Source organism: Aulostomus chinensis, chromosome 23 (assembly GCF_037954235.1).
Source record: "Aulostomus chinensis isolate RoL2024-O1b breed Wild chromosome 23, RoL_Achi_v1.0, whole genome shotgun sequence".
NCBI lineage: Eukaryota > Metazoa > Chordata > Actinopteri > Syngnathiformes > Aulostomidae > Aulostomus > Aulostomus chinensis.
Window position 1 is genome coordinate 13654934 of NC_141342.1, and position 144179 is coordinate 13799112.

Genomic DNA, 144179 nt, shown 5'->3' on the forward strand with positions numbered 1-144179 from the left:
GAACAAAATGCCTACAGCTGTTTCTGGCATTAAAAAGTTTCCATGTTGAATTTTCATGTTGGTCACACACATCTGTGCTATAAACATTGTTAGCCTGGTTGTAAACTCTGTATTTAGCTGTAATTTGGTGTCATTTGGGTGTTTGGAATACAGTGAGCATATGATTTGAATGTTTTTCTCATTAAAGGGAATCCAATGTAACCAAAACACTGCATATTCAAATACATGTTAGTTTACTTAGGAGATTAAATGTCCCATGGGTGTGAATGTGAATGGATGGATCTCTGGACCTGTGACCGGCACTCGGTCCAGGATGGACCCCCGCCTCTTCCCTCGGCGTCAGCCTTGATTTACTCCTCCTCCCCGTGGCCTTGTAGGATAAGCAGTATAGATAATGGATGGATGTTAATTCCACTGGAGAACCTCCAAACACTCCTCAATTAGGTAAATGAATACAGCCTACCGCCAATTTATATCATCAACAAAAGAACTGAGTGAGCCTTTAACAGGAAATTAATCCTTTTTACATGAAGTGAGTTATTGCTTCCTGTCAGAGGAGCAGAGACCAGCCAAGGCACCTGCTAATTGGTTCATGTTGATCTCGTGATCTAAACTGAACAATGATATCGATTAGCTCCCAATAAATCGCATCCCGAGAGTTCTTTGGCCGAAATGAACGATGGCCATGAGGGTTTTGAGATGGATAACGCTGACAGGAAGCTTTTCTACCAGAGGGTCCTGATATTAACGAGTAAAGGGGCCTCTGAGTTTAATACTCTTCCTCATTTCATATAGATTATCCATTTGTTTATTTCACAAGCAGGAAATGCAACATTAACGACTGTCACTGGGAACTTAACAAATGATGACCTCCTCACTGAGCAATAATCAGTCTCATCACACCTGAAATCTTGCTACTTCGATATGTCATAAATAAGATGATGATGTTGAGATCTAACACGTAACAGACCTATTATTTTCTATACTGCATTTGCTTTATGCCAACACAGTGGGCTTGATCCCTTAAATATTACAATGTAAAAGCTGAAGGGCTCTTTATCAAGCCCGGTATGTGTGCGATGCTCCCACACAGGGAGGGATATTGACTCATCGGTCTAGTACCTCCATGCTTTATAAGGAGTGGATCGATAATCTGACAACACTTCATTAGAGATGACAGTTGACCATCTGTTTAATAATACGACTGAATATAAATTGTGTAAGATAACTCTATTGGGACAGTGTAGCTGATGCTGGGGTTTTCTTAATGCCTCAAGATTGTAAAACATGACTAACAGCTACTTGGATGAGCTTGATTATGATACTGTAATCCTTTGGGCACTCGCCATGGATTATTCACTCATGAGTTCATCACCTCAATTTGTTCACCTTTTCCCTATTCAGATTAGTCACATGCATCTCCCATTTCCACCCTACAGCAAATACATAAATAATAACCTTCAATTGCACAAAGGATTACTAAATGCTGGAGCAAAGGAGTTGCATCACATTTACTGTTAAAGCATATTTCTGATATAGGAGGTTCATTAAAAACATTATTAATTTATACATATACACACACACACACATATATACATATATGTATACATATACATATATACACACATATATACACACACACATATATATATATATATTATATATATTATATACACACACACACACACACACACACACACACACACACACACACACACATAAATCCTGCAAATATGTTTTTGTTTTTTTGCTATAGCATCAGCAGTCCTCACTTACTTGATCTTTTTCCATAATAAGTTTGTCATTTTAAAGGGATATTGCTGTTTTTTTCCAACATCCATTTCACTGTATGTAAATAGCCAAAAATCTGCCCCCCCCCCCCAACAAAAAAAGAATTGAATGTGTTCTGACAGGTTCGTGAAAATCAGCCTCAAAATTTTTGTGTAACCCGGTGAAAAACAAAACAACCTAACAAAGTCAAGTGATTATATGAGGTCATAAAAAAGAGATTTACCTCATAAATCAAGCTGGTACAACACTGTTGTATCATCGGAGTCACCACACTGGAATAAATAATAACTGCAGCAGTCAAATTGATTTGGGTGTGCAAACCTTGTGGTGCTTTCAACAGGGGTCAATGAAATTGTTAAGTGAGTGTTGCTAGGTCAATCAGACCCTCATACAGTGAGTGTGCCTGGAAGCTTTTCTTCAAGGACACTGTTTTATCTCATCTCTCAAGTGTACTAATTAGCTCAGATGTTAGTGGAGGTGCCCTAAAGTTGTCTCAAAACAGGTTTTCCCATCTCCACTATTAACGATGTAACTTTAAGCGAGGCACTGAAAATATCAGATGTCCTGTATGCTAACAACCCCATGTTGAAATGCATGTAAGGTTGCAAAAGTATGAACCCATACAGAAGGACATTAACGCAAAGATTAAAAACAAAAACAAAAAAACAACAGAAGTTTGGATATGCAGGGTTTTTTCCTGTGATAGAAATATTAAATCTTATGCAAAATAAGCAACAAATACATTTAAAGGTTCTACTGACATGAAATATCACATCCATAAAATATCTTAAGTACTAAGAAGAACCACAATTCATGAATACTTTCTGCACAGTAACTGCAAGGTCTAAAATAATCTCCCCAGTAAAGTACTTACTCATTCTCTAATTCTACATTGTTGTTGTTGGGGTCCCCCGCACCCCCACCCCGCCCCAGTGCTGCAAAACAAACTTTGATAGAAAAAGTTTTGTCTGCAGTTATCACAATTTGTATGGCAATTTCAGATAAGAAACCAATATCGTCTTCCATGATTCCACTCAACATTAGTTACTCAATTTGAGGGACTGAAATAACATGCAAGACTTGATGTTTTCAAATGTGGGATATTAAGTTGTGTGTGTGTGTGTGTGTGTGTTTTTTAAATGAGCAAATTAATAGTATTGAGATACTTTTTGTGGTAATTTTTCGCTGTTCCATCTCCTTAGTAAGCTATTATAGATTCGTATTGCACTGAGTTGAATTCTATCCAGCAGAAATGTTCTGCACAGATGTGTCCTGACCGCCCTGCGATGCAAAAGCAAGCTGTTAATTGTACGCATGACGTCACGCCCTCACACGTCTCATCCCCTCACCGCCCGCTTTTTCATCAGAATCCACGGGAGTCCAGATCAAACGGTGCGGTCGTCTTTCCACCTGCTGAACGGGATGTACATTTTCCATGTTTCAGAGGATTTAAACGCGCATTGATAGCGGAAGGAATAGATATTAAAAGTTCCATGAAGCAGGACTTGGCGGTTTAAATGTGATTAACGACTATTCTTGATCACTACCTGTAAAGTTTTTGCGTCGGTGAGAGCTCCGGTGTCGGATCAAACCTCCTAGAAACGGAGCGGCGGATGCACGGGAGCGGCTGAGGGACTTGGGAGATGCGCACTTTCGATATTCCAAAACTCCGGCAGGTTGGCACGATGTGGGTTTAGCTGTGTGGATTGTTGGATATCTAACAGGATGCATCGCCACTGGATGTCACGTCATGTCTCCAAACCTTGGAAAAACGGACCTGAGTGACTCTTTTTAACCCCCTGTAGCAGCTCTTTACATTTTACGCACGGATTATCCTGAAGCGCAATGATTTTGACAACTTTTATCATTATATTGTTCTTCCCGGGTAAGTGGGACATCATCTTTTGCTTTCTTTTCCCCTAGTAGTCTATGCGCTAGGTTTGACTACACCATTGGTGTGAATACACGCCGTGTAGAAAAGGGATAGTGTGCGTGAGAATATAATAAAGTGCTCTGACTGATTTCTTGTAACTCCCAGATTCGGTGCTCACCTTGAAGGGTGACAGCAGCAGCAGCAGCGCACCCTCCCGCTCCGTGCGTCTGGACTGCGTAAAGGCCAGTGAACAATGTCTCAAAGAGTACAGCTGCAGCACCAAGTATCGGACCATGAGGCAGTGTGTGGCCGGGAGGGAGAGTAACTTCAGCGCGGTTACCGGTCCCGAGGCTCAGGGCGAGTGCCGCAGCGCCATAGATGCCATGAAGCAGAGCCCGCTGTACCAGTGCAGGTGCAGGAGGGGCATGAAGAAGGAGAAGAATTGTCTCCGGATCTTTTGGAGCATATTTCAGAGTTTACAGGGTAGGCATGGCCTCAGAAGAAAACGTTAATTGGTTCATTTATTAGATCACACTTAAGGGGAGTGAGGTATTCTGCCTGAAAATGTAGTAATAACACTCTCTTCCAAGTAAAATCAAATTGTACATACAGACACAAAAATAATTAAGTGGCAAAATTAAGTTTTATCAAAAAACAAGTGGCAAGTTCATGATTAAAGCCACACAATAGATTATTTACTCATTCATACTTTTGGAATGCATTTTGTGTTCTGCATATCATCAGCAAAATGGCTTTAAAGTATAGTTCTTGTACTGCGGCAGCTGGTTTTAGAAGATGTTTTATGCCATTTTATTACTGTGTTAAACAGCATTTCATTGCCTTCTTAAAATATTCACCCGTCATTTTTTCAAGTTTGTCAGAAAACACAAAAAAGTGGAGACAAAACGTCTTAAGGAGTTGATTTAAGCAAAAAAAAATCGTCAAAAAAATGACAGGCAGTTATTTTAATAGGGTGACGATTTACAACTTAACAAACTGAAGTAATTATACGGCTTAATCTACTTTTGGGTGTAACTCTGACCATAAAACCCCAATATTTTATATGTCATCATCAGTGCATCAGCCATGGGACCTCTGTTTTCAAGAGCTGTATATTCCATTCAAGAGGCCATTTTAGAGACAGTCATTTGAGAGGCGAGATTGAGAGGTGTTCCCAATATGTTTTCCAACCTAACTCATGTAAATGGGACACACTGAATATTAGGAACACCCTCGTATCATACAGAAGTGCTGAAAATATATTAAAGGCAATTAATAAGGGGTGTGGTATTATACTTCATCAGTTTATCAATAATTGAATGATGTAGTGAGCATATATATTGACATATAAAGAGAAAAATCTCATCTGCACATCACTTATAATCCTCATTCATTAAAGGGACATGTTGCGATGCAGCTCGTTGTCATTCACTCACTAAAAATGGTGTTAAACCTACAGACAGAAAGCTTGATACAACCTAAGGTCAAGCATTGGTGTGTTAACGTGACAACGTATTGATAAAAAGCACTCACAAGTATCAGCAGGAGTAATTGGATCACCTCAGTAGCGATACTTGACATCATGTATTAAATTTCGTCCTCCCACACTTTGGGTTACAGACATAATGTTGTTGTTTTTTTTCTCCCCATGCAGGTAACGATCTACTTGAATACTCCCCGTATGAGCCAGTCAACAGCCGGCTCTCTGATATCTTCCGCCTGGCCCCCATCATTGCTGGTAAGAAGCCGCTTATATTCATCAAGTAATTGTACACAGAACCATTACTTCTCAGTTGTGTTTTAAATCCAGCAGAAGTCACTCTACACACACACCGCTCCACCGCAAATCTGTCATCATTTGACAGCCACTTCTTTCTATCGCTGTCTGGTTTCAAGGCAGCAGCTTTCAATGCCCATTACACGCCACAAAAGCTTTTATCTGCCATTGTGACCCGCCGTACACAAAGCGAGAGTAATTTAGTATATTTCACTTTTCAAGCTCTCAAAATCACTGATTAGAGGTCTTCATGTTTTGCCACCGTCAACAGTGGTAACGCAGCATGGAGCGTTTTTTTGTGCTAGTTAAGAATTAATCACTCTTTGGGTTCTGTTTTGGTTTTAAGTTTCGGGATTTAAAACAAAATGTTTCATAAACAGCATATCTTCAAATGTCAATGCAGAGCAGGTGGACTTGGAAACCTAAGCAGGCCATATTTAGATGTACACAGAGGAGCAATTAACCATCTGTCTGCATTCAGTGGCTCCATCAGTACAAGAAGTGCAACGCTCTCTGGCACCCTTCGATTTCGGGTTTTCTGGCTGGAGGGGGGTGTCTGCTGCTCTGGCCAGTTACCATGTCAGTGGGGAAAAAAAGAAGTCATTTGATTCTCTGTCTCTCTTTCTCTGGCTCTTGCTGTGATTGAATCCACTTAATGTGTCACAGTGGCCCTGCGTCCACATGCGGTAACATAACTGTATTTCAAATGTGTACAAAAGAATCACTTACTGTTTTTTATTTTATTTTTGAGGTTTATTATACTACGCCTGGGATTGTGCAAATGTAGTGTATAGATACAGACTCCCGCAGTACCCGGTCTAGTAGGAACAGTGAGGAAAATAAATGGAAATTGAAAACATTGTTGACATTTGTGAGGCTTCCAGATAAGGAGACTACCAATAAAAAAAATGAATAAAAAAACACCACAAGGACTATTCAAGGCCAAGGAGGAGCAAAAAAAAAAAAGAAAAAAAAAGACAAAACTGATCAAAAATGTCAGAATTTCACCATGACCAAATCATTTGCTTGATGTAGTTTACAAGACAAAAAGAAACTCAGCAATCCCATTAAACAAATGATTTAATCTGCTAAAGTGCTCTTCTCTTAAAGTCATATTATAAAGTTAACTTTTATCATTATTTGGTCCTATTATAAGAACTGTGAGCAGGATGAATCCGGAAGAGGAGGTGGAGCCCTTCAAGTTTAATGTACAGCACTGTGTTAACCCGCGAGGTGTGTGTGTGTGTGTGAGTGTGTGTGTGTGTGTGTGTGTGTGTACGGGAAAAAAAAAAAACACTTAATGGGTTAGATATCAGGAATCCATTTGTGACCTCATTCCTGTCTGCCCCTAAGCCAGGCCCAGGGCCATCTGCAGTGTAAACTAATGCTAAGCCTGTATGGAATGATCCTCCCATAGGTCGACAGCTCACAGTTGATGCCTACTAGAAAGCCGGAATAGTGGAATCCAATACTAAGTATTATATGTGCTTCATCCATTTTTATATTATAGGAAATATATAGGCTTCCTAGCTCATACCCAGATAGCACATCCAATTCTTTCTTGTTTTGGCATTTGTTGCTTGAAATAACTGTAATGACAAAATTATATTTTATTATATATATATATATATATATATATATATATATATATATATATATATATATATATATACACACACACATATATATACATATACATGTATACATATATGTATACATATATATGTATACATATGTATACATACATATATAGATATACACATATATATATGTGTGTGTGTGTGTGTGTGTGTGTGTGTGTGTGTGTGTTTGGCATATGCAACCTTCGAAGCTATTTGAATTAATTCATCTCAATAGTAACTTTTTTTTTTTTGACTAATCCCTCTCTCTGGGAGGATGGTTTCCACTCCTGCCACTCAAAAGGAGGCAAAAAATGTCTGATGGCTCTATTTTGAAGCTACAGAACAAAGGGAGGGTATCGTGATGTTTTGTTTTGTTTTTTTCTTTTATAAACAGCAATCTTGAAAGTATCTTTGGTCACTGTACAACTATGGAACTTTCCCCCAAGAACAAGGAACCTTTGGAGGAACCAAGGGCTAATTAAGTCCAGAGGACATTATTTTTACCCCAAAATAGTCCCACTTCAGATGCTAGGGCTGTTTGAAGTTCCTGCAAGGATGGGAGCGGTCCTTTTTCTGCTGAATGTTTCTCATTGGTTCTGTACCTGCCACATCATATTTCATGATAAAGAAAGTCTGCAGAATAACAAGAAATCTTGTGACCAGGTCAAGGTCTTACTACCATAGGTGTACTGAAGGCCACGTCCAGTAGGGATTACAAACAGCTACCAAATAAAGAGAAAGCGTAGAGCTTTTTTTGTCATATGTCAGTGGACTAGTTTGCCTTGAGTCTTTAGACCTTTTTACTTCCAGTACAAATAACTCTTTGGAACATAGTGCCAAAAGCCCTGGTCAACAAAGAACTTTTGTTTTACACCGCCGGAGGAACGTTCACAGAATTAATGTTTGGCTGACAAATCTGCTAAAATTAAATTACATCATAATCTGGGTAGCCGAAACTGCAAATCAGATCCTTCAATATTGTAAATTGAATACTGGGCCAACTGAAGATGATTTAGTCAAATCATATCACATGTTTTTACAACACGTGCATATGTCATCATTTGAAGGCTTGAGTCTGGCATTTTGGTAGTCGCCATCATGGCTCTTTGCATCAGATTCGGACAAAATGGGTAGCTGGAGAGTAGTATGAGGAGGATCTGACTGAGGAGAGCAAACAATGACAACTGTGATGACACCTCCACCCGCCAATTAATGAAGCCACGCAACTATTTAGATAGCTTAAGGAACCCAGTCCTGTAAAGTTGTAATGAAATAGTGAATGAACCGTAGAGACCAAAAATGGGACCAAAAACTTGGGTACTTTAACACAAACTGCTTGTTTTTTTTGCACCATAAAATATTCCAGTATGTCTGCATCCAGTCATTCATGTAACCTCCACTGAAGACATCATGGGATGTCCACTGTTGGTGTCTGTTAGTAGGATAAAGTTGAGAATGGATTTTGATAAAATTTGGTAGGACAATAGAACATAAGTTTAGGACCTGATCTGATTTTGGAACTGATCCACAACCAAATCTGACGGTCCATTTAACAAAAGTATGTGCTTTTAGTTTCCTCTCGTTCATTTTTTTTTTTTTTATTCAAGAGAAATGTGTGAATCAAGCTATAACGAAAGCGTGTCACTACACACACACACACACACCCACACACACTTCTTGTGCTCAATTTGTGTTCATGTGACGTTACGACCACTGCAAATTGGATCACCTTTACTCAATTCCATAACTTCAGTTCAATTTTAGTTTTGGAGATAAACTTCAAATGTTCCCTCAGCCCTCAGCCAGTCAATTTAGAAGTAAGCAGCAGCACTCACAGGGAGGGAATCTCACTCTGGATGTTCCACCAAGCCCAGTGGGTCCCTCCAGTCTATCCCCATCAGCTATCTGATGTAGAAGGGATGAAGCTTGGCATGATGATTTTCAAATTCATGAGTAATTCAGATGGTCTTGTTGCCTGAAGCAAAGGATTCAGCTCCTGCTCCAGTATGACGAAACACCAGCTAAACGTCAGTAGAAAACACATTTTAGATCTGCTGATCTATTTAACACAAGACACATCAGCAAGCTATCCAAAGACTCATCATTTCACATGCTTAGTCATTTTAGCCCAACATAATAAAGTTCATTCCAACTGAGTTAATCAAAGGGAGCCATAAAAGCTAATATTAGATGCAGTTGTGCAACTCACTTATATGCCATGTAATCTGATGCATGTCCAAGTATCCTTGAGCAGGATACCAAACCCCTAATTGCTCCTGATAGCCCTCCGATGGACTGGCAACCCATCCAGGGTGAAGCCCGCCTCTCACCCAGTGTCAGCTGGGATAGGCTCCAGCCCCCCTGCAAGCCTTAATGGATAAGCAGTATAGAAAATGGATGGATGGGATGGTAATCAGATACAGTAAAGGAACATAAACAACACATCACATTTATGTAAAGTAGAGTCCCTCCAGGGTTCTGTGGAGTTTTCTTGAGATTGTTGCGGTGAAAAAGGTTTGGTTTAGTGCAAAAAATTGTGATTTATTGCCTTTTAACCAGGCATTCTACATCGCAGAGAATATTTTTGTTGTATTTTACAAATTATTTTAAAAAAGGTGTGTAGATGCTATTCTAACAATAAACCACACAAATAAATGTCTCTATTTTGCTCTAACACAGAGTTGCAATTGATGCATAATACTTCTTCATTGTTTTTACATGTGATGCTGCATTGTGGAATTCACATCAATTCTAAAAAATGATGGTGCCCAAATCAATGACAAGTGCAACAGTTTCCAAATTTCCCAGCATAACAGAAAAATTTTGTGGCAAAACTGTGGGAAACTTAAAACTATGGAAGTGCTGCCGTATATTCTGCAGAGTTTGGCTGAGTCTGCATCAAAGTGATGATTCTGTGGAGGGACTGATTAGAAATATTTGGAATGCATGATACTACATAGGAACACAGGTTTTATTGAGATCATCCTCAATGTGATAGTTGATAATTTTTAAACAACATGGGAGGTGTTTGATACAAAGTACAGCCCTATTCTAAATAATTTGGGCTGGTTGGCATTAAGAAGGGCAACATCCCTTCACTCCATGGAAAGGTTTTCATATTGCAACCAAGTTTTGACACACGATGTGTCATCATGTTATTCTGAAATACTTGATAACATGAGTCATACCAAGAATGTCAGTGAGCAAATCAGAGCCATTATCAATCAGCGAGTCCAGGAACACACACACACACCACACACAGAGTCATTCACATACTGACTAACCCACTCCCTCAATGTACTTTGGCTCTCTGACACATATGAAAGTTATTGAAAGATGGGAGCTCAGCAAAGCGGCTTGGAGGGTATGAATTCCTCACCAAGATGAGTGTACCTAATGGCTTAGCCATGACAAGTTGTGTGCGTGAAGCCAACTGGATATGCAACCATGAGTGATGCAGGCAGCGTCTAATCATGGCTTTGAGATAAGAAAATAAAACGCTGTAGGCTGCAGGTGACACAGGATGTGATTTCGGTAAGGCATTAAATTATTTGATGTGAGCCGAACACACCCTGCACCCATATACAAAACACCGCAAATACACAGTCACACAGAGCTGTCACACATACTTATGCACTTGCGCACACTCATCTGCATGCAAATCACCATGCTCACATACGTATATACATAGACTGTGACATACTTCAGGCTTTCCTTTCATGATCATGTATCACATGCATTTATTGCGTCTATATATCAATGCAATTTATAACAACCTCATGATTTTAATTACTAATGGTTAACATAAGGTATTACCACCTCCTTGATTTGAGTGAATGACTGGTTTATGGAACAGAAAGCAGAACTATGGCTGGGTCATTAAGTATTGGCTTGGATTTAGTGATGATGGCAGGAAGCCATGAAGAAGAGGGCTTCAACCATTGCCGACTTCTTAGAGATTTACTAAGTGGACTGTTAAGTTCAGAATGGTGAAGTTAAGCACAAACACTGTTCAGTACTTTTTAACTGTAGGAATGAGCCCTTACACGCTCGCTCGCTTCAGGATGTTTTTTCACCTTCGATATTTTTTCCTACCAGAAATACGTCACGGGGGTAAGGCTCGACAAGAAGATTGCCGATCGAAGTTCGTCTGCGGAATACGCCTGTTAATGGTCAGCTGTTTAAATCAATTTTTCTTAGGCGGTATGTGGCGGTCATGCTCCGAACATGCCATTAAACCACATAGAAGAAGAAGGAGTAGAAGAAGAAGTTCGCCAAAGTACACCTGTTAATGGTCAGCGGCGCCAAAACTAGCCAGCTCCATGATTTGATTCTTATTTTAAGTATTATTGTGTGAAGTCCTATTTAGATCAACAGTTGGTAGCAAACAGTCTGAACACAGCAACTATCTTTGGAAGGTATGGAGTCACATAAGAAAATTGATTTAAACAGTTGACCATTAACAGGCGTATTCCGCCGACGAACTTCGATCAGCAATCGTCTTGTCGAGCCTTACACCCGTGACGCATTTCTGGTAGGAAAAAATATCGAGGGCGAAAAAACATCCCGAAGCGAGCAAGCGAGTAAGTTAGAAGAGAGAGTGAGCAGCACCACCGTCTCACAACTGCTCTCTGTCACAATTTACACGCTCGAGACAAAACTTTAATTGCCACAAGATTATTTTTGACCTCTCAATGTTATGTTTTTATGCCCTCAATTCCTGATCCTGTGCTCGTTTAGTTTGTATTTGCGCTCTCATGATTTTGACAGCTATCTGACGCCATAGAGTGTGATTAGAAAAGGTATTGAGCCTTTTAACCCCAATTATTATCAGTGAAGTGGCGGAGAGCAGAAATCAGCAGGCAGGAACTGAGGAACTCAAGCTTAACTGAATAAAAGAGAGACAAGAGAAACAAACCAGAGGACTAAAATACCACTGAAGATACCCAGCAGGGTGTGTGCAGCGGTTCTGAAGGCAAATGGACTAGTAAAGGTCAAGAAATGCTCACATGGGTGGTCTGGAGACTAAATAAGTGCTGATTGGGGGACCCTGGGCGGGAAGCCTGGGTGTCTGAGATCAACACAACTAGATATCTAAGACAGCCTGAAGGTTGAAGGATAAGCCTTGTACTGGGGGGAGGAAGAAGACTGGGCCTCAGAGAAGACAGCAAATAACTGAAACCCATCAGAGTGGTGTCAGTGAGGACAACTGACAGCCCAGGAGCAGGTTGGGATTCTGCATGGATGGCTGAGTGAAGACCAGGAGCAAGCTGGGGAATGAGGCAGTGCTGACTGAAGGACTACAAATATACCAATGCCACTTGGCTTAAACATGCCAAAATCAGAAGTTGGGGTCATTTACAGCACAAATGGAGTCACAGAACAGCTGACCACCATTGAGGAAAGAAAAAGTCAACATTTTAGCAATGATCTTCTAATGCTAGGAACAAGAACTATGCATGTATGCATGAAATTGGAGAACAATATCCATAGTTCAACAATGTAGTAAAGCATAAGTAACAGAAAAACACCACAAGAGGGATTTCCTCACATGATGAGCAATACGTAGAAGGGCTTTCATTTAGAAATCCAAAATCCTCACAACTGTAATATCTCATCTTGCATTTCAAGAAAAAAGGTTTTAATCATTTCCTTTTTTTTCTTTCCTATATTACTAACTGCATTTTGCATTGAGTGATGACAACACCACTACATTTTTGCAGCTGTGTAAAATACCTTTATATTCTCCCCGTATTAGTGAAACCAGCCCTCAGGTAACAACAATTAACCATAAGATTCTCATTTTTGCAGAGGGTATTTTGTATCAGCCTATTAGGGATCATAGGGTCAGATTCCAGCGTTTGCTTCATGAGCTCGTCATGTTGTTGACTTCAATAGCAACACGGTAAGTTTGCTCAGGGGTTGAAACTTTAGACAACAAAGTGAGATTACTACTTCTTCTTTAGAGTCCTTTTAAACAAGATATGATGTTACATTTCAGACAAGTTAGTCAGGATTGCACTGGAAGGACAATAACCCAAGAACTTAAATAAGTATGTGTGTGTGTGTCCACTTGGATATGTTTTACCAGAATGTAGTTTTCTTTGTTGGTGGGTTATACATTTTCTTTGCAGTTGCATAAATACAAGACAATCAAGACATTAAGAGGATTACATGGTATAGGGAGCAAAGAATATGTTATAAGCAACTACTAAGACATGTTCAGCATTAATGGAGTTAATAGGGCACATCCGCTATTACATTTACATTAAAAGTTAAAAATGTCTTCTTTTTACAAAATAGAAACCTAATTTAGATGAATTATGGCTTTATTTACAACTCTAATGCTCTTTGTGCACTTGTTAGAGGTATGAATGAAATGACTGTTGCAAAAACAATGTTGTTCACAATGAAATTGAATGTGGTCTTTAAAGACATTAAATTATTATTTGTACTTTAATTACTGAAGAAACTGAGAAAACCTCACCCCCAAAATGCATAAATGCTCCCAATAGAAAAGGTTTTTGCCTGCCATGGGGTGAATGAAGTCACACGCTGACCTCCAACATCTTACTCACACACACACACACACACACACACAAAATCACATTTTAATCCAACTTCTAAAAGTAAGAAGTTTCCTTTTCTGAAGCAGGATTTTTAATACAACAAATGGAAGCGTTTTTCACCCTCTAGGGAACAGTAATTGAGGTAAAACTGTCACACCGATGGCCCAAGACCTACAAACAGCCACTAAAAGATCACAGCCCACATCTCCAGGCACTTGTCAGATGTAAGTAATGGGTTTTGTAATGTGTGATTAACCCCAAGGTTCAAGAATGTATTCAGATTTAATCATGGCTCATTCTGTGGTGCATGAAAGATTGCAGCGAGCTTCAATTCCACCTCAAAAGGCAGAATTAGAGGATTCATTCTTCCATGCAGGGGATGAGGATACTGTTTGTGTTACGCTACTGGAGTCAGCCAAGCAGGAAGGACTTCAACGACAACAAATGAGAGGAATGAGATGTGAGAGTTGGCCACAGAGAGATTTTTTTTTTCTGCAGAGGATGAAGGAAAGGCGTTCTAGGATGGAAGCCAAAATAGGTGATGTGGTTACTGAAAGGCAGAGAAAATGCTCCATCTGAGCAGGTTTGTATCCTCGAAAGAGGACATCAGTGTTTTCACTAAGGCTGAAGACAAAAATCCCCCTTTGAGCAATACATGGAGGACAGAAGGCTTCAGAACATAGAAAGTGGCTAGTTTTCACTCACATATTTGGATGTTGGATCTGAAAGAAAAGATATTTTGTTTGTGTCTATCTGGCCACACGTCAGGTTATTCCGTACTTAGTGTTGGTTGTTGTTACTGTGTGTGTTGAACTATTTGTTGTTCCTCATATTCCTCAGTATACTGGACTGTTACAGTGCACCAGATCTTTACACTTTCAACTCGATGCCACTAAGAACTAGAGATGCACCAACTGCAATTTTCTTGGCCGATTCCAATTACAGATACTTTTGTTAGTGTCACCTTCTGTTACTGATTTTTGCCATTTCCGATTCTGTGTCTAGAACTATACTTGTCATAATATGAAAATACAAAAATCAACTTTTCTTCAATGGAAACTTTTATTTTCGTAATTACAGAAAATATTACTCTTACAGTTTCCCCCAAGTTGTACAAGATTACTGGGTCTTTTCTAACTTTAACAACTCTAAAAAAATACATGAATGAATAAAGCAGGTTGTAATCTAATATACAGAGACTCAATGTTTTCCCTGAGCAAGCAGTTGGTAAACCTCTTGCCTTTAACCTGCTCAGCAGAGATTATCCCTTTGGCAATAAAACATAATTGTGTATCGCCCCATAGTATGTGGGATTTTAATATTTGTGTACAAAGCTAGTCCAGGTGATTTAAAATGTACTGACTTGTCATTGCCACTACAGATGGCAAGAACAGACGAGTTTGCATTAAAACAAATGTCACAGTCTGATGACATCATAGAGTCATCTTGAAAGAACGTCATCTACTCAGACGTGCACGTGAAGCAGCCTGGCCAAAAAGTAAAAGCCTAACTAAGTAAACTAAATAACCAAGAGGGAAATGAATGCTTTAGGAAAACACTTTTTAAGACTTAAAGACTTTGTCTAGCTTAAAATGACATCATCATGATGTGAACGGCCTAACTGTGGCTCTCCAGTGACACAGGTCTCTATCCAAATGGAAATACAAGTTTTTAGTTTAAAAAAGGTTTTATATATATATATATATATATATATATATATATATATATATATATATATAGATATAGATATAGATATAGATATAGATATAGATATAGATATATATAGATATATATAGATAGATAGATAGATATAGATATATAGATAGATATAGATATATAGATAGATATATAAACCTTTTTGCCATTTCACAGACAGCAAAAATGCAATTCTTTACATGTGTTTGAAGTATTACCAAGTTGCATATTATTTTAAAGTTTAGTTTGGCGTTGACACTGATAAGAATAACAGACTCACAAAATGTGGAAAATCAGTATCACTAGATTTTATTTTGTCTCCATGAACATATTTTTTCTTATACGTCTCTGCAGATGCATCAAAAGGCCATTTGAAAGTTATCATGGAAATGTTGAAGTTGTGATCATTAGCGATGCCTGGAATATGAAATGTTATTGTATTTTTTTTTCTCTCTCGTAGCTGAGCCGGCATCCACAAAGGAGAACAACTGCCTGAATGCTGCTAAAGCCTGTAACCTGAATGACACATGTAAGAAGTACCGCTCAGCTTATATTAACCCGTGCACCAGCAGAGTGTCGGCTTCTGAGGTCTGCAACAAGCGCAAATGCCACAAGGCCCTGCGACAGTTCTTTGACAAGGTAATCAAGCATGCTAATTTTGAGAGCCATGCAGCAGCTTCTGTGTTTGATGTTGTAGTTGCCCCACTAACCAACTTCGATTTCAAAGGCAAAAGCTCCAGTTTACATTCTGCCCTCGAAATGATACTTCAATCATTTTGAGGCTATTCTGTGATATACATCATAATTTTGAAATCTTTTGAAAGTGCTTCATAAATGCTAGATTGACTGAACTTTGATGCATACAAATCACACACTTGCGATGAAAATCCAAGACATCTTGCAGCATATATGTCTACATTTAAACATTGTTTCGCTGTCTTTCTATTGTAAACAATTTTGTCTTGCATGCAAAATCTTAACCAAATATAATGTTTACAGAGTCGTACTTTAACCAACGAAAACCAACCAGTTACAACCTAAATGTGGTTTCCTTGCAGTGGCAACCAGCCCGAAGATGAGTGTGCAGGGACCGTCTGCAAAGTGCAGAGGTTTTTTTTTTTATGTAGTTTCCTCAAAATCACTTCACCCATGAATATTTCACTATTGGTTTTGCTAGCACACCAAAGTTGAAAACATCTTTTCGATGCCGCTGCACTGTGCAAGAGTGAATACATTTTGCAGGGGGAAAAAATTGATCAAAAGAGGATAATTGGTGTGTGAAGAGACCTCTTTTCTCTGCTGCTCTTTGTAGACGCTCCCTGCACACATGCCAGCTGTTTTAAAAATGACCTGCCAATTTGTACTCTACGTTGGCTCTAGTCATTTATTATATCCCACGTAGAACAAGCCGTGATACATCAAGTACATTGAATATATCGCCCACCTTTATTTCACATTGAGCCACCTTCTCTATCCAGTTTCTCATTAAACTACAAGCTACTATTCACCCTGGGTAGCAGCTATAGTTTAATCACTTGTTCTGATGTTCACATTTTGCTAAAAGGTATTTACAAATGGGTTTAATACAGCTATTGACAGCTGGAGGCTATCGTAAAAGTGGTAGATGCAACATTTTAGACTTGTTTCCTGAGTGCCAGCATTCATTCACTCAGCAAGAAATAGTCTGGAAACCTGGAAACAACGTGACAAACGTGTTTTTGTACTACAAGCCACAACATTACCTGCTATGTGGGTACTTACTTGGTGCTTTTCTTTCTAAAATGAAGGTTCCGACTAAATACAGCTACGGAATGCTGTTTTGCTCTTGTCCAGTGGGGGATCAGACAGCATGTGCAGAACGTAGACGGCAAACTATCGTGCCTGTCTGTTCCTATGAGGATAAAGACAAACCCAACTGTTTGTCTCTTCAGAAAACATGCAAAACCAACTATATCTGCAGGTAAAACACAGCTATGCTCATTTTGACAACATATCTTTTTTATATTTGTCACTCATATCTGTGATGAGATTTGTAATTTAACTATTTACCTCACTTGTGCATTGAAAAACAAAGGTGACTTTTAAATAGTGGGGTCACCATTTCCTGAACAAAGTGTAATTCAGATGGTTTATTTCAGGTGACGATAACTACTGTTCTAGTCTAAAAGGACAAGGTGAAAACAACATTCAAAAGGTTAATGGACAGAAAATTGCCAGGTTGAGTCAGTTTAATCCATGTCTATTACAGATCCGTTTTTTTCTGGCCCCGATCCCTATCTGGGCACTTTAATTTTGGGTATCTGCCAATACTTCATCCAAATAAAGTCTTGGTTTGATCAATCATATTAATTATAGATACAACACATATGAAAAGTTTAAAGGTTAACTCCAAATGTAATTCATCTGGAGAGGTTCTGATCTGCAGAAACATGCTCTTATCGCAACTGTGATGTTGCAGAGGGTATGTTCTTTTCTTGCAAATTATATTTAGCTGAGTACAGACATCAGCTCCAACAGCCAAGTTCCAGTTAACATTAATTAGAGACAGATGACATAAACTGCTGCCGGAGATGTTTGTCTTTTTTTTTTTTTTACCTGCGAAGGAGACAAGTCGGCACCGCCTCAAAGCCATCTGGCAGAATGTTTGCGCGCTCTACTCGTTGCTAATGAGATCGAAGGAGTTACAGGTGAATTGGAGCTAATCAGTGTATTTTGTGAACCATGACATCGTAAGCTAGAGTCGCTTGCATTGCTGCAGCCTTTTATTTGTAACAGTCTAGTTTTTTCTTGCATGCTTCACTACGCTGCTGTTGATAAAGTACAGCATATTCACTTTAAAAGAAAAGAAATAAAAAAATTGATAAATAACAAGTCTCGTCCTTTAAAAGACACCTGACAGCCTTCAATTTATTCAACACTAACTGGAGTATAATGCACTGTGTTCATTCCTCAGCTCAAGAGCTCCAACATAGCAGCAGAAGTAGCCATTTAATACTGATGTGATGAAACACTGCCTGGCACCTCGCACATGTGCATCTGTTATTTGTATCTCCATTTTTTTTTACACTTTCTTATAGGTCAAGGTTGGCAGACTTTATTAGCAACTGTCAGCCAGAAGCTCGCTCCATATCAGGCTGTCTGAGGGAGAACTACGCTGACTGTCTGCTGTCCTACTCAGGTCTTATTGGTAGGTATTTTAGTGCTGACTTGTACCTGATAAGATAAATATATGTAAATATAAGTTCCAATTGTCTTGTTTTAATCTTTTTCTTTTCCAAAAGATCTCCTTGCATGGGTTGTGCATGGTTTCTTTAAGGATTTATTTCATAAGTAGGAAGGGGACTGCAGCTTGTTCAGCAACCTGTTTACCTTTTTAACTATTCATATATCTAAATTATGAGAAAATAGTGAAACCTGCGCATCTGTGCAAAGGTGGTGAAAGGTCTAATTTGGCCAAATCGGCAGTCTTAGAATGTTTCCTTGATAACATCATGCAGCAAGGTCTCACACTGAATGATCTGGACAAGATACATATATATGAGAAATATTTGCAGGAGGAGATACAATGTGTGACATTTTTTGTGAGAAAAATAGCTGGCAATATTTTACAAACAATGGATATCAAACTATATTTAAATGTATAGCAATCTAGGTTTTTGTTATGTCTTTATATTAGTGTATAAAGGGGCAGAATTAGGCTGTAATTTTTTTTTTAACCGTTACATAGTTATCAAGCAAAAACATAGTCATTCCATGAAATACATACACGTGTGGGGTGAACATGTTACACACATCATACAGTATGACAGTATTCAGAGGAAGTACTTTTCTCATTTTGTTCCACCAGCAGGTATGAAGGGAAAATGACTTCCTACTGAGTTTTAGTAATGAAAACACAGAAGAAGTGCAATTGCTGGCTCAATAGGTGGCCATTTAAATCTGCACGGCGTTCACACCCACAAGGGTTACAACTCTGTAATGGCTTCACCTCTCTCTCGTCTCTGTCTGAAATTAGCATTACCTCTACAACTTATAAGCAAACACATGGTCCCTGTAAAAGGTCAGTCTTGTTCAGCCGAGATGGCAACACGGCTAAGAAAGGTTTCATTTACATTTCTGCTCATGAATGTTCCGGTCACACTTCCTAGTCAGTCCCTCTGAAACAAACAGAATAGCTTCCAGGTGTGCAAATTACACACAAGCAATTCTAAAGAGAGTCTCCATCCAAGTACCTCGTGAGAGGGTGCGTGTTTCACAGGAGCCTAAATATCTCCTTATAGTGCATGATTAGAAGTCAGGGAGCATATCACTATGATGTAGCAGGTTGCAGAAGGTGTAACAATTGGGATAGCTAACTTGATTTCTTCTCTTGCACTCTGCAGGTACTGTGATGACACCCAATTACGTGCGAGCTTTTGGTATTAGCCTGTCGCCGTGGTGCGACTGCAGCAGCAGTGGCAACAGCAAACCAGACTGTGATAAATTTGCAGATTTTTTCACGAACAATCGATGCCTACGTGAGTGTCAATATTCCACCATCATGGCTTTTTTTTTTTTTTTTTTAAAGAAGTGAACTGGGAGGAAATGGTCTTAAACTGTCATGTAGTGCACATTCAAGTCATTACTGATCATCAAATCTCAAATTTGTTGTGGTTTTGAGTTTTTTTTTTTTACTATTTCATTCATATGTCATGCTACAAAGTTGAAGACACATGTAAATATAGCCAATCTCATTGTTTTATGAATGACTCTTACCAAACATTAAAACTAGATCTAGTTCTGCTCAGTTTGTTATTGCTCATATAAATGTATTTGATACATTTTATAAAAAATTCTCATCTGACTATTCCATTACATGAATCATTTTGATGCTTTCTCTTATTTCCAGCTGCTTATGAAGTTCTTTGGGGGTTTTTTTAGATCATTTTGTGAATAATAGCCATTAAAAGCAGACGCTACTTTTCAAAAAAGGCCCTTGAGAAAGGTCGAGCCATTTCTTTTCTTACCCAATTATCTTAAGTATCCATTACACATAGCTTTTAGTTGGACATTAACAAAATGTTTTGTGCAGGGCTACTTTTTTCTTTACAAGAGGATACCTGTTGACTTGTTAGATGTGGAGGCGGAGGAACATTTAGATGGATACTGTTGATTCTAGAATGTGGCGAGACCACAATCTATAATTTAGCTTTACATTTGATGCATATTTTCACATTTCTCTTTTGTCAGCTAAAGCAAAGATTGTGTACAGAATCAAAAATGCCACTTATCAATACACTAATTTCCTACAGGTAACGCTATCCAGGCTTTTGGTAACGGTACCGATGTTGGAGTTTGGCAACCTCAACCTCCAATTGAGCCAACTGTCCTGGAGCCCAGCATCACTCGGCGGGGTAAAGACAGAACCAGTAACGCACTGGACTCACTGACAGACGTGAGCAAACTGGATGATGCTGACTCTCTATATCACATCTGCGGAACCTTACAGGTGATATTTTATAAGTGGAGCGTGTTTACATGATGAAGTTGCATGAAAAATTGAACAGATGTAGTTGTGTAATGCCTCAAAAAAAGAAAAAAAAAAGTATGTGAGTACCCAAAGAATATACTGATACCATATGTTTTCAGTGTTCTACATACATACAAATTAAGAAATCATCCAATGAGATTCTCGCTGACCATTTAAACCCCCACTGATCTCAATAATGGAAAAACTACTCATCTACAAAGGAATATCTCCGAAACAATAAGAGCATTGCAAGATTGAGCACTAATTAATAATAACCTCTTACCTCACGGTGTATGTGTGCAGCAATGCCTCTTGTAAAATGTGTGTTGGGGGGTGCCCCTTTTCTGGCTAACTGTTGAAAATTAAAGAAACCTTTTCACATTTTCAGAAATTTCCAGTTACATATCCGGGACTTTCTTCTTTTTTTTGGAAAGAATCCACATTTAGACCAAAACATCAGGTAGCGGTCTATTCAGAGGCTTGTATCTGAGTGTCAGGCGTCTGGCTCTGTCACCTTGATGGATCAGCGATAGGTTTATGATGGCATGTGCAGAATCCCCCCTCCTGGGTAGGAAGATGAGACATCAATGTGGAGACAGAGTTTCCAAAGCTGTCATGTCAAAGCTAATTGGTTGCCACAGTAATATCAGAAATAGCCCACAGGGGTAGTGTGTCTGAGATGGTGTGTGTGTGTGTTTGTGTGTGTGTGTGTGAGGACAGGGACACTGTGTCATTGGAAAGCTGTATCAAATGTTTTATCCACCAGTAAGATTCAGTTAATGGTTGGGAAAAAAATGGAAGCTTATGTTGACTTCTACATTTCTCACACTCAATAAACACAATTAGCATTTAGCTTCTGTCTGCAGGGGAAAAAGGAACTACCATTTTCCAGCTATCTGTAGCAGTCATTGGAATTTATCAGCTTAGATTCCCATTGGCTTGAGAGAAACATGACAATGCTACAGTTCCTCATACTAACTGCATAATCAGTCTGCTTGAATGTCCATTTGACTCTTAATGGGACCATTATGTACCAAATAAACGAAGATAATGCTGCATTGAAGACATGAAACGAGTTATCGAAATCTAAAAATCAATAGAAAAGCATTTATTGGGGTAATAAATCACTTGAGAAGTTGGGTAACAGGCTACAACCAATGCTAACACTGCATGCAAACTGGTAGCTAGTTGCCTGTTAACTTTTAAAAACACACAGTCAGATTTGCTGACAGGAACCTGAATCCACAGACACAAAGAGACACAAGCAATTGCTTTCAAGATGTGTCGGGGCACCCATTCAGGTAGTGTAGTGGTCTACTATGTAGACTATGTACATTTTGAATCCCTCTGTTAACACTGGGTGCATTAGTGCCTCCTCTGGTTGGTCATGGCAGGACCAAGAGGAATAGTATGAATAAAACTCCTGACTGTCAGCGTGTGGTAGTTTATGGTAGAGAGGCTGGAACAATGTTGCACAGAGATTTACAAAAATGTCTCCAAAATAAATCAAGAATCTCCTGAAGAAGGCGTCACAGCCACGAAACACTGTGACTTGCAAGTGCAAGGCAGTATGCAGAGCTTTTTTACTCATCCAAAATAAATGCCACAAAACAATCATAACAGTCATAGATAATAACACGCAAAAAGCCATTACATTTAAAATATCAAATGCAATTGTAGGAAATCGATTTCATATGCTGATTTTGACATTTAACTTGATTTAATATACTTTTTTTGTGCATCTACTCTGGGTACTTCTTTGAAAACTTTTGGCTTCACTAACAGATTTCAGACTATTTTCCTCCGATGAATACTATGGAGCTATATTCTCAAATAAGATAATATCAGAGACAATCTATCATATTGGCTTTTAATAGCGATAATATGATTTATCACCGCTAAACATTCTCCAGTCGGAAAGACCTCCTATAGAGCAATTAATCATCCTTCTCCAGAATCCTGCTTCATGCAATTCCTTCTATTTAAGAACCAACGTGTGGAGTGTTTATTATGTTCCCAACCCACGAGAGACACTTTATCATTCCACTGTACTCCATCTCTGTATCTGTGTGTATATATGTGTGTGTGTGTGTGTGTTTGTGTGGTTGAAAAGGTTTCGAGCAGTCCGGGAAAAGTTTTAATATATTGAACTGCCATAACCTTGAGCTCACATACAAACTTTTATACGGACACTCATATCTTACACATCTTGCTCAGGGAGGATGATTATACAAAGTGGTTGGGTCAGTGGGAGTTGGTTTGAAATGAAAGTATTATCATATTTGAATATTTTGAATCCAGTAGGAGTTTGGTTTGATGTAATAATGGTTTTGCTTGACCTTGTCATGTTTTAAAGACCACGCATGTCCACTATTCATTCCATTAAGACTGGTTACATGAGTGGTAATCCAAAGAGCGTTTTTTTTGCACCAGCCAGGTTCTGATCTTAAAAAGATAGATCATCTCAATTAAGAAAGAAAATTAATGGCTCCCTTCTGTTCTTCCTTCCAGGCCCAAAAACTGGTGTCAAACCTAACAGTGGATACCGCTCAGTGTTTGGTAATAAGTTTATTCTTCTTCATTATTCCTTTTTTTAAATTCTTTTTTGAGAATATTGGAGTTGGATTCACCAAAAGAAGACATATCAGATAAAAACATATTTAGAGGCAATTTTACAGTCTCCTGTTATCCCAACAAGCACGTTTTGTTCTTAAAATGTAAAAAAAAACCAATTATTTCTGGTCCCAAACTTAACAAATGTGATTAAAAAGGCGGCAAAATTCACAAAGAAAATTTAACAACTGATGTTCAATGTTGAAGCACACAAAAACTATCCAACGTCTTTATCTTTACCCACGATGTAACACAGACATTATGTTTTCCCCCTTTAGAATCATCAACTTGATGAGTCCAGTGACTCCAACGCCATCGCTAGAAGTTCCCCAGCTGATCTCGCCAGCTTACATCTGTCCACTCTTCTCCTGGCTTTAGCCTCTGCTTTCACACAAACAGCATTACAAGTTGAAAGTTTCCAGCTTTTGTAGAATCCACAGAAGATGGATCACAAATCTTTTTTTCTTTAACAAGATGTCACTCAACTTGTTTTTATTTGCCGAAGTGTGACTACCGAAGAAAACACTCCACGTTAAGAAGGGAAAACCAGATATTTGCCCCGTATTTGGTTTCGTGCTGTTTTTCGCTGCAGCTCTTTTGCCTTCTACGCCTCGTAGGGGAAGTTTTGATGACTTCCAAAATAATTCAGAGGAAAGACTCATTTTGCCGGAGTTAAAGCCTGTGATTGGATAAATTTCCTTCTTTGTCGGCGCACATGTTGACTCAGTGGACAGCCCATGTGCTGAACAGTGTCAGGGGAGATTTCGTGGATTACTCTGCATAACTGTGTTGTCCATTGTCCTGTCAATAAACTCGCTTAACAAAAAAGAAAGCTAAATGTGTTTAACGTCACAATGGACAAATAGGGCATTTCATGGACACATTTTATGGAATGTCGCTCGTGAAGCCCTAATATATATTTTTTTTGGTTGGAAACAGAAGAACGTAGTCACTTGTAAATGATCAGTACTAGCTGTAGCTGAGTTTTGTAGCTTGATTTGATTGTTATGGTCACTTGTGGTTTGATCACATTGCCTGTAAAAGAACATTTTGTAAATACGCTACACAAAAGTGTGCACTTTTCTCTTTAGCTTGTAACATATTGTCTGTAATGTTTTTCGTTTGTTTGTTTTTTGAGAGTAACTTAACACACCTAACACAACTCTCAGCCGTATCCAGTGTAGCTACAGTTTCTAACAATGTGACAGATTATGGTTCGATATGATTGTGTGTGATTATATTTTGATGGCAAAGTGACAAATGTTAAGTTAGACAGTATTTTTGTTAAGTATTCTCATCTGTAACAAGATCATTAGGAATTTCCAATCCCAATTCTTCACACTGGCCCTATTTTTGTTATGTAATCACATTGTGTCTTTAAGAATGTGTGCATACGTAAACTAGAGCAAATGACAATTAAAGATTAATCACTAGCAACTGCTGCTGATGCAAATGAAGGGAAATGATGGTTGAATATATATTTAATCACACCCTAATTGTCAAAGACATTTGAGGAATGTACAACATGAAACTTTAAAAAACATTCTTATCAGTTCTTGAAATGTGTCAGTGAAATTTAATGTATGATCCACATGTGTAATGGTGCACTTCTTTAAAGACAGCGAGTTTTTTTTCCAGTTTTTCTTTTGAGTGGATCAACATTGATTTTGCTCATTTAAGATTTCTGTACAATAAGAAATGATCAACATTTTAAGATTTATCTGTTAAGAGTTTATCAAACAGCTGAAATAAATACGGTGAACAGTGACTCGTGCTGGTTTCTCCACTCGTCACAACAATCACGTAGCTGTTATTTTAATAACTGCATGTAAAGCACCTGCCAGACAGACTGTTATTGACAGTCAGATCACATCAGTCCCTGTGGGGAGTGACACAGGAGGACAAGGACACAGCCCCATAGAGGACAGACTGGAACACGTCTTGTCAAGACTATGCCCCCCACCCCCACCCGTCACATCAGCAATGTGATGGACTATGAGAGAGGGAGAAAGAGAGATGAGAGAGAGATTTATTGGATGTGTCACACAACCAAAAGAGCCTAAATATCGTCTTCTTTTATGCAGGAGATGAAAATGACAAGTTTTAAGTCTGAGTTACAGAACTTGTTTTCAGAAACTGTCCATGCACTATTACTGCTGGAAAAAAAAAGAAGAACTAACTGCAGGAGACCTATAATATTGATATGCTACACACTATATCGTCAAACATCTTTTAAATCAAAATGATATTAAAATTAACTTGTAAAGAAGAAGGGTACAGGTTGAAGCAACCTATTGCTAAACTGACAGAAATTCTGGACTTTTTTTTTTTTTAATTTATTTTGAAATAAAGTTGTGGTTCCCGAAATTTTTTAGAGTCATCTTCTCCTGCTGTGTACCCGTCTACCTCCTCAGATGGTGCAAGCACCACCAGTGGCTAGGCTTCCACTGTTAATACGAATGCTACATCTTTCGGACAGCTTACTCGCATAGTTGCTCGCGCAGCTGAGACTGGGCCAAGTTCTTCCAACCCTTTATCCATTTTTGAGCAAGTTTGGCAACATATTGTGTGCTAAAGGGAATTGTTATTCCAAGCCCGGAGGATATGGGAAGGACATTGGCCTACTATGCCCCTATTCAGCTTCTGATTTTATAACACGATTAGAGCCAATCACATGCAAATAAGTATGAGTACTCCTGGAATAGTTTGATAAACATTGATTTGCCCATTTGCTTTCATTCAAGTAATGTCAGTACAGTTGATAAGTTTTGTCACCCTGCTTCGCTTGGTTCTGCGTTGGGTCCTGAGTAAGTTTAAATCAAGTATTTTTTTGTACCAAGATCCTACATGCTGATGCTTCTCGAATTTGGGTTCACCTGCACCCTCATCAGTATTTCAGATCTGACAATCATTCAGCAGCTCGTCATTAAGGAACAATGAGTAGTACCATTCAAAAATAAATAAATACATGGTAAAACAAACAAAATCTATGTGTGTATGTGTGTGTGTGTGTATTGTAGGGGCTGAGATTGATCAAATACCAAATTAACATTTGTGTGTCATGTCATGAATGAAAAACAGGACTAGACCCACAAATATTAAACAACCACACACAACTAAAAGTGGTTATCAATGCCAACAAATCTTTTCACTAGCTAAGATGCGTATCTGCATCAATCATATAACAAGAGAATAATCCAACACTTGATACTACAACACTGCGCCAGTAGAAATAATAGGCTACTGTTACATGGGCAAAGAAACCACATGAAGTACACACAGTAAAAGCAGTCACGGGCTCACACACGCACTTTTAAAGTTTGTCTCCCACTCACCTTTGGCATCAACGTTAGGGACCCCTTCCACCCGAGCACCTGACGAACTTATCCGAGATGACGGCTCCTTTCCGGCAACGGTTAAATGGCAGTTCACGGTAGCAACTTGGTGAAGTCCTGCGTGCCTGTTTGCGGTTTAAACCGCCTAAATAGTGAAAATGACCCCCCGGAACTGAGGGGTGTTACTGGGACATTCAGGGCGACTCCTACTAGAACTTTAATCATATATGTAGCTGTACAGCAAACGTCCCCAAAAAACTTTTTTGGCGTCTTCATAGCCCATCCACGGGAATGTTACTTTCCAGCTAGCTCGATAATTCCGGTCTTCTTCTTTTTTTCCTTCTTTTTTTGGGGGCAATTATGTTTCCTTCCTTGTTGCTTTTTTTATCAGCTGACTGAGACTGGAGGCCTCCGAGGAACTGATGGAACAAGAGGAAGGCACATAGGTTCTTCTTTTCGGTGTTTACATTCTAAATTTGTCAATATTAAAGAGCTGGGGGGGGGGGGGGGTCAAGTTTAGCTAGCTTGTTTGGCTTAGCCTATGGGCTTAGCTAGCTACCTGGAGCGCGGCGCCACTTGTGAGATGTCGGTCATCTCCGTGACCGCTCGGTCTTCTCCGTGACCGCTCGGTTAGTGCTCGCGCCCGAAGCGCCTCCAATCAATTAATTATCATGATCATTGATTATTAACGCTATACTTACACGATTAATGTTTCTTGCTTCAACATTTATTGTTTTATTTAAATGCTATGTTCGTTTTATTTCACACCGATATATTTTATTTCCATATTCAACATCACTCTGGTAATCACATCTCAAACTGTGAATACAAATAATTTTAGTAACTATTCATTTGTCATAATTATTTTAATTTATCTTATATTTAAAAATTATTCTGATCAAGTATTTGGTGTAGACAACGTACATGATTGGGAAAATTTATCAGAGGTCACTTTGGGAAGTACTCTTGCTAGTTTTTAGAGGAAGTAACCCAAAGGTATTACAGTACCCAAGCCAAGGTGACCTCGGCTATGCTTAATATTATAGAGGAACAAATAAGGTTTTATTGTTGTACGCATGTTTAATGGATCTGCCCCCCCCCCCCCAAAAAAAATAAAGTGACTGAACTTTTCCTCAGTGGATGCTACACGCTTCCCTCAAATTTGATGAAAATCCACTGTGTAGTTGTTACGTAATCCTGCTAGCAGTGAGACAAAAAACAAACAAACAAACAAAACGCTGATCGCATGACCTCCTGAATCGTTTATACCCATGTTTGTTTTGTTTCTGTTAGTAATACATGAATTTTTAACTTTTTTTTTTTTAGGACCAAAAACTCCTGATGGAACATTTATTCGCCTCAATCTGCGTGTATTCCAAGCCTCCTTCGAGGGATTTGACTGTAGTGCCGTTACACTCTGAGCCAGTGTGACATAACAATTGACTGTTGAGTGGGGTTTTTGGGTTGTTTTCTTTTCAAGAATGCAAAATGCATTGTGGTTGCCTGGAGACACGAGCAGCTGTCATTAAAAGCTATGATAAATATTATGACACTTCCTGTTTTACTGTTCCTTTGCCATAAGTCCCTGAGGAGGGAGATCGTGTTCAGCGACTCCCCCTCCCTCCCTCCCTCCCTCTCTCCCTCCCTCCCCCCCTCCCCTTCCTGTGAGTCTAAAAAACAACTGCACTTCTACTCAATCCCAAATATTCCCCCTTGTTTTAGATTAGGGAGGACACTGATAAAGCAGTTCAATCCAAGCAGTACTGCCTGGTAGGGATCACATCTAATGACTGCAACTTTGACCTCACCACTGTAGATTGCACCGTTTTGTTTTGTTGTTTCCATTAACCAGGACAGAGGCAGCAATTATCAGATTTTATTTTTTATTTATTTATGTGTCCAAAATGTCAGAGCGTGTGTGACTTCTAAGAGTGAACACTCCACTGCTCGGCTGTTTGTTTTTATTTTCGAGGGAGCAGAGATAAGCGATAATAACGTGGCAGGCTGAGTGCACTGGAAGCTTTGCTTGACTTGAAAGACAGAAAACTCCTGGATGGCTTGAGGAGAATAAACAGAAGAGAGATTCTCCTACTGGGACCTGAATTTCGGAAGAAAATGTGCATTTGTTTTTGTTTTGCACAACCCTTAAACACGATTTAACAAGTCAGATTATTAACTAAAGCCTCGCTGAGAGAATTCAGGTTATTGTCTCGGCTAAAACAGGGGAGAGTCACGCCACTCAGCTGGCACTTCAGCACCGCGGAGAGCTCCCACTTCCCCGAAAAAGGCCGAGCTCGGGTGAAAGTGAAGAGCGGCTCGGCAGCTGTTCTCTCAGTAATGACCCTTCCCGCGTGGCTCGGGAATACCTTTACGTTAATGAGCTCCATTCAGGTTCTGCGAGGATGCTCGCTCCTCCACCCCTGATGTACGCCTGGAGTCACAAACATCAGATTAACATCAGATCACGGTTCTGCAAATGAGTTCTGCACACGCAGCAAATATTTATTCCCTCTATATAATTTTCTCCTCAATCCAGACATTTACCAAATACTATTAGAAACCGCCATTGCTGGTAACGTGTTTAGGTGTTGATCTTTATCCTGGATGTTTCACATTAGACCCCTACTGCTGTTTGTATTGGGTTTCTTTTTATTGATGCTGTGTTATTCACAATAAACATTTTAAAAATAAATCAATAACCTCCTTCATTCTAAGATGTGCAAAGCAAACCTTTACAGAGACTTGTGTTTATCACTATCTACTCCAGTGAACAAGACTAGGTTTGTATCAGATGCCAACAAAGTTGCACACGTGACTGGAGACGATGGCGGAGTGAAGGGTGGCGTTTGACCGACTGAAGGTTTGAAAATAACTTCAGTTTGAGTCATTTTTTTTCTCCTCCAGCCAGTAAACGCACGCAGCAGCGCGCCACTTGGTTGAACTGCTACGCTGAACTCCAAATCCAGTTCTTCAGAACAGAGTGAAGCCAAAAGAAGTCACGCAGAACCGGACTGAAGCAAAGATGAGGAGGAGGAGGAGGAGGAGGAATGATGAAATGGATGGAGAGAGGAGTGAAAAACAAACATTAAAGAAAGAGGAGGAGGAGGATAGATAAGAAAAAAAATATGTGCGATCCAGGTGGAGAGGATGGGTTAGAAGAAGAAAAAAGGTGAAATCTCAAAACCCAACACATGCATTTAATCTGTTTCACATCTCATCTTTTACATCTAACTAAAGAAATCCAATATAATCCCAATACATTTTGCAAATAAAGCAGCCTAGATTATTATGGGATGTTTTCAACATTCTCTTCTGCCAGTCCAGCATCCATGTGGCATCTCTCCATGGTCAGCCACTGAGATAATCCGATAATAACTATTGACGCCCACATTTTAAACTCACAGAAATGTATTGTTTGTGGCCAAACAAACTCTGAAATGAAATGTTGCGCTGATAAGCAGCAGATGACATCGGTACATAGATTTCAGCTCAGTGGTTTAACGGAGGGTCGTAGCAGAGGCCAAATCCCTCCAACAGTTTAGATGTCATTATGATATGAAGAATAGTAAAGCGAGGTGTCTCATAAACACCGTTCTAGTTTCGGTATCCTTCGGCAGACTGTAAGCGTGAGTTGTTGTCACGCTGATTTATGGAGGAGAATTTGTCTTCCCTTCTCTGAGCTTCTCTCATTTGAACTGATCGTGCACGATATTCAAATTCACTATTTTTTGGTGGGGGGGGGGGGGGCGGGCGGCTTCTTTTATTTCTTTATTTCTTTATTTTTGTGTGTTTATTCATTTTTATCCACAACTGGAAATCCGCTCATCAAGAGTGACTCAGGTTCGTACTTCCAGCACATCCCCACTTTGGTACGCAGCAGAAGCGTCTTTCTTTCTCGTCACTTTTAAAGAAATAACAGCAAATAACACCTTGATGGAGGCAATGCTGTTTAGTCAAATGACTTCTCTGATTTTAGTGTGTATTTCTTCTTCTTCTTCTTCTTCTTTTTTAAACGTCAGCCCAATTAGCTGATCGTCGTTATCACGAGCAGCTCCCGGCAATTTAAGAAATCTGAATCACTTCCTTGACTGCAAAGAACCGAAACAGAACGTGTGTGCGCGCGCCAACACATTAAGCCACATTCAATTTTATTAAAAAAAAGTATAATAATAAGGAAATATTACACTTTGAATTATAACTTGCACGCATATTTACAGAGATAATTACTCAAGTATAGGATTTCATTACAGTTAAGAGGTCTGCTTTAGCCTTGGCAGAACTCTCTGAGGCATCCTTTTAGTTTAGAATTAATGTATCTAAAGTATCCTTTTAAAGCAGGATATAAACTAATGTATTGAACACATAGATGAGTCACGAGTGTCCATTGTCAACATCACTAAAACAGCAGTGAATGACTCACAGGAGTCAAACAGCACTTCACACATTTCGCACTACAGAAATTGCCAGGAACAATAGTGCTTTAAGACAGCCCGTCACCCCGGTGTTGGACCCCCCCACCCCTCTTGCCATGCTCTAAGTGCACACGAGGCATTTGGAATTTCTTTTTTTAACCTGACGGGCAAAGCTCGCCGACAAGTCAAGTCAAAAAAGCCCTCTGACAAAAGTAAACGCTCGGTGCTCCTGAGACAAGAGGGAACATTTTATCCGAGGTGCAGCGGCGCCATCCTGCAGGTCTTCGCGGCTGTGGAGTTCGAAGGGCAAACAGACAGGAGCAATAAACAGGTTGTATATATTGCGCATTATCACACTTAAAGAAGACCCCCCCCCCCCCACACACACACACACACACACACTTGCAGAGACTTTCCTCCAAGAGCACCAACAGCTCATACCAGATTAGAGTTCAGTTCCTTTCCTTAACATCCTCCATTATGTGCTTCCACAAAGTACGTTTTCCTTCAGCCCATTTGCATGGGTTTGCTGACTGCATAAAGCTTTAACCAGCTCAGGTCGCTTAAAGTCAAACTAGAAAAAAAAAAACAAATAAAACTTTACATTCCTCAAAAAACTTTGCAAAATATCAAGTAGTATATGTTTTGGAGTGGTTTTGTCAGTTGAGCGACATCATCTTGTAAATGTGTTTTGGTATCTTATCTATTTTGTATTTTTTCGCTTCTATATTTTTCTTATGTTATTGAGACTCCCACATTTTTCTACAACTGGAGCGATTCGAAAAACATCTGGAAAATTTTGCGGGTTTGGTTTTTCAACTTTCTTCACCATCAACCAGCGCCGAGAAGCAGGAACCAGTACGGAAGATTTGAAGCACAAAAACAGGGAAAAATACTGCAGAATTCCATGTGAGCTCTAAACACAGAAGAATCCACTTGGTAAATGATTTATAGATTTTTTTTTTTAATTTTCTGGCATGTTGTCCAACTTTAAAATACACAATTACTGATATCCAGTTTCTCATCTTTTTTTTTTTCATGTTACAATAAGACTCCTCCCCCCCAAAACCCAACCCCACCCCCGATTCCTGTGTAATGACACTGTTAAGGATCACTTTACAAACACAAAATAAGAAACAAGTTACACTGACGTACTATGAAATGCATCAGAACGACCACTTTTGCAACAACAGTAACAAAAAAAAAAGCAAGGCAATGCCCCGTACAGTCCTCAAAGATGCACGATTCCAAAAAAAATAGCGACTCATTTAAGTCCCGACGATAAAATCAAGTTAAATGCGCTATTACACAGGAATCTGTTAAATATCAAAAACAAAACAAAACAAAAAAAAGTTCTTTTTTTTCATTTTTTAACAAGTGTAGCAAAAGACTTACAATTTATTAAGATAGAATAGTAAGAGGTGACAAGGCCTAAAATAAACCTCTGGCCGTTCTGTCATCAAAACCTGACCGACACATGAAAACTCAAGAGAGTGACACGACGAGACGCTGTACAGCTCAGGGTGGAGGCGGGGCTAAAAATGACCGACAGCTTTTAAAAATCCTGCAGATCAACACGCACCTCCCCCGACCCCTTTTCCTTCCTTCCTTTGGACTTCAATGGCAAGGAATTCTTCTTTTTTTTTAAAAAAAAAACAAAAACAAAAACTCACTGTACTCAAAAAGATGACATAGCATAGCTTTTGATGACTCTTTAAAAAAAATCGTACAAAACAAAAACAACCAACACAGGAGCATGACTGGTTTGATTTGTAGTACGTCATGTCTTGCATTCACCCAGCATATTAATTTCTGTAACCTTGTGTCCAGCAAAATGATAAAATAAACAACAGTAAACTGACCAGATCTGTAGAACTCTCCAACAACTTATTTTCCAGTTTGCAAATGAAAAGCATCGCCCTCCCTTTTCCGTTTCGCTGATTTCGATTATTGACTGATGATTTCTTCGCCGCCCCGAGTGACTGCAGTCTGGGCGGCTTCTTGTGTGTGCACGCTGCAGACGATACAGACTTCAGCTGGGCGGATGGGTGGTACAACCGTACATCAAATGCTCAGGCAGAGTAGTGTGGCAAAGTACTCCTCTTTAATGTTAAAAAGGGTGTAGTGTTCAACTCACACGCGCACACGTGCGCGCGCACACAAAAAGGCAGATTTCTATGAGTCCGTGCAACCAACGCTGAGTTTAGGAGTCAGGCTCGTCTTTGAAAGGAAACACTTTAGCACCATAGAAGACCACTCGCTGGCAAGCAAAAGGAACCGGCGGCATGTTCTGGACATGTTCCACCTTCTGTTGACCTTTGACTTTCCACTCATGCTGAGAAAATGGGGTGTCACGAACAAGTGAAGCTTCGACAGGTGTTTTCTTTTTTTTCACCAAGTTCCTCTGTTTGTGGCGCCACAGCTTTGCCGTGATGCCGCACCCGAGCTGAGGGAGACAGTTTTGGGTTGGAGGAGGATTTCTGATCACTTGACCAGACGCTGATGTGACTATAGGGGGTGGGGTGGGGTGGGGTTGGGGGTGTTATGCTCCCGGGACTTGGCAAGTTTTTGTGACAACTTGATTCATAGCAGCCAAATGATGTCTTCTACATGAAGCCATGTCTTGTCTCTGGAACATTGTCCAGCTGGGACCAGCGACAGGTTGGGAGAAAACATCACCCCAGAGGGACGCGATGAGGTCATCAGACGCAGGTGCCTTGGTGTGCTGGGGGAAGGGCCTTCCGGTTCTTTAACCCCTGGGACTTCTCCTTAAAATCAGCCGGTTTCTGCTGTGAGATGTCTATCAGAGCGCTGGCGACGATGATTCCTGCAGACGAGAACAAGTTGTGTGAGCGTCTACATCCAGTATCCAAAACAGCTCACTTTTACATGCTTCACTGCCACGCCAGTCTCAAGAGAGATGAATCGGGCTCTGAGGGACACTTCCAACTCGTTCCCTGCCGCTGACAAGATTTTCCGGCAGTCTGAAGTAAATCAGTGTCAGCTTCCCTGGGCCGACTTAGAGGGGAACCACTTAACTTGCTTAACTTGGCCGGGAACAACACACATTAGCATTAATTTCAATAAACACACAAAACTGGTTTAAGTTGAAGGCGATTGCGAGAGAAAAATGTGGAGAAACTTTCAGTGATGAAGCAGAGTGAATTAAACCAAGCCAATGTTTGATCGCCGCTGATCACAGAAGCAGCATCGATCCTTCTTGGCCAGGATTTCTGTTCTTAATGCCACCTGGTAGGTAGGGAGGCAACTCAGCTGTTTCCGAATGGGACCCGCTGTCTTGTGTGACATGTTTGTGATACGACTCTTTCTCACCCACTTTTATTAACACAACACAGCCGCTGGCGTAAAAGTTCAGTACTTTTGTTTCAAGCCGCGTTCCTGTTCATCGACATCTGCTCGGTTTGACTGTTCTCATGTGAAAAGTGGCAATTTAGATTTCACTTAATGCAAAAGGAATACTTCAAAGCTTTGAAATAGAACTCAGACTGATGCACAAGTGCAACGGACAAGTAGTAATTTGCAGAAGAAATCTTAAGTGGATACCCCCCCACACACACACACACACAGTTTGTTTATAAGTGATGAAATGAATAGTTGGGACTGGGAGACTGAGCCTGACTGACATCCATACAAAGATGCTGACATCCACAATGAGCATTAAAAGGAGTAGAGAAATTAAAAAAAAAATAAAATAATGAAAACAAACTTAATCAGAATTCAAACCAAACATACAACCAGTCATTTTTGGCTCAACTCTTCCAGTTTTACTCGCCCCTCACTGATGTCAGTCTTGGCACTTTATTCGTGTATGTAGTTTGTTACCTGACTGCCCAGGTGGGGGCAAGCCTGAGGGTCCGGACGGCAGCCTCATCAGGACAGTTATAACAGCAGCTTTCCCTCCTGAACACGGCTCCATCGCCACAGGTTTAGGTGCACCCTGAGATGAGAAAGGAATTAAATTCAACTTGAAAAATCACAATCACAAATTATGATCTTGGAAATTAAAAAAGGAATTAAACTGTTTTTTGTTTTTTTTATTTTTTAAAAGGCTAGATAATGATTTCCAAAACAACATATCTCTGTGAAACCGATCAAGAGCAATTTGTTATTCTTCAGGTCTTTATTGGCATTTTCTTTTACGGACGCCTACACACACTGATACACACCAGTGGGCAGTTGCATGAAGACGGTTAAAACACAGAAGAAAAATAAAGAATCATAACAGAAAACACACTTATTTCATATTGCTGCCGGTCTGAGAAATAAACAAAAGTTATGTCCTTTTGACAATAAAGCTTGTTGTGCTTCCAGAATATTTGGCAATTAAGTTTAGTTCAGCTGTCTTACAGTCCACAAAGGCTTTCCGAAGTTCTCTTCAGAGCCTTCTCTTGTCAAAAATTGAATTTTTGATAAACAAGATGTGAAAAATGTACTTAATTGACTTACTGGGCAGAAGAGCCCATTGACAACCAAGCTTAAAGGTAAGGTGTTTGCAGAGTTCTGCTCAGTCACAAATCTAACTATTATATTTGCAGCAGAAGACACTGGAGCTGAGACTAGACGCCCTCCTCCTGAGACAAATGCTCTAATTGCTCCTAAAACAAAAGCACAAAAGTGTGTGTGTGTGTGTGTGTGTGTGTGTGTGTGTGTGTCTGACAGTTCATATGTTGAGGCCCAGTCTCAGAGTTAATGGCCAAAACTGTTTGTCTCAAGCGTGAAAAACATGTCAACCTTACAATGAATGTCAAGGGTTTCACAGCATGTTTTGGATGAGGGGATAGAAATTGGGGAATAATAAGATGTCTACAATTGACTTCTTTGTGTCTGCCTGGATATAAACTCCTGATGAGAAGTCGCAGAAGCTGAATGGGAGAAAACCAGGCAAACAAATGCATTAAAGATGAGAGGAGATGTGAGTGAGATCGACTCGTTTGTATGAAGACGGTTAGTTGGATTCTCTTTGGGCCGAAAGCTTCATTACAACATCGTTGCTAATTTGTGTATTCTGGCTCTAAAAGCCTTCATGAACTACCAAATATATAGAAAACAGACTGGTTTAAGCTCGTTAGTGCCATAAAGTAACATTATTTCTAAACGTATAAATCTACGCATTTACGTCACCTCCACTTTTCCTGTTCAACTGCACGTTTCGCCTTCTTGCACATTAGTTTGGGACGACATTTTTCTGCTAAGTCAATAGATTCGAAGGAGCTGCAGGATGCATCCAACTCTAGCCAGCTGAGAGAAAAAAAAGGTGAGCAGGTGTAAAATAAGAGGGGAAAAGTTAAAGAAGTGTGTGACAATAGTAAACAGTAAACACATACGGATTTACTGCCAAATCCTCTACGAGTGCACGATGTTCAACCACTGGCGCATGTTCAACTGCATTTGGCACAAAGGTGAACTATATCCTCAGAGTTGTTTGGGATATGCCGAAAAAAAGATGACATCTGTACCGAAAGGACACATTGGTCAAATTTCTCCTGAATGAGAAGCTTATTCGGGAGTGTTGGGTTGTCCGTTGATGTTGTAATCGTCTCCAGCTACAACACACGTTTGATTCATTCCATTCTTTATTTCCTTCCTACAGGTACTTGTTGTTGACCTTCATTAAATGAGAACCGTTTTCTGCAGAATCTGAATAATTTGTTGAGCTTATGAATGCTGCTCTGGTTGTTTTCCATTTGTTGTACCACTCCTCTAATCAGCTGGAACTAATAAAGAGAGAGCGAGAGAGAGAGAGAGAGAGAGAGAGAGAGAGAGAGATGGAATGATGATGATGGGATCGAGAGCAGGATAAAAATGTTGTTGTTTTTTTTGTTTTTTTTTTCTTTTTTTTTAAAGAATGGAACACCAAAGGAAAAATATTGGCTGCTCATAGTGTTATGTTGTCTTGTGTGAATATGTTGTGAATATTTTTCATTAGTTATACACACAAAGCCAGTCTGGGAACATCATTGAGTGCAGGGGGCTTTCAGTGTCACACGATATTGTTTAGTTGCCTTGGATCCTATAAACGCTGCCTTTGCAAGCCTCCTGCTTTACACAGTAGACGCATTTGTATCATGGAATCTCTTTGTGTGCACCATTGATCAAACCCCAATTAAAATCACATGATCAGAGAGATGACATTATCACGCATCCGCTCAGGTATGTTGATGATCACATCCTCTAGTTAATGCTGACAGGCCAAGGACAATTAAAGGGCCAGCCATTTCAAGAGCATTCAAGTGATTCTTCTAATGAATAGCTGCACAAACCACATTCACGCAAAGGAGCTAATTTATCCGATGGCTTGTTTTATACTAAATCAGATTCCACTGCAAGCGATACTTACATGGATGACTGGGTGAAACATCATTACAGGGATGAAACCATTGCAAGGTCATCGTGACAACAATGGTGGGTGCTGTTTCTGACCAAGAAACGTGACCACTGACGATTGAAATGTTGTACATTCACGTGGCGTTTCCTGTTCGACTCCATACATGCGCTGCAGAATTGAGCGTTAAAATCCATACAGCAATATATTGTTTTTTTTCTCAACAATACAGAATCAAACTTCCAGCTGCTGGTATCATGACACGTGCATGTTATGGAAAATGTATTTTAAAATGCTACTGGTAGTTTTAGACAGCCGTGGTGATAGTATCTACACTTAGCAACCACCTAATAAAAGTTCGCATTGGTAGGTCAGAAGTACATTAACTTTCTACATGTAAGTATCACGTATTGCTTTTTTCGTGTAGCAGGATTTAATTCACAGCACATGGCAGTTAATTTTTTTTTTTTTTTTAAGTAATCTAAGCCAAGAAATTTGCAGCAGTGTTGGAATAAAGCATTTATTCGGAAAAACTCACTTTTTCCAGTGTTTGGGCATTTATATTTGGGTCTGTCGCATTTTTGATGTGAGCTACTTTGCTCTGTGGTTTTGCGAGTAAATGAGTTGTTCAGATTTGATGCCCCTTAACGCGTCACAAGCGGGTTTGTCAATAATGGAAACTGCCCCTGCATCTATCTTTACTTGAAATGAAAATAGAGTAGTGGGTGGAGCATGTACAGTTATGGGCAGCAGTTATAGTAAGGGATAGGACATTTAAAAATATATATACAGTATATATTAATAATCAACTGGCCAATCACAACAAAGAAGGCATTTCCGAGGAGGGGACAGGAGCTCTAACAGCCTGAATCTAAACACACCATCAACTGACAGGGTTAAATTGGGTATGAGGTATAATATGAGCCCTGTAAAGAGTAAATAACTGCAATGTGAAACTACATCCACAATCCCATTTAGGAGGGTCGCTGCAGTATTTTATTTCATCTGAGCTTCTTTTTTTTAAAATTGATGATGTCAAAAAGATGCATTATCTTTTCTACTAGTTATTATCCAGCGTGAGGACCACATCACAGTCATTCAAACATTCCTGCAAACATGCATGTTGCACACACACACACACACACACACACACACACACTGTCTGCTCTCCGCTGACAGGTGCCATCCATCACACTAGCTGTCTGTTATTGGTTCCATGTGTTGAATGTCGGCCATCGTCAATAGAGACATCTGGGACATGGAGGCCCAGACCCACGGTGTTTGAGCCCAAATTGCTCGGCAGCCAACAGCTGCTGACATTCTGTCACCAAAAGCGACGTCTGTCTCTGATGAATTAAAGCCAAGCAAAGATGGAGGAAACAGCTATGATCACTCATTTCCTCTCCCGGTGGAGCTGGAGGGTCCTAAAGATGCTTGGACAGAGACCTTGTACGAATGCATTGTGGTCTTTGCAGTTTAATTTTAGTACTCCATCTTTTGCTTCCCTTCCGTACACACTCCATTACCACATATAGTGCATTTGCTATACAGTTTTTGTTATGATATTGAGGACTTGTTCAACGTCCTCCAGCAAAGTCTTTCAAACTGGCCTTAAATGACGAGGGAATCTACTAAAGCGCAAAATATTCAGTCTAATTTCATGAACTGAATGAACTTTTCTGCATATATGCATCTATTTATCATGTTGTTTTGCTGTTTTGTTCTGACGTAAAACTAACTGTTGACACGACTAAGAATTCCAGCCTGACATCAGTGTCCTCTTGGCATCACCAACTCTTTCTGATAGTTCTAAGTGAAGCCAGATGCTGACCAATTATCATTTATAACAGTTTCATACGGTTCACCTTCAGCTGGTGCCAGGGCTGGATGATGTGCTCCAACATATGCATTTGTAGATGTGGAAGCATGTAGATTAGAGTCCAAAGTGCCCCTTTTATATCCAGTATTTAAAGACCCGGTGCAGCTTTGATGCTACAGAGATGGATTCTGTTTCAGTGGACCTCCAGATCAATAAATCAGAGACAGACAGAACTCTGTTTGCAACTCATTTGAAAAACTGCGAGCTTATGGTTATACTGCTGTGTAATAGTATCAAACACTAGAACCTGTATTATAGTTTCAGCATATGTAATATACTGATCAGGAAGACTAAGACAGTTCTGTTGCTGCACTTATGTCACCTGATCAGACCAGGGTGACGACAATTAATGTGTGTTGTTGTTGTTTTTTTTTAAATTTAGTACAAATCACTGAATAATCTGCTGATTATTTGTGCGATTAACTTTTAGTTGAGTAAAAATGTCAAGAATATCTGAAAAATACTCATCATCCTGGGTCCTAATGTGACAAATCACTTAATTTGTCCACCCAACAGTTCAAACACTCTTAATTTTCTGCCATAAATCACAAAAAAAAAAAGCACCAAATCTTTATATTTAAGAGTCGGTAACCAGCAAGATTTAGGTTTTTGTTAAAAAAAAAAAAAGCTGAAAGAATAATCAGTCAAATAACTGGTGACTTATTTTCTTCTGATTGGCTAAAAGATTCATTGTCGCACACATGCAGTCACACTTGTAAATGTCCCTTTGGACCATATTTGTGCCTCTACAAGGGCACTGCAATAATGAATCACTGTAAATGTATAAGGAATTAACATGAAAGCCATCATCATTAATATGTGTTCTGAAAAAAAACAAAAATTATAGTCAGTGTTTATGGACAAGGTAGCTGCTCCCTTGTTGAGTTGACCGTGTTACGCGGGTTTTGTGAGAGAAAAATTCGGATTAAATGCAATGCTCAAGTGCTTTTGGCAAAAACACAGACATAGCAACTTCCTTAAAAGCTTCACAGACATCTAAGAGAAAGTCAAGCATTTATAGGTTCAGTCTGCATCTTGCGAGGGTCAACAAACAGACGACGGAGGATGCGCTTGCTTTTCCCCTCCCCAGTTATCATTTCCCAAACAGCTTGCCACATTGTTTACAGCAATACTCTCCAGTGGGTGCAAACTCTCTACCTTCATATACTCTGTAACAAACACAACATCTTTGTGTGTGTGTGTGTGTGTGTGTGTGTGTGTGTGTGTGTGTGTGTGTGTGTGTGTGTGTGTGTGTGTGTGTGCGCGCGCAGTGGGAGCACTCCTGGGCTTCATTATGCTGGGATTCATTTTTACACACGTTTCGGTGAAAAATACCTACTTAAGAATCTTCTTGAATCAAGGCAGGTACGACTGAAACGGCGGTTTTTCTTAAAATATTCAGATTTAGATTGCACCTCGCTGCTTTAAAAGTGCAACCAATAAAGTGCACTCAGAGAAAAGAAGCATTGTTTTTCTCCTCTCCTGCTCTCAACATTGCCCTTCACAACACCCTAATGCATGGTGAGTACCGCTCAGTGCTACACTAATAGCTAATGTAGTAGCTCTTTGCTGGTTGCCACAGTGATTTTATTTCTCTCAGCGGCAGGTGACACAGAGCTGGCCTTGGCTGAGGAGATGCTGTTGGTCCTCTGACGCTAATATGAGGATGGAGCTCTCTGTATTGCTTTAAGATGCGCTTTTATCCCATGTGGCACTAAGCATGTCTGGGAGGTATTTGAAAAAGCTCACGTGCAAAAACATGGCGAGAGAGAAGAGATTGTTACGGCGAGATCGATTAACAGAACATCTTGACGTCAAAATTTCAAACATCAAACCCCATTTAAACATGTTCTTCAAAGTACTGACCATCATTTCTCTTTGAGCAGATAAAACTGCCATGAATGACCCTTTAAAAATCTTGGTTTTCAAATATCATTTTTAGTAAAGGATCTTTCTTTCTTTCTTTCTCAACATTGATTGAAATTTTTCACAAAGACTAACGCCGGTGATTGCAGAGGATAATTCGTCCAGAGGAGGCGAACATCACTGGCAGACTTTTTTTTTTCTTCTTTATCTATGCGGGGAGCGGATAAAAAGCGGACAAACTGTGAGTAGAGGACACAAGCTTTTAGAGGACAGCACAATGAGATGTAATTATTGTAGCGGCACAGTATTCTCTGTATTAGGAAAAGAGCTCAAAAGAGAAAAAAAAAAGAAGGTGTCCAGGATACATCTCCTGATGTGTTTGTTTTTTTTAACCTTAAGAATTTTGATATTAACATTTTTGCAATATGTCCATCATCAACATGGATGATATTCTTTTTCTTTTTAAGAGGATGACTGTAACTCTTTGGTGTGTTTGTGTGCGAGGACGCAAACGCAGGACTCACATCGACCATCGGCTGCAACACTTCTGGCTGCTCTCCTCTGGAATCCAGCCCCACGGCAACGGAGGCGAATGGACGACTGGCCATCTGCTGACGTTCTCTCATCAGTTGCTGGAATATCAAAACGCACACGACAACATTAGCATGACGTGACACGAGTTGAATCAAAAAAGAAAAAAAGAGAGAGAAAAATTGAGGGAAAAGAGCTTTAGAAATCATTACAATCGGGGACGCAGTGATTGTGAAATTCTTGGCTAAAATCGATGGTCATCATTATCTTTCCATTCCCTGTTTCTGTCAGACCAACTCAAAACAAACCGTCATAATCCGAATTGTGGAAAAAAAATACGATATTGAAGTATTTCTGCAGCGCTTCGCCACACTATCTCTGCAGGAACACAAATTCAATAAAAAAACATCATACTAAAATGATAAAAACAATCTTTAATAAAACCAACCATCTTATTTTCAGATCGTCTGAGGCAGAAGATGTGGCAAATATGGGCCAACTAGAACAGATGGATGATATACTGTTACATCCCAAAGTCAAACACCATTATCCAACATCCATTATTCTCTTATTCATTGCACTTCATACAATTGAAAATGTAACAATATTTCACCCAATTCATTTTTCCTACGTGCCAAGAAGATAAAACAAGATGTTTTGAAATTGAATCCAGCCACAACAAAAGACTGGGATGCATAAAATTAGATCAAACCTTTAGTCATGGCACGTTATTGGTGAAGATACGGAGGGAGGAAAACTGGCGTCAATAAAAAATGTACCGATGTTATTGTGTTCTATATTTGGAGTTAATCAAAAAAATGACCACTCTGATAGTCATAACAGAGGAGTTGAATCAATACTACAGTAGTCACTGATTCCGCTGTCATTAGTGCTCTAATCATACTGTCGGGTTATAATTCACATCTTTTGTCAGCTTACAATAAGAGCAGGATATTGGTACAGGTAAGACATCGCGAAAAGTCTGATGATAAACTAAAATGTGGGGTTGAGCCGAACAGAGCATAACAAAATGATAGATTGTGCATAGTTGCAGTGTTTTGTTGTGTGTGCTACATAAGGGCAGGGTTATCACAGTCTGAAGCTAAAAATCAATAGCATACATCAATGAGGAAACACCCAAAGACTCAAACATCCCTGCCCTAAAGCCACGTGCCCCATATTAAAGACATAACCCAACAATTTCCAGGTTTTGATGTCTTTTCAACAATATTGCAATCAAAATGATTTCCTCCCTCCAAACACATGAACAGGCTAACATTCCCAGTGTTTAATGATAAGTGGATTTTACATTGCCAACAAATGCATCAAACAGATACACCGTTCACTGTAATTCTGCCATCACTCGTGGTACATCCTACAGTGAGACAGAGAGAGGTGCTGCTGAGGTTTTACCCAGGAATGCTGTGGTTAGGTCACTGGCCAGTTGTGACCTATTCCTGCAGCTTTAGATTGAGCAGAAAATAGCTTCTCTGTTTCCCCACTAATCAATATTGTAAAACAACGAGCGCCACACTTTCATCAACAGCGCTGCGTGTGATCGATATCTAAACAGGCCACCATATTAGCACCAAGGACATCGCTGGCTGATTATTGGATTTGTGATGAGATTAAGTTTGCTGCTTCGGGATCTAATTGTACTTCGGATTACTAAGAACATCTAGCTGTCGTGTTGATGTTCCTTAGGTTCGACAAATATGTCTCTGCGCGTGCACAAACATGACAACATTTAACGGAAAAGCAGTATCGAAAGCAATACTCTCCATATAGTGCAAATACATTTTTCAAGTACTCCAAAGACCGTTTTAAACCATAAAATAATTTGATTTACTACTTAAGCACTCTCTAATCATCTGACATTGTGTCCTTAATAGCATGTGCTTTCACTCACTCTGGAGAGTATTGTGATGATTATATTCATTAGCTATGCTATTAATTGGCAACATTCAGATGAGGTCTGAAGAGGTTCATGGCATGCAAATGCATATATGCGTGTGTGTCTGTCAAAACTGTTTGAATTAATGTCTTATGGTATCAAGGACTTGTGTTTATCACGGCCGTGTGTGTGTGTGTGTGTGTGTGTGTGTGTGTGTGTGTGTTGTTGGGACTTCTGTAGATGTACAGGGACACGATAAAGAGATGCAAACAGTGATACGATAAGAGTGATATTAGTTTACAGTCAGAGCGAATGTCGAGTTTGATATTGTACCGCCAACGACAAATGTGACATACTGCTTCAACTGCTGCCAGAGTTACAAATGCCAAAATTAGAAGAGAGTTGAAAAACGAGATGCTTCATTAATCCAATTATCAAATGTAGAAAAACTGACTGCTAAATCTGTGGAACATGAGGTAAACCTATGTATGTGTAGCTGCTGTGTGTCATACATTAAGTATATACACAGTCCATGTGTGTGAAGTGTTCGGTACATGAGTTGCCGGACTTATAGGGAGCGATTGATGGGAACTGCTTTGTTGATTCACTAGAGACCCCCACCCCCCACCCCAAGGGAAGGTAAAGGTGAGAAAAGAACAACATCCAGATGAAATTGACATTGATCACTCCATTGGTTTTTCCTTTTTTTTAAGCTCTTATTTTTAAAATTTCAAAACCCGAACGTCCGTGTTGTGCATCTCTGCTATTTCACATCTGACGGTAACATCACACCTATAGATTTAAGCCACTGCAGGTCAAAATGAGAAATTTTGCACTTATCCAAAAGATAAACACTAGATGGAGGTGCCTGGTGGGCTTGTTGTTATTAAAAAAATTAATAAATAATAGAAACACCCCAAAAAAACCAACAACAGTTAACAGCTTATTTTGGATCAAAACAAAAGCTGCAAATCAAAAAACATTAATCCTAAATGTCAGATAGCAGTAATGTTATTTATCATGTTGCAGGATTAATTTAAAGCGCAAGCAGGGAGTGGAAGCAAAGTCAGGGGGAAAGCTTGTGGCTTTCCTCCTGCACATGCATCTAAAATGTGCTGGGAATACAATCATCGAAGGGCTGGCACAATAAGAGGAGAAGGATTCTAGAAATGAATACCAGGTTAATGACAAAAGGCTGGAGTCAATGCTATAAAACCAATTAAGGGTTCAATGACGGACTGATTTTGTCAAGACTACAAGCTGGAGCCATTCAGTCTTTCGATAAGGTTGGGCAAGCTATGCAACTTGATTAATTTGGCAAGTGAGTTCAGGAATTATCTGTCTTTTGAATACAGAATTCAGATCTTTTTATTGGCCTCTACACAAGAGTAGGTTTCATCCTGCCTCGGGGCGAATTCCACACCTAAGCGGCTCTCGTTGTCCTTTTCTAAGATCGCAGGCTTGTACCCACGGGCATTGCATCGCCGAATCAAAAAATATAAACAACAACATCATGAAAAAGAAATGCAAAATAAAACTAGAGGGCAGTTGTAGAGTCATACCGCCATGCACGTCGAGAGTATGTGGCCGCTCCACAGAACAAGAGGGAGGGGAAACCTGATGATGTTTTGATTTCACATGAAGGAGAAGATTAATACATGCAATATTGTGTAAGTATCATCTCCTGGTACCACTAGGTGGTGCTAATTACGCCTTAAGCCTTTAGCTTATAGGTGTCCTCAGGCTTTCCTAAAAAATGTTTCCAAATTTTGGAAAAGGTCTGACCACGTGGAGTCCAGTTACAACTTCTGGCTGAAATATCAAAAATGGCCGCCTTGCTATGGAATCACAAAAACAACACCAGATAAAATATCTACACAACAGAGAACATTAAAATGCATCAGGTTCATCATTTTTTACATTAAAATATCAGTGAAGGAGAGGCCTGAATATGGATTTCTTCCATTAACTCCTAAAATTAAGCATATAATCTGTAATCCGGTGCACAATTTTACAATCTGCATTTAATAGCTATGTATTGTTTTTATGATCTGTTGTGTATTTGCTGAGACGCTTGTTTGGAAAAGTGCTCAATAAATAGAACTTATCTACTCAATATATGCAGTGTACTATAAGGTTGTAGCACACCAAACTGATGTGATGTTGCGGTACTGTGAGTACTGTGTGATTGTTTCAGTAGCATTACTTTTTTTTTACAGCAGAAGTGTATCTCTGATTCAAATACACAACAGCGTCAAAGCTTATAGGTAACAACCTAAGATGAACTCTTTATCGTGTTGAAACGCTATCATTTGTAACTCGGGGGGGGGGGGATTATTAGAATGCAAACTTGAAACTGAGCAAGGGACAATCAAGGTGACCAGGGGCTTAAGAGAAAGATAATCTTATTAGAGTGATCAATGATTCCTGATTGAGCTCTTCAATGGATGAGTGTTGGCGTAAAGGAGGACATGTGAGAATTATGTGGTTGGAGAAGTGTTCCTGTCAGTTTTGTCAGTGCGAGGATAATAACAAATTAGAACATCGTGCCATCTCAATCAAAATGGGGTGTTTAAGAGGGTTTAAATGAGACTATAACACCACTAATTATAATATTCAAGCTTTCTATGAATGTTCCTGCTGCCAGCATATTAAAATGATTTATGTCAAATGTGTTTTCCTAGGAGGAACAACAAGCTTTTCACAATTTTTTCTAACTAATACCAACCCTGTCTGCCTAGGAAGTTTGACGCTACATATTAGTTGGCCAGTTTAGCTTAGCATAAAGGCTAAACAGCGATGCAGCTACCCTGGCACTGTCTGAAGGTTATGAAACCCAGCTACCAGCAACTCCAAGAGATCCCGACTTCATTAGTACACTTTGATAGTCAAAACAAAAGTGTAAAAAGTGACATTTTTTGAAGGAAGTAATTACTTCTTGGCCAGGACTCCTGTAATCCCACTCATTGCCTGGTAACCTCATGCTGATAAGAGGATTCCAGTGTGTTGCTATGCTCGGCCAAAAAGCAACAACTTGCCATTTTTACTATTCAGCTTTTGTACAGATTAAACAGGATTTAATGTGTTAATTAGAGAGCTTTCGAAGTGCTGGCAGGCAGACTTTGTCACCGTCAGGCAGAACCCGGCCAGGCGTTTCCCCGTGTTTCCAGTCTTTGTGCTAAGCTAAGCTGATTGGCTGTTGACAGCTGATCCACACTCTGTACAGACACGAGAGTGCTGTCAACTCTCTCGTCTGCTCGTGAAATGCTCCAAACTGTTCCTTCATAGTGGCAGAAATAAGAATAAAAAAAAACATACACATGGAAAATTCACGTCCATGACACACGACTGAGAACATGTAGCTTTTGCTCTCTGAAGCATCACTTCCTGTCCTTAGCTAACACAACAGGCATTAGCCATCCAACTATTACCATGACAACTTGATGATAATGTTCACTTAAGAAAATTCAATGCTCAAACATGCTGAGAGACATAATGGACCATTCAGTAGCGATCACTGCTCAATAACAGGACAAATGTTGCATGAGGAGTCTGCTTTTGAGGGACTGACACCTCTACGTGTGTGTGTGTGTGTGTGTGTGTGTGTATGTGTGTGTTTTTACATATGAAAACATCTTTAAACTTTGCGGCAGTCTCGTGAAATGTCAGCGCAACCCCCTCACCCCCACCCATACAGGAAGCTTCAAAGGGGTCAGTCCTTGTTGTCCTCCGTGGCATTTATAGTTGTTGTCTCTTCATCCCTCTGTCCCCACACAGGTTCCAAGTCTCATCACCTAGCTACCGCAAACATATTCAAATCCAACAGCAGCACTGTAGCTACACTGTCCTTTAGATGCATGATTTTTTTTTTAAAAAGAAGAAGAAGAAGAAAAAGGTCTTATCTAATTAGCACAGTAGTGTAGGAAAAAATGAGTCAGTGAATGGAGGACTCATCCATTCATCGTTTCTTTGAATAAATAGTAGACACCCTTTCATCGATGAAGCCGGTAAATAAAAGCACAGCCATAGGTTTCATACATGAAAGCCAAAAAAACATTTGGGAGCTCAATTAGTATCAGATATCCACCGGCAGCATCAGCGTCTCGTTATAACCTTTATCATCTCTGGAAGCCTCATTAAGAGCCATTCATTTCACATCCTTGTGTTCCTCGGGGGAGAGGTGCCGTTAAAGTGGTGTTAAGAAACAAACTTATCATCTATTTTGTTAAAATCATTGTTTCCCCCCCCCCCCTTTCCAAATAAACACAAGAACTAACAATCAAACCTTGTGAGAAAAAAACAAAATTAGATGAACCATAACAACATTTATTACTGAACTGTATTTTTTAAATTGGTGTTGCGTAGTATTTGAGGATGTGATTGTACTGCTTTTAACAGTGGGGGGCGAAATGAAGTGTTTTATGGCACATTTTCTTTACTATGAAATTTACATTTTTACACTAAAATATACCAGGAAATACGGTGAAAGTCGTCTTTCAACTGATTTAAGATCAGTTACCACGTATACGCTGTCTGAACACAAGTTCATAATCACCGTTTGAACTAATTCCACAAGCTCGGAGTACTTTGATATTTGCAGGATGTCTACTTTTTGACCACATCCATCTTCTGTTTTTTTGCAGTTGCCTCTGCTTGTGTGGCTCCAATTTCTTTCCACCAGTAAACGACTTCTTTAACAGCTTCACATCACCAACTGAGGGGCATTAAACGATAATTCGCCGCATACATCCTCAAACTACTCCTCGTTATTTCATCAGCTTCGGCCATTTATTTGTTAACAACCGATTCATGGTGTATATAAAGAAGTGCTGCAAATTTCAAATGAGGATTAATGTTTTTTAATGTCCAGTATCAAAGAGAATGTGAGCAACAATTACCAAAACAATGACAGAGTCCTTCCTAGAGCACTTAGATGGATTTGTGAGTAATTGTTCTTTGAGCTACTTTGGGTGAGAGATTGATTCTGTCTGCACCTGTCAGACACTGATAATAAAGAGCTTTTTAAACAAAAGACAAGACATGATTCACCGCGGAGGTTGAGAGCTTCCAACAAACCACTGAATGCTTTTGCCTTATTTAACCTTCATCAAGCATCGAAACGATTACGAGAAAATGAGTTACGGAACAATACACAAGTGCTCCACTTAAATGCTTGGGCATAATGATTTTAATGGTTGGTACATATTATGCCCATTCACAATTACATAAACTCTTCAGTATTTATTTGGACAGGATAGAGAACACATCTGAACTATGTGGAGAAGTACTTGAAGTACCTTCAAATGCTGGAGTGCTCAAACCCTGACGGACATCCTCAAAGTTATTACAACTGCCAAGAAAGGCTCTCGAAACGCTGACTGCCCCCCCTTTTTTTTTTTAAAAGTAACGCAACAAAAACGTATTTCATTGTAAGAATTCGAACAAACTGATTTGGCTAAAATGGAATGCATATATGGTGTTTTTCTTTTTAGTCGTAGTGTAGACACAGTTGTCAATTCTCTTTATACATTTGTTTCCAAAAGCCATTGCGATAGTGACAAATACTGGCCACCATCATCTTATCTGTAGGAATTTTGCCTTTGCAGCCAATAAAAGCTGGTAAAATAAACAGACAAACAAATAAAAGTCCAAACTGATCCGATTTGAAATGCGTCTGTCTTGTGTTTATGTGCAATATAAATTCATGGCAGGCGGCAGGACCCCAGCTGAACCTGCACATCACAAGAGCAAGAGTAAAATATGGAAGGCTGCCTATACGTTGTATTTGTTTAAAGACGTGTGTGATACAAACTAGAATCTATCTATTTACGCACACGGCTTTATTTGTTCTATCCGGCTACATTTTTCAATCATCCTCATAAACTTCCAGTGGTTATAAAACTCTCGATCACCTCAAATCAAGAGGAGGTGGTTTTTGTTTCAACTTTTTTTTTTTTCTCTCTTTATTTTGATGTAGCAGCTGAAGGGCAGTGATGAACAGGAATGCCAAGAGCAGAGAGAGAGCGAAAAAAAAAAGTGAGTGGAATTTTAATGAGCCGAGTCCATCTGCCTGCATTAATTTTTATTGACTTTAATTCTTTAGATAGGCCTGATTCTGAGTCACCATAGCCATCATCCTTGTTTAGTTTCAGACATCAATTAGAGGATATCAAATCTAGACCCAATGATTATCAATGTCAACCTCTGAGGGGAAACAAATAGTGGGAGCTGCATTAATAGACTGCAGGCCATGAGGATGGATGTACACCAAATTTAATTTCCTGTTATTAGATATCATATTGCATTTAGGAGAATACAGGATAGACTTAAGGTGAAGGGCATATCTAACCAATGACTGGGGCTTACACTTCTTCTCTTGATCCATTTTTCATATCAATATAGATTATTGATTTCTATTTTTTTTTATCCCCCCCATCCATCACGTTACTTCTACTGAAATTCCTTGGTCTATTTTTCCGGTGAAATTCTGAAATCTTCACTTCACCATATTCACTGTGAAAAAAACCAAACCCGCTCCCTAAAGGCGTCTAAAAGCTTCTAAGGAGCTGAGAACACTGGAAAAATACATGTGCTGATGTTCTGTCTCACAGCTTAAGTGTGTGACATCATTAAGGCGATGGCAAAATCAGCTGGCACACTTGTTAAGGCGCTTCTCAAGGATGATAAAAAGTTAGAATTTGACTCCATTTTTTGGGGGGTGGGGTGGGGTGGGGGGATGTCACGTGTGTCTCACTCACTTGTATAAAACATACAAGAATGTATTTTTATCGACTTACTTCTCTGCGCCGTGAAGCCCAGCAAGTCTGTTTGATCTTCCACACCACTGCTGCCACCAGGAGGAGCGACAGAAAGCAACTGGAACAACAAGGAAGGAAAAATATGAAGCACGATCGTCCGCACACATCCAGCAGTCGGGTCATTCTTTGGCTCCTACTCTTGCTTTTGAAGCTGTTTGGTTTGGTCTAACAGGAGCACAGGTCGAAAATCTCTCATATCTTCGTGCGACGTCAAAAAATGAGCTTGATTGAAAGACAAGCTGCAGTCTGAAGCCTTGACGGTCTCAACGAGACTTTCTTAGGTCACATGGAAAAGGCCGCCACATCTGTCCAATAAATATGAAGCTACAACAAGAGGTTCGTAAGCATCACCGTCCAAAGGGAACAATCTGTTCAGAGAAGCATGACAGTAACTCCACCCACTTGCAGTTCTATTTCACAAATATCCTGTTTACATCTTGGTAGAAATACTACGAAATTAAAAGTTTTAAAAGTTTTAGTGTTAATTATACTCTCACAATCTACTAATACTTTGGGCATGATGTAAAGACCTTTCTTTAAGATATTAATTTGATCAATTTCATATTTGGGTCACGTGACTGTCCGATTAATAAGATGTAGAGCAAAATCAAGCGTTGTGTTTTTGGACAGTCTTCTGTGTGTGTGTGTGTGTGTGTGTGTGTTACTTCAGACCAGCTAAGAGAGCAGGTCACTCACTTGTAACCAGGCAACCTAAAAATCACCAAAGACAGCTTGTTTTTTTCCTTAATGCTTATTGCTAGCAGGCTGTAGCATCATGTTTTCTGTACAGACAAAATTGGCGTCGCTTAATTCTAAGCGAGGGACGGACGTATTTCCAAACTTTACCGTTGGAATAGCTCTAATTACCTTTAGAAGGAAAAAAAAAAGATAGGGTCCTTCCAATTAGACAAAATATTACAGATGTTCTGAAGAGCTACATGAGTGACTGACAGTTTCCCTTCATTACAGGGACGACGACTGAGAATGTGGAGATGATGACAGTTCTGGGCTGCGCGGACACTCTCTATTGGCTCGTCAGAGCAACATGCGGGGCGCTGAATTTTTTAGCACGCAAGTTCATGTAGATGATTGATGATGATGATGATGATGATGATGACTGGTTCAGATTAAACACAGAGGAAATGACATGTGGTTAGTGACAAATGAATATCCAGAGTGTTTTCTGAAGGGTTGGGATCCCTGGACCAGGGCTGCCCAAATTGGGGGCCTGGGGAGCTAAATTTGAATTGATAATATACATAAAAACATTTTTTAAAAAATACACCAATAATAGTAGAAATGATGGTAATAAGAAGCCTACTAATAATCCTTTAAAAGTCATTTTGGTGCATCGTTTGGTGGAACTGAAGTAAAAAGAAAAAGAAAAGCAACTCAAAATTTATTTTTTTCCTCCTAATTGCCTCCCAAAAAAAGCATGATTTTTTTTTTTAGCAGCCTGCAAACTATGATGGCGGGAAAAGCGACACATACACAACAAAATAAATGTATATTTGATGATGCTATGATGTCATCTCTTATGTTAGCATGTTTGTCCGCCCAGATGTCTTGGTACTTAGATGAGCTGAATCTCTCAGTCTGTTTAGGTTAAGAATGTCTTCCACAGGCTGTTATGATGTAAACGAATCAATTTTTTTCTTTTGTGCCTCGACATGCAGCACGAAAGGAGTGGAAGCAGATTGCTGTGCATGCACACACGCGCGCACACACACGCACGCACGCACACACACACAATCAGCAAACTCGTCTCCTTTTACAAGAGGCCGCCGTATTGAAAAATGGGTTTTAAATTTCCTATTGACTTCTTTTTTTTTGTAACAAGAAGTAATTTTTCAACAGAGAATTGAGATGCATTTAAGAATTGATTTCCGCCTGACCTCCTCATGGGCTTGGGGTCAATTTACTGTCAACTCCTCTGTTGTGATGTTCCGAATACGCTAAAATTAAAATAATCCAACGAGAGCGCAGAGTCATGAACAACCAGTTTATCAGGTAACAATATTTAGCATCAAGTCAGTGATTTAGAAGAGAACGTGACCCGTTTCTGACGATCCAGTAACATGATCGTTGAGTCTTGCTGACCACGTTCTAAAATGGGCGAGTCACATGACCAGCTCTGATTCCCTCAACCGGTTTGTTTGATATTTTGACTGGAGATGCTTTTAGCTCTGGCACACCTGCTGGATCCAACAGTCGGGGTCTCTGAAGCAGGCTGATAGCACATGTGAGGATCACGCCGGAAAATGCAGCTTCTCATGTGCAATGAAGGCAAATGACAAGAAGGGGGAAGTTCTGATTGAAACCTCTGTGCTTCAAACATCTCCTAATCGCACATGGAATTTATTTTAGGAGGTGCACAAGCTGGGAAACCTTTCATTCTTTTAGATCTTTCAAAGTTGTCAAAGATCTCAGACAAATCCCCCGGGCTCGTAATAGGTATTTTAGACAAGAAAGAAGCTTCAATCCCTTTTTTTTTTTTTTTGTGCTGGTCTGTCTGTACTCCCAAAGGTACTGAGGGACAAAAAAAAGATTCTCTTCTAAAAGATGGTCTTTAGCTTTCTACAAGTAGTTTTTGATATTGGATTGCTTGATTTGTAGTTCTAATAATAAAGCGACACGAAAACCCGATGGGAACTGATCACATATCATGAACGAGCCTTGTGACACTGCTGGCAACTTTATTTATTTGTTTAATGGCTAAACTAGCTCCTTTTCGATGGTGACAACGGTAAAACAACATTTAACATCGACCTAAACATACGCTCTTTAGATTACACGCTAATGTCTGTAATCTGGCTACATGGTTACCACAAGAGGAAAACACTTTTTTCCTCTATATACCTGCTTTCTAAAGGCTTTGTGAATGCATACAACTTAAAAAGATATCCTGAGTAAAAAGCCTCCTTGAAGTATTGGGCGGAAAAATCGGTGAAAATTACTGCAATTACGTAAAACACAAGTGTCCTATCCTCCAGCTTTTCTACATCTAATCAAAAAAAGCAATCAAACACCAACTACTGTAGATTTCAACTTATCAGCACCGTGGCGGAAAATTTGGTTCGCAGAAATCACAATGATACCGAAGAAAATAAGAATCTGAGGAGCTTGTGGCGTAAAGAGGGGGGGGGGGGGGGGGGGGGGGGGGGGGGACGACAATAAGGGAATGAATGTTAAAGAGAAAACAACAGTAGCAGAAAATAGAGTTTGCTCCAAGTCCTTTCTATGTCTCATACAAGGAGGGCCAGAAAACCCTGTGGGGTGATTTGACATTTTGTCATCAGGAAGATTAGGTTTCCCTCCAAAAACTCCCACACATGCACAAAACTGCCTGAGACTTGCATCAGGGCCTTTTACTTTCAGTTACTTCTCATGGGTCAGTGAGAAGTGGACGACAAGAAGGAGGATGAAGACGTGGGAGAATTAAAAGAACCCACACATAACTGTGCAAAAACAAAAAAAAAAAAAAACAAGTGATCAAAGTTATTGCAGTGGAAGTGCATTATAAAGGAAAATGGAGCAAAAATAGATATGATTTAAAAAAAACATTTTTAAATGTTGTAAGTATTACATTTCTGTCACAGTTTTGTCATTTTAAAGATGGGTTTTATCTACTTGGCAAATGAATGAAATGTCTAAAATCAAAGAACCCCCCCCCCCACAAAAAAAAAACAAAAACACCTTGCTTTGTCCTTTTTTCCTGGTGTCCATCATGGACCCATATTCAAATTTGGTTTCCTGCTAGAATGATGTAAGCAGCTGTCAGACACATTTTAGATCAAATAGACACTGTCCTTCTTGCCTCTGCTTCCAAGAATCCCTGAATTTCAGCAATTTAACTGTAATGTGATCAGATGGAGGGGGGCGATAACTGATGGTGTGACAGTTCTTTTTTTTGCGGCCACGTTATTGTGAACTGGGCAGTGATGGGCAGGTGCCTCGGGTGTCGGCTGGCTTCTATTCCAATCACTGACAGCTACCAAGATAATATATTAGCCAATCAGCTACGTTCAGGAGCGTAAAATGAAGAAATACAGACAGGAACTGCACAATGGTTCAAGTCAGCGGCTAGCATGACGTGGATGGAAATGACTGTCTTCATCTTACACACATGGCGATGCGATGTGGGGGGGGGGGGGGCTGACATCTAAGTTAAACAATGCTCTTGGAGATAACTCTTTTGCTTTATTTCAAACATTTAAGCGAGGGGAGGTTTCCACTGCAGCTCTCTGAATGGAATAAAAAAGAAAAAAAAAAATCAGTGACTCCTTCCATGATCACCCACACCTTCTCTCTAGCCGACATTTTCAGAGCAATATATACACCCATTTAAATGATTACCGGCAGTTCATTGGCCAATAGAAAAAAAGGAAATCACTGCCTTGAAGACGCAATGAGCATTTACTTTACTGTCCAACAGACTCGAGGAGTAACTCAATAAGCCCCCAGAGACCCTGGAGAGGGGAAAATGAAGAGGTGGTGGTGGTGGGCTCAGTTCTGGATAATGCTCCTCAACTGCTCAACACTTAGGAAACACATCCCTGGCTGTGCAGTAATTTCAGTGGTTTGAATATTTTACTCACCTGAAAAATGTCACAAAGAACTGCACAAGGTCCATGATACTGTTGTGTTGGGAAAAGGCGATCTAGACGCAAAGAACGAAAAGAAAATGACAGGAAGGAGTGTTAGCAATGGCTGTCAACGATAAATGAAAGAGATGTAACGTTCAATTCTTCAGAAGAGGAAATCTGAGCGCTGAATCTAAAATAATCTGGAAGTATTGAAATGTTAAAGATCTCTTACAGTCACACTTGCTTCAAAAAAATCTTTGTAACCAAGGAAACATGGTTTGAAATAGTTTCAAAAGATGAAAATCTAACTAAGAACAGCAACAAGAAAAAAAAAACAAAACTGGACAATTCTGAAAATGATTTCCCATAAAATGATCGGTTAGAAACTTTGAATACATGAGGTGACGCAATACAATCCTTAATGAGCTTTTCTTTCTAAATGCGATGCTTAAAGCTGCGGAGCACAACAGCATAACTCATCTGCTGCTGGGTGAGTAGCACGTTTCTCTTAGGAAGCTCATCAATATATTATACATATCTCAAAAAGATAAGGTGATTGATGAATGTGTTCTGTTGCATTCGTTGAACAGCTAAAATAGTTTAAAGGGGCTGCGTGATGGTGCCAGTTCATGATCGACTGTGCAGGAATCCACCTTCACAGTATTTAGACAGGATGTCGTCTGCAGGAACTTTGAGCGCGTGATGATACACAGGTTTGCCGGATTATTCCCATCCTGCTTGTTGCCTTTGAACGTTGATGAGACACAGCGGATCAAATGTACTTATTTTGGTAAACGGAAAAGATTTGGTTCATCACTGATGGGCCATGTGACTGCGAGGCGATAAAAAAAAAAAAAAAAAAAAAAAGGTGACGTCATCAGACGGGTTGGTTTTGTTCTAACTGGACCAAATACACATTAGATCTTTACAGTAAGTCCAATTCCTCAGCTACTGTATGAGCATGTTTGGGTCTTTAATGAATCTTTGTAAGCGATATTGATTTATTTTAAGGGTCATTTTGGGGTCGTAGCTGCAAAAGCTCAACGATTACTGATTAAACAAAGGATAGGAAACTCTTCCCCAACTATTTTGATCCATTGCTTTTAGTAACCCCCCCCCCCCCCCAAGCAAAAATGCCAGACATTTCCTGACTCCAGCCTTTTAAATATAAGGATTTATTTATGATTGCTTATGCAGGATTATTTCTAAGTTTTTTGATCCAAGAAAGTCAACTACATAACCGAGTTAGCATAATGTTGCCGTTTTACATGATTTCAGAGTACTTCAAATGCATGAAAACAGCATGTTCTGAGTCATTTATCAGATTCAGACCCTGAGAAAATAGTAAAACACAGTAAATTCCCAACCTCCCCCAGCCAAGATATCTCTATCATGTCACCCCCCCCACCCCAAAAAAACAAATCAAACGTCTATTGCATATAGCAGTGATTGTGGCAGGGCAGAGTTCTCCTGGCTTGATGTTCTTCATTGAAACATCAACACCCTCATGAACGTCTGCCTCCTTTCACTCTTAAAGTAGAGAATGAGAGGCGCTGATCTGCAGCGAGATGGTCAGTGACATGGCTAACGTGCCTCAACAAAGACACATCACAGATGTTTCTGCTGCCTGAAGAAGCGGGACAGTTCTGTTTAGCGCCAAGCACTCCTTCGTCTTCACATAATACGAGGTCAAAATAATATCTTCAGGGCTAATTTAACTGAATCACTGATCAAAGGAGTCACCTTAGAACATGCTATTGTAGGTGCACTTTCGTTAAATTGAACTAGATAATTGTAGTGATGTCGTAATGATGCGGTGGAAAATCTATTCACAAAAACTGCCCTTTTTTGCAATCTTTTTTTCTGTTTTCAAATGCAAATTTTATGAGTGACCCTTAAACACAAAGGCTCAGAGCGGATTCTGCTTTAGCTCCACCAGGTCGATGCTGTTACTGCTGCATCATAAAGGCAAGCGAGGAAACAGAGAGCGTATCCTGTTACAGAAGCTGTTTGCTTTAATAGCTCAGGCCAGTCCATAATAAATAAGCGACTGTTGGCTAGAAAATTTAATAGAAAACTATTACTGGGCCACCTCCACAGATGGGTTGACCCGAAAGATATTATTACCCACACCCCCACTACCCCATGGACCTCTCATCTAGAACATGAAAGGGAGGGGCCCATACAAACCTAAAAAAAAATCAATACTTAGGAAGTGAGCTAATTTGCAAACGGATATTGTATGTTGTCATTAGGAACTATAATTGTATCACATTTCTCGTCCAAGCGTCTCACAAAACACAGAGATAAACTGATATAAAAAAGCCATTAAGGGTATCACGGAAGTCACATGACCACATTGACATCAGGGGCTTCAACCAAATGATCATTGGCTTTATCCGTTAATTTCATGATTATCTGCCAAACTTATTTTACTTGCTCTTAAAATTGTCGGGGGGAAAATATTTTTTGTAGTCTCAACCAAACAAAGAGACCAAACATTTATCAAAACAGGTGGTTAGAAAAAAAAAAAAAAAGCAAATAGAAAACAACTTACAATAAAAACAAATTGTCAGAATAGATGCAAATAAAGCTTTTTTTTTTCTTGATTGGCTCAACATTTTATCAAAGCAGGACAGTTCAGGTCAACATGTCACATTGAATCAAACAGAATTATCAGATAGAATCGTGCAAAATCATTTATGAAATATATTTTGTAAAATATACAATATATATAAGTAGAACTTTGAAACTTTTAATTTTCTTGACAGAAAACTTCAGTTTGTGGTATTTTGTTCTATCCATCCATCCATCAAGGGGGGCTGGAGCCTATCCCAGCTGACACTGGGTGAGAGGCGAGTTCACCCTGGACCGGTCGCCACTCCTTCGCAGGGCCATCAGGAGCAATTAGGGGCTCAGTATCTTGCTCAAGGGTACTTCGACATGTTCCCCGGTGGAAGTGAGGATCGAACCAGCAACCCTTTGGTTGCTAGACATCCACGCTACCTCTGAGCCACGCTGGCCCTATTTTGTACTATTCAATTGTATTTTGTGTTCTATTCTTCCCCGCCCAGGGACTGCAGATGGAGATTTGCGACTTTGCTATATTCATCTGTTTGTGTACATGGTCCTTGAACATGTGAACTTCATATTCATTCTTACAGTGTCTTTTGAATTTAAGAAGACAGGCAACGATTCATAGCATAAATATGATTGAGAGAGCTTTATATGCGATGTGTTTCCCTGTAATCGCAGCACAACACTTGTCTTGTAGCATTCACCCAGATTAGTGTCACGAGAGCCTGCTTCTTTTTTTTTTGCTCACTTTTACTGCAAACTGAAAATAACACTAAATGAGATGTTTCACAGTATTTTAATTTCACCTCGTCCAGCACATCCTCATGTCCTCCATTCAGAGGGATGGGTGGAAAGGTTAAACGGCAGAATAATTTTTTTTTTGCCTGCTAAAAACAGTTGAAGGGGCAGCGTGGCTCAGAGGCAGAGTGGCTGTCTAGCAACCGAAGGGTTGCTGGTTTGATCCTCACTTCCCCTGGTGACCAAGTCCAAGTATCCTCGAGAAAGATAAGGAGCCCCTAATTGCTCCTGATGTCCCTGTGTTGGACTGGCGACCCATCCAAGGTGAACCCCGCCTCTCACCCAGTGTCAGCTGTGATAGGTTCCAGCCCCCCCATGACCCTTCACAGATAAGCAGTATAAAAAAATGGATGGATGGATAAAAAAGCTGCACACCTCTGCACACTAACCATCGCTCATTAAATGTTTTGTTGGGATAAAGTGCACTTGAAATCACCCTGAGCAACAAATGAAGGCTCTGCTGCTCCTGCTCCCTTTATACATGTACAACTGGGACCGTCTGTTCATAAAAAGGAGCATCTTTAGATAATTACCCACGGCGTGTTATGTAGTAAGCAATTAGTAATGTCATGAGTGACTGGCAACGAGGCCAACCTATCGGTAGGATCTGCTTCATTCTGTCAGTCCAAGGTGAGGGCAAGCGTCCTTACCTGGATCTTGATGGGCCATGAGAAGTTACTGACATAGACATAAAAGGTGATATTGGGGTTGCTTCTGAAGGTGAACTTCTCACAGGAGAAGCTGTCTCGGTATTCCTTAATGTTAGTCTTGGACACGATGGGCACCTCCTCGCCAGAGATGGTTCCAGCTGTTGGAGTGAAGAGCACACTGAGATCTTACAGACACCCACAGCTTCACCATCACAAACATGTTATTATGAAAACATTAACGGGTTGATAAAGCCACTTGAGACAACAGGAAAGCCCTAATAAGCTATTATTTTTATGTCTTGAGTGCACCAATCCTACTTTTGACTGACCTTAAACAGAGTGGAGCATTATTATGTAATTGCATAGGGAGACATTTTATTGCTAAATGGACAAAGACGTGGGTGAAAAGCACAGCTTGATGCTGCTGTCCACAGGTCACCACTGAGTCATGCTAGCACATATTCATCACTGGAATCCATATCATCATTATAAGCTAATGCATTTGGCACATTTAGATCCAGCACTTGGTCATTTATGCCCTCAGAGCAAATCTCAAGAGTCTTTTTAAAGGCAACTAAACTCCGCACAAATCAACAAATTATTTATCTTAGGTGTGTGCTCGCATCCGTTTAGGATGAGTGATGAAATATGTAGCGTTATTTCTGTATTTTTTTTTAAACAGCTGGGTGAATCAATAGCTGAAGGTAAACATCTCTTATTTTATAGTTGAGCAATTTTGGATATATTTGCGCCAATATTTTTTTTTACACAGAACTTTTGAGATTTTGCGATCCGACTAGCTAAACCCTCCGGTAGGCACTGCCCCCAAATGCAAAATAAACAGTGGGCAAGGTGCAGAGTGTAAATGACCTGCTGCGTCACACCACCTGCCACCAGACTGTATAAAAGACCTCAACGAGTAACCATGAAATTTTTCAGTGTTTCCAGGCCCCAAACTGAATTCCCATTATTGTCTCCACCGATGTCAAAGAAAAAAAATCAAAAGCTGCTAAATTGTTGAAGGCAGAGGGCTGTATGGAAGACATTTTCAACTCTTACTGCCCCCTTAACTTAAGTTCACCTTTCTGACGACTTTCCCTGCAGGAACACTTCATGGCATTGTGGCACTAGTCCCTGGTTACTGTGGTTACCAATGGGTTTCCAGGAAGTGTGAACAAAATGATGCTGAGCTGGAAAATGTGTTTTGTGTTGTTTGTTTTTTTTAATGGATGGGACTGACACGTCATCTGTAAAAACAATATTTGTGTTTTCTTTCTGGGCTTTGCTCCGGCCAGTGTTTTCCACAATGTTTGGCATCAACAGAGCTGCATTGCAATGCCGCACATCTGCTCATCTGATTGTTGCTCCCTTAAATAGAACATCACACATAACGCCATTAACCAAAGACCCGCCTCCTCTTGGTCTACGGGGCAAATGTTTTCTACTGTCCCAAAATAGCAATGCACCATGCCTTATTAATATACTGACGCACCTGTCGGTGCAGAGAGAGCCCAAGTTCATTTACTAGTTAAGATTGAGGGCGCTTGCCGTGAAAACATCATACGCACTGGCTTGAAACTAGCAATGAGGTGCTTCCGCCATGCTTAAGATAGGACCCAGTGAGCCAGTCAGGGTCTTGATCTTCAGAGTTAAGGAACTACTCACCCCAAAAGACATAGCAAGTGATATTTCCGACCTAACGCCGTCTAAAATAACTAGTAACTTCACACTAGAATGGCCCTGAATCAATCAGGTCATCTGTTTCTGCTGAAAAGTGGCGTGGAGGTTTAGTGACTCTTCAATACACTGCTCCTAATGTCTATGATGATGAATAAAACATAATTTCAGACTAAAGTACTCAAAAAGCAGTCTATTTTATATCTATCAAATTTCTCGAGTCATTTCATATTCCTCCTCATGTCAGTGGCCCTCAAAAATTGGCATTCCAGCCCATAGCTCTGAAACAAAAGAACTGAAAATGACAGCTTGAGTGTGGCTACGTGAGCATGTTTATCTTAATTGAAATCACCCTCCTTCCCCCCCCACCCCAAAGGCGCTTCACGCTCTTGTCAATTGTGAAGAGGCTCTCATTCCTTCTGAGACACAATATCTTTGTGGTGAAAAAGGGGACCTAACTTCAAATATTAATGACAGTGCTCCAAGAAGGTTAAGGTGGCTGTGGAAGAGCACCCGAGGTTAACGTACTTTAGTGGTTGGGAAATGTCAGTGTTGTGGAGATAGAGTAAGTGGTAGATGACTTGAGAGGAAGGGAGGGCAGCAGATAAACAGTGGCACAGGATGACTGCAGTGTCCTTGGGCGTCTTTCCGCAGGGGAACTATAATATCCGCTCAACAGTGACATGGTAGATGATGGTACACACTATCCACAGAGGCTCCCTTGCTCTTCCTGTTACAGCCGACATATTTAATGATGACTAATTTAAGCAAAAATAATAAATAAACACAATAAAAAGAACAGGAGCACAACTTTGGATTTTACTGCTGATATTCCTGCGACTGTTGATGACAAGTTTATGAAATTTGCGTACTTGAAATATTGTTAATGTTAAAAAAAAAAGTGTTTTTAATTATTTCCATAAAATTCATAAAAGTTCAAAGTTTATATATCTACCACACTGTGTATGCATCCTAAATGACAGATGAGCAGACTGATATCAATTTATTTAAAAAAAAAAGAAAAGAAAAAGGAATCACCAGTGTCTGCAGATACTGATATCATTGTGCATCCCTCATTGAAAGCAATCAAATACGACATTTCTAAAGCATCAGAAGGTGAAAGGGAGTGTGGTGTGATGTGACCTGACTTGATCGTGGAATAATCACATCTATTTGACTGCTTTCGTAATTTGAGTATTTGAGCCACAGATTAAACACTGAGCCTAAATCTGGACGACGGTTGGAATATCATAATGGTTTTGTATTCAGCCTGGGTTACATAAACCTCCATTCATGGGGTTTTTTTTGGAGTGCTAAATCATGCAGTAGGAGAGCAGGTGGGGGCATCTTTTAAGTGCTCTTTAAGGGTGCTCCTCAATATTACCAGTTCAACATTACTTGAACCAGTAATGCCATTTGGGACCAACGTAATTTTTAAGGTGAGGTCACTTTGCTGTTTTTGACAAACTTGTTCGGAGGACATTCCCTCAACTACGAATATGTATTTTCACAGACTAAAATTTACAACGCAATCAATAAATGTGAGGGAAACTTATTTACCACCGTCTGGGTTTCAGAGACTGATAGAAGTGAAAATTTCAATGTGACTTTCTATGTAATTTGCGCTCCTGTAATTAGTGTAAAAATATAAATAACATGACCAGATGGGCTTGTTTGGTCAAGGTGACATTTAGAGCTACAAATATAAACTAAGACATGTACTTCAACTTTTGTAAATCAAACTGAGTTGAACACACGTACCTGTTGAGCCCACCGACCAGGTGACGTTGAGGTTGAAGTTATTGGACGCATTAATGGACATGTCCAGGTTCTTGTTGGCCTTTAGTTGAAGAGCATAAACACGGAGAATGTTACTTACTTGAGGCAGTCATATATTAAAGAGATTCCTCACAGCTGATGTTAACTGAACCGCTAACGGTGACTTTTCTGTTATTTTCTGGCTTCGTTTATCTTTCCAACTTTGCCTGGCCTACAGATGGCAATTTTCAAATTCCGTAACTATTCTGGCTTTTTCCATGAACGTATTTACACTTCACTACCAAAACAGCCAATAAGAGTGTTTTTGTTACCATGGTAACCGGCATCACCAGTCAACCTGAGATCATGGAGGTTTCACTTTAACCTGAGAGTGTGTAGGGGGAAAAAAAAAAAAAAAAAATTCAAAAGGTTACCTGCTCAGGTGACGCCATGAAGTTGATAGCTGTGTAGTGATTATCATCTTCCTGGATGAGACTGAAGGTGAACTGGTAGTCAATCAGCAGATTGTCTATTCAAATAATAAGACAGGAAAGAGCGGAGTGATTTCTTGTATCAAAATCAACATGAGTACTTTAAAACTTTGTTTGGAAAATGTGCCATTATCAAGGAATTGACTGTTGCATTTTTGAAGAAAATAGACTTACAAAAGTCTTACAAAACGCCCTCTGCTAATTTCCTGGCCTACTTTAACTTGATGCACTGCTCATGTTGCCAGCAATTTGAACTTGATTAATGCATGTGCTTGAGGTCTCACCGAAGCCTTCGCTGTAACCTACGCATGAGACCATTTACACTCCTGCCCTGTTGAGGCTGGGGGAAGAAAAAAAAAAAAAGCTTGAAAAAAGCTCCCACATATGACATTTGGCTGAAACAGTGCGCAGGAGCTTTTTCCAAACTTTTTCACCCTTTACGTGGCATTTTCCTCCGACTCGCATTTCACACACTCAAGTGCGCAGAATTCTCTATCAAACACTGCAATGGCACTGCGAAAAAGCTCCTTCGTCTTTTGTCTACTGTCTTGTTTACCTCAAACAGAAATCGAGAAAACCAGAGCTACTAAATTTCGAGGAACAGGTGGATGTACTGACATCAATGTATCGTCAGTAACGGCTCAGACCAGGAGAGGATGGAACTGAGAGTGTAGTGCTGCGGTGTCGATTCATTGCATTAGTATACAGTGGCGCCCAGTGATAACCAAACGTTCGCGCCGTTGTTACCAGAAGTCAATGCTGACTTGTGTTCATTCTGCAAGGAATTTGTCAAGACGATTCAATGACCTAATAGGTAATGTGCGAGAGGATGAATGACCAAAGGAGAAGCTCGGGTTTATACCCAGAAATGGTCGTGTTTATAATGTGCAGCAGAGTTCAAGAGCAAGTCCCAGTACTGCTGAGAGGTGAAAACAGGCTCCAGGTCTCAAGTTCTAGTCACATCCCCTCATTGAGCCTGGTGTCAGGCAATGGCATTTGAAAAAGGGACAAAAGCACGGTTGTTTGTAGCAGAGTGTGAAAGAGAAATAACAAATCACTGCAGCACCATGAAGGACGCCACATAAACACATTAAGAAAAAAAAAACAGTACAATTTATACAAACCACTCAGCGGCACGCTTCCTTTTTCTTTCTTTTTTTTTGGCATCAACTCACCTTGATGCATTTCCTTCTACTTAACACCCAAGTCAGAATGAACATTTAAGCCAAGTTTCTAAATCAATGAATGAGCAGACGAGAGGAGAATTCTACTCCCCCGTCTCCTCTATTAGCTCAATCACTCACTCTTTCTGATGCGCTTGACATTTTCACAACAAGTCATTCTGTCACTGAACAAGCGCCCCTGGTGCCAAAGTGCTAAAATGCTCCATCTGCCCTGAGCGGAAGAGTGGAAGTGGAGGGAGAGGAGAAAAAAAAAAAGAAGCAGCAAAAGCAGAGTAGCCAAGAATAATCATGTGCGTGTGAGCATACGAGCTGTCTCTCCAGCAAGTAGCAGTCCAGTGGAGAATTACTCACAATAACAGGTTCCCCTGAGTGGATTGCCAAGGTAACGGTTTTCTGAGTCACACCTGAAAGTGAAGAGAACAGAGTGGAGAACAAAATGAAGATGACTGCTAACAAACTGAGCGCAAGAACGTCTCTTATCGGAGCCAGTGAACGTCGAACGGAAGCGTTTTTTAGCTCCTGCTGTTGGCATCTCATCCGCTCACTTCATTCTGACAAAGAGGAAATAATTGGAGAGCTGGGAGCAGTTAATTAGATTTCTACTTTTGTTTATGAAAACAACGCAGTCACACTCATGTATAACCTGATGATAGAAAACGGAGTGAGAGATCTAAAAGTAATGAACAAAGTTGAATTCTTGAAACAATTTGCGAAGACTCGCAACAACTTGTCAATCAAAAGAAAACTCGTCTGCAATTTTCCCTGACAATCAAGTAAATGTTTCAGTCTTTATTCAAGCAAAAATATCAAACGTTTGCTGGTTCCCAAATATCATAATTTGCATTACTTCCATTTCTGTGATTTATTCAATTGTTATGAGCTTTTTAAAAAAAAAAACATAACAGATTAAACAATTCATTTTGAAAATAATTGCTTGATCAATTATTAAAATAATCAACTGAAGCCCTGCAATTCATAATAAAGAATTCTTGCCTGATGATGAGGGGAATTAAATTGATACTTGACAGTCACATCGAGAATAATCATCCAAGGGGAATCCTCTGAAGTCGTGACACAAATAAGAGCAGAAAACAATCACGTTTTACGCTAGATTCGCCAAAACTGCAGTTAAAAAAAAAAAAAAAGACTACTTGTTTACACTGAACCAATCAAAGCGGAAAATTATTTATTCAGCATTCTGGTGGTCCCCAAAAATGGGACAATGTGTAAACTCGACAATGTGTGTGTTTTGAGTCAGCAGTTCCGCTGTTCTGGCTGTCCCTTTTACGTTTCAGTAATTTTTTGATTTTCCGCAGTTGGTCCCACCATCACTGCCCGATCAGAGAGCGGAACAATCTGTGCCCTCATTCCGTCTCTGTACGCTTTTAAACAGACGTCGAGGCGTAACAGAGGCGTAAGATTCCCGCTTTATAAGAGTACTATACAGCGAGTGAGTGGGAGATGCAGTTGAAATCAGGCTAAACGAAGCCCGAGGCTACGTTAACCTTGTTTGACACCGTTGTTTATTGACTATGAGCTTTGGGATTCAGACTCAATAATCAGAGCCCAGGGTGAAGATCTTTACTACGCTCCAAACACAGCCGACTTAAATAAAAGGTTGGGGAGTTCAGGGCCCACTGGGCTACAGAAAGGGTATTTAATCGGCGCATCTCCATAAAACTTCACAAAATCCTAAAGAATGTCAAGTAGTAAAAAGAAAATTGTATATCAGCAAAGAAATAAGGGCTGAACAACGAGGACAAGTCTTGAACTTCATGAGTCAATGAACCCTTTAGAGTGGTCATTTCGATGCATCCAAGTAAACTCAGTGCTGCTGGACATATACATTATGTAAACTGAGGAGGAAATCGAACTTAACTTAAGTCTTTAACTTGAAAAAAACAAAACAAAACAAACGGGGCTATAATGAGCCTCCACTTAAAATGTAGCCAGTGTGAATGACTGTAAGCCCCGGGCCAATTAATCTATAAACTCCACTAATGAGGAGCCTAAATCGGGTATAAACATGGTGTGAAAAATGTTCCAGATGGAGAATTACTAGCTTCTACTTCCCTCCAATTCATTACTGTTAATTGATGGACATTCTTTGCCTCGAAAAGCCTGTAAGATCCATCTTCCAATGCAAAATCTTAATTGTTAAAATGGAAAGTTGCACAATGTTGCTTGAGCTGACGACTGCAAAAACTCTATTTGGCCCATGTAGATAGAAAAATGCCTGGAAAATCGTGGCATTCTCCTGAATAGCCCCCTAAAACTTGACGTTTTTCTGGAAAAAACTTGAGGGGATTGTCAGATCCTTAGTTTTTGGTGGTTTTTTTGTATCATTAGTAGGGTGATGCACGCAGATATTACGTGGCGCATCAGGTTGAAATGGCCTAAATGAGATAATGAGATTCCACAATATTCAATTATCACAGAAACTGCATGGAAAACTACAACATATCCTTATTTATCAATCCATAAACTTTATTGTTCATAAAAAAAAAAGGTTCACATCATGAAGAAGTCTTGGATGCATGTTTATTAAACACGGGGCTCTCGTGCAGTTTAATCAAACCTGCTGCCGCTCAACAGTATACACAGTTGTGTGGAATGGTTTGCTGCCAAGCTCGTCAACTGAGTGCTATCAACTGTTTTGAGGGGTCCATGTGTGCACGAGTGTTTTATCAGGCTCATCGCTTTCCAAAGGCCTGAAATAAGGAGCAACATATGGCAGTGCTGTTTGGAACGGCGTGTCCTTTATCTCCTTTTTTAATGTCTCCCTCATCTCTGGCTCTCAAGCTCTTGAGCACTTAGCTGTTTACAATTCACTCTCTCAACTACTCGATTGCACTTTACCTGATAAAAAGGGAAGGTTAATATAGCACACATGTACTACAAGCGCACAATAAAGTTGAAATGGCGTTCCATAAACATAGGAGATATCCATTATCACTGTGTACCGCAGGACTATTTTACAGTCAACCGATTTAACTTGTTAGGAGTGATAATATCAGAGGCAGTTTGGAAGAGTTCAAGATGAAAGTGAGTGAAGGAGAGCAGCAAACCAACTGAGACTTGAATGCCACAGAGGAGGAGATGTTACACCCAGGGTGGTGGGTTCTGCTTCAAAAAATCATTTTGTCCGCCGTGGTTCTGCTTTGACCCGCATCTGTAATGTCAGCAGGATTATGTAACAACTACAGAGTCGACTTGAGAAACCTGGAGAAGGGTTGGAATGATCTGAAATTTTGGGACGACATCGAGACAGACTTTTAAAATAATAACCGACTGATACCAATGGATTTTTTGTATATATATTTTTGCTGTTTTTGTCCATCTTTAATCTTCCCTTTTTAATGCCTCAAAATATCACCATAACGATAATTTAGTCCTTTATCCAATGGGAACAATTTCAGTCCAACACTTTTCTCACAATATTTAACTGTATCTTTGCCATCAACATAAACATGAGCCACTGCCGCCTGCCAATGGCATCTTATTTCCCAGTAGTAGTCACACAGAGATATATGGGCCAATACCAATATTCCTTTCCATCTATGTGTGTGTATACAGTATGTAGGTTTTGCAGAGGGCCTTTCTAGTTCAGCACTGTTCGCTTTATTGCCTAATGGATTCCAAAGACCATCGTTAACTAAATTAAAAAGGTATTGCGCACAATCCCCCCCCCCCCCCCCCCCAGCTAATCAGATGCAAGTGGAGGTAGCAGATATTTTAACACCTTTAACAGACTCTAGAGTTGTGGAACAGTAATGAGAGCTTACATATACATATTTTATACAACACAGCTCTTGTTTCCTTCTTTTATATAAATAGTCAGAGCTGAAGACATCGCGCGTCTTGTCTGACGACAGTTGTCACATGTTCCCGTGTATGGCCATGTGTCATCATGAGCTGTTTTCCTGGAGATGACTCCCAGACACTCAAACCTACATGCTCAGTAATTACATGCCCTCGGAATATTAATTGACCTGATCAAGTATGATTTTGATTTCTAACCAGCAAATCCTGAAGGGCAAGCGTCGGTGCTCTGACTGATCTAAAGGGGGCAGGACACTGAACCTGGGAGGGGCCAGCGCCGCTGCTCTCGCTGTTAATGTTAAACAGGCAAGGACAGGCAACACTGCTCTTTTATCACGTTACAAAAGGACGCAAGACAAATGCTGCCACGAGTTTTTGAACCAAACAGAGCATCACTCCCGGGGCATTTCAGCTGCCTGGCATTTGCAAATGACAACACGCACGCACACGCGCACACACACACACACACACACACACACACACACACACACACACACACACACACACACACAAAATGTGAAGTATATAATGCCACTCCTCTCTACTGTATCTTAATTTAATCTACACTTGCATGCACACATCTGAACTTCAGGCAATCCCCTTGCACTGTATCTTAATTTGATCTATGCTCAACCTCAACCTTTGTCAGTGCTCCCAGTGAGATTTAGCAGGCAACACACACACACACCGCATATATAAACAGAAGTTTGATATGAACCTTTACAATGTCCTTCACACATGTGCGCATACTCTCAAGATGGTTCCTCCAGCACAATTCTGAATAATGTTGGCATCCAAATGAGTCCTAGAATAGGAACCGTTTCCCTCACTGCTCTTGTTTGACTCATCTCTGTAGCGCAGCACGGACCCCATCAATTGTTTTCAAAAACAATTCTATTCTGCACCAATGCACCCTCACTTCATTACAGCAGCTATTATTCTAAGGTCCTAATGGCGTCAGCGGCTGCGGCGCACGCATGTGTAAATGCACACATGTGTGTAGTTTTTGCACAGAGAAGACACAGTACCCTTGTGCAGAGGTCTTTGTTTAAGGGTTCCTGCTGGGGATGGCGTGAGAGAGTGGCCAACACTGGTCGAGGAGGCACTGATTACACGTAATGAGATTCTCAAAATGATATTAAAAATGGCAACAGCAAACACCACCCAAACTGTTAATCCTTAACCTGCAGATGCTGATTACACGTGAAAAAGGTGATAACGTGAAACTGACATGTTTAAATGTGAAAATCCATCTGATTTTGAGATTACCATTATCTGAAATAGGAGTGGATGAAGAACATATTCTTGTGCTTTGTGTTGCTGGCTACATTTTAAGTCGCTAATCAGCAATGGGCTGCAGGAACCGTCACAAATCTGGTTCCAGAGCTGTACTGGCTCACCATGATTGGCCTGCTGGTGCCTGGCCTGTTCTGATGTTCCACACTTGATTATGTAGGGTAGGAAATTAGTCATTTGCATTAAGTGTTAGCCACCTGCTACCCAAGTGTTGCTCTGTATTGTACAACACTGCATTCCATCTGGATAGGACATTTTCTCTTTTAAGCAAAGTGTCATTTATTTACTGTCAAAGTGGAGAGGAAAAAAAAAACAGCTCTCACTTTCCTCCGTCATCCACAGCTTCTTCCTTCTGCTTTTGGTGTCTCTGTCTCATTTTGTCTTTTTTCAAGCTTGTGACAGGAGTTTTTATTCTTCGTCGTAAACATGCCTCCACGACTGCAGCATCACCGATGTCCAGGGTTTGTTTGTTTTTTTTTCATTTTTAATCCAAGGGATGTTCTTTGTATATTGGGAGCGTTTTCATTCTCGGCTGTTTGTCAGCTAGCAGCCTTGACTTACTTCCGACTATTTACTACTTTATTTCAGGGCCTTGTCAAAATGGAGATATCACCTCGCTGTTTGTATGGAAGTGCAGAGTCAGAAAAGGGGGGAGGGGGCAGGGTAGAAGCAACAGAGAATCAGAGTAAAAGAGGCAACAGGAAAGGCGTTCAAAAATAATGACGCAGTTGAGATTACAGATTGCAGAAAACCAGAAAATTGTACAAATTTACACACTGGGGCGGAATTATGGTGGCACTGTTTGGTTGTGTGTAAACAGGCAATGAATCATGACAGTGGCTTCATTTTTATGGTGATTTTGCAGAATCTCTGCATAAAAGCGGCTTTAATTACTGGCTGTACTAATCACAAAGTTAAGCCACTTATTATTCAAGTAGTGTACCAACTGAAACAAATGTATGTTCTGGTTATTGAGAATAAAAACACAACATTGAACATTGTAGTTCCTGAGGTCCAGGTAATATCTGAGGAAATGTTTTAAGCACTGAGCTAACAGCTAGCAACGGTGTTCACAGACCTTTTACCCTTTCAACATCCCTATATTATTCTAAATATCTATAACTGTGCCTGATCCAGATAGACTTTCCATGTGTTTTTCGACACGGTTCAACTGAGTATTTTAAGCTGATACGTTGGCCACATATTTTCACTCACAGCGGGAGACATAAGCTCCCCACCCCACTCGCCTCCTTGTTTCAAACCTGAGCCATCTCTATTCTTTAAAAATATATCAAAATATTTCATAGGCCATCAAGGTTTTACAAAAATAACAAGCTGGGTGTCCCTATCTCTCCCTTCTTTCACTGCACTGTTAATATTGTGTACCTACTGGTAACTCTATGATGTTTGTACTGTTTTGTGAGTGGAGGAGAAAACAATTTTCCCGGAAGAAACAAATAAATTCCATAGATAGGGCTACAGATTCGAGAGTATCATGACTCATCTGCGTAACGTCTGCTGACTGAAGTCGTGTTGTCATTAACAAAATGTCTGAACTGAATCAGGGTAACATGACTAAAGCTTGACCAAATTTAAACTGACGTTTTGTGAAAAGGCTTCAAATGTATTTAAATATCGTGTGAAATGTGTGACTGTGAAATGTGTAAATGAATGAGTGGAAATGACAAATCCTGAAGACTGCGAGCGGCGAATAAATAAGCATGAACAACAAACCAGCAAATACATGCAGGGGGATACTACTGTGTACCCAGAATATCAGAATCAAAGAACAGATTTTTGCTTCACACTGGGCAAAATATATAACAATATGAAACAAAAGCTTAGACGTATCTATCTGTCTGACTTGTTAAAATGCGTCTCCCTCAATAACAACTACCAGCGTGTCATTAGGGCTCCATTCCAAGTGATTATTGGCCCAAGGACAGGCAGCCAGCGAACGAACCTGGAGTTGACTTCACCTTCACTCACTGAATGTCAAAACAGAAACGTCCTGTTGCCCATCTGAACTTATCTAGGAATCAGAATCTCGAGATACTCAACTGAGTGAGATAATCGAGCGTTTAACTGTTCACGGTCACGTTTGACAAATCTGTTTTAAACGCTCTTATATCAACACAAAAGCAAATACCCTATTTTATTCAAAAACCCATTTAAAATGTAAAACAGCATCTCAGGCTAGTATTTAATATGAGAAACTGCAGTGAAATATACCTGGATCAAACTCTGAAAACTTATTCCTAAATTAACTTAAAAAAAAAAAATCTGTGTTTGACTCAATCAACTCAACAATCCGATCTTTGTCAAACTCGCTGCTTGTGTCGCTGGAGCCTCAAGGAAGAGCTATGCTGAGTTTGAAGTCTGGAATTTAAGGGTATACAATTTCTTATGCAGTGCTTTTTGACTGGGAACCCCACTGGTACACAAGGTGGTGATTTCATGTTCAAAGACCTTACTTGGTGGATATCATAAAGCCTTAAGGCAGTCAGATGAGGAATGCAGTATTTTTGTCAGTTTGCACTGGAACACTGAAGGAAGGTTCAAACACAAGCCTGCGCTCTTCTTCTGTTTTTTTGATGGTTGTGCATATGCGCGAGCATGTCGTCATAGTACTCACAGCTGGCACTGGTCTCCTTTGATCCCCTTGGTGGTGCAGAAGCATTTGCCAGTTAAAACCTGGCACACACTTGCATGGCCGTTGCACTTACAGGCTGAAAGGGGCAAAAACACAGATGGGAAAGAAGACAGGAGAAAGAAACAGAGAGACGACCATGTTAATGTTTTGTATCAAGCTGAGCAAAAAAAGACTGATTATATCAAGGAGGGTGGATTCAATGACTAAGAATGTTTAGACATACAAGTTCAGGATCTCTTGAGGCAACAATCTGTGCCCCAAATAAGGTTTTTCCACTTTTGAAAGCATAAAGCTAGTAGTTTCCCATTGCTTCTAGTCTTTGTGCTAAGCTAAGCTAAAAACTTCTGCTGCACTGCACGCATGGAGAGATTAAATGATATTGATCTTAGATGCTAAAAAAAAAAATAAAAGATTTCCCAAATGATTGGCTGAATGTCAAAGATCTGATGCTGGGTGGAGAAAAATACCCCCCATAGTACACAACGATACCCACTAGGCGTGTGTGTGGAATATAAAGATGGTTGCAGTGGATGTGGGAACGATGAGTCAATGGCTGCTTGAGTGCTGTAGCACGCCTTTCATGTTGGCATTTGCGAGACAAAAACTGACCCATTACATTCAGTTCAGTAAGCTTTAAAACACTGAGAAGGTGTATTACAGCAGGGTCAGTGGGCATAGTTTCCCCCCAGTGTAAACAAATCTTCTTTGCACATTCCCAAGGTGGCACAATGAATATTTCATGTGACAGTCCCACTTTTAATGGAGTCCTTTGGCACTTTCCATCTCCTGCATGTGTTGTTATTGACAGAGTGCAAAATAGGGATTGAATTTTATTATTCGGAAGTCATGTTGCAGAATGCCCAAAGTACTGTACATAAAAGAAAAACAAACAAGACTGGCTTCACTTGCATGAAGCGATGGAACTGTCCAGTTTGACTCAATTCCCCCATAAGAATGACAGGAATATTTCTGTTATCGATGCCTAACAGTGAGGATTCCCTCAACAGGTTACAGCTATTGCCTATGCATGAACAGATGTTATCTCACACCGTAAAGTTGCTAAATGTGTGATCCAATCACAAGCAGACAGAGTACCACAGCGCTCGCCTGACAAGATTCTCTCTGCAAATAAACTCTTTTATTACTTCTGTTTATTTGAAGGTTGTTTTTTTTTTTTATATGCCGGAGATTTGATTTTAACAAGCAGCATTTACAGATTCCGCTCAAATTGTGCAAAAATTAAACAGTGCTCTAACATGAAGTCATTTAGGTAAACTGACATTTAAGTTCTATATGGGAGATCACCGTCTTGTTTTGAATGATTGCTGTGTAAAATGAATTGTGTGCGGAGCTGAACAACGGAAGGTTGTTTTATTATTGACTGATGAAAACTCTAAATGCGCTCAGGGAATATCAGATATCTGGGGGGGGGGGGGGGGTCCTACCAGAGTGTTTTTTTGTGACCTTGCAAATATTTTGATACAAAATTCAGCAGACACAAGTATAAGAAGGATTTGACTTTATGCAGTTAAAAATGAAAAACATTCACGCATTTATGAAATCTAGAATTTTGAATGAATGTTAAAGGGATTTGTGTGTGATGATGAGAATAGTCTTGTGGGAGGGTGACACGGTGATGTGTGTCCTCATGGCAGGGCCACTGGAAGTTTATACCAAAAAAATAAATAAATAAATAAATTGGGGAAATGAAAATAATACAGACTGTGTCTATTCCCGAAGTGTTCCAGGCAACTCAGAGTTACATGAGATGCTGAACTCACTTTGTAATATGAGGCTTTTTGAAATGATCAGTGTTGTACAATAATAATAACATGCAAGCGTTAAAAGAACCAGTATGTATTACCACTTAAACAGCTACAGGAGTGGAGTGTATCCTCTATAAACTGAAGGTTGCAGACAGTGATGCAAGAAAAAGTTTTCTTCTTTGTCATCTAAACAGCAGCTTTTTTTTTCCTTGCCCACTGATATGTTGTCCATAATGCGCTACATTACAATCCGTGACAACACAACACACCACACTGTCTTTGTACCTGCTTGTGTTTTCCCCAAACACTTTGATTAGAGCTGAAAACAACCCAACTATGACCCCTCCGGCTCTGCGTTAACGTGAATAAGCGTGGTTCACCCGAAAGTGTCAGCAGGTGGCGCTACTGTGTCAAAATAGAGGAGTTGGTTCTAGGATTGTGTTTGTGGATTGCTGAGCGTACGGCTGGATAAAGAAGACACAGACGATGCACTGGAGAGTTTGCAAATCTGTGATTTTGCTGTTGTTTCTGTTCGGTGGCCATCGGGCACCGTTAGCTTGAAGCTCAATATATGTAAAAAATAAATAATAGCTTTTGAAATCAGTTTTAGCCCCCCCACCAAAAAAAAAAAAAAATTAACGTGACAACCATACCCTAAAATTAGATTCACTTGGATTCTGCCTTTAACTGTAGAAAGAAGATATTTTCTAAAACGGGAGCACATCTTTGCCAATTACAACATCACATATGTTGTTTATTGACCGGAGGACCCCTGTGGTTGTTTCTATGTAGGACAAACAAAAGACGACTAAAAAGACGGAGCTGTGGAGCATAACAATACCATATGTACACATGATAATGATGATGTGATAGAATTCAATTATATACAAGTCAGGCAACACTATTACACTGAAAAATCACAGTGATTTAAATAGGGGGCACATTTAAGCAAGAGTGGGGTCTGTTATTAGAGACGCTGAGAGGGTTCACACACGGTGGATGGTTAGGCAGCGAAGTAAGAGTTTGGAGTTAAAGCTGAACAGGCCAAATTTAGACAATCTGTATCCATACGGTTCTACATGAATGTTGCTTCCCAAATCGACTGGACAGTAACCTCTAAAGACGGATTAATCATCATTTATTCGCCGCTCTGTTTTGTTAAAGAGCTGTCGGAAATCCTTGCAACAAAAGCTTGCATATTGTAGCCAGACTCCAATGAGTAGTTGCTATCTGTGCACTTACGGGTTTATCATTTACCGTGTTGATTTGTGGCGGAGGCGGACCATTAAATTAGCAAAATAAAATCACAAAAATGGATGCACCCAATTGCAGATGGCAATTATATGCCGATATATTCACACAGCCTACTTTAACACATCAGTGTTTCTTGACCCAGACCTTAACACGTGTGCATTTCCCTTTATCCAAAGTCAAGAAAACCTCAGTACACACACACACACACACACACACTTCTATTTCCAGCAAAGCTCGGTTTTTAAGGGCAAAAAGCCACAGAAGAGGTTTGACCTTCGATGTTAGCTGCACTTTGCACAGTGTACCACTTCTCCTCTGAGCTGACTGAAATGTCAGGAAAGCACGGTCAGTCTTGATCTTGCTCTGCCACTGTGAGAGTTGGATTTCAACAGAGTGACCGGCAGAAGAAATCTGATCTCTTTTAGTGCCTTTGATGGTTTTTAACATGCAGCTGTAACCTCTTAATGAAAACAACAGATGGAGTAATGTTGTTATCAATCAAATGCAGACAGAGGTCTCACTAATATACAATAGTGCCATCTTTTGGATAGGATACTGTATTACTGTAGCTTCTTTACATAGAGCATAACAAATCTGGATTACCGTCCACCTGACATACTCCTGTAGAGGCAAAAAAGAGATAAGATAAACTATAATGTTGTTTGTGTTGTTTTTCTGCTTCAATTTAATTCAAATGAGCATAATAATTAAAGATGAATGTAAACAAGTGATAAAAAAGCATGAATTAACAGATTCATTTCAATTAAAATGCATCAATTATGTCATGTGTGTATTTCGGTGACAATGCGACACTCACCCTGGCATTTCCCACCATTGGTTGGGTCTCCGTGGTAACCAGGCATGCAGGTTTGGCAGTGAGGACCAGTAGTAAGGTTACGGCACTGCTCACATACACTGCCGTTCACACAAGTGCTGTGGCCATTACACTGGCATGCTGCCGAGAAAATAAAGAGGAGTTATGGATTCATGCAACTGCACGGTTTGAAAGTAATTTCAATGCTTCTGCAACTCCGTATTAACTCGATATTTAAGAGATAAATTCGTCTAACCGCCTCATGTTAATGTAACAGCAGGGTTAAAAGTAATTTCACTGCTGCCGAAACTGCTTATTAACTAGATATTCAGGAGATAAATTAGACTAACTGACTCATGTTTAACGCAGGTGCTGTATCCTCGATGTGGGGGGATACTGTGAGAGCTGAATAACACACCGTGGAGCTGCATTGCATTTGGGGCAGGAAGGGTGAATTTCTGCAAATATGCCTGCCATCAGATCCCTAATCTGGTTACACAGGCTTCAAATCTGATTTTGGAATATTTGTATTCAAGACACTCACTCATTTAGATCTTCCTCCCCGTAGCAGTAGCTCCGATTTGACACCAGTCCAAAAACAACTCACACCCGAGGTTGTTGTTTTTGCTCCCTACAGAAGGAACCGTCCGATTAAAGCTGTCAGCGGCTCCCGCTTGACATTTCTTATAATTTTGGTAAATTGTGATGATTTCCTTTTTTTTTTTCTGGATTGAAATACAAAAATTCTAATGGCAACATATGGTGATAATTTGTAATTCTATTCATGTTTTAAGGCTTGGTTTTTAACTTCATGCGCAGTAACTATGAGAAGCACTTCAAATACTATTAGTGTTAAACAATTTTGATTATGAAATACGATTTTTTAAAGGTCAAGAGACAAAATTCTGCTAGTTTAGACACTATTGTGTATATTAGATGTTAGTTACTCTACTAAAATTACCCTCACTAATTCAATTCAGTGTTAGATGCAACTTCAATGTGTAATTTTAAGATTAATTTCATGTTTCAGCCAGTTCAGTGAACTCAAGGGAATGTTACTGCAGACGCCACTCAGGGGTCAGCTGTGCATCTGTGCACTCAATTCTGCACGATGGTGATGGTGCAAACACTAAAACTCTGCAGTTCTAAAAAAAATAACACAAAACAGCAACTCTCCTTTTTGAACTCACGATCAAATGACTTTCCATCTGTATGTAAATACAGTAAAAGAGTGTGGGATGGACAACGTGTGATCCTAAAAGCAACAGAATCTGAGCGTAAAAGAAAATCTTTTCAGAAACTGTCAAAGACACTGAGCTTCAGGCCTACAGCCTCAAACCCATTAGCAGAAAAAAACCTTTATATAGTGTATATACACATGACTTCTTGACGTCAACTAATCATAAAAAATGAGATCTCCCTTGATGTTTTTGCTCTATCGGTACCATCACTAAACACTCCTCGCATTCTCACTTTACAACTTGCAGCGTGCATATTATCAGATTACATGACGTGGTTGATCACACTGTTAGCCTGCTGCTGCAGAGAGTCACCAGGGACGGATTAGTTGCATATGGGTGTTGTAACAAGAACCCTTGATAAAAAACATCTTTAACATAAGATGTTATGGTCAATATTTAGAAAGACCCTTTCATGGAGATGCACCTATGACACAAGTTCTGGAATTTCAGTAGACAGGAAGTGGATGTCTCACCAGGGCAGTGGATGAAGGCCCACTCGTAGCCTTTGTCTTTGGGGCAGCTGCCAGGCTCCAAGCTCATGTCTTTGGAATGGCTCTGCTTGGCCAGTCTCTTCATGGGCCCCCGGTACGAACCCTCAATGCACAGGCCCTTTCCTGTGCTGCTGGGATCTCCGCACCAGCCACACTCGGGTTGCTCCAAACACTGAGAACACGTCCGCAGACCTGAGCAGTTCTGGGCTGAAGGGGAGGAGAAGGGTGAGATGCCGGTTGGCACTGCCCTCTTTGACTCCATTCTAGAATGATTCCAACTCTGTCAGTCTAACCTAGTTTTGTTGTTCACATTCATTTCTTTTCATTGTAACATCTATTTACCCAGGTCACCTTGAAACAAACATCTGCATTCACAATGGTAAACAGCAGCAACGGACAGCTTCTGCAAAAATTATAGCTCGAAGAAGAGGATTTTCTTTTTTTCCTCCAAAATGCAGCCATTTCTTAGCCTTCAACAGGACCTGCAGATTAAGGTGCGCTAATGTGCTGTAAACTGAAACATAAAGTGCTTATCTGCCAAGGTGTCAGCACGACAGATTTGAGCAGATAAGATAAGAATCGAGCCTTTAGTATTTAACAGTTGAGGGAGGAAAAAGTCACAGATTGAGTGTTTGAGCAGAGCTGCTGAAAGGGTGAAGATTTTAGCAAAGCTTAAATGTGATGTGTGATGTTACCCCCTTCACTCTAAACTCACAAAACCCAAGGGAGCGATGCTGTTTTGTCGGCAGGGGAACAAACTTTTTAGCTATTAAATTGCTTAAGAAGTTTTCACCACTTGTCACCACTTGTCTGCCAGACGAGACACTTTAAGGGGAGAAAAAAAAAATGCCACTACTATTTTAAGGAGACAAGCAGTGAGTGCTTTTACCTCAGTTTATATCAAACAAATCTCTAGCTGTTCTGCTAATGGATGTGAAACCATGACAACACAAGAGCAATCAGTACAAAGTAAGGCCATTTAAGTTTGTTTTGATGACAGAGCCTTAAGTGGCAGATTTCTCTGGAACGTACCATTTGAAGAAAGCTGGAGGATGTAGTTTGTCTTTCCGTAATAATAACAAAAGCAAATTGGACCCCCCCCCCCCCAAAAAACAGCCATTAAAGCAAAAATCCAAATCATTTGCATGTATTTTGACAGATATATCAATATATAAATAAACATGAACAACAAAATCTGATGCCTGGAGCAGTTACATAAATTGCATGGTGATTACAACTGGGTGCAAACAGCAAAACAAGTCGTGCTTCATCTGGTGCTAACAGTCGTACGCATAATAAACAGAAGCCTTGTCTAGAGAAAAATGCTTTTGTGGAACATGGAAGATTAATTTATGGAAGCTTTCAGGTACATTTTAGATTTTAAATCTCTTAATATATCACATCATTATTGTAGCATGTGAGGTTGTATCAGAGAGATGAACTGAAAAAGGATTGTCCTCATATAAAAGAGGAGGAAAACGTTATGAGGAAAGTTTTAAATTCTGTTTGAACTAAAAGCATACAGACATTTATCAGACACCTTCATGGGACCAAGACACATTTACTGATAGCCCAGATGACCATGTGCAAGGTTTGACCGTTTGATCTGGTAAGCTTTGGCTGTAAGGAAGTATTATGAATTATTAATTTAGCGACAGGAGGATTTCATCATAACTGCTTTTCAAGGCCATAAATTACCAGCAGGCCCACAGCAAAGCAACGAACTACTAGTTTGTATTAAATGTGCTTATGCTAACGCAGTTCAGCAGAAGAAGCCCTTTGAAAGCCCCCCTGCAGACAGACAATGGTACTTTGGAGTATTCCATCCCAGGTTATGGATTTTAGGGCATTTAAGTCGTGCACTCGGCCTGAAGCAAACATCTCTAAACACTAAAAATGAGGCATAAAGAGCTGAAGTGGATAATTCACTGGAGGAGAGGCGATTGAAACTCAGACTCAATGAGCTACGTCAGACTGTATAAACAGAAAGAATAGACAGAGACTGTTCTGGACGACCTTCTTTGCCCTTCACGCCAATTTCCTCAAGACAGATGTGCATAATAGCCAGGGTACAGAAAAGTCTGACACAAACTAAGAGGTTATATGATATAATCATGAGCATAATTCCTATATCTTCCTAGGAAACTGCACTCACCCTCAGCGCTGTAAACACACTTCTGTACTTATTGTGTCATTATTCTATTCCCAATAAAAAACAACATGGAAACAGATGCGTTGTTCAAAGATATTATTCCATCTCTTAAACTATCCAATCCAACCTTTTTGCTGTCTTGCTTGTTCAATAAAGTACCAAATATTTTTGTGTATTAAGAAGAACAACTAGGTCAAACAAAAACAGTCAGACCTCAAAAATTGCCCTTATGTACTTGTATGTATTCTAGGACTTAAGACTGTACTTGAATATTGAGGTTTAAGTGGCTCAAACCAAGTTTCTATTGGGACAAAAAATATTACATAAGAATTTTCTCTCTACATCGTGACACAGGATTAGAAAACACTACTTCAAAAACCGGCTATTGTTTAAAAACAAGATATTAATCTGTTTTGGGGTTCATCAAGAAGTACTGATGTTATGAGGAATCTATTCAAAAAGTGAAAACCAAATATGCTAAACTGTAAAAGATTCACCACGAGGCGAGGACCATTTCTAAGTATGTTAATGGGTTTTTATTCAGTGAAGCTACTGCATGCTTCCTTGCTTTTTTTTTTTTATTGTTTTATCTGAATACCTAATAACCAGTGAACTTCTATAGAGGTGTAAAATGCATTAATATCAGACGCTGGCATTCATATTAAAATAAAATGACACTACAAGAAGTCAATTTTTCAGCACAACAGCAACAACACCTCCGTGATTGAAAACTGCCCGACTGAAAAAGATTCCACTGACTTCATTCCTAAACTGTTTCCCCTCCCGAAACATTGTGATCCGGCTCCATTTGCTGCCCTTCTCACTCAGAGAAAGTTATTTGTAGCCATCTCTGTATTGTTCCTTGAAGCGTGACTGTCTTTAAAACACTCAAAGCCTTCTAAGAGTCTATTTGCAGCTTGGTCAATGGGGAAATCAAACAGTTAAGGTGACTATTTGTGCAACTAACTGGCCATTACAACCCAAAACCAGCTTTCAAATCCAATAAGAGGAAACTAATACAACCCCCACAAAGACCTTCCACTATAAGCTATTCTTCTCTATTATCCTTCTTTTCCTCATTGATGAATTTTGACTGCTGGGGAAGCTTATTGCTAACCAGCCTTAATGCAAAGCTAAAGACTCTAAGAAGCCAAGTCTAGATGAGTGGTAAGAAAAAGACACTTACCCACACAATCTCCAGTCTGCCACTCCAGGCACTGGCCATAGGGGAAGGAGATCACGTAGGCTGTGGAGTCGACACAGCGCTGGGCGCTGCCACACCACATACACTCCATAGCCTGGCTCGTGCAGTTAGCGCAGGTAGTGTGCAGAGAGCAGGGTTTCTTACAAGCTGGACGGGCACTCTGATTGGGGTTTCCTGATGGAAGGAAGAGGATTTGTAATTATTGTGTCATTATGAAGTGTTTTCATCTTTTTTCATGGATTAATGCATCTTTCTCACCAGTAGTTTTCTCACAGATGAGCCCATGAGCGGTAGCAGTGCATGGATTAGCCCTGAGGCCCGACACCTGGGGCTCCTCCAGGTAGGCACAGAAGCCCGAGTCACTGGGCTCACCAGGCAGCCAGCGCAGGCTGCTGTTGGTGAAGGGCGACATGTCCTCCCAACCCCAGTATGACACGTTAATTTTCCTCAGGCCCACCCAAGGAGACAGACGCTGTGGGGAGAAAGTTTAACACACAACAGCCTGTAACCACTGGGTATTTAAATGGAGGATAAAATACCAGAACTTTGCCTTTGTTTTCATACCATTTAAGAAATAAATGGTTGTTAACAGTAACACTGGGGAAGCAAGAATGCCATTATAAAAACGACTGAAAATAATTTCACAGATGATTCCCAATTTGCCTTGAGGATTCAACTTTTAATATAATGGCAAAATGACAGGAAATGGTAAATCAAGGTTGTGTTTGAAACAAACAGGTGAGTTTCCACCCAGCAGATTAACAACAAATTATATTCTAATAACTACAGCAAGCATGACTAAATGCTAATCATCAGTAGACTCCTCCATTTTCTCCAAGTGCAAGGAGGTTACGTAGCTGTGGCTAAAAGGAGGCGAATTTTTAGTTACATTTGACGCAAAGACACTTGAATAACAATGTCGTTTCGACTATTACGATATTTTTGTGAACAAATGGTCCTTATCTCAGATTCTGTGAGTCTCAGTTTTATTGATGGGTGAACTGAATACTACGGATAAAAGTGTAGCACTGGACTTTTCATAATTTTTTTTTATTGTTTTAAATATACACAACACCCCACCCTGAAAATAAATAAATAAATAAATAAATGTAAATCCAACTCAGCAGCCACTCATTTAGATTCCATTAGTGCTTATTATTTTGAGTACAGACAGTGATGGATTTGCAGACTCACGGAGCATGGTCCAGTTCTCTGCTCAGCATAAAACTAGACTGGCTGTGCTGCCAAGCATCTCCTAACAAGCAGCATTCTAGCAAAAGTTTGTGGGTCGAATGCTTGAATTATACTTTTTTTTTTTTCAAACAATGCTAAAAGAATATAATCTCTGGCTGTTAACATTGCATCAAATCCCTCTCCCATTTAAAAGGCTACTCAGGTAATTATAAATTTGGGCACTATTTTACCATCTTTTGGGCCTAAATGATTAATAAGAACTTCAACTGTAATCACCCATTGTTGAGGAACTGTGTTACCTGTGTAAAGCTGTCTACAGGTAACAGCATCACAATCAAAAACAAACCATACAGCTTGTGGCACCAATTCGTGGAAAACTATTTGATGAAAAATGGTTGGAAGGCATATTACACGGTCTAGAAATGACTCGGAGCTGCACACAAGTACAAAACTGATGAGGAGAAAATCATGTCAGAATGAATTACTCATCAGTGCTATCGACAGGCTCAACTAGCCAGAAAAATATGACACCGTTCCCTCCTTGTGTCTGAAATACAAAGTTATTCAAACTACAAACAATTTCTGACCGACTCCGAAAACTTTTTAATCACAGATTAAATTGTTTTACTTCTGGCGCTTATTGATGTACAGCTACCTTGTCTTGTTGCTGCAGTTTCTTCAGCTCCTCAAGCACAAAGTCCACCTGTTTGGAGGTGGTGAGCGAGGCAATGTTTCCGTTGAGGTTCTTGCAGTAGTGTTGGGCGTTGTCGTAACTCTCTCGGCTGGAGTTGATCCTCAAGCAGGCCTCCCCCACCTGGCTCCATCCCTCACTGCACTGCTGGGCTGCAGGGAGGAAACAAGATGTCACTGAAAATATGCCTCTTCTTGCATTTATAGAGACAAGTACTTTGACCATTAATAATAAGACAATCATTCAAATAAGATCATATAATAAAATGGTATGTAAAATTGTGTATTTTGTTACCAGGCAAGGCATGGCACTCTGACTGATTCTGGTCCCACTGACAGTTGAGATTCAGCGAGCAGCTCTTGCAGTTGGCCAGTTTGCTGCATACCTGCTCATTTCGCACTGGACAATCAGTGAAATTCTTCACGTTCTGCAGCAGGAATAGAGAGAGGAGCCACATTAACAGACGGTTTATACAGTTCAGTAAATAAAGCACTTCTGTTTGACCTCAAATACAACAGAAAATATGTGTACAGTGTACATCCAACATCAGATGTTTTTACACCATGCAGAAAAATTGTGTGTGCAGGCTTCTTAAGAGTGTGAGTTAGTGATTCAGAAGTGCTCTGATGCCCCCTACTGGACCACTCACAATAGTACAGTTGCTTGAAGCAGATATGCACTTCTTATCATCGCACCACTGGCACCCGTTGGTGTTGGCTGTGCAGCTGGCGCAGTCAGAGAATCTATAGCATCGCTCGTCAACTGTGACTGCAGAGAGAAAGGGGGAGAGAGAGAGAGAGAGAGAGAGAGAGAGAGAGAGAGTGTGATGTGTGTGTGTATATGGTCCACGTTCTTTAACGGCCTAATTAGGAGTATTTGTTCACATTGGTATTCTTAGAAAGAAAGTAACTCATTCTACCTTTCATTTTACATAAAACTACATCTCTCTGTTGTCACATTGGTATTGAGGAGCAGATGAGTTGGAAAGAAACAAGTTGATCGCCACTTCAATTTTCACAGATTTGAAGGAGAAGAATCCAACAAAAATCAAAGCTCTGAGCCCAAAACTTATTACTGGACCCACCAGCCTTTCCAAACCACTATATCTGTACCTGTTGACCTGCTATTTAAATTGAAGTCGAGCTGAAAAAAACATTTAGTCGTCCCTCTCACCCAGTCTCAGCTGGCTGGAGGGATGTGTTGTTGTCTTGATTAATTGACAGGAGCTGACAGCCTGCCAGAGCGCTGCGTTAACAAAGACACCGTGAACAAACGACTGCAGCTACAAGTGCTGTGTAGACGGTGTTCTGAAGCCAAAGAGCACAGAGGCACGGAGCAGGTTCAAGGTGACATTTGCAGGTATGTTAACATGGTGTTTAATATGCTGCAGCTAAACAGTTAATTAGCAGTCTTGCGAGAAAGCAAACCAGGGACGCTGCTGTTTGGTCTTTTTTTTTTTTTTTTTTGCTGTGTGGCAGGCTGCTGTCTGCTCAATGTGGGAGACAATGTAACATTCCTGGATGGTTCGGGAATGATTTTTTTTGGGGGGGGTTATAAGGGCAAAATGAGGAAGAACCTTCATGAGAGTAAGGAGTTTCAAGTATACATCTCACTCTTTCTTTCTTTAAGGACAACACAGTGACTCATAGTAAGCTGATATGTATATTCCTGTCAGAGAATGTATAGGGGAAGTCGACAAAGCCACAATGATGTTACCTATTGATGTTGCCTATTGGTGATTGTGGACTCCTGCCACAAGCGTTGCCGTGGTCGTGACTTGTCAAATACAATCTACTCTCGTACTCTAGCACCCCCCATTATAATCTATTTCACTATAAACAGGAACCATAATTAATAAAATTGACATCATCCTGTAATTGAGAAATTGGAAATAGCCATTAAGACCATAAACTCTTTTCTCATTAACTGCAATATAATCTGACTTCTTCTTGTTGAGCCTCGGAGTCTGAAAATGAGGCATGTGTCCATTTTCTTATGTAGACAACAGATATATTTAGTTTAAGTGGATTCTTCTGGTATTTTTCCTGAATACAAAACAGCTATTGAGTGCTTTCTTTCATCATCTACTGTACTATTGAACTGGTCGTCTTCCTCACCAGCTTTAGGGGGGCAGAATGGAGCAGGGCTGAGGCTTCCATTACTCATGCTGGGTTCCCAGGGCAAACAGTGGCCTCTGCTCCAGATGCAGCGGACTCCTGGCCCAGCTTTTGTGCATGACTCCTCTGCCAAGAAGGCTTGGCAGCTGGGGGGTCGGTATAGTAGCACATCATTGAGCAAGACGCTGGAGAAGCCCCCAAACACGTACATGGACCTTGTGAAGACAAGAGAGGGCAAACCGCAAGGAACTCAATAAAAACAGCAGATCTGTTAAGTTATCATTATAAATTTGGAGAAACTACTCATAAGACACAAGAAAAAAAACAGTATGAACAAAATGAAAGGCAGATGAAATCTTGTGGGAACACTGCATAGTTTTGTTCTGCAGCAGAATGGCAGAAGAATCCTCACCAAGTTGAAAACACTTCATTAGCTGAAGCGTTTGTCCAGTGCTTACCCGTTGCTGACCACAGCAGAGTGTCCAAAGCGGTTGACGTCCCGGTGCAAGTCGGGTTTAGGCAAGAGCATCCACTCATCGCAGGCTGCCAAAAACATAATTATACTGCGTTTAAGGGGCTATTTACAGAGGAACGTTGTGTTATCAGTTCTTTTCAGTATGTGGCATTTACAATTACTGGTTCTGTCATATATATCCTGATGACATGGATATAAAGATGCATGCACTAACAAAAAAAGCAAAACTGAAATGCTTAAATGTTAACAATTAATAATTTAATTAAGCCCTATAAAATCTCATTAGCTGCTCTTTATTGGAGTAAACATCAACACCAACGTGAGTCCTACCGATATCATAGGCGAGGAAATCAGCAGAGAAACACTTGGCGCCGTTGCTGAGCGATGTGTCGTTGTGTGTGTTGCCACCAAAGAAGAGCAGGGTGCCGCTAAGGAGTGCAGCTGAGTGCAAGTACCGAGGATAGCCGCTCTCTCTCAGGATAAACCTGGATCATGTCAAGGACATGAATCACACAGTGTCCAATACACAGACTAGAGAGTGTAACGAAAAAACAAAGAAGCATATGTGCGGTGTGTTGATTCACCATGTCCGTGTGTTAACATCATAGCGGTAAAGGTCATCGACAAGGCCATATTTGTTGGCGGGCAAAGCTTTATAGCCTCCGTGGACATACACGCTTCCACTGGTGCTGTCGTATGTGCTGCTGTGGCCATAACCTCCTTGAGGAACTGCACCTTTGGTCTCAGGCACAAACCAGGTATTGGACCCTGACATGGCGGCACATACACAGAGAGCTTTTAAGACAGAAAATATAAATATTCTTCTTCTTTTATCCCTAAAAATGCTAAAAACTGTCTTCATCTTTCATCGTTTGTTGATAGAAAATATCTCTGATGACGGACAAATATGTCAGAATGCTTTCCAGCTTCTAGTATCCAAATATTGACTAAATTTTTTCGGACCCACAACTTTTTCTGCCAAGTTTTCAATAACGACAACATTCCAAGCATGTGAGTTACCCCTCACTGCTGCTGCTGCTATTTGAAAAAAAAAAAACAAAAAAACAAAACAGCAACACTCTTTTTGTCAAGCTGTGAATGTGAGCATATTACAATCAAAACTTTATCCAGAGATCATGTCATCTCTTTTCCAATGGTATGAGCTGTTAATTCATACATTACAGTGGCCAGGAAAATCTCTTGGTACTTTAAAACACATTAAAAATTGATATAATTTAAATTGAGCTCAACATTTAATTCAGGCTCAGGATAAACACCTTTCTCCACACTGCAAAAATGGCACCCCACGTGATTGGAGAAGATATCACCAGCTGCCAAAATGAATATCAAGATTTCTCATCTTGGAAATGCGACTCACTCAGATTATACTCCTGAATGTTGCTGATGTAGCTGTAGATTGGGGAGTAGCCAAAGATGACAAGCATAATGGCCTCCCCGCTGTCCAGCACAACGCAGTGAGCCGAGTGTCCCTCCACGGCGTAAATCTGAGCCTGGGCGGGAGGGCCGGCAGCGGGGTTCCTCCGCTGCCACGTCCGGCTGGGTATGTTAAACACCCACAGCTCGTCAGTCACATTAGCCCAGCCGGCCTCCAGTTTCCCACCGAACATGTAGATATCATCCTGAGAGGAGAGGACAGATTTACTGTCTCCACCATGATGAAAGTTCAGTCTGTACAAACATTCACATGTATGATCTGACCTCACTACTTTCTTCTAGTAAAAGTCTCCATTTTTTCTTCTAATATGATCATAAGACAAAAAAAAGTTCCTAATCTCTGTGTTTTATGATATGTTTGATGTTGCTATTTTGTGCAGGGTAAGAAAATGGCTTGTTCTGACGTGTGTTCAAACTGGAAATACTGTTTTGAATTCCTTCTTTTTGAGGTAATTTTGCATTACCTGGTAGGCAGCTAGCGAGTGGCCATATCTTGGCACGGGGCCACTGTTGATGGGAACTGTGTTCCAGATGCCGCTCTCTAAGTTGTAGCTGCACAGCAAAGCAACAGAACATTAAACAAATAATTGACATCTTTAGCTTGGTCTCTCTGTGTCCAAGATCAGCTTTCTCCCACCTAAAGTCATTCTGTCACCAACAAAAACACGCCACCTGGTTACATCATAACTATTTGGTGATTTACACTGAATTTTCCACTGGAGTGGAAGCACCTGGTGGTGAATCAACAACGAGCAAACAGAGTGAGCTTGTCAATGCAATGAAGAAGGGAACAATTGGAATCTGAGCCAGGAAATTAGTCAGCAGGGGAGCCATTGCTGCAGAGTTGTCACCATGTGGGAAAAAATATGAATTTATCGAGAATTCAAAAGCTCCACGCTGTGAGAGGAAAAAAGCTGAACATGTGCCGGGTTGACTTTTTCTTCCTCAAGGGGCTACTCAAGGATGTGTATGTGTATGATCATTAAACAACAATCATGTATTTGAATGAAGAGCAAATGTGTTATGGCTTACTTGAGAATCATCTGGAAGGAGCTGAAGTTAAACGTGTATCCACCCACCACCCACATGACCTTTTCCTGCACCACGGCCTTATGGGAAGCTCGGCCGAGTGACGTGCCAAAGGGCTTGACGCTGGGTAGGACCCAGAAGGACTCAGTTGAAGGTACGGTTAAAGAGCAGTCTGGGCCTGCAGGGACATAAAGAACGGGAAGAAAGCTAAATTACAGCTAAAGGCAAATGTTAAAAATAAACAGCATTGTTGTGCTGGAGGGCTGAAGACTTCTAAACTCATTGCTGCAGTGAAGATCCACATTTCTCTGATGCTGAAGCACACAGTAGCATGACCACTCCTTAAATAGACAAGGCAGATGGGGGTGTGTGAATATTTTTAAGTATGTGAGTGAAGCGCGCGCCCCTACGCTAATGATTCTGTCAAGTTTCATCACATGAAAGCGTTTGGTTCCCCAGCCGGAGGTGCATAATAACGCACTGGCACAAGGCTTGTTCGCAATCACCATTACCACACACCGCAACTGTTCACACTCGTCTGCTCGCACAGTCTTCATGACATCTTCCTGCATTAAATCATCGCAGACATGGGAAGAGTGACAAGGCAAGCATGTTACTTATGAGTCATCACTCAGTGTTCCACACTTGGAAACCAGTCAAGATGATGAAATATTACACCACAAAAAATTCCACAATGCTCTTATTTGAAGATGGCCGTGCATCACTGCTGCAGGGTATTTCCACTATTTTCCTTTAAACGTCCCCAGTACAAAATTTGTGGTTGCTCAGCAAAATTGTTTGACAAATTAAGTCATTTGAGAATTTGTGAAACTAAATTGTCTCCCATCTTAGCAGTTGAACTTATTCCATAATTTAGTATTTGTTAATAACGACATCTGGAACCCTGAATACTGAAAACATCTGCGTTGATCTGTTGGGGCTCATTAGGTTTCTTATCTGCTCGTATCAATATGCACACATGAAACCTCTTTAGTATTTGGCGCAAGTCCCACACCTTGAAGATCGCTGCCACCTTAGACTGGTGATGTCATTCAGAACAAGAATCTGCTCAGTAGTGAAGCCAAAGGGTCGAGTTCCCGCCAGATTCAAACGTGCAGGTTTGGTTTACTGCACAACAGCTGACAGTAGTTACATCTACTTGTGATGTTCTTACACTCAAACCCCTAACAGCAATCTGCAGGTGCCAGAACTTCAGTGAGAGTGGCTGTCAATCATGACATCATGCCTTCTTTTTTAAGACGTATACGAATGATGTTGATACGATAAAACGTATTTGACATGTAAGAGGACCCATGCTGCACTCACTCTCCAAGCTAATATTTTTTGCTTCATATCTGGGGAGCTGTTACATTTTCTATCTTCACATACAGTCTTAAATGAGAGATTATTTACTGTATTTAAAATCACCATGTTCATCTGACCTTGCCAACTATCATTGCAGACGCACAACTTCTCCCCAGTCAGGTCGCAGTAGCCGTGGTCGGGGCTGCCGCAGTTGTTCCTGCAGTAGGGGATGTCGCAGGCCTCGCCCTTCCAGTACTTGTCACATTCACAGTACACTCTGCTGGCGGCAGAGTTCCCAGGGGTGCATTTGCCATGGCCAGAGCAGTTATTGGGACAAGAGTTGATTCTGGACATAGAGATGTTTTCTTTTAGCCAGTAAGTCCATACAAATAACTGTACTTGCCTAAGGAAGACTGGTGAGAATTATTTAGTGTTTGGCAAAGATGGGGTGGGTAACAGATGAAAAACTGCTGAGCAGGTCAATACTTTTCTACATCTGATGAAAAAAATGAACGATATGTTTGCAGCATGAGGGAAAAAAAACTGTCCTAAATGCCAACTGACTTTATTCTATAATGAATAATTTCATTAAACATGAATTATATCACAGATGTTCCCTCTAACAATCTGTTAAATTAAAACATTCACTTCTTATGGTAAAAGCAAACCCCAGAGCATTTACTTACGAGTAGAATATTTCAAATCCAGTTAAATTATAGGCAGCATCGCTGAAAAAGTGTAGTAGTGCGTAGCCTGAAGTGGTCTCCACCTCAGGAACTGTCTCATTCCCCCGTACCTCTGGCACTATAAGACCACTGTAGACAATTGTAAAGAAGACAACGCACTGATGTTACGTTCTCTTAACTCATATTTTGTAAGACATAGTAACTATAAACCTAACAAGCATTAATAACATCAAGTAAAGACAAAACATAAACATCATTTAGAGATAGCAAAATTAACAGCAGATACCTAGTTTCTGTTACAAAATCAAATGTGTTGTTTTGTATCCGCACAGTTCTCTAAGACTGAAATCCATTCACTCTCATGCTCTTATTGTGTCCAATCTGCATACAACTCATAGCTCTGTTAAAACCAACTGTGCCCTGAAATCTCACCTGAAAACAGCAACCAGAGGAGCGTATACTGAGTCGCCATCATAAACATACATGTGGTCCCAACTACATTCTGTGGCAAAGTGGTTAAACCGTAACCGAAGTACTGCATTTGGACTGTAGGGAGAAGACACCAAGAGAATAAATACTTCAGTGACAACATGAGCATCATCAGGATGAGTCCTCTCAGTAGCTGTGGTTGCCATGACAATGAACAACACCAAGGTCCTTCCACCATGCTCATCGCTTTCACAAACATTCCGATTAAGTTGATTAACTTCATCAGTTTACACGGCAAAATTGAATTTGCCCGTTAATGCTCAGCCTCGGCAGATCAGACTCATTTACCAAAGTACTTACTAGCCCTCAATAAGCCAGGTACACTTTGTTTTGTACTTGTAGTTGATTGGACCGTCAGTCAGGTATCCCGAGGGCTCCGTCAACCTGAAAGGTCAGAGAGGAGACGGCACAAGTCAAAGTGTGTCCAGTAAAATTATAAAATACATTCTCACTGAAATGTGCAGTCGGGTCAGACAAACGGCAGTTTGAAGTTAAGAATGCAAGATTAATAATCTGTAATAAAACAATACCTGAGAAGCGCTTGGGCTGCTGCCAACTCCAAGTCATAGCTTTTTCTTTTTTTTTTTTTTTTAAACATGAGCAGTACTCAAAGATAGAAGCCATTAAAGAACAAGCAACAAGAGCATCGCTGACCACAAGACCGCATCTTATTTTTTGTGATTCTCTGACAGACGAGAAATGTTCTCTGGTTCAGAATTTCATGTCTGTGTATATCCTTCTATATCATTTCAGATTTGAAAAGCTGAAAAAAAATGAAGCCAATCGTTCACAGCAGATACAAAAAAAAAAGCAGTAAGTAGTTGGGATTAGGCTGAGTTAGTTACACAAATGCGATTTTAAGTATGCGAGTCAATTTTGAGCATTATCCACTTGTTCTAATATCCTACGACACATTTAGATCAATATAACATGCAGTCTATCGATGGAATCCTTTTGTGATGGACAAAAAGAGTGGCGTGTTCAGAATCAGCAGCTCAGAATTACCGGGAGCAGATGACGTTAATATGTTGTGTATCTTTAACTACATTCAGAGGAAAAGTTCATCAGCTACCCATTGTGTATAGAGATATATATATAAAAAAAAATTGCTTTGAAATCCTCTGGTTTCTACTGCTTTTAATTTGAGAGCAAGTCCTTATGTTGGATCCACCGACTAACTTACCAATTAAGATCTCATTTCAATGCAGAGGGAGAAAAAAAGAATGTCTGGTGCCCAGCTACTGAGTGAATGAGTAAATATTAAAGCACTTCTGCTGTCCATGTCTCTTCCAGACAGAGAACTGGAAGCAATCTACAGTACAACAAAGTATTCTTCACATAAAAGACTCCAGCAGTGATGGATGACATTGTCATATAACTGTCTCCCATCATCAGAAACTGCACTCAAGAGAAAACTGAGAATGATGATGGTGGTGGTGAGTGTGTGTGTGTGTGTGTGTGTGGGGGGGGGGGTACTTCTATCATCTCTCTCCACAAAATGATGCATTTTCCTACAATAAATGTAAATGTCAAGATGAAACAAATATTTCATTATTATTTTATCTGTCAGCTTGGACAAATGGCGGCCCCCGTCGTGGTTGATTTCCCAACATGGGAGGGTGGTGAAGAGTTCATCAGCTGAACTGTTTTACCTGGACTTTGTTGAAGATTGTTTTAGACACTTAACAAGACGTGATTTCATTTCCATTCCGAAGACCATTAATTGTGTGTAACTGTGAAACAGTCTCAATCTCACATTTGTCAGTCTTGATGTGTGTCAACGATGGCTCTCAGGCAATCAAAATACCACGTCTGATCAATCACATTTGTCCATGACGAACATTTAAAAGATTTTGTTTCGAGATGATTGTGGTATGTGTGTGAATAAAGTAATATATGAAATAGACAAGCCAATATTTTTGATTCCAACACCTCACTGTCCAAAGTAACGATGGCCTAAAGCGATAAAAACATGCGCCGACTATTACCTCCGGATCAGAGGCACCAACAGTTGTTTCTGCACAATTAACTGAACCACAGTCGCAAAGTCAGCCAGGTGCAATTTCATAACCGCAACAGAAAAGGCAAATGTTGGAGAATATTTGTAGAGAATGCTGTAGACAATTTTTCATAACCTCCGAGTGGCACCGAACACATGACGTTCTTGCTGCAGGTAAAAATGACATAACCGCAGAGCAGCGATCAACCAGCTATGAGGGAGGGTGGTGTTGTCACCCAAGAATAATCCATTCGCATGCTGCAGATAATATACACTGCCAGATTCAGTCTCTAAATGTATGAAGGACCTGTATGTTCTTGTTGACCTTGACATGCTAATGTTCCGCTTATCCTGCATGTAAAATCAGAAAGGATAATACATCATAAACACTAACTCAATTTGAGATGCCATTGTGACTTTCAAAAGAACAAGCTTGTTAGGATGTCACAGTTTGTTACGCGTCTAACAGGACATTCCAGTTGTTTGAGTCTGAGTGGCGGAAGCTTATTTCTTGACACAGCCATTGACGAGGACACGCTAAAACCTCACACGCATCAGGCGCGCTGAGAGGTGTGTTCAGCTTCAATATCAACATTATGACTACAATGCACTTTGAACGTTTAGCTGTTGGTCATTTTAAACACTTGGTCACTTACCCAAAACAACTCAACTCACTCACGACAATATTAGTAGTTAGCACCATGACATGGACTGACTGGGAAGTGGAAAATCACTTGGTTGCAGTTGTTTCCCGCAGTGACGATGTTGTTTTGTTCTCTGACAAATGCAAAATGTTGTGGGTTGTTCTTTTTTTATTTATTTTTTTTGGTATTCAAGGATCCTATTTTGGAAATCAATGAAAAAGCTTCAGACAGTAAGTCAATACAACAGAGCGCTGTAAAGTCTCGGCTGTCTGTTCCAGTCTCACGCGTGCATGCTGGATAGTACCAGGAAGTGGCATTTAATCACTTCGTTTTCTTCTTGTGTGAGACAGAAGACCTCACAAAATTAACACCCCAGGACTTCCATGAAAGAGAATCATGCGCCAAACATCCACAAAACAAATGTATTATAGGTGTCTAAGAAAGCAAAATGATCAACGTATTCAACTTTGGGGATGAAATTAAAGCATTACCAAGTTCAAGCTTCTTTACTTTGAGAATTAGTCACTCTCTGTTCCTTCTGTGACACTTCGCTGACTCAACCAACTTTACGCAATTTCCCACACTAAATCTGTGTATGTGAAGTAAAACAAAGACATAATAGGTTTTGGTTTTGCTTCTGCTGCCTCTCTTTTTTTTTTTTTGCTTCCATTTTATCTTCCGGAAAGCTGGTGCATGCGGATGTGTTTGCCAACTGATGGAAAACAGGAACGTCAGTGTTGAATATCATTCTCAGTCTGCTTGAGGTTTCTAAATGTTTAGAAAAAGGAGTATTACAATGCATAAAACAATGAAAGCAGCTGATCTAATTGTAGTCAGACAATGGGGGACATGTGACCAAACACAATAACTTAAGTAATTGAGTTACTTATTTTATCTCTCCTCTGCCAGTTGGGTTTGATCTAGTGTCCCTAGAAATATCGAGAAAGTAATCTGACTGATACAAGATTTTTGGGGTTACCCAACACTTCAGAAAAAGATATACAATGAGACAAGATTATTCACCATATTAATATAAACCCAGTAACCAATACTGTGGTAACTAGAATTTGAAAGATGCTTGGATTTTGACACCCGATGCTGGTACCAATATCAGGGGGGAAAAACTAAAATTGATAGATCACATGATTTTCTTTTTCTAGTGATCCCAAGTATTATCAGGAAATGCATATAACAGAGACAAAATATTTAAAGTTAAAAAAAAATTTAAAAGAAGAAGAAAAAGTTGGAACAATTACACTGACAAGGAAGTATATATGTGGTTGGCCAATATCAGCCCCATCAATTTATCAGTATAAAATCAGTTCAAACGCCGCTGATGAGGCTTCAGTCGTACCCTCACCACGTCCTATAAAACTATTTCAATTGGAGAAACTGATACAGAACATTTCACTGTACTACTTTGTACTTTCACTTAAGGTTTTTGTTGCAATGCAGTATTTGTACACTGTTGCACTGACACTAACAGATCAGAGTATGTCCTCCAGCTCTGGTCATAGTTAAACTTCTGGAAGTATATATTTGGAGCCCACTTACTTGAACCTCCCTTGGCAGTGTTGGCACTGGTCTCCAACCCATCCTCGGTCACAGATGCAGGATCCGTTGATACATTTTCCAGAGAGGCAGTTCTTGTCACACGGTTTCGCAGGGGAACCGTGAATGAGGAGTACCAAGTAAAACAACACATAGACCACCAGGTATCTGTTGATTCCCCGTAGATCCCCTTGGGAGACGACTTTGGGTCCAAAAAGGAAGAGTTTAATCATACATCTCCCAGCAGGATCCATTTTTATCCAGGTCGTCCAAGCCGAAGACCGGGGCCTTTAGGTCTGCTGTGGGGTATGCCCTCGGCTGCTTAGGCTGTTCCACTTATAACAAAGACGTCCAGCATATTCGTTGAGTACTAAGCATAATCAAATCAATGCTTAAATATGCCCGCATACAAAGCTTCAGCCTAAATGTTAGCGAACTTGGTCGAGCTTAGTTATCCGCATGCATAGATTTGGAGTGGGAGGAATTCCCTTCACCCTACCTCTTGTTGAGAGACGCTAGAAAAAAAAGCCGAGCATCGAATAAAGCTATTTAAACAGTCAGCTAGTTGAGTGCTATCACTGGTTAATGCATAATGTGCTAGCTTATGGAGCTTCTCCGCAGTTTGGCCTCTGCTGGGTAATGTAACGTTACAGCATTGATTCATGACCACTCTCCTCTAAATACCATTTCAGCAGCCATTTTACAGCGTAAACAATCCTTCAGACTGAAAGAGAGATGGATACTCTATCGTGCGATGGTCCTTCCACAAACCACTACAATTTAGCCGGATGCTGCCCACAGAAGAACAAAGAGTTAGTGGTGTTTGTAACCCTGGAACCGGAGCGAAGGCTGCCGCAGTCAACATGGATGTGGTGTGATGTGGGCACCGGAGAGCTATTCTTGCCGACTGGAGGCATTGAGCAAACAATTTGAACAGTTGTTGATCCAACTGGCCGGTTTCCTCAGCAATTTAAACACCTTGAGCCGTAGACGTTGTTAACAGCACTGTGTAGCGGTGAGACCTTGTATTCCATAGGCGGAAAGTGCTGTAGTTGCTCTCTAAAGATGGTAAGAACTGGCAGCGATGTTTGCTAGCGCAGCGTCTCCAGACAGTTCCTCAGGTTGGAGAAAACTAAACACAGTTTGCGCATGCGCGTTAGAAGCGGTTTCTATTTAAAGGTACAGTGTCACCAGCCCACAGGAAAAAAAACCAAAACAAAACAAAAAAACTATGCGACACTGAAAAGTGGAATAAAGTTAAAGATCAGGAATTAAATACCCCAGAGGCACATTTACCATTATTTTTACCTTTGAACTTGAAATACAAAACATCTCAGAATTAAATTTAAATTATCCATGGAATTCTTGGGGCCATGGTTACCAGATTTTTTTCTTAAAAAATATGTTGTTTTTGGTGAATAGGTTTCAAGGTTAACATTCTCAGAGCCATATAAACAGATACCCCCTCTCTCTGCATTTAATACGGGGCTCCAAGCCCCCACTGGATGGTTGACCGCTAGTTAGCAAAAATATGCTAGCAACAGGGGTGTGGGAGCACACAGTCTGAAAAGTCAAATATAAATTTCCCCAGAACAATCAATCCCTGCGTTAACAGAACTAGGGTCGTGCTAACATTCACTGTGAAAAAAAAACTCAAATTATGTGATGTTATTTAAGAGTCAGACACATTCCTGAAACTCCTTTCCTGATCGATTGCAGAGAATTGACACTGCACCTAAAATCTCCATCGTACCACAGATGGCACCAAAAGTTTGCAAAGCTACCATGGCTAATAGTAATGCTAACTCAGAAATGGGGCTTCAGCCTATTTACTGTGTCCACTGACAGTTTCTGCTGCTCCAGCAGATGTGGGACTAAATTGTTTCAATCATTTATTCAATCATAATTCACCCTGAAAAAAAAATCACACTTTATTTGTTTTTTTTTCTTTCCAACAGTCAGTTGTCCACAGATTACAATATAACACATTACGTGACATGTTTTTCTTATAAAGAACTGCAAAGTGCTGATGTAAGTTCTTTGCCAAAATGACCCTAAACTATGTTTGTGGTTTGCAGTTTTCTTAAGTCTTTGCTGGGAAAGGAAATGTGTGTCTTTTTCTAACCTTCCTGCATACACAAGAGGGCCGATTGATGAGACACCTCTACATTTTAGTATCAGAGACCACGATTAATGTTTCCTATGAGAACAAAACTTAAATGGTAATTTCCTGTGTGCAAATCAGCTCAACACTGAATGTAGCATTTCATATACATCTGCATCTATGCCTGCAGATGGCAATGTTGCACAGTAATATCCCTGGATGCAAGTGTACGCAAATTATTGGGGCACAAACGTCACAGAGGATATAAAAATAGCACTTATACTGTAGGTTCCTTAGGTAAACAACTGGATCAGGAGAGCTAAAAACAAATGGCCTTCTATTGCTTTGTTGTCAGTAGTTACACTTTGTGGGTAATTACAATTACTAAAAGATCGTAAAAATGGGAGAAAGAGTTGATAATAGATATTCTTCATGGGAAAAGAACATGAACGATGATGTCTCAGTTCTTGTTCCACTGAGCTGTGACAGTTGTGTGACAGCTGAGGAACCACAACCAAAACAGTTTAATGGACTTTGCACATCATTCTCTTTATCTGCAACTGCTCACTCACACCATGAAGCTCTTTTTAAACCACAGTTTTGTCACATTTTGGTGACAGTTGGGGTGCAGTGATTGTTCTTTCTCCATGACTTTTGTTTTTAGGAATATATATATATATATATATATATATATACTTGAAGTGCTACATTAAAAAAAACTTGATTGTGTTTTTAAATGAACACCAAATGGGTTTTTGTTTAGAGGTTCTTAGCCAAAATTGTGATACCAATTTAATACCAAAGTTCACTTTAAAACACATAAATAATTTTGTGATGTAACATTTAAAAAGGATTTTTAAAAAAGTCAGTCACTATTTTCCAAAAAGAGTCTTGACACATCAAGTTTTCATACTTTTCTTTTAATGTTGGGAGGGCATTTGTCCTGTAACACTTAAACGTACAATTTTGAATAATTTTTGTAAAGTTGACTATCATCTAAGTCTTATCTGAAACATAATCGTGATGAGGACTGACTACCAAAAAATAAAGACCTCCCAGTGTTCTCAAAATAAAATCTACCAAGGTGGGAAGATTTAAGCAACACTGAGCATTTTTCTCAGCCTCCACATGAGTCATTCACACACAGTTTGAAATCACAGGAACTGCCTCTTGTTCTCCACCACATGAACCTGATCGCACAAGAACTAAAAACAATATTATTGCACTATGACTTAACACTCTTTAACTCCAGTTGCAGGACTGCCTGTTGCCGTGTAGTCAGGTGCACACGTCTATGCTGTACGCCATTTTTAAAAGGTGTACTTTCTGTCCAAATGTTCTTACAGTCTGTGAAAGTTCCCAGATGTAAAATTGAAAGGAGGCATAGATTAAACAACAACAGAAAAAAAGCCAACTTCTTCTCGAGGGATTGGCTGGATTATATATGTGTGCAAACATTCGAGAGGCCCCCCTGGAATCAGAAAGGGTCCAGTGCTAATTCGAAGTCGAGTCCGTGACTTTTGACCTCTGATTCACAGCTGAGGAATGCACTTTGTGGTTCAATCAGCGACAGAAAAGACTAAAGCAGACCAGTTCACAGTCTCACCTTTGACTCAAAATCTTTTTCCAGTAAAGTTCAAGTGTGATCAACTTAAGAAATAAAATAAAATAAAAAAAGAAGAGAGAGCTCCCTTTTCTCAACACCTACACAGAAATACCTCTGACACACACAAGGGTGAGCATGAGAAATTAAATCACCTATTTCAGAATGTTCCAGACCTGACACCACCCATACAGTTTATAGGGGCTTCCAAAGGTCTGCTGCTCAGTAGGAATTCCCCCGCTGGATGAACAAGACACTCCGTCTGCTGTGGACAAAGAAAGAGTGGAGGAGAGAAAGGCCAGACCACCCTTGTTTTCACTTCACGCAGAGCCATCGTTCCTGACTCACATTCACATACTTTCACATTCACTCAGAGGGTGAAGAGAAAGATGGGTAAAATAGCTGTGACATCACCTGTTGTTGGCTTGAAAACCTGACTGTATGTTGTTTCCCTTAAAGAGATAGAAAGTTGTTGTTTTTTTCTGGAACAACAACAAAAATTAAGCAAAAAAAAAAAATTCTTAACCTCAACTCAGAGTTTAACTGCTCAGCTGTTTCAAGAGTGTGATTTATTAGTCATATGATGTGCTGTTCCCATGACAACTCCATCTGCTATGAAGACTTTAAGAAGCAGCTGAAAACGTTTCACTCCCAATCGTCTGCTTTAACTGATACGAGTTGCTCCAAGTTCAAATACTATAACAATCCTCATCGGAGCAGTAGAGCGGACGGGTTGTCAGCTTTTGAGTCGGCCGACGATTGTTTGGATGTTTTACAGGCTTTGAGAGAGAAAATGAAAGAAAAAAAGTGATACTTGAGGACCTTTGCTTGGCTTTATAGTTGACATTCTGCGCCACTGTCTAACATTTTGAAAAGGACAGTCATTGTGATGATGATTGGTTGGTTGGTCCTCTCATCTTTAATATGATTAGTGGTACCGCCACCGAGAGAGTCATGCTCATGTGTTTATGTCCGTCAGCAACACTATGCAGAAACTATCAAGCTAAATTTTCACCAGAGTTGGTGGGCCAGGGAAGAACCCATCATATTTTGACAGTTGAGTCATAGCACCACCTGATGGCAACAAGAAATTACTTTTTCCCCTTTGTTTTTAACAAATTAAGTCCCACTTATATTGTCAATCGTGGCAACATATCATTAGATATCTAGCCCTTTAAGAGGCTTCATTACACTGTGCTGAAGGCTAACCAGTTTCATTTCATCATAAGAAAACATAGTCCACATGGATAAGTCTACTTTTCAACTCAAGGGACAAACAAGCTTCCCCTTTTTTTCTCCAGGGATTAGAGCACTAGTGCTCAATAGAGCTTAAGTCCCTGGAAAAGAAAACTTATGACAGCACACAAAACACTGAAATCTATTTGACCCCCCAACACGTAAGTATTTAATAAGAAAATAGTCAGGCTCCAGTGGAAATTGTTTCTTTTGTAGCTCCCATTCTTACACGGTAACGATAATCCCCTGAATGCTCATGAGTAACAGAGAGACACAAAAGGGGGATTTATAGCATTTTTGCATCTTTGTCGGAAGAAAGTTGTGACGCGCGTCGGTCATCGGTTGAAATCGCAGCTGGGAAAATTCATCAGAAGTTATTGAGGCACTCGTCACTCTCTTGACATCTCATCTGCGTCATGAGAACATGGTGGAGGCCAGGTGGTGAAAGGGTGTAGATCTCAGGTCGTCTTATTGGCTGTGTTACTGGAACATGACATATCAAAGGTGGATGAAAGAACATGAAAACGCAATCAACCCCTACAGCCCCCCGTCCCCCCATCCCCCAATGGGATGGGTGAAAAAAAAAATCTTAAATACCCATAGTTCCTCTGTACATTTCAAGATGCAATCTGAGGAAGAGACTTGAACTCAAAACATCACGCACAGCAATAAATTCTGTCAGCGAGAACTCTCTGGCAAAAAACAAAGAGAATAAAACAGAGAAACCTGCAAGTGGAGAAGCATGTGTGCACTATTTTTTTTTTCTCAAAATATCAGTGTTTCCCTGCACAAGGAAACAAATAAAGGCTTTTCGGTCTTGAATCAAAAAGGACAAACTGATTAAGTGAGTTGGTGACAGACTTTCTTTTGAAGCTGTAAATGCGATAATTACCAAGGACAATTTCATCAAGTAAGAGAAGATGAGAAAGGAAACAAAAAAGTAAAACCTCCTCTGAAGGCACATGTGCTACCACTACCCCACAGTCTAGCTTTTTATTTGTTGTGCTGCATTCTTCAGTTTGACCTGTTGTTTTGTTTTGTTTTTTAAATTTGCGGCAGGTTTTACATGTGACATGTTCATAGAAATGGATAATGAACACTTCAACCACAAAATGAGGGGAAATGAGGACATGATACCATGATTATATATGTGACAGTTTATCAAACGACAATGTGCTGAGTAAGTGCATTCAAATATACTTGTCTTTTCTCGGCCAAGTTCAAGCGAGGTCGTTTGTGCTGTTCACACCCTCTCTAGGAGTTTTGGCCGTCCTTTCACTATTTTTTGCATGGGACTTCTGTTCCTACAGTCCAAAGACATCAGGTGCACTCAGCTGGTGTTAATGCTTCTTTTCTCTGTTTGCCTCTTCTTCTTCTTTTTTTTTTCTCTCTCTCAAAGGTTAGAGAGTTGATAGACTGTCTTTAACGCTGTTAAGGTTGAAGTGTGACATGAATAATAAAGTTTAACATATTCTGTGTCACCTGAGTGTATTGCAGTGACCTATCATCCCAATAAAACGCGGCCAACTTCCTGATCAGATAAGAAAAGCAGGGGAAAAAAGGACGATTTGCGTGGTGACATCTGACATTTGGAATGCAGTTCCTGCCCTCATTGCCTGATGAGCTGATCAGTTTATTTGCTCCACCAGTCGAATAAAAGTAGTCCTGCTTAACCACTCCCTTTATTAAATTATCATTAACCAACATCAGATGACATCCCAAGACTAACACCTGCTGTTTCCCAGTTTATGTCGAGTGTAACAAACCACGACGAAGCGCTCCTTTACTCAACCACATAATCGCGCATGCACGCATGAAAACAAATATCAATTAACGAGGCTTTAGCTTTATATTTAAAAGACACGAACAACAGCAAAACGTATGTGAGAAGCAGTGAGTTTACGTCTTCAGATGCGCGTCATGCGTTTTAATCATTTTCTAGAGTGTGTTATGGTTCTTCGCTTGGCATTCCTCTCATACCTCCACCCGGTCACAGTTCTCCCACGGGGTTGCGCGGTTGTTTAGGTAGTGAACTTTCTGTTTCGAGAAAGAAAAAAAAATCGAGTGTGATTTGACAAAGATTATTGTGTAAAAAAGTTTAAACTGTTAAAAAGTTAAACCAATTCTGACGGAATACGCAACGTTCCGATGTTATACGGACTTTAACGCACCTCATTTAAATGTTTACGCAGAGGAACTGCTTCTAAAAGTTGGATGACGCCCATGTGACAAGCATTTAGGTGTAATAAGTCATCTCTTCCTTATTTTTTCATGGGATTAGTGAGAGTCAGAACGGGAGATCCCCCTCTGTGGAGGCGCAACCGTGTGGTTTGTAGTCGCTGCAGTCTGGATGCTGCAGACTGGGAGGAGGAGGTGGAGGTGGAGGTGGAGGAGGAGGAGGGGGTGCGGCAGCGGCGCAACAGCAGATGAGGAAGAAGAGGAGAGCGCTGTTGTTCCGTCACAGACTCAGTCAGTGTGTCCAGTGTGTGTTGGAGAAAACAGGAGCGTTGGACTACATTCTGCAGAAGTTGATACCCCATCATTCTTGTCAGCAAACTTTTTTTTGGGGAGGGGGGGTGGATTGTTTGGTTTTTATGAGAGGCGGATAAAGAGGGTGAAACTGCGAGTGTGCGTGTTAGGGAATGGAGAAGCACAAAGGTAAGAGGAGGAAATCTACGTTGGTGTGTCACTTGTAGACTTTGAACACTCGACTGTATCCATGTCATCGCTGCCTACATCCTGCAGGCTTGTCTACTTCTGCGCATTCATTTGATTTTCTCGCATGTTTCTTGAACAGTTTCTGGAACATTTATCCTACTTCTACTTGTCTCTGCAGCGAGAAGATGCATTTGTTTTGTTGTCACCTGCCACTAATAACCATTTGAAACAAAAATCCTGTGAGAACATAAACTGACTCAGGTTGAAAGTACTGTGAAAGTCTCCTGTTTCAGGAAGATGTGTGCCCTATCCCTATAAAGTAGTTTACACTGTGTCCACTGATAAATTCCAATAGCAGCAACATTGTTCCCAAAGCATTCCTCAAATTCCTGTGGTTATTTGTCCATGAGGGATGAGCAAGGTCATCTAATGCTTCCCTATTGACGTAAACAAAAAAGTTTGAGACAAAACTCGCTAAATAAAGTGTGCGTGTGAGACTGTAAGCTGCATCCCATCGAACATCAAACTTATTTTGAATCGGACCATCAAAGCTCAGGTTATCCTCTTTGCCGGTCTGGGTGAGAAAACAATGGCAACTGGTCCAACTGGATTGGACTCATCATGGTGTGAAAGACAACAGTGTTGCTGCTGCGTCCCCGTCCTCCAGCTGACTAGACCGCTTAGCCAGTCTGTTCACTCCCACTCTCTCTCTGGCTCTCTCAGTGTAAATGGTCAGTGTTGTAAGCTGCCAAAAGCAGAGGTGTCCTGTGTATAATTGATATGTGAGGGGATTTCATTAGCAGCGAATGCTTTGGATTGGTCTGTTCATTCATTTATTCGGTCGTACTGTATATCCATCACATCTAGAATTGAAACTATTGGGTGTTTTATTGCTTTAACCCCTCGGGAAATGAGAACATTTAATAGTCCCAGGTGTTTGAGTGTGAAATTTGCACAGATTTTTTTTCTCATTTAAATCATTTTGTTAATTTGATACATGTATTAAAAGAAGTTCTGAAAAGTTACAGCCCTTAGCAGACACAGTATGTCTTTATACACTGACGACATTTATATGGACCCTAGCATTATGCTATTAACACAATAATATTCTGAATAAGACACCGCTATATGTAAACAGCACTTTCCAACAATCTTAACCTGAGGAAATGTTATAGTTTGAGCGAGCAATAAGACTGGGTTTTTCCATTCTTAATAGCATTATTTAGCAGGATTTCACGACACATACCGAGAACTGGTTTATGATGTATGGTGCATGCTACTAATTCAGCTCTAGGCCGAGTATTTTGCATAAACAGAAAGAACATACTCAAAATATGACGGTGTCAACATGACAGAAGTGTTTTCAGGCGAAACTCCCGTGGAAATCTCTGAGGAACGAACACAGAACGCAGGGATGTAATGTAACAGGTGCCTGATCAGTTCCTCCATCGCATGTAAACAGTGATACGCAGGAACAATTTTGAAGGAACTCATTTAAACACCCGAAATGAAATTTTGTCTGATTTAGAATGAGGTCTGATGACTGCAGTCCATGTGACTTCTGTTTTAACATTCACGGTGCGGACAACTCAGGGCACTGCAACATCAGGAAAACACAAAAATATCGTCATCAACTCGCAGTACAGAAAGCTGGTTAACAGCAGATATCCGAATCAATTTAACTGTGTTAAAAATGGCAAAGCACAAGAGGATCCAGACTTGCTGGTCACTTTCAAATTCCTTCTTGAAACGCTTCCGTTGTTAACCTTGCAGTGTGTTTCTGAATGTGTTTCGTAAATTTCGTGCTGCGTGTGTTGGCGGTGTGTTTCTATCAAAGTGTTGGGTGAATTTGGAGCAGATTTCTGTAATTCCACATGTTTGTATTTACAATGACTTTCATAATGTGTGAATTTGCAACATGTTTGCTACATTCTGCGCATGTGTTGATTTTTTTTGTAATTTTTTGGGTGTTTCATCTACTGGCACGTTTTTTTTTTTGTTTTTTTGTTTTTTAAAGCATGGACGGTAGCATCTCAAGGCCACCGTAGCTGCTGCAGCACATCTGACAAACTAGGTGAGATCTGCCTATTTTATTTTCCGTGAACTAAAGATTGGTTGTATTTTTCAAAGTTACAATGATGGGCCAAAGATTTATTTCTAGGATAGAAGGGTAAAACATGAATAGTGATGCGAGGTAAGAAACCGGCGCTGATGTATTGTAGAGGACAGAAACAAGGACTGGAGTTTACTCTTCTGGCAGCTGCATGCAACAGCAGCACCAGGACACTGAACTAGATACCACTAACAGCCACAGGCAGTCAGTGGAGGGGGGTACAGTAAGGGGAACCTGGAAATGTTTCAGGGGGGGGGGGCACAATGACAAGGCAAGGCATTGTTTAGTATTCTGAATATGCTCTGTGTTTCTCAAACCTGACTCATGCAGGTTTCATTCCAGAGAAACAGTACTGCAGCTCAAGTCACTGATTCTCACACTTTCTGCCAGAAATGGCGATCGATTTAGTGAAACCACCTGGAGCAGTGCTGTGTTTGAGATGTTTGAGCAGCATCGCAGCAGAGGATGTATTTCAGAAGCAAAACTGCTTCAAAATTTGAGCACTTTAAATGTAATTATTGGCTCATTGGTCCTCTTTTCCCACACTATACTCTAAGTTGATGTTTGTGCATGGAAAATATGAGACTGTCCTCCACCCAAAATGACTGGATAGATCATGAATGCAGACTGCCAAAACTGACCTATTTTAATGTTTGAGTGACATATGCCATCCAGCAGCTGTAGTCGTTATGATTACAGGTCAGCAGTAAATCCGATTACGCCAGTCTATTGAGAAAAAGTGGTGAATGGCTCACACAAATACTGGACTTTGGCTCGGAGGACTGCAGCTCATCAAGCAGCAAGTCAAGATTGCTGTTTGACAGATGTTGCAGCGGAAGACCCTTACAGAGTTTGAACCATAAATCAGCACAATGCTTTTGTGCCGTAACCAGACCAGAGGTTTAAACCACAAAGCATTGTTTTTCAACACGGATTTGAATCAGAGTCAGAATGGAAACATAGTCGCAGCAGAAGGTCAGAACAGATGACGAGACGACATGTTGCAAGTGTTCAAATATGATATTGTCCAATGTAGCTCTCTCGTGAAGTTTGCAGGAAAGCTTGTGGCTCAGTTGGCATTTTTTTAGTTTTGGTTCACGGTTTGGTTTCAGTTCAGTTTGTTTTGCCCTTTAAGGATAAGAGAAACATCTCCAGCAAATGACAACAAAACACAGATGCTCACATTTGGCTGGAAAGAACAAATTAAATGAATTTATTACCTATGATCCCGTAGAATAAGCTGGAGTCGAAACCTGATAATATTTGGATTCTGCATGGAGTAGATGCATGAACTCTAGTACCAATGTCACCTCCTGCCCCCACTAGGTGGCGCTAGAGAACACACACTTTCTCATTCTGTTGCTGTACATCACCTGAAGACGACGCAGTTACATCGGGCTTTAAATGCAGCTTGTAGACATCTTCAGGTTAAGACTGTCATCAAATATGGGAAGTCTGGAAAAGATACGACCGTCTGTTCTATGATGAAATATCAAAAATGGCCAACTCGCCATGAAAACAGAAATGTGTAAAAAGTGAAAGTGCATGCACTCAACCCACCATAACATTTGCAGAAAAGTTATGGTTCACTATGTACAAATAGAAACTTACAGTGAGTTTGTTTATGCTAACTGTCCCAGAAACTTCTGATCACCCTGAATGTAATAAACTGTCAGATGCATACATTCGGACCGACAGTCCCCAAGTGAAACTAAATAATAGTACATGCAGTAGTAATGAAATGCATCAGGTCATTAAATATTGGATTAACCTGTTGAAAGATCTCCTGTGGTATTCATTATCTTGCTGTTCACATCAGAAAGTGCCTTCTGTCTCATCTTATTTGGAGTTTCTGCTCTCGTCTCAGCCAACAACTGCTTCATCCTTTGATCAAAATACAATGTAATCCAACAGGTTAGAGGGTCAAATTTAAAACACAATAGAATCCAGTAAGAAATTGATTCAGAATCAGTCATTATGAGCCACGGTAAGTTTTTTTTTCCATCGGTCAAAATGAATCTATCCAATTAAAATAAATCATGTTTGATTAATATAAATGCTGACATTAATGGTGCTTATCTGAAACAAGTCAGTGACCTCCCACAAACTGAGCAAGCTAAGATGTAGGCCGTCAGGGCTGGCATGGGGTCTAGTGGTTCACTCAGAACTGTGTCATGGGGTGTACTTGCCAACGGGGAGCAAGTGGAGTGCAGGTAATTTAGGAAGCTGGACTTGGCTATAAAAATGATGAAAAGAAAGACGGTCTTCCTGCTCTGTGGTGGTGGGGTGCTCTGTGTGAATTTAGCCCTTTTCGCCCTTAGGGTCATTTTCAACACACCCAAACATGGCTTTGTTTATTGGATACGGTAGCTCCGGATCACAACTGCATTGTGTTTTGTTTTGTTTTTCCCCTCATCAGGTACCTTTTTGATGGATTATTTGGAGAACAGGAGTTCACACACTCCTAATCACACACACATGCATACTCACTAGTTTGCACTCTCCCTACATCCCTCCTGGCCACTTATCTGTGGGATAATAACTAAGCAGAGGAGCTTTTATATGAGTGGCTCTGAGGCGACGTTGCTAGTTAGTTTTTATTTGTCATCTGCTGCTAGTAGTCTGAAGCATTCTTTCTAATCAAACCAAGATGGCGGACGCTTGTAAAGCTTCACTTCAACTTTAAACATAGGTTGAAAACGGCACTGAAAACATGTCAGATGCTCACACAGTTGCATTCATACCGAGTTGTCTTTCTGCCTACTTTGTGTTTCAATATTCACTTTTCCCTCTGCTGTGTTTTTGAGTTTCTTCCTCAACTCAGGAGCACAGGAAATGGTTCCTTAGCTGCTAAATTATCATGGTGATGATGATCACTTGATGCTGACCAGTGGTTGATTGTACATAGACGTTTATTGGATTATAGATGTTCTGCCTTCCATTGGAGAGCATGTGACGTGGTTAAATGGTGCTCATGTACTGCAGTACCCCCTCCCAGTGATATAGAAGCTATAGTCAGAAATGAGGCTAAAGCAAAACGGCTAAAGCTTCTCCTGCTGAGCTGTTGTCGCCAACATTGTTAAGTTAGACAGTTTTTCCTGAAAGTTTTTTTTTTAATCAGTCTTCTGATCGTGCACGGACAATATGTGGTTGCCTTTTCATGTTAATACAAAGTGACTGAAATGGTGGCAAGCATAGCTTTTAGCAGAGAGCAAGAACTAGCTTACTTCGATGACTCAGCATTTTGTCTTACAGTCCTGTCAAAGTAATGAATTAGGATTTGTGTAAGCAGTTTATTCGTCATTATAGTTTTCGTACCGATTGTGTAAAATGTCCTCTTAAATATCAAGAAACATTTTGCTTTGTGTATATTAAAGCACCTCCCAACACTTTTAGCTAATGATGTAGCTTTGAATATGAACGTTACAACTTTCAACAGTAGTTTTGAATAAGATTAAGTCTTTGAAGACCATTTGTGTACATTTTAAACTCATATTAACAAGTTAAACAAGGTATATTTAATAATGTCAACTCAGGCCCTCCATGTGGGACAGTGCTCTGGTGATATTATTGTCCTGTAATTGGTTCACTAATTAACGAGAAATTTTGTCTCCATTTTGCTGAAATTTGAAAATAGCTGTCATGAAAAGGCCCTGAAACATTTTAGAGATTATTTAAAATCCTATGAAACTACAACACATGTTCTCACTGTGGTCTAAGCTTGATCATAGGTAGCGTGTTGACCGATGTCGCTATCTTCCTGCAGCAGCCATATTGGATTGTTCTTTTGTTTTGTTTTTAACGCAACCTCACATATCTCTCATATGTTTTGCAAGATTTGCTGTATATTTTAATTAAGTTTCGTCAATATCCTGTGGCAGCCATGATTTCAACAAAATTATTAACATCTCATTCTTAGGGACTTGATTATATCACTGGAGAGTTGGGGAAAGATCCATGCTTCATTCAGCTGGTTCCCACTGGAAAACAGTGGCATAAAAAGTGTTTTTTTGCATTTGTCATTCAGCACTTACTTTTTCTAGGAATAGGACAGCAGTGAGCCTCAGAAACCCCTCTTTACACTTGGAAAACATGGCTGGAATGTTGTTACAGTCAAAAGTATCAGTGCTTCACTTTAACGTCCAACATTTCTTGTGTATCTATTGATCAGATCATATCACTTAATAGCTGACAGTTCTTCTGTGGACAAAACTTTATTTTCATTCTACTCTATTCCCACTTCTCTGTCAATGCTGTGCGTGAACACACACACGCACACATACACACATGCGCACACACACAAACTTCACGCCATCATGCCCTGAAGCTAGAGCGTTGAATCTACAGCTGAAGCATTTATGTGCAGAGACTACAGTAACATGCACTGCATTCTAATCAACATGAAGTTGTTCCAGTACACCAAAATAAATAAATAAATCAAGTTTTAGTTCAGATTCAGCTATAAAGCTCCAACCATGAGACAGCACAGATCCAAGGGGGAGGACGGGGGGTTAGAAGAGAGTTGGGAAAGATAAAGTGAGTGCGAAATAAAGGCAAGATTCAATAGTTGGGAGACTTTAGAAGGCAGTGGGTTCACATTTCACAAGTGACTCCTTCTTTCTTTAGCATTTGTGCTCTCTAAAAGCTAAGGTCTTAATCTGTTGCTCTGAGGATGAATGCATCACCCCTGTGAGTTAGTTTGGAAGCCCAAATACTCGTCTTCTCTCTCAGTGTTAGTCTACAGCCTTCACCATTCACTTTTATCTCATTCCTCCTAGGACACTTGGGGCTTCACTTTCTTTTCATGTAGTCTTCCTTGTTTGAATCACATTGATCAAACCTCTTTAATATTTAATGGCAGCATGCCTTCAAGCATATATGAGGACTGTGCTGTTTTTCATGGGCTAAAGAAGACAGAACAGAAAAAGACAGTTGCAGCAGGGATGAAAGCAGATGCTGTAGAGTCATGATAGAATGGATGAGATTCAGTCAGACGAAAATGATTCTACTGATAAAGATCATTTTTGTAGTCATAGTGTGACATTTTAAAACGTTCAACAAGCTTTTGTAGTGTTAAAACACTGGATTATGTCAAACTCCCACGTCTAACTTTTCCTACAAAAAAAGCAGCTCTTCCCACCTCATTTAATCTCGTGTGTAATCTGTCTACCCTCTTCAAAATATAGAGAGAAACACAGCCATTTTAAATATATTCAATCTAAGCATTTTACGTCTACAATTCTCTGAAATTAGGAAAAAGCACCGCTGCTTTCTGTACAGCCCGGCTAGTCAAAATTCACCAGGTGTTCTGGGAGAGAATCGTAGTCAAACCAGCCTGTAATCTGTTTAGATTGATGCTCACTTTGCACTGTTGCCGCATGCACAACATGGCTGGAGGGTGAGAAACTCCAGAGGATTTCCCATAAACACCACATCCTGGTGGTTTTTTAAACCCATCAACCCAGAATTTATATTCAGCAATGGTGTGAGTAAGAGTAGTTCGAAAGGAAGTCCGTGGTCAGTCCAAGTATAGTTATGTGAAGTGTTTGTTTTTCCACAGACCGGTCAACATAGCAGTGGGACGAGTGGCTGTTACAACAATAATTTATCGTGAAATTAAATGCCACACTTAAGACTTTTAATACTTTGCAGCTTATTTATGGTTTCTCAGCTTCTGTTTGCATTTATAAGGACAAAGTCTGAGCCTTTGGTTTCGACAAAAACAAATGTGTTAATCTTTATTTAATTGCGAATTGAGAATTTTGGTCTTTTTTTACCCCTGTAAATGAACTATATTTTATTCACTTCTTTTTTACAGTCACATTGTCCACTGCCAAAGTTCTGTCAGTAGTGCTATCACACACAAGCGACCCATTTTTCTGAGGTCATCAAGTTGACAACACTTTTTTTTTTTTTTTTGCTGGTTTCTAAGGCAATAACACCAAAACACAGCTTGAATTAATCCAGTCATGTCCACGCATGTTGCTGCCCCACAGCTGAACCAAGCCTGCTGCAGCGAGACAGACAAATGCCGGCCAACAGCCATCAAACACCAGTCAAATTGATGTTTGAACCATTATCGAAGGGCTTGCCACCAGCCAATTAGCTGCGGTTCTCACCAGAGCAGGTCCCGGATTGAGCATTAAAAACAAAAAGAAACAAAAAGAGACCAAATGTGTGGTGTTTGTGAGTTAAATGATTAGATACGTGCTGCCCTTTGATCATTTTCCTCTCGTCTTCTAAAGCAGAGTTGTTCTCAATGTGCAGTGGTGTAACAAAGAAATTGATCATCCAAACCTTCTTGCGTGGGACCTCTGGTTCCAATTCTACTTTTTGTCTTCACTTCCTTTTATGATGCAGTTGTAGCAATTTCCCTGACACACACACAGTCAGAGGACTTCGACCAACCCACCTATCACAGTTCTTTTTTTCGTGTGTCTGTTTGACTGTCAGCGGGATTCGACAAAAGCTATATGGCTGAATTTAACAGAACCCATGACATTTTGGCCTGATCCCTTTAATATTGCCATAATTGCATTGTTTTTTCATTGGGTTCAACTTTTTGGAGAAACGTGCTCTCCATGTGCCGTCTAGTTTGCAAATAAACTTTTTGGCAAATTTGGCAACAAGTATATTTTCTATCCATCCATTTTCTTCTGCTTGTTCCTATTAAGGGTTGCTGGGGGCTGGAGCCTATCCCAGCGGCTACGGGCGAGAGGTGGGGTTCACCCTGGACGGGTCACCAGTCCATCACAGGGCCAACACATAGAGACAGACAACCATTCACACTCACAGTCACACCTACAGTCAATTTAGAGTGTCAATCAGCCTCGTCCCCTCTTGATGTCTTTGGACTGTGGGAGGAAGCTGGAGTACCAGAGAGAACCCACACAGGAACAGGGAGAACATGCAGACTCCACACAGAAAGATCCCGTGCCCGAGCCGGGACTCGAAGCCAGAACCTTCTTGCTGTGAGGCGACAGTGCTGACCACTGCACCACCGTGCCGCCCCATAAGTATATTTTGTTTAACTAAACATGTTGTAGTAGATGTCAGTTATGCTACTAAATGGTTGTCACTGCCTGGTTGTGAAACTTATTTTGAACGTTTGATTTTTCTCACAAATGGTTACTTCATTCCCAAAATCAAGCTCTCCCTCCACGCCACCTTACAGCGAGGCAATAACAATCGTCTGATGGACACATATGAACACGCTAGACATGTGCAGGGTCCGAGGCTCATCCAGCAGTGTCGTGTCACCCGCCTTTGAGCCAATGACATTAATGAATCTCATCTGGAGACTGGATTTGATGATTTAACCACCTGATTTTTACCACGACAGCCCTGGTTTTGACGTGGCTTCAGAGATGGCTCGGGAGGGAGAGCCAAGGTTCAGGGAGCACCAGTTCAAGAACTTGCACCAATTTGGTAGGACCAAAAGGCTAAATAGGCGAAACTTTGTGATCATTGCACTCAAATAAAATATAAAGTCATTTCAATGAGGAGAGAATTACAAAAGTTACAGTGCAAATGTGTCAGGGTAGCAAAAGATAGTTTAATAGTTATTTTAACTTTAATTATTGTTCCTTCCTCACCAACTAAGGAACACATATAAACATAAACATGTGTATTCACTGCACCGACTGAAAAAAAGAGGAGAATTGGAAATAATTTACATTTAAAACACAGAGTCTTTCTGCAAACCTTTAGCGTGTGTGTGCTGTCAAATTGGAATACAGGAATAGAGCTGGTTAGAACCAAACTATTATTGGTGTTGTCCAGTGTATGTTCCTGGACATTTAATTGAAGTGAGTCTGAGTCATATAATTAGTCGAAAAGAAACTGTCTGGCGTTGCATGCACATCGCTAACACTGCGATTGGTAAGTGAAAGCAAATGTGGCGCAGGGATGCACCTGTTCAGAGTGAAGTCATGGAGTGAATGGGTGAGGGGATGGATGGGGAGAACAGATTTATGGGTGGACGTTGAGACAGAGAGGCCGAGCCGATTTTATAAAAGCTCCAAAAAAAAATGTCGAATGGACGTTTTAACCAGACGTTGAAACAGCAATGTGAGCACATCTGCTGCTATTTTCCACATCTGCACCACATCCCAAAATATGACTGTGATTCAGAGAGAAAGCAAGAGTGTCCAAAACAGAGACTTGAACCAGAAAGTCTAAGCCGAACAAGCAAGATGGCCTGCTTACATTTCAACAGACTTTCTTGCATCATCACTTTAAAGCAATATTATAATTTCATATTTCATCAGGTTTTGTTGTCACATATTTGACTTTTTTTTTCTTTTACTGTTTGCCAGAGTCATAAACATGCTTGAAAAGAGTAAAAGTATTGCATCACTGAGAAAACTGCAAACATTGACAGATGAAAGGAGATGATGCATCAAATGAGAGGAAACATGGGGTCAATTTGATCCTGGGTGAAGGGAGGAGGGGGCACAAGCAGCAGAAATGTGAAAAGAGAGGTAGAATTGCACAAAGGAAAAGGAGTTTTTGCAATTCAAAGGTATGTATGTGATCGATTATTTGTGGTGGTTTGGTCAATGTGTGGGTCCACCACCTGCACGGAAAGGTATTCTTGGCTCAGATGTGTTACCAAATGGGAAAAAAAAGAGGCAAGGGCCCAGTCACGCTGACCCCATAGCAAACTGGTTCTACAGACCTGGAAAGTCATCTCTCCAGGGGGGTGGGAGCCAGAGCTGGCGCACGATTGATCCTGGGGTGTCGGTTAAAACTTCTGAAGATAAATTTGGGCTCAACTCCACGCACAGCATCAGACCAGGAATTCAAACTCCTCGAGAGGCTGTAGTCTTTTTTTTTTTCCTGCTTCAGTTTTGCAGGTGTCGGAATACTTACAAATCCCTGGCTGAGCTCCAGTGTGTCGGAGTTTTCACATGAAGTAAGGGGGTCCCATTTCTAAGCACTTGATGGGATTAATGACAGTTTATATTCTTTCAGTCAACGATTGCCTAGTGAAAGTGTATCAGCCGCCCTGTTTAACCTTGACAAAGTTTAACTAAAAGGAAAGGCCAGGCTCCTGCCCCTGTACCCCAGCCCTCTCTATCACCTCCCCTGATCCATTCTGGCAATATTCATTCCTTAAGTCTCCCCTGTGTCTTTTCATGCCAGCTCATTGGTGGAACATACAAACACACCAACCACTCTCCAGTTACAGTCGTTGGATGGTATGTTTGTCTTTATTAAGATATTGCCTTTCAGTTTGGACGCAGACCTTCAAGTCACTCCGAAATTAAATGCGAGACTCAGCTGATTTGTCCAAACTGAACAAGGATTAAGGAGTCGTGTCTAGTCCTTTATCTTCTTTGTGTGAGTAGCCATCATTGAGACATGACTCCTTGAATGCAGCTCTATATTTATCTGGCTCATTGTGTAGCTGACGCACAGTAGGAAAGGTTCCAGTGGGATATCCCTGAGATGTAGAAATCACTGGCAACATAGGAAGCATGGTCACATTTTAGAAACAGTCGTGGCTCAGTCAACAACACAACTGAGATGTTGTCCTTTTCATGTGTGGACATGTTACTGAACTTGATAAAAAATCTGTTACGCTTCTGTGGACCGGTGGCATGATGTTTTCAGTTTGTCTGTATGAATGTACGCTCATCGGTCCCATTCTCGTTAATCTCAGGAATGCTTTGAAAGAATTTCTCTAAATTTAGCATAAACGTCCAAATTTGAGGAACTGAAAAAGATTTTTACGGTCAAAGAGTCATGTGATGTCTCACAAACTCCTTGATGGAATGTCTTCAGATATAGTACCAATGTTCACTTGGACTTAAGGACTGAATTTGATCTGATTTTGGCAGTTAATGGCCACAACTCTACAGTTTACACATGAAATATTATGACATTTCCTGTAAATGCCTAATGGCATGAAATTCACCCAACAGTTCATTCCAATGGCCTTTTATATCAAAAGTCAACTTCAATTTTGACATTATGATGTTCAGAATATATCTCCTGGCAATACTTCAACCGAAAAGTGTGTTTTTTTTCCTTTCAAGAACTCTCAAATAGGTGTCTTGATCTTTCTTTGTGACTCCACACTCCGGTCGAGTGCTACCTTGATTAACTGCCAAATCAGAAGGCTTATCATTAGTTTGTTTTTAGCGTAAATCAAACTCTAGATTAGTGAACATGCGGCTGGATGAAGAGCACATACTGGATAATTAACTCTCAAGTTAATTATCAATGGTGGCGCTATTAGCTTCAAGCTAAATGTACGTGGCTCTTTCTGCGCTCTGGAGTCACAAAGAATTGGTGAAACAAAACATCTACGTGAGCTTGAGACACTTGGATTCAAGTAGTGCTTGAATTAAAATCCCCTTAAGACTGTACAGCATATGAGTCTGGACAAGCAGGAATATGAGCTTGACTGGACAGACTAGTCGGGGGATTCGAGATGGTAATGACTTTTTTTTTTTAAATGAAAAACTGTAACATCACAAAGAAGTTTAAGATTAAGTTGAAGCTGTCACTTGCATGACGAATGCAATCCTCATAAAAACTACTCTTCGCCGATCTAAGCTTTCAGTCCGATTCAGAGTGTGATGTCGACCACAGCGATGGTCACGCAAGCAAAACACAGACGAGCTCTAACGGTGTTGACCCCTAATCATTCAGCCAATGACCATCAATGAAATAAAGGAATGGAGAGAAATACAGCTAGACTGTTTTTGTTCATCCATCTTAACCCTAATCAGGCTTCAGAATTACATTTTACTGACCCTTATCAGAGCACCCCATCAAAAATGAATGTTATCTCCAGTGCGAGAGAACTTAGCCAAGACTGTTTATCCATGTTAATGAAGCAAATCGAGAATTACAACCTCAGGCATGAGGAAGAGAATATCCTAGTGTGCATGATGCAAGTCTTGGGAAACTTATCAGTTTTCCTGTTTACTTTCTTTTTTATTGCATTTTACTGCGATAAGTTTCATTAGTCTGAGACCCTGCAGCAGTTTGGATCTGTGATGGTCTCGTAGATTCCTGTAGGCCATTCTACTGGAGTGAATTGTTTATGCTGCAGAGGCTGCGGTCACTCACTGGATGTGCAGTGGGCGTCTAGCCAAGCCGTAACCCACAGAGACAGCCTGCTACAGACCTCCATGTCCTGTCAGCTGACTATATTTCCCAGCCCCCCCCCAATCCAAAAGGCCATCTAAGTCAATCTCTGCAAACACACAAGGAGGAGACGCTGTAAAAATGTTTGGTTTCATACTGACTTTCCATACATAAACAACTAAACAACTCTAAGAGATGAACAGAAAGTAAATGATTTTAATCATCAGAACAACTTTTATACAGTAGAGGGGTGGGGTCTTTTTCATTGTCCAAACTGACTTTAACTACTTTCATCTCCTGTGTGTGTGTGTGTGTGTGTGTGTGTGTGTGTGTGTGTGTACTTGCGCGCGCGTTTGTGTCTTTGTGTGTCCAGGACAGTAATGTTTTCGTTCGACGGTAGAATTCCTCCTACCCCGGGCCTCTCTGAGAAGTTGACTCAGCTTGAGTAGGAGTGATTAAAACAACCCAGCTTGCTATAGCTGTGGGAAAGCCTCACGTCATCTTGAAAAGGCAAAGCTTAGGATCTGACACCTTATGTTGCAGAAAACTCCCTCTTTCCATGAGCTCTTTGATGTGTGGGAGTGTAGGGAGAGTGGGAGAGGGCATGAGTGTACTCATCCTCCAGGCTCGGTCAGGTTGAGCCGGAAGGAGCAGTTAAAACAGACCCGCTGACAGTTTTAAAAGAGTTCAAACAGAGAAGGGCAGTTTATTATCCTCAATGTGGATTTATGTGATTTCTGCAGGCTTTTTGTTCTTATGAGTCTTGTTCTTTGTTGAATTTCACTTTTTGTTGCTGGGCTTTGATTATCGGGTCACAAAGACCTGATCCTCTGTTGCTTATTTGATTTGTTTTGTGGGGGAAACTACAGGGCCCTGTGGTGGCCATAGAACGATTCCTTTTGAGGGCACAGAGAGATGAAATACATTACTTGAGGCCACAAGATATAACTTGTTCCCACCATTTAGCTATTTTGAGGCCAAGAAATAGCCCTTGTTTCCACATTTTAGCTCTTTTGAGGTGACAAGATATAACTTGTTCTTTCAACTGAGTTATTTTGAAGCAACAAACTCTAACTTTTTCAAAAATATAAAATCACTAAAATGAGGGAATAGGTTATATCTTATTAATTAAATCGGGGGAACGAGTTACAGATTGTGGCCCCAAAATAACTAAATTGAGGGAAGATATATCTCGTGGCCTCAAAATAATGTTGTTGTTGTTGTTGTTGTTTTTTCTATTCCCACAACAACATCAGAAACCATCTCTGTGGCGACCCCAGGACTCCATAGGAAACAGGTTATTCAGCACAAACACAGTATGTGTGTTAGGCTTATCGGAGACGATCTGCCAGTCTTTTAATTTGTGTGATCAAAGGATCTCCACTGCAGAGCGTGGAATCTGGAACGATTTCAACTATTTCCAAAGAGTATGAAGGAGGGAAATCGTCTTAAGCAATACTTGCAGTTGCCAGGCGACCCACTGATGAAGCCTCCAGGAAGAAACAGTTCAGCACTCAACCTCCAGTAAAAGGGGGATTTTTCTCGATGACCCTTTTCGCACTGGTTCAATAAATTATTGATGTGATAGGAGAGGAGCTCTAATAGTGCTGGTTGGTGTTCTTTAAAAAAAAAAAAGAAAGAAAGAAAGAAACCAAGAGTCAAGCTAGTTATTTCCTCAACTTATTTTGTTAAGATAAGAGAGAGAAGCCTAACCTGAGCACAGTAGATCCATGCTTACTGTACAAACACTGCAGCTGCAATCCATCTTTCATCTGACTTTGGCAAGAAAGATCTTATCTCCCAACATTTCAAACTATTGCTGCTTTTAAAAATTGTCCAAAGCATTCCAGAGACATACTTGATGCTTTTTATATTTTACTTCTGAATTCGTTTAAGGTTTATTGGCATAATCTTGTCACACGATTAAAAAGACGTGATTTTCCACCCTTTCTGGTTTAAACCTGCAAGCCTGTTTTTCCTGTTGATGGCGATCAGCCGTGCTCTCTGCTGGAGATGCAAACTGTTTGTGTCCGACAGTGAGGAAGCATACATCTGGTTGAACATACACATCATCAAAATTTATATTCATACCATCTCCAGGAGTTTAATTTATCCCTTTCAAAAGGCATGTCCTTTACCATTTTCTTCAAAACATGAGCAAATTTTCCATCGATCAATAATCATATCCAGATTATAACCTGATCCATCCATTTTCGACCACTTATACTGTTCAGGGTCACGGGGGGGCTGGAGCCTATCTCAGCTGCCTTCAGGTGAGAGGCGGGGTTCACCCCGGACAGGTCGCCAGTCCATTGCAGGGCCAACACATGTAGAACGCATTTCCACTTTGGTGATTAACTTTTACCTTTTACTTACTTATGTCTTCTTTTGTGAAGTTGATGACACTTAGACACCAGCGAAAAAACATCTAAAAATAGTGTCATACACTTGAAGGGAGTTTCACAGAGTGCCGTTTCTATAAACAGTACAACACCCCCTCTGCTATAACTGCACCACCTTTCCTTTGATAAAGTCTTTGTTCCCTATTCCCTCGTCTGCCTCGTCTTCTGCTGAAGTGCTCTCACTCTGAGGCCCCTTCTAGCAAGGGGCCTATTCATAAGGCCAAGAGACAGTGAGGGGATACACAAAGAGCTCCCCTCACTGTAGAGAGGGCCATGAGCCCAGCGCTGACCCCTGAAGGATGTGTGTGGGCTGCACCCAGACACATTAGCCCCTCCGACTCCATCCCAGGCTCCTCCTCTCCTCTGGACTTGACCTTTCACTAAACCCAAAACGACCTCAAACAGACTGGTAACTGTCAGCAGCAAGCGAGAGATGAGTGAAAGACATTAATGTCTATCAACTGTTGCCAATAATTTAAAAAAAAATCCTCTGAAGAGTCTCTCCCATATAAAATGGTGGCATGCGACATAGCTCGAAGCAGAAAGGAAAGACAGCGAGCGTTATCTTACCAACAACAGAGCAGAGTCCTTGAGCTGAACCCCCAAGTCTTACTCATAAAGTATAATATTCCCTTCTATCTACTTTTTTAGTGTGGGCTAAAAAACATTTGTCATTCTTATTGCAAAATATTCTCACACAAAAAAAAATGTTTAATAACATTCATCATAAAGGAATTCATCATTTTTGCAATACCTCTGAGACTCTCGCTCTCTCCTGTCTGTGCCTGCAGTGCTGGATCAGCTCCTGATGGAGCTCCACCACTTCCTGCTCATCCTGGATAAGGAGACGCTGAGTGGGAACGCCACCGTCCAGAAGGGTTTGCTGTCTGATCTCCTGCAGTCCTACAGAGCCTCCAATGGTATGATGGAAAAATGTGTACTGTCATGAGCAGAGATTAAAAAAAAAAAAAAAGGAAAAATTGTTTCTTAAAACAAAGCGCAGTAGATTAAAAGGCTCTTATGTTTCCAACCAACAGAACTCGGCTGATATAACAGGGTTGTTTAGTTGACTCCTGAGCTGTTTAAACTTTATTCAAACTTGGGGACTGGAAACTGCCACGAATGTTGCAATTCACAGTTTTCACTTTTGTTCATGTTGATATTAGGTGCCTTGGAATGTCTGTCTGAATGAATGAGAAGAAAAACAAAACGTCAGCATCAATATCTGGAGCAGGAAAAGGACGGCCCCCGGTTTTATTGCACATTGCTGTCAGATGGAGGAAAAAATCTTGATCGAATATTTCACAGATGCAGATGTGGAACTGACTGATCAGGATGACTGCTAATACATCCTTTTGGAGTTGAATAGCAGTTGGCAGACATCTTCGCGCATCCTTGCCGCCATCAGACTGTACATGTGATCGCAATCTGTACTTGATACAGATCCGAGATCAGCTATGAATGATGAAAGACTGAAGTAGGGAAATATGCAGAACTATGATTGTGTGACCAACCCTGTAAAGGTGGTCAACATTCTCAAATCTTGAAAACTGTGTGAAGTAGCAGCCGTGCTAAAAATTTCTCACGCGCTTACGTCTCCATAGATGCGTTTAAAGCAGTTGAGGGCTCTTTCACTTCGGCCGCACAGTCTGTTTGAGCTGTCAGTATCAAATTCAAACTGATGCATTTGCTCAGTTTTCTGTTTAGTCCCGTTCAGCCTCGCGGTGCAAAAATTCTGTTAGATCAAAATTTAAAAAGAACAACGGTTGCAGAGAGGGGTATACATGAAGGAGAAGACCCAGAAATGTGCTCACAGAAGTCTCTCTGATTGGTCATAAATTGAACGCTGGAAAATGTAAAGTCTTTGGTTCTGCTTCAGCTCAAACACCGGATGTCTTCAGACGTCGAAGTCGGCCCTCTCCCTGTCACGCTACCTGTCATTTTATTTACATCACATCAAACGCGTCACACAGACACAACCCGTGATCCGCACCGTTTTGGTTGGGTTCCTTCAGTTTGATCAGGGTTGGATTTTGCTTTCACTGCAGTTAAACCACTTCAGGGTCTGCTCAGAAACAGACTGAACCACTTTGGGGAAGAGCTCGTGGTCTCATTTAAGATCCACACCAGAGAACAGTTACTGCTTTCACAAGCGCCCAATTGAACCGCACCAGTGGTGTGATTAAAACGCACTAAATGCTGTTTTGTGAAAGAAGCTCCGGCAAATTAAATATTTCCATTCATCTGTCGAACTTTCAGAGGGCTTTGAGTGTCAGGCTCTTTAAAAGGCATTGATTCAAAAACGCGGTCTTCACCTGTAAGATGAGACTTACTGCACGTATCAAGCACCAACGAGATCGTGGTCAATAACATAATCCTCCCTTTCTTACGGTTCCCAACGTTGAGGCATTACATGACAGTTGGGTATCTCGAGGTTTAGCCACAAATGTTCAAATATTGGTTAATCACAGGGTTTGGAGCTGAATTTGCCTCCGTGCAAAGCACCTTATGTAACATGTAGTCATGTTTCCCACCATTCAGTGAGCTGACACTTCGAGTCAGGATTTAAGTTTTTAGCTCTCAAACAAACCATTGTGCAATATTTAAACTCTCAATAACCCACAATGTAATAATTACACCCTCCCAGGCTTTTATTTTCAAGTTTGGGTTCTTTTCCTTCATTTTGGTGGATGAAACCTGCAGTGCGGCGTCTGAATTAAATGCTTGCACGCATCCTCTTGTCGTTTTTTTTTTTGAGGTTCACTTGATGGATGTGGTTATTAGTTTTACGCTTGTAAGCGAACAGAAAACCTCTTGCTTCATCTTTAAATGAAGCATGACCTGTTAAAGCTTCCTGTCAAACAGCTAAAGACAAGTTTGTTTTTGTTACTCGCCCGGCTCTGACACTTGAACATGAGAACGGTGCAACTGCTGGTGGGCTGAAGTGATTGATGGTAGCTGGAGGTCTCTTTGGGTACAACGTAGGAGCCATGGAAGTAAATATTTCAGTAATTTCTCATACTTAAAATAAAAAAAAACAGGCTTGTTACTTTGGTTTTGAAGCAGGATAGATAGAAACAGCATTAAAGACGCATTAAGAGAACCCAAACCACTTGTGTGGCAGAGGACTCATCAGAACCTGATATTATTTAGACAGAAAAGGTAAAACTTACAATGTAAACACAAAACATTTCCGACAAACAGGAAAGCAAAACACCGGCGCACTAAACAGGACAGGTGACACGAGTAACAGAACAGAAACACTGGGAACAAGGCTGAAGCTGAAGAGGCTCAATTAACAAACGAGATACAGGTGACTGATTTTCAAAGGCAGGGAACGGACAAAAACAGGAAGCAACACAGGAGCAAGTCTAAGGGAAGTCAATTTCAAAATAAAACAGGAACTAGAAATATAAGAGAAACCCCAAACACAAACAACAAATATCCATATCCAAGAGTTTAGTGGCAGAGTTTAAGAGGATTAGATAACTTGTTCACTCTCTTACACGGATGGCATCTATGTACATAAATGTTGGTTGATATTCGCCAAAATGTCTCAAGGAAGAAAGAGAAGATACACACCAAACATTAGGATGCTTGAAGGAGATGCGTTAGGGGCACTCGACCGTGGAGAAATTGCATGAGGAAGAGTTTGACATAAAACTGAATATCTTTGTTGTCGCTGTGCAACAAAATAATGACTGCATGTGAGTACGGAGTAAGGATAAAATACAATGCAGGTCGTGTACAGTGTGCTAGTAAAACAGACTCAGTACTTCCTACTTTTGAGTACATTTAAGAGCTTGAGTCTTTTTTGACACAGGTATTTGTACTTCTACTTTAGTAATGAATGCGTGTACTTTTGCCTCTTGTGGTACTCACCTATTCTAGCTCTAGCTGTACACAAGATGTGTGATTATGTAGGGACAGTGGATGAATTATCTTGTATAAATGCAAGTATGTGCTGACTTTGAAGGCTTGTGTAGAATATGCCGTGATGCAAATCTTTATAATAACATACATTACATGTTGCTTTTTTTGGTGACCATATTCTTTTACATTTACTGTCACTTTTAGATTGAAAAAGCCATTATGTGTCCATCTCCGTCTCTCACACACTGACACTCACACCCACACACACATGCAAGCAGTCGTGCTTTTCCATGTTCAGGTCCTGGACTTGTTTCTCTGTATTTCCTCTTCTGGCTCCAAGCTGTATCATTTTTCCGAAGCCGCATTTATCCACAAGGGATGCTCACTTCCTCTGAGTAGCAGCTTATAAATAGCATTTCATCTCAGTTCCCTGAAAATCTGTTTTCACTGTACTGGCAAAAAAAAAGACAAAAAAAAAAACAACCCCATTTTATTCTGCTGCTGTTTAGTTTCACCTCACGATATCGATTTCAAAGAGAAACTTTCTTCTGAATATCACCCAAGGTTAAGGTAGTCTTTGATTTCCTCTTAGTCAGCTAAAATACAAAATGCAGTTCTTCAAAACACCTTCTTTTCTCTTCCAGAACAAATTCCCAGAACAGGTTACAGTAAGCAAACGGAGCCAGAACCGCAGGGTTTATTATCTTAGAAAAGACATACATTCAAACTGTTTATTTGGCAATGTCATGACAATATCTCCACCAGCTTGTAATTATTCCACCATGTCGAGACCCACATGAAACCAAAGTGCAACTCTTTTTTTTCTCACCAAGCCGTCGTCAGCACCAGTGTGTGACATGAAGTTTCATCATCTCCACATGTCGCCTTGACGATTCGACAGTTCAGTTCGCGTAATGTTTAGATTTGAGTGCACGGAGTGGTCAAGGCCATTTGTCATTTGTAATTCAGCTCTATTAACCGAACGGAGACGCTTAACGTCTTAGTGATATTAATTAAATCATTATCTTGTTCTGACTGTGTCGAAATATCATGTCACCAAATTTTAGCCCTCAATTTAGTCTTACAGACAGGAAGTAAGGCTCGATGGCTGTTTGTAACTCATTTGTCTGGACGTTTATTGTGCACCTCTTGAAACAATAAACTCTTTGCGAGGTTGGGTGATTGACAGTTACAAGAAGCACTCAACAGATGTCATAGGCAATGAGTTATAAATAACTATCAGGCTAAAAAAAAAGATTCCTAAATGTGTCAGAACAAATTTGCCCATAAGACCATGTCATGAATGAGGCCCATTATTCAGAAATGGTATTGTATATTTAGTCATATGATCATCAAGTACTTCAAAGAAAGATGTGACACAGAGCTGAATCTGTGACTAATGTCTGGTGAATGCCTGTCACAGAAGGAGTGGGTGTCTGCACAGTAGGCCTTTTGTTTGGCTTCGTCCAGTTGACCTCACTCTATTATTCTTAAGTTTCAGCATAAGCTGCTAACATCATATGCATCATGTGCATACATCATTTTTTTTGACTCTACAACACACTGACCTTTATGTGCCTTGTATTTTGTGTTCGGCTCGAGTGGCTGGTGCTGCTGCCGAGACTTGATCTGAGCTGCTAACCACAGTTTGCGGTCTCCTTTGCAGGTGCAGATGAGGAGTACATCTACATGAATAAAGTCATCGTTGGTGGGAAGGACAAAGGCGACAAAGGTGTGAGTTTCAAAAGGTTCCTTTCGTGTCGTGTAATATAATCTGTTCACCATATTTGCTCCAAGGATGGAAATATTCGCAAAATCTTAATTTTCGTCTTACGGCAGTTGGACAGACTGATCAACTCGCTCAGCTCATGGCTCTTTTGTATCAGCTGATTAGCAGAGGCGAGCTAATTAACGTCGCTTCTGTTGACCGTTTGGGCTTTAGTGTACCGTGCATGCACAGAAAAGACAGGACCATCTGAGAACTGAGTCTTATCCACTCTATTCATAAAGCCCATTTTAAAAACAACAAGTCGGCACAATAGTACTGCACAATAAATTGAATAAAAACAATATCCCTTGACACTCCAGAAAACACATAAAAACGCATAAAACACAACATGTAATACAGTGCAGATATTCATGTTGCACAGATGCTGAGTTCTGAAGAAACTGTTAATCCTCTTCGCTTTCTGTCAAGTGCCTCCCAGCCAGTCAAAAATGTTTTGTTTGTTCAATACTTATTTTCTTGTGGAAATAGCGCAATTCCTCTCAGACTCAGCTAAAACTCCATGACCCCTCACCCTGTCTCTGCCTGCTATCTGCACTTCGCTGTACAAGGAAAGTCCTTTTCGTGTTTTTAAATGTATTGAAGTAACTGTATTGTCAACATCAACACATTTAGGCCTGAAAGAACAAAGAAACCTATTCTCATATCACTGAGGTAACTGGGCCTTTCATGTAAAAAGTTAAACGGTAGCCTAGTTTCGAGTTTCAGATCTGGTATTTAAAGTTTATACTCATTTTTGGAGTGTTTAAATGCATGCACACGCTGATTCCCACGCACTTATAGTTCGCACACCTAAAAATGTGTTGCATTTTTGTACGCGTGACCGTTTGGCATCGTCGCTGCGTGTGTGTGTGAGTGTTTTCATGCTGACGTTTGCATCTAGCTTCAATCACAGAACCCTCAAGAGCCTGTATCTTGTTAGAAGACAGAAGCCACATTTTTTTTTATCACATTTTGATAGAACGGTTCCAGGCAAACAGTCAGTTACAGCTGACGAAGCCTTTCACGTAGATACGCTGTGTGACACGGATGACTCTCCACTTGTTTGTGTGGAACAAATGTCCTGTGGTTTCTCTGATAAGAGTATTTTGATGCGCAAGACGGTCAGATGTACTTGTTTGGGTTATTGCGCCACAAACTCGCTGATTCGAGTGAAACGCAGACACATGTAGCAGCCGCAGACCGCCCCCTCCTCCTCCTCTTCTTCTTCTCGCCCACCATTTCCTGTCTGTTTCTTCATAGCTCCTCACCATCTGAAACTGACCTGTTTTATTTGGACCATGGTAAAAAAATGTGGTTTGTGCAAGTGCTAGACCTAACACACATATTTTCTTTCTTTCTTTCTTACAAACTCACAGGGACTGCTACAAAGTGTGTGTGTGTGTGTGTGTGTGTGTGTGTGTGTGTGTGTGTGTGTTTGTGTGTGTGTGTGTGTGTGGGGGGGGTAAAAGTTGAGGTTGAATTATTGATCATGTGGTAAATATGAACTTTGTGTTAAGTGAAAGAGACAAAAGACATTTTTTAACACACATTAATGTCAGTGTATTTAGACACCCAATATGTGGGAATACTGACAGATGTTTCTGCTTAAATTCAACTCTCCCTGTTTCCCTCCCTCACGATTGTAGCAAAACTGAACATTTACAGTCAGGTCTTTAGCTCTTTTATGGTTTCATATGATTTTTGTTTACTTACGCACTGAGAAACATTCAGTCTGGCTCTTGTATATCAATTCACATAGAAATATTGAAACTAGAAAGTAGGTGAAAGGTCTGATGATAGAGGTGGGTTTATCTGGGGTCACTAGAAATATATGGTACATTATCGCTTTCTTAAGATTAGCACTCCCGAATGCTTTGGAAGGCTTAGTCCAAGTCTTTCTTAATTTTTTTGATCCTTTACAGTGTTAACATGTACAAATACTTCCTCTTGCGTTGGGTAATGGGGTCACTGGGAAGTTCAGGGGTAGCCTTAGGGAGTATGGTATGTGAAATGAACATCTGGCCATCTCCGGAATGGTGTTAAAATAAAATTGATTGAATTCAGATTGAGAACCTTCACGTCCATATTTTCCACATTTATTTTACAACAGTCGGTTGAAGAGCTCACATTTCTGGTGTTCACGAACATCCTTCTCTATACTTTTATTGTCTAGGTGACAGAACAGATGACCTGATCAATGGAAAAGCGCCAAAATATGTCCCCGTCCCACAAAAGAGCCTCCCTGACCTGCCACCCCCAAGAACAGTGAGTGACTCCTCCCCAATATGTTGTAATAACACAGTATGTACGACATACGCATGAAACATACACAAGTCCATATTAAATTGTGCCAGTTTACATTTACTGAACATTAATGAAAAGCTACGTGGTTTGATACATCAGCATTTAACAAATAAATCCAAATTAACCAGGATCCGGTGATCCTAACTCAGCTATATATAGATACATAGATATATGCATATATATATGTGTACACACACACACACACACACACACACACACACACACACACACACACACACACACATATGTATGTATAATATGCAGGTTTTTGAAGCAAATTTTCATGACATTTCAAAAAAAACAAAGGAAGAGATTTGTATTGACATGTATTTTTTTTAAATACTATACAAGGACATTGCTATTTTCACAGTTTTTTCCAGCTTGGGTATTATCATTTTCATACTTTCATCTTGATGAATGTATAAATGTACCCTATACTTGGGCATACAGTTTATTTTTCTTTGTGTACAGATGTCTATGTACTTAAAAAACCTTGTTTACAAAATGCATATTCATGGTTCAGTGTCTGATGAGCCTGTGAACACAAAATCAAATCGATATGTGAAATGATTAAGCATCAATATACAGTATTACTCCATGCTGCTGAACTCAGTACCATGCATGTCAAAGTGCAGTGACTACAGGTGTTTAAAGACAACTAATTCCTACTTTGCAAGTGTTGACCAGATCCTAATCTTTTGCTACAGTAAGAACATTACCGCCACTTACATTCAGTATAGAAAACAGAGTCCTGTGGATTGACATCACATGTTTCCATTCAACTCTGCTAGTTTTTAGGAAACTGCAACAATGCTGTCTGTGGCCGTACAAACCCAACACATTTCCCACAACCCTCAAAGTCTCAAGCTTAAAGCTACATGAAATGTATTCTCCCACAGAAATGTGTACTGAATCACTCAGGGGGCAACAAACCTGCTGAAGTGAGTGTTCAAGAGTTTAAGAGGGATGTTTTATATTGACCGGGACATTACTGGCTCCTGAATTGGCCCAGTGTGACTTCAGGATAAACTGAAGAATGAGAGGTTTAGAACATCCCAGCAGCACCTTTGAACTTTACACACACACTCGCCCATGCACAGTGGCCTAAACTACAGTAGCAGCTGTTACTAATCAGAGCAAAAGTTGAGTATCAGCGTACGTGTGTGTGTGTGTGTGTGTGTGTGTGTGTGTGTGTGTGTGTGTGTGTGTGTGTGTGTGTGTGTGTGTGTGTGTGTGTGTGTGTGTGTTGAGGTGAATGTGAAAGTGAATTCTTTGGCATGTTTCATCGGTATGCAAACTCTAGAATCATCCAAGGTCAGTTTTTCTCCCCAGTTCCTAGATTTATATTGTAGTTTAGAAACCCTAAATAGCATTATTCTGTTGTTTAGCTGTCATTTCCCAGTCATGGTGCAGCTTCCACAAATCCCTCAGTTGTGTCTGGCAAAGGCATTTCGCCTTCCTTCCGTGGTCCCGTCTTGGGAAGCCTGAGTAAACACGTCCACAGTGAACCACTCTTTGGAAATCCCTTCATCTGTCTGCGGGGTTTCCATCCATCTCCAGCGATGGTGTATTCAAGTGTTAGCATGTGTTTGACGGTGAACATCGAGTCCCCCCTTATCATTGCAGTGAACAGCGCACCCTTGCTGTTGATGTAGTGCCCAGACAAGGCCGTCCACTGGCCTGTTGTAATATTGTAGCAATCCATTAAACAACGTAGAAAGTCATCACAAGGCCCGTTGCGCATCACATATAAATTGTCCCTGTGGGCTACCATACAATGACCATAACTCTGAGGTCTAATCATCGTGGTGGCCAGTTTCCACTCATCCATCACTGGTATGTATTCATAAATATCTGTGGTATCTGGTGGCTTCCAGAAGCAAACAAAAATTCTGTGTCTCGCAACGGCGCAAGCAGCCGATGCCACCGGTCTTGGTGCATGTTTTATAAATGTCCATTCTCGCTTCTCAGTGTCATAACGCTCTGCTGTGGACATGATCCGCTTTTGGAACTCGCCACCAATAGCATAGAGTTGTCCTTCATGCCCAAGCAAGGTAAAGTCATATCTTGGCTGCTGGGGTCCAGGAAGAGCAGTCCAAACCCCTGAGTCAGGGTCATAGCAGAAACTCCCATCCACTGTGTCCTTTCCATAACCGTAGACTCCCCCAACGATGTACAACCGATTATCAAGCACCACCACACCTGCCATGGAGGTGCTGCACAGAGAGGGAAGGTTCGTCAGATGCTTCCATTCTCCTTCTTTTTCATTGAGGTAGCAAACAACCCTGAAGGAGTCATGTAGCAGCTCCATTGAAGGAGAATGTGTACCTATAGCAATATAAGTCAGCGGGGACAGTGATTGTGAATATTGTAGCAGGTCTTCAGGGATGGTACTCTCTGCTGCTTCTCGCAGGTCTTCAAAAGCATCGCAGAGGAAAAGAGCAGCACTATGAAAGAGTGAATGCACCCCAAATATATAGGCCGCATGGTAAAGCAAGAGGCAGTTGTCTGAGTCGATAATGTCACAAAGATGCTTCGCCAAACAGTCAACCTGCAGGAAAGCAGCACACTCCACAGCGTCTACGAGCTCATCTGGGTCGATGATGGTGGGCACCTCTCCCCTGCAGACGGAGAGGGCAATGAGAAAACCCCTCGCTCTGACTCCTCCCTTCAGGTAGAGCTCGTCCTGCTGACTCTCCAACATCCCAGAGTGAAAGAGAGCACAGAAGTAGTTGCAGTGCCTTGCTAGGAAGGCCCTTTCCAAAGTAAACCAGCTCTCCTCCACCCTCACGCTCACCGAGCCTGCCTGGAGCTCTTTTCTCTCTAGACCAAGGGTCGCATTCTCCACATGAATATCCTGGTTTGGTCCCAAGCCTTCAGGCATTTCCATAATCCTTTTTCTTCGTGAAACACACAGTGACAATGCCAAGACAAGTGTGTGACCTGCGTGTCGATTTTTTTCCACAGAACTGGATGATAAATAAAGGTTTGCGAGAGTTTCATTGCGTCCTGTCTGCATGGTCTGAAAATAGAGTTGCACTATAGATAGCAGCTGTGCCACTTGCAAGCGTCAAGCAGGGAAGGGAAAACTGTTGACATCCACAGTAAGCGGTACTGTGGCCGCTAGCAACTGGTGATTATCATAACTGCAGTCGGATTGGCTAGAATATTACATTATCTGTCAGCTTTGTCCAATCAGGGTTGACTGGTGGACTCCTCAGTTTTTATACACGTATATTCTTTGTTTTATTTTTAGCTCCATATGGTATTTAAGTTGTTCCTTTTCAACATTTATGCATAGGTCTGAAATGTTCTCAAGAAGGCACAAGAATGGAACAGTTTAATTGTTCAAATCTGTGCCATCCTCCCACTGTGGGCTCAAGCTGACATTCACAAGGTTTTTTTTTTCCCCCCTTCATGCTACTTTTAGTTCGAATTTTAACCAAAAAGCTGCAGTAACAAAAACTGAAAAGTTTTCTTGAATCTTGCCTTCTGAAGCTGAGTTGCACTGATTATTTTTATCACTACCTTCTCCCTTGCTCTGAGCTCCCAGCAGGCTCACAGATACACTCTGTGTGTTTTTTCGCTGCACCGAATTCTTGGCATGGGAACCAGGGATTTTCCATGTTCCTCTAACTGTTCGTTTTTTGGGCTCTTTTTCCCAGTCTTTACTCAAACCCACCCCCCCACCCCCCCACCCACCCACCACCCACTACCACCACACCCCTAGTCCTCCTCCGCCACCCCCTCCCCTTGTTATTTATGCCCTGATCCATTCCCTTCAGTCTGTAACTGTTGTATGGATGTGTTTGTGTTTGTGTGTGTGTGTGTGTGTGTGTGTGTGTGTGTGTGTGTGTGTGTGTGTGTGTGTGTGTGTGAGAGAGAGAGAGAGAGAGAGAGAGAGAGAGAGAGAGAGAGAGAGAGAGGCAGAGAGTAGTGGATCATGTAGAGAAGTTTTCATTTAGGAATGTCCAAAGGCAGACACACACCTGGCATGTTCCCCCTAATTCTCTGCTTCATATCATTCCAGCTGGGCAGTGGAGTGCTTCCCCATTGTCCTCTTTAGCCTTGGTCCAAGCAACAGGCCAGGGAAGATTTTTAAGAGATGAGTGAAAAGGAGAGAAATTTAGAGGGAGTGAAGGAGAGAAGATAGCGATAAGGGTGGGCGGGCGGTCCAGAGAGCTGCTGCTGCCTCTCTGGAATGCCTGAGCTCTTTGTTTTAATTAATAACAGATGCCATGTGTGATATGTGTGTGTGTATGTGTGTGTGTGTGTGTGTGTGTGTGTGTGTGTGTAGTGTGTGTAGGTGCACTGCAGTCATTTATTTTGAAAAACCTTTTTCAGGATAGTTTCATATGTTTTCTGGGTGTCTCACTTCCTTCTGGGGTTATTGAAAGGTCACTCTAATAGACTGAGTCCAGGTTGAAGTCACATCAAACCCACAAAAGAACACCATATAATGTACTCCATCCATCCATTGTCTTCCGCTTATTCCTACATTGAGGGTTGCGGGGGTGGAGCCTATCCCAGCGTCAACGGGTGAGAGGCGGGGTTCACCCTGGACAGGTCACCAGTCCATCACAGGCCCAACACATAGAGACAGACAACCATTCACACTCACAGTCACACCTACGGTCAATTTAGAGTATCAATCAGCCTCGTCCTCTCTTGATGTCTTTGGACTGTGGGAGGAAGCTGGAGTACCAGAGAGAACCCACACAGGAACAGGGAGAACATGCAGACTCCACACTGAAAGATCCCCGTGCCCGAGCCGGGACTCCACCCCGGAACCTTCTTGCTGTGAGGCGACACTTCTAACCACTGCACCACCGTGCAGCCCCCCCATATAATGTACTTCAAAACATATCCAATATTGTCCATTCAGCAGGTACTTTTAAACTAATTTCATTAATTTGTAAGTACATGAAGCACTAAGAGCTGAGCTGAAATGAAAAATGCCTTTTTTTTTAACACTTTTACAGTATTTCAGATCTTTATTTGTATTTTTTTCAATATTCAATAATAAAAAATACAGTAATTGATTTTTTTGTTGGCTTTTTTAATTAAAATCAAATTAGCTTCATAAGCACGTAACAGTCTCATACAACCAATAATAAAAGAACAGCGATCCTTTGGCCCTTGGCATGTATATAAGCTGAGATACATTAGTTTGTTAGCTACTAAAAGGCTCAGCGTATATCTGATGTTACGTTATGATGAATCTGGACACGCCCACTTTATCCCAAACGAATCAAATTCCTCTAGACATTTTTTCCTTATCCTGTTTCACTCTCAAATACGTCTCGATACAGTGGTTAGACATTCTCCGTTCCAACGTTTCTGGTGAACTTTAACATCGAATGACATGACTGCAAGAAAAAAAAAACAATAACGGCAGAAACAACACTAACAGACAGCAAGAAAAACTTTATTCGCAGCTAGGGAGTCGTACAAATTCGTCAGTTTTTGAATTAAATACGGCATTCGAGCTAACTTGTTTTGTATGCAAGGCAAAATTGAGTCTAAACAGAACCAGTTGTTCTGCCATCTAGAGTGTTTTGTCACTGACATTCTACCATCAATACATCAAATTAAATCGAGCCACGTAACTGGGCTGCAACATTTAAACCCACTGATAGACAATTAATTGCTTCCTTCCAAAAACTCAGACTATTACTAGATTATGTAGGTTCCTTCTCACATGTATTAATGTGATGGCATTCCAATAAAAGGGTTGTTCACATTTTAAGTGAAATAAATTGATGGAAGATGACTATGAACTTGTCTCATAGCAGAAATGCTGGCGCGTCATACAGTAGCAGGAAAAGTGTAATTCAGTACCGTCATTAACCGTGGTGTCTTTAGTCTCACCGTGCCTAAATCTGTTTGAGGATTCTGTCTGTTCTTGCACAGTAAAGTAGAACCCTCTCAGCTTACAATACATCCCCCTTTTCCTGTAGTGTATTTTGAAAAGAGAAAATGTGTCTCTAATTACATTCTGACTGGTATTTGCTGATCATTATGAAAACTGCTCACCAGCTTGATAATGTAAAACTGATGTCAAATTCCTACAAAAAAAAACACAACCCACAATCATAATATCTCTTTTCCACTAATTTCTTCTGAGATCGCACACACATACACACAGACACACAGACAGACACACACACACACACACACACACACACACACACACACCCCTTCTCCCATTCGCTGGCTAATCACACAAACAAGTCACTATGACAGAATGTGGACCCCCACACAAGACATCTGCTGTGTATTACAAGAAATGGGTGAGTTCACAAATTTGATAGGGTGGGAAAAGAGGGCATAAAACGAGTATTACCATTTGTCTGACAGCCCACATCACGGCTAATGGTGTTTTTTTTTTTTAATATATAAACACAAATATGTATTTTTTCTCTGTTTTTATTGCTCTGTAAATCTAAGTTAAATAATGAAATCATGATACTGTGGTATCCAAGCTGCCAACTTCCCACTCCCCAGCTTTTCTCCTCAGCCCTTCTAGCGTCTATGCTACATCAGCAGGTCTATAAAACATTAAATATCTTTTGCCCCAGATGTAGATGATTTTTAACACTTGATTCTGTCATTGTAGGCTTAAACCGGTTCCTTTTATGAGTATCTTTGTTATAGAGGGAAGGGAATCGCTTTTACTGTACCAAACTAAGCTGATCTCTGCCCTTAATTAAAGGAGCCGGGATCTTATGAGCGACGTTAAGACACTCAAGCTTCGTGAAACCTTCAACAGAATTCCCCTCCCTCAGGCCCAGTTTGCATGATATATGCAGCTCCTCTGCTTCGGGGTTATATCTCAAATTTCTCTGATCGTGCAGAGAAAGCCTTGGGAGAATTAAATTGAAAATGAAGGATTTCAAATGAGTGATGGAGGAATTGATATACATTGCTTATTCTCATTTAACTTTTAAGGGGTTTTTGCAGAGTTCGTTTTGGAAAAACTTTGAAATACATGTAGTAAAGACATTAGTTGTGTCCCCAGGTGACCTCGCCTGGGATTTGCTCTTGTGCTACAGCACCAGAAAATCCAACATGTACACGGAGTAATATCTTCTTTGATCTGTAAAAAGTCCCGAGGGGAACCTAACATACTCATGTCTTTTTATTTACTCCCTTCTGTGGTTGATCTTTTGGGTTCAATCTGGTCTTTTCACTGCTAAAAATAGATTATGTGATCCTGCTTGGCCACATCTATAATGACCCCCGAGAACTTGTGTCAGGTCAACAGAGAAATTCTATACTGATGAGAGCATGAAATGTCAGGCAATGTAAAGCTTATTTTGTCCACCAAATATTGCAAAAGCGGGAACAGAATAAGTAGGTTGACCAGCACAAGTGTAAAATGTCTCACACGAACATTTAGGGTGTTTCCACTGGCTCACTTCAGCTCAGGTCGGGTCGGTTTGGCCCCGTTTCCACTGGCCCCAACACGGTACTAACCGTTACCATTTTGGTCCCTGCTCTCCTGGGGTTCCAAGTGAGCTGAGTGGGGACTAAAATGTGACGTAAACACATAGCGGGGCGCTGATTGGGTAGCTTACCTGCTTACGTCGTCTACTTTGTATCATCTTGGCCTCGGCGGAATACTGGTCGATCGCTCGGGAAAGTCTTTTTTTTGGGGGGTGTTCTGTTGAAGCCTTGCCTCCCTGTCATCCCATACTTTTAGTTTAAGCAAAAACCACTGACCAAGCAACAGGCATAACGCCGCCAACATGTCGTCCATTGTTGTTGTGTCGCACACAAATTACGATGGGGAACTCTCAGCCGGTGAGCCCACCCACCCTGACATGATAGCCAGTGCGAGTGGAAACGCACCCGTACCGAGCCAAAGTGAGCCAGTAGAAACGTGCCTTTATATTTAAGAAACTCAATGTAAAGATACTTGGTGTTAAGTAAAGTCCTGGTCATGTCTTCAGTAATTCTTCTTGAAAAAAAAATCTAAGAATTGAATTTAGTGATGACAAATGTTTTTATAAATAAGTATCAGAGAGTTTGGTGGTTTTGTCACAGAATGTGAAGTGGCAGACAGACAGTCTTTACCACACAGGAGACGAGAAGAAAGACAGAAGTGAAGCCAGACACTGATTGATTCCAGGAAAGCCACTGGGCCCACACACACACACACACACACAAATACATGCTCCCCCTCTCGTTTCCATGCTCACACACACATGTACACCCTTCCCTGAAGGCAAACTGCAGAGGGTTCAGCGAGGATTGGTTACCCAAGGAATTCCCTACTTACTCCAGAAATGACAACTGAATCAGCCAAATGTTCAGTCTGTGTGTGTGTGTGTGGGGGGGGGGGGGGGGGGGGGGGTGAAATCCTGTCTGAAGTCAGGAATAAAATCTCTGGAAAAGTTGACAGATTTCGAAATGTAAATTTAGAATGTTTTACATTAAAACATCTGAAAACAACTAGATCTACATGCGTCATTTGACTTGTAGAGTTTTTACCAAACCATTACTTTATCACTTATTATCAAATCTATTCCCAATAATATTCACACCCTGGAAACTATGTTATTTTAGCTGTGATCACCGCGTTTACCTGTTGAAAGCATCATAGCCCCCTGACCCACGCATTAGCGATGAGCTAATGTAGCTAACCATAACTACGTTTGACTCACAAATGTACAGCTCAGGCTGGAGTCAGTCAAAACAACGTCATATTTCTTTAGACTGATAAACACAGTCCAGGCGGACGATAGCAGAGAGAAGCCAGGCAGAGGTCGAACACAGAGGCATGAATGAAAACTATGAACTGGGTTTAAATGGGGAGACACATGAGGAGCTGAGGGAACACAGGTGTGCTTAACAAGACACAGGTAGACACAGTCAGGGCAGGAAAAACACTGAGGGCAGGATCTGGGGAGGCAAAGGCAGGGGAAGTTAACAAAATAAAACAGGAAATGACAAAACATGGTAAAACATGACCTTACTGAGGCAGACGGGGGGTGAGGTGTGACAACAGCTAATGGAAAATTAGTTAGTAAATGTTACCTATTTTTTACGAGTGGAGATTTCTTTGGAACGAAATGACACAATTTGAATAAATAGAAATTCATCATCGGATTCATCAAGTTTGTTGCTGAGGACAACGACTCCCATGGTGCCACTTCAGCACATCGTCAACCTACTGTGCGTTCAACTAATAGAAATAAAATTATGGAAAATCATTGCTTTGTTTGACTTTTACTTGCTTCTTGCTTTTTCCTTTGGTTGATTGTAGTGACTCGTTCTGTCCTGCATTGTAAACAACAAATGGACTTAATGTCACCTGGTCATTCCACTTTTTTTTGCCATGACTAAAAACCATAGTATGTTTACTAATTCACAGGTCTGTCAAGTTAGAAAATCAGTTTCCTATCATGACTCCCATGCCCCTGAAAATCAGTTGGTAAATAAAACACTGTCAAGTCAAGCAGACATAATTTCTCCTTTTTCTCTCCCGTCTGTCAGGGTGTGGTGGCTCGGGAACCATTTCCCCTGCCGGTTGTTCCGATCCCAGCCTGCGTGGACTCCTCGGAGAGTTACTATGAGGAGGCTCAGCCTTATGAGGAGACTGTCAATGGTAAGACATTGTAGAAAACTGTTTCGCACCAGCCATGGAGTGACCAGCAGACACCCTGCTTAGCATTAGCAGGACCTTGTGGATGATCACTGGACTGTCAGAGGGTAAAAACTGGTGAAACTTTTAGCAAGACTTTCGTGTATTTGTTTGAAAAAGCCAACGTGTCCTATAGATCAGCTCCTGTTCTTATATGCCGTTCCTGGCTGCAGTTTCAGACCCATGCGGTATTGTGAACTGATTGGAATCTGCACTCTTGTATTTGTTCTTTACAGAACATTAACTTCCGAGTTTCTGATAATAGAAACAGTGATCCTGCTTTCTGGCAGACTCTTCAAGGGAAGAGAGTCGCTCTCTGAGGATGTGGTTTAGTGCACTGCAAGATCTCCAAAACGATATTTAACAAGCTCTTAATCAGACGACCTCAGATAAACAATACTTTTACTTATTTGCATTGTGAGTTTGTGAGGGTTTTTTTTCCGCTCATGTTGATGTGGTTAATACATTCCAAGACAGCTCTCCTCTGTAGCTGTCACCAATGTTATGAGTGCTTGAGGTTCTTAGTCCATTTTGAAGAGAAAAAAATGATCAAATCACTCATTTTACCATAGGGATGCTTGTTTCTTTTAATGAATTTATGGTGTACGATGGAGAAATTGTATTATCATGATTGTTAATTTTAATTTTAAAATGAAATCCTGACAGTACTGATGAACTCATAACTAATGGGGCACCTCAATCTCCCGTGAAGCTGCCGTAGGGTATCTGAATGAGACACATTGTTAAAGAAATGGTTAAATATCACAGAGTATAGACTATATTTTTTTCCAAAATTTAATAAATGCATCTCCCTTAGAATGTTTCTTCAATCTCGCTACGTTCTTCTCCTCCTCCTGCTCTTCCCGTTTCCTGTGGTGTGGTGTAGATCGGGACTGTTTTGGCCTCCTCTCTGGGCCCTGGGTGCGGGTGCACAGCTCTGACAGTGTGGTCTATGCTGTTATCACCAGGGGTAGCTACTTCACTGTGCATGTCTCTGTTTTGCCGTTCACCGCACGAACCAGAATGTGCATGAACCAATCGGCAGCCTCCATTGTCCAGCATGACCAACATCTCGCATGCAAAGGCACAAATTTTAGGCCAAAAGGCATTTTCATCAACCCTCTCACTATAACCCTGTCATCTTTTTCCTGTCACCATCAGCTTTCCGTGTCGACTAGTCATAATATTATATATATATATATATATATATAATATATATATATATATATATATATATATATATATATATATATATATATATATATATATATATTTACCCGCCTTTCTTTTTTAAAGCACAACTGTTTCTCATCTCTTAGATGACGGGGAGGCAGTCAGCAGTTCATATGAGTCCTACGATGAGGAGGAAGTGACAAGAGGGAAGTCGCCGTCTGCGCAGCACCAGTGGCCTTCGGCAGAAGCGTCCATCGAGCTGATGAAGGACGCTCGGATCTGCGCGTTCCTGTGGAGGAAGAAGTGGCTCGGCCAGTGGGCCAAGCAGCTGTGTGTCATCAAAGACCACCGCCTGCTGGTAAAATCTGTGTGAAAGTTAAAGCCACAATGGAGCTTTGTGTATGATTATTCCAGTTATGAGAGGGGAGGGGTTTCGTAAATGGTGGGGTTTGTTTACTTTTTCTTTGTAATTATTGAATGGAATTTAAACCTGTAATCAGTATTATCAGTAATAATAATGAAATGCTTAAACCAGCGTGCTGGAGGTCTAACATAAAAAGAATAGATATATAAGCTTCTTCTTGCTTTAGTGACTATTCGTACACTAAGGCCATTGTGTGAGAAAAAAATCATTATCACTGTCCAAAACCACACGGGAATCAGGATTGCATGGAAAATCAATCAATTTATTGTGCTAAATCCTAACTTTAAATACTTTTATACATATAAGAGCAAGAGGAAAAAGATTCTGTCAGCATTATTATTTAAATAACTCATTTAAAGCTCATCCAGCACGTGTGTTTTTAAGACCGGATGCAGCGATCGTGTGTAATTTATTGATTTTTTTTCAAATATGTCATGAGCAGAAGCATAAAGGAGTGTCATATTATATAAAAGTGTAATGTTCAAGTTTCTTTTTTTAAATTCAATTTCTCTATCTGCTACAGAAGAAAATCGAAGAGTTTAGCAGACCATTGGAATATATCAAGTTTTTCAGAAACAATTTTGGAGGTTACTTAAAAAAAAAAAAAAGCCTTTCTTTGTTTTTTCCTGGGCGTTATTTGGTCTAATCGGACAAAAAACCGAAACGTGGTTTATAGGAGCCGTAATTATTGTAAAGTAGACATGTATGATTTGGTAGAAATCGTTCTAAAGATGTTGCACACCACTAAGAGAGTACGCTTTATCAATTACCCTGATTACCCAATTAGTCTGTGTCAGTATAACCGAGTCAGCGTTGTCTCTGCTTCTGTCAGTGCTACAAGAGTTCTAAGGAGCAGACCCCCTTGCTGGACGTGAGCCTGCTGGGCTGCAGCGTCGTCTACAAGGAGAAGCAGATGAAAAGAAAAGAGCACAAGTTGAAGATTGTACCAGTCGGAGGCGAGGCCATCGTGCTGGGTCTACAAAGCAAGGAGCAGACCGAGCAGTGGCTGAAGGTGACAAACTCGTCAACTTTTCATTCCGGCTTTTAGGGTGATTATACAACAACTTGTCTTCTTGCTTGTCAGGTGATCCAGGATATCAGTCCTAAGTCAAGCGAAAACTGTGACCCTCAGCACTCTGTGTCGGACTCCCCCAGGCTCATTTGTACTAAGGTACACTTATTGCAAACACTGATTTAGATTACCTGCCCTCTCAGGTGAGAAGAGGCCTGAGAGGTAACTGGCTCTTATTGAAGCAGAGATTTAGAGTGCTGTTTTATTACTGAATTACTGCAACGCAGATACGCTCTTACAGGGGGAGATGAATGAGAGGCACTCGGTGGCTTCGGAAAGTGGCAGCAGCACTGACAGTCACGCCGAAATTCCAGAAAACAAAGATGGTGAGTTCCATATTGGATAAATTATCAAAAGTAGGGTCCTGGTTATGACAACGTCACTTTATTGTTTTCCTCTCTCCTCCACAGTGAAGAAAAAATACAGCGCAGGTTTGAAGTTCAGCAACCTCATGAACATCGGCAAGAAAAAGCCCTCCTCATTAGAGAGCTCGGAGAAATGTGTCGACACCTCAGGTGAGCTGAGGTCTACGTGGAAAATCCTGCTGTATGTGTGGAATGTCAGGGGCAGGAATTGTGTGTGTGTATGTATATATATATATATATATATATATATATATATATATATATATATATATATATATATATATATATATATATATATATATATACATACACACTGTATATACCCCTGTAGCCTTATTCTACTCCTGTTTGATGGTATTTGTACTACAGAGGAGGTCTAATGAAGGTCGAGGCTTTATGTGCATCATCGTAGCGTTAACTGCGGCAGCTGGTTTTATGCTGTTTATTCAAATTTGGCACAAACATCCACAAGGACAAAAGAATAAAGCTGAACAATTTGGAGCGGCTAAAGGTCAGGGACCAAGGTTACAGTCAGTTCACGTCAACACGATATCTCGGGAACACCGTCGAGAACTTCATCAAATTTGGCACAAATGTTCACTGGGACTCGAGGATGAACTGGAAAGATTTCGGCGGTCCAAAGTCGCTGTGGCAAACAACCATCTGGAAGGCAGCTAGTCATGCTTCATTGAAGTCATTTTGATTATTGTGGGTTTTAGTCTGGCTTTATGTGATGATATCTGAAAAGAGCAGTCAACCAACATTTTAATTTTTAGTTTATGACATTAACAATAGTTAGAAAATCAATTTGTATTCTTATTCTGTTTGGAAAATGCTTTATAAAATATATATTTGTATGTTTGAAGGTAAAGAAACTACATACTGGGGGAGTGGGCTGGGTGGCTTTTCCCTTTTGTCATCGTATGTTCTCATATGTCCGTTCGTCATCAGCCTGGCCGTGGACTACAGATGAAAATGAGCCTGTCCAGCTAAATCTGGCACATTTACACGGTGCATCACAGTGGCCGTGTTCATGAATGTGGACTTGCCCTTTGTAAATACACAACCCTTCAATATTCCTGCCCTCAGGCTACCTCAACGTGCTGGTGAATAGTCAGTGGCGGACCTGCTGGTGTCTCATCAAGAACGGACAGCTCTGGTTTTACCAGGACAAGGGCAAGTCAAAAGTCAGCCAGCCAGCTGTGACCCTGGAGGGCTGCAGTGTTTTGCCCGACCCCAGCCCCGAGCACCTGTACTCCTTCAGGATTGACATGGACGGGACACAGCTGGCAACCTTGGAGGTGGGTGCCTCTTCAAACACCCTGGGTACATCTCAGCAGATGTTTGGGGGTTTTAGTATCGGCCTCAATTAGGATCACTTGTTATTTGAGGAGAAGTGAATTTCCAATGTATTTTTTCATCTTCAATAAATCTGATGGTTATTTCCACAATTAACTGATGAAGTCAAAAAGATGTTCAAAAATAGGCTTTTTAATTTGCCGGGGCGTTTCTGTCAATCCAACAACCCAAATAGGCTGCTTTTTCTGTCAAAAATGACAAAAAAAAACCCAACAAATCCTGCACTAAACAGTCTGGAACCAGCAAATGTTTGGATTTTTCTTAGGACAATGTGCTGAAATGAACTGATCAAAAGCAGTTGATTTTCTGTCATCAGATTATTAATTAAATATCATTTTTCAGTCCTTCAAACTTGAAGTTTCTGCGGGAGTATGTATCATTGTGCCATTGCTAATGTCTACCATAGCTGGTCAGGACATGATGGCAAATCCTACATGAATGTGAATGTGAATGGGATTCTCCCTGACTGAAGCTCACACTTACAGCTTCAGGGAACAAGTTCACTCATTAAAGAAGTGTGATTGTGAAGGAAATTGGATTAACGGATTAACACACTGATTAGACATCTGGACACTTGACTCAAGACACTACAAGCTAAACTGGTACGTGGGTCACGTTTGACCCAGACCAGATTTTACTCTGTACGCTCATTCTGAGGAACAGCAACACTTCTATAATGGAAAAATGTCTGGAGTGAAAAAAAAAAAAAACAACGCAGTCAGCGTTTCTGGAACAGACTGGCGCACTGTAACTTATATGAAAAACACTAACGTCCCCATTTGGAAATCCCTTTCTGTTGACATCACTTGTTATGATGTCACTATGTGTGTGCATTAGGGTGGTCTGGGTGTTGTGAGCGCACACGAGTGTGTCTTGGTGCAGGGTGGGGATGCTCTGAGATTTTAGACGAATGGAACTCCCTTTTTCATTTGGCTTACATTCACATTCCACTGCAGTGTGTGTGTGTGCGTGTGTTTGGTCATCAACTGAGGAATAAAATCTTTTATCTTGAAGGATTTTTTTGTGACACATTTATAATTTGTTTCACATGTTTGTTTGTTTTTTTTATTCTAACAAACTGAAAATTCCCTGGTCCATTTTTATGGATAAACATTCTAATGCTGATGTCAGTTTTTATGCCTGATGTCAGGCTTTTTGAATATCAAAGTATCAGGCTGGGAACTTGTGTATCCTGTCAAACTGTCCTGTTATATGAGTATCTAAGATTTTTAAGCAGCTGTTTTGATGTATGGTGTTGGAGAAATATGCAGAAACATGTGTTTTACTAGGTATGCAGGTGATTCATTCTTACTGAGGAGGTTTTGAAAAACCTCTGGCAAGTCGTGCTTCAGCAATCATTTTGTCCATACAAACTGTCCAAAGTAAACTCAGCTTGGGATATTGCATCGATGTACTTTCCTCTCCCAGGCCAAGACATCGGCAGACATGGGCAACTGGCTGGGTCTCTTGCTGTCACAGACGGGGAACAAGACCGACCCGGAGGAGCTGACGTACGATTACGTCAACGCTGAGAGAATCTCCAGCATCGTCTCTGCTGCCAAGACTTCCTTATAGTAAGAGCTTAGCTTTGTCTATATGAAGGGGCCGCTGTTCTGTGTGAATGTGGGCACAACATTTGATTGTTTGCGTGTTGTTGCTCCAGCTTGATGCAGAGGCGGTACTCCGAGCCAAACACCTACATTGACACCCCGCCCTCCATCCCCCACGACTCTGATGAACTATACGATGACGTTGCATCCATAGCTGATCCAGAGGTATGTTTGGGATCAAGAAAAGATTAAACGCCCCTCTCATGTGTTTATCTAACACCTATAATTCACCATGAAAAACTGTCTTTCATAACTGATGCATTAAAATGGATAAATGACACAACAGATAGGCAATCAAATCTAAAAGAAGTGCATTCCCTGAATAATGGAAACTAAAACTTGAGGTATACTTGCTTTTAACTAAACGTTGCCTTGCGCATGTTTGGAGCTAATCGCTAATGATAGCATGTTAAGTGTTCTTTATTTGGCATCGCCAACATGCTGTGTTGAGCTCGGTGGAGCAAAATGAATCAGGAATGGAAGCAAAGTGTTTTCATGTTTGAAATTTCTTTTGCCTTCATAACGCGGCCAATATTTCTGAATGCCATTTTTTCACCTACACACAATGCGCCCGCATGTGTACGATGGGTGATTGCCGCTTGCAATATGTTTGTCAGAATAGCTGGTATGAGATATGTTGATGAGGAAACTAGCAAAACTAAATGGAAACAAGTCAGAGACCACATCAGTCAGTATTATACGAGTCTGCTTTATCCAGCTGTGTGCACTGTAGAGCGTGAGTGTCCATGTGGTTAAACTGGTCAGAGGGTTTGAGAGTTTTGTTTCGTTATGCTGTTGTCAGTCTTTGGTCTCCATTCGCCCCCTGCAGCAACTCGCATCTGTAGTCTGGACAGTCAGTCTAGGAAGTCATGCATGGAAAAATGTCTACATGAATTCATGATATCTACTTGTGAGTACTTGATAAACAAATAATTTCTTTGAGGTGAAGCGTCTCTTTAAACCGAAGACAGGGGACTCAAGGGATGTGTGAAAACTGAACTCTGCCCTGCTGTTCTGTCATCAAGTTTCAATTTCACTTTGTCTGTACGCTGACTTTACTTGATCTGGCCACTTTCCATCTCACTTCCTGTTCCCACGTTGTACAGGATGCTGAAGAGTGTGGTCGGCCACACAGCGAGACCAGCAATGTCATAGAGCAGAGTAAAACATGCACTCAGGACACCGCGGACCCAGTGGGTACTGCTCAGGACACTGACAGCAAGGTTTATCTTGACCTTGTCCCTGTACGCTCCTTCCTCCATACATCCTGCGGGGCTAAAGAGACCCCTCTCAAAGAAACTTCAGGACATTCCACAGCCCCCTTAGAGGAACAGAAGGAGCCACTGTGTCCAGTTAAAGAGGTAAGACCCTTTCTGTGGACACCTGAGTCAGTGCTTCTAATGATGCCGTTTACATTTATACATTTTATTTTGTGCATTTATTGCAGGTCATTTTGACTGAGCCAGAGTCAACGCCTGTGATAAACGGAACCAGCGCCACTTCTTCCACCAACAACGCAGAGCAAGAACGTTCCCCGACCCCGACTCAACCACAGCTGCAAACTCAACCAGCCAAGACCTCGACCCAAATCCAGGAGCCTACAAAGAGGACCTTCAGCCCAGGACAAATCCATAAAGGCTTGACAAGTCAGACTCCTGCTGGGTTTCCTCACAGTCCTCAGCCTCTGCGTCCCAAGGCGTTTTCCTTAGGTGAGGCTGAAAGAACAGACTTGGAAGGAAGGAAAGGCTTCATTTCAGGTTCATTTTCAACATGTAGTAGAAATATCGCAAGAGTTTTTTTAAGACAGCCTGAATGAGTAAATGTGGTCACTGTTGCTTCCTGCCCCCCTGTGATCTGCAACGCCTCTAACAAACTACTGCAAATGCTTCCTTGCTTGTTTTCTGTGAGAAGAATTAGCCAAGCTTCTCACAGAAAATATGAATGGAAGAAATAACTGAAAATTATTGTCTACTTAGTCTAAAAATAATTTCACTGCATTAATACCTTCAAGCCCCAGTAAGATCTGCTCTGGAAAACCTTCAGGGTACTCAATTACTTGCACAAACCTAGCTCCCTCTAGTGGCAGGCTCTATATTCTACAGTAAACCACAGCAGTCCTGTCTTCATTTTATACTATATTTGGACAGAATTTCTTATTTTCCACATTCTGCTCTTTTTTTTAATTTAGTTTTTGATTAATTTTTTTTAAATTTGTCCATTTTAAAATGTATTTTAAATTTTTAGGGTGTCCAAGTCCTGTTGAAGTGAAACTGGGCAAAAATCGTACAGAGGCAGATGTGCTGCGCTACATTGACGAGCGTGACCGTCTGGAAAAAGAGAGGGAGGAGGTTAGGAGCAGTCTGGCTAATCTGAAAAAGGAAAGGCGGGAGACAAAAGAGGAACTCGCTGCCTGCCAAGGTAGATCTCATGGACATGTGATTTAAAAGTCCAAACAAACATGTACGACTGACACGCGTCTGGTTTTCTCAGACTCCAAACTGCAGGCCTCACTAGAAGCTCGGCTGAAGCAGAGGGAGGAGGCGTGTCGGGAAGCGGAGCGCCGACGGGTAGAGGTGGAGCTGCGTCTCGTAGAAGTAAAGGAAAGTCTAAAGAAGGTGGAGTCAGGGCCTTTCACACTGGGAACCACACTGGATAGCAGCCTCCAGGACACACCGACGGTTAGTTAGTCAGATATTTCACTTGCACATCAGGTTCATCACCTCAACAAAGTTAAAACTCTGGACACTAACCTCTCTGCCCTCAGCCTAAAACAGTGACCCCACCCAC

General features: G+C 40.6%; 4 protein-coding genes across 5 annotated transcripts in view; 2 read left to right on the top strand and 2 right to left on the bottom strand.

Moving 5' to 3' along the window:
- The first annotated feature begins 3180 nt into the window (after positions 1 to 3180).
- On the top strand, positions 3181 to 25203 carry gfra1b (gdnf family receptor alpha 1b). Its single transcript, XM_086195606.1, has 10 exons — positions 3181 to 3676; positions 3830 to 4147; positions 5319 to 5402; positions 15788 to 15966; positions 17115 to 17287; positions 18405 to 18514; positions 19710 to 19844; positions 20619 to 20815; positions 23348 to 23395; positions 23728 to 25203. The coding sequence occupies exons 1-10, from the start codon at positions 3637 to 3639 to the stop codon at positions 23878 to 23880; spliced, it is 1437 nt and encodes a 478-aa protein (XP_086051732.1). The 5' UTR covers positions 3181 to 3636; the 3' UTR covers positions 23881 to 25203.
- Positions 25204 to 32845: 7642 nt separating this feature from the next.
- Positions 32846 to 95711, bottom strand: atrnl1b (attractin-like 1b). The gene is made up of 29 exons (XM_086195176.1): positions 94580 to 95711; positions 90683 to 90766; positions 90326 to 90439; positions 89894 to 90022; positions 89345 to 89553; positions 87906 to 88080; positions 87338 to 87425; positions 86797 to 87058; positions 86003 to 86186; positions 85749 to 85903; positions 85402 to 85486; positions 84944 to 85158; positions 83476 to 83594; positions 83121 to 83253; positions 82791 to 82978; positions 81200 to 81413; positions 80924 to 81115; positions 77568 to 77792; positions 75857 to 75994; positions 72002 to 72095; positions 64600 to 64652; positions 63008 to 63102; positions 62577 to 62655; positions 59139 to 59296; positions 55126 to 55187; positions 50507 to 50585; positions 41809 to 41916; positions 35040 to 35154; positions 32846 to 34023 (listed from the first exon to the last, which is right to left on the bottom strand). Exons 1-29 carry the CDS (start codon positions 94828 to 94830, stop codon positions 33899 to 33901), a joined length of 4128 nt encoding a protein of 1375 aa, XP_086051302.1. The 5' UTR covers positions 94831 to 95711; the 3' UTR covers positions 32846 to 33898.
- A 6260-nt stretch (positions 95712 to 101971) lies between these two features.
- afap1l2 (actin filament associated protein 1-like 2) overlaps positions 101972 to 144179 on the top strand; it is a 42990-nt gene continuing 782 nt past the window's right edge. Inside the window, exons 1-19 of one of the 2 annotated variants that reach the window (XM_086195627.1) lie at positions 101972 to 102177; positions 118587 to 118715; positions 123335 to 123400; positions 125610 to 125701; positions 135242 to 135353; positions 136276 to 136359; positions 136709 to 136920; positions 137819 to 137998; positions 138071 to 138157; positions 138300 to 138384; positions 138469 to 138573; positions 139513 to 139724; positions 141211 to 141356; positions 141446 to 141557; positions 142499 to 142753; positions 142840 to 143101; positions 143637 to 143810; positions 143883 to 144070; positions 144157 to 144179. The exon at positions 144157 to 144179 is cut by the window's right edge and continues 166 nt beyond it. In XM_086195627.1, coding sequence (XP_086051753.1) covers positions 102162 to 102177; positions 118587 to 118715; positions 123335 to 123400; positions 125610 to 125701; positions 135242 to 135353; positions 136276 to 136359; positions 136709 to 136920; positions 137819 to 137998; positions 138071 to 138157; positions 138300 to 138384; positions 138469 to 138573; positions 139513 to 139724; positions 141211 to 141356; positions 141446 to 141557; positions 142499 to 142753; positions 142840 to 143101; positions 143637 to 143810; positions 143883 to 144070; positions 144157 to 144179 — 2540 coding nt within the window. In that variant the 5' untranslated portion in view covers positions 101972 to 102161. The remainder of the gene's footprint in view (positions 102178 to 118586; positions 118716 to 123334; positions 123401 to 125609; positions 125702 to 135241; positions 135354 to 136275; positions 136360 to 136708; positions 136921 to 137818; positions 137999 to 138070; positions 138158 to 138299; positions 138385 to 138468; positions 138574 to 139512; positions 139725 to 141210; positions 141357 to 141445; positions 141558 to 142498; positions 142754 to 142839; positions 143102 to 143636; positions 143811 to 143882; positions 144071 to 144156) is intronic. The other variant, XM_086195628.1, reaches the window with a different exon arrangement.
- On the bottom strand, positions 127124 to 128630 carry LOC147239671 (kelch repeat and BTB domain-containing protein 13). Its single transcript, XM_086195602.1, has one exon. It carries the CDS (start codon positions 128628 to 128630, stop codon positions 127143 to 127145), a length of 1488 nt encoding a protein of 495 aa, XP_086051728.1. The 3' UTR covers positions 127124 to 127142.

Bases quoted from the DNA above. Each gene is read 5' to 3' on its own strand.
- atrnl1b (XM_086195176.1), bottom strand. From the start codon at position 94,830: ATGGATCCTGCTGGGAGATGTATGATTAAACTCTTCCTTTTTGGACCC. The intron at 90,440-90,682 runs GTAAGTACTTTG...TTCTCCCTACAG, and splicing joins ACCTGGCTTATTGAGGGCTA to TCCAAATGCAGTACTTCGGT. The intron at 34,024-35,039 runs GTAACAAACTAC...TCTCGTCTGCAG, and splicing joins GCCCCCACCTGGGCAGTCAG to GAATCATCGTCGCCAGCGCT.
- LOC147239671 (XM_086195602.1), bottom strand. From the start codon at position 128,630: ATGGAAATGCCTGAAGGCTTGGGACCAAACCAGGATATTCATGTGGAG.
- gfra1b (XM_086195606.1), top strand. From the start codon at position 3,637: ATGATTTTGACAACTTTTATCATTATATTGTTCTTCCCGG. The intron at 17,288-18,404 runs GTAAAACACAGC...ACTTTCTTATAG, and splicing joins AAAACCAACTATATCTGCAG to GTCAAGGTTGGCAGACTTTA. The intron at 19,845-20,618 runs GTGAGTGTCAAT...AATTTCCTACAG, and splicing joins CACGAACAATCGATGCCTAC to GTAACGCTATCCAGGCTTTT.